General features: G+C 41.3%; 2 long non-coding RNA genes across 2 annotated transcripts; one reads left to right on the forward strand and one right to left on the reverse strand.

Moving 5' to 3' along the window:
- The first annotated feature begins 24,824 nt into the window (after positions 1 to 24,824).
- On the forward strand, positions 24,825 to 66,452 carry LOC122833994. The gene is made up of 4 exons (XR_006371099.1): positions 24,825 to 25,239; positions 26,857 to 26,964; positions 27,623 to 27,752; positions 65,326 to 66,452. It is a non-coding gene; the product is annotated as an uncharacterized LOC122833994 (long non-coding RNA).
- On the reverse strand, positions 35,137 to 65,330 carry LOC122833993. Its single transcript, XR_006371098.1, has 3 exons — positions 63,462 to 65,330; positions 61,507 to 61,665; positions 35,137 to 45,306 (listed from the first exon to the last, which is right to left on the reverse strand). It is a non-coding gene; the product is annotated as an uncharacterized LOC122833993 (long non-coding RNA).
- Positions 66,453 to 119,225: the final 52,773 nt, after the last annotated feature.

The following is a 119,225-nucleotide window of genomic DNA, read 5'->3' on the forward strand; positions in this document are numbered from 1 at the left end:
CATGCACAAAACAGGAGATGGAAACACATTTACCCAATAAGTTCTGATGTAAGTGAACACTCCCATCCAAACCTCCAGCTTGGAGGGGGGAGGGCCAGGGTAGTTTGCAACCTCTACTTCCTGTGTACTACAGCCAAACCAAACATCACCATCTGACAAAGAATACACTTAGGGTAGCCTGGTTGATTGGAAACACACCTAAGTGACATTTTACTTTTTGTTTTTTTCTATCTTTACGACATTTCCAAAGTTAACTTAAAATTAGCATGCCATACATATAGCTATGGTCTTGTGTGTTTTTGACGTCTCCCTGCTTTAATGCACAAGTTTCAGATGACTGGAGTTCAGCTTCTGAATCAGCCGTCAATTGAAATCCAGTGTGCTGAAGCAAGAAACACCTAAAACATGCTTCAGGGATCAGGGTTGAAAAACATGTTTGCTGTAAAAGCTATATGATGTCAGAAAATATAAAACAGTAACATTACTAAAGCTACACATTCTTCTATAATTCATAAAACATTGGAAAGTGTTCATGTAGGTCAGCAGATGTAGATCTAGTTTGCCGTGGTAAACAACTGTCATTAGAGCGATGTGATGGTAGTGCGTAGAAACGACTGACGTGAAAATTTTAATGTTTGCTCCTTTAATGATCAGAATCTCATTCAGTATTGTGTGACATTCAGGTACTGCAGAACCTCCATCTGAAAATAGATTCATTCAGTGCTTGGATGTTGCAGCAGGCTGAGGAACAAGTCATAAGTCGCTTGTATTCACATCAGAAGTCTGATCGCACGTTGTTAGCACATCCCACTCATCCTTGCAACCGGAACGCCAAAACTCCTAGAAACTCTTTGTTTTGCAAGAACACACAGTCGCTTCCCCTGAAGACTCGAACCAACAGCGTGTGCAAGCGGCGCCCACAGGAGGGATTCTGTTTGGACGACCACTCCTGGGAAAATCAGCAACTCTGCTGATTCATCAGATTCTTCTGACATCCTACATCCTTTAGGAACAACTGGCACTTTGCATTTCCTCTCATGGCTTCTCCATTTCAGCTGCATTTCTTCAATAAATAAAGAGTGTGGAATATTTTATGTGCTTGAACTTTTTTTTTATCGCGCTCCATCTCATCAACTTCCAGAACTTCCTTTCACATTTGACGCTGTCCGCTGTCATGAGATCCAAAGCATTTGATTCTGATCTAAAACTGGTTGAAGTCTGGGATAATATTTTGCCCCTTTCTTTTCATTAATACTTGTAGTACAATCATTAATGACTCGGGATGAAGCGTTGTCTAAAGACAGTGCAGTGTGAGATCTCAGAACCTCTGCATCAAACAAAGCCTGATCCTCTTCATTGTACCATTATATAAGAGTCAGTATGAAGTTATATAACTCCAATAAAACACTCTGCTTAAGTTCAGACACAAAGGAGAGGAGGGGAGGTACACCGAGAGAAAAGACGGAACCGACACAGAATATACCGAAGATGAATCCGTTACCAGTTGACTAAATTAGGTCGTGTTGCTCATGGGGCCATTACCTGAAGTCTACTATGTTGTGTTTTTGTTTGTTTGTTTGTTTGTTTTTTTGCATAAAGTTAGAATCTAATGCCATGTGGGGTAAAAGAAAATTGCTGCTCATGTGAAACAGCAGATCGTCTCTTGTGTTACATGAGGTAACAAGCCCTCTGCTCACATCTTCCACATGTGAGCAGATCTGTCCTTCCACCTCATTGGTACAGGCATCCATTCTAAAACTGTTTGACTTCTTTGCTTTGTGGCTGAAACATTTTGAAAGCAAATCTTAAACCGCAAAATAGCTGAAACACTCAGTTCTTTTAAAGGGGTAGTATTATGTAAAATCAACTTTTTTTTATTCTTACATCACATTATAATGTTAAAACAAACTTGGAGTGTTGCTTTAATTCTTTCGTTCATGTCAGAGAAATTCTTTCATCCCTATGGAAACTATTCAATTGTGCAAAGCACCTGGGTGGACTTAGCTCCGCCTCTGAGGCGCAGCTCCTCCTCTGAGCTGCAGTTTCCAAGCGTCCGCCTCCCAGAGCAGCCCGCCCCTGTGTCTCCCCCCACTCAGCTCCTTCAGACTAGTCAGCAGGAATTAGCAAACACCTGGTGGAACTGAGCATCTGCTGAACTCATTATGCGTCTCAGTGAAACGCTGGTTAAAACGTTGTTAAAGAAAAATGTTAGCTTAAGTTCAGATTGCAATTTGTCTGTTCGATGTGTGACGATCTGTCCGCCTCATGCTCGTCTCCCGCTGCAGACGGTCTCCACCGCAGGACGGAGTTCAGTTTGGCTCATATCTTATGATGGCACGCACAGCAGGTGGATGATGGATGGACGCCCAGAAACTCTTTGATTCAGAGCAGAACAGGAACAGAGGAGAGACACTGGAGAGAGTTTGTATCTGACACAAACAGGTTTGAACTTGGCTAACCTCTTCTGGTATAGTGGAGGTAGTAAAGCAGGCACTGTGAAACATTTCAAATCGGTCACACAGTCCTTCCCTCACACACAATTAAAACATAAACTATAACATAAACTCACGAGACTTTGAACTGCTTCCTTTTTCCTCTGTTGCTCTGTCAGAACTAGTTTGTAAAACCTGTTGATAAATGTTAGATAAGGTTGATGTGTGAGATTGGACAACTAATTGCTCGTTGAACCTCAGTTCATCACTATTTGTTTATCTCGTGGTGCTGACAGGAAGATGCTTTTCCAGATGTTTTTGTTTTTCAAACATACTTCAGGTGTTTCAGTCCAATAAATCCTTTTTAATAGACTGAGTTTTCAAACCTCCTGAGCGTTTCTCCCACAAATCCTTCTGCATCTGGAGGTGCACAGGTCGACCTTCACCGTTCTTGTTTACTGCCATTTCCTAATTAGATAACAAACTCGAGAGACTGCTTCGCTTGCTTCCTGTGGCATAATCATGTGTTGCTAGGCAGCTGCTTAAAGGAGCCATTGCCTGCTGATTGTCGGGTCACGGTTCGAAGAATCATAAAGCTCTGGAATCTGCAGCAACTGGACAAAGATAATTGGAAAGAAGAAAGTTTTCTGCTAACAAGCTTATTAGGTTCACAGACATCAAGTAACAGAAGAGAAAGAGAATTTGTAAAAAATAAACCCCCTGAATCGGTTTGCTACAGAGGATATCAGAGTTTTGCTTTTAAGCTTCACGATTTAGAGTTTGAATTATTGGGTTTCAGTGATAAGTGTAAACACAAGTGTCCACCTGATCGGTCGAAACGGTCAGTCACTATGAAGGCATTATTATTAAAATCACTTTGGAGAGCGACTTTCTATCCTTAGAAAACTTTTTAAACTGATTTGAACGATTAGCTGAGATTAATTCACTGTTTGATAACCGTGGTCAGTTGGACTGTATGTGTGATTGAATTGTTTTTGTGTGAACGCATTGAGACGACGTATGAGGTGAATTGGGGTTATTTGAAAAAGTCAAAATGAACTGAACTGGGTTACATCACTACATCTACCTGTAACAATAACAGATATATCACATTATCTGTGAAATATTAATTGTTTCTCATTCTTGATGCTCTGGTCAACCTTGACTTGAACAGGTCAACATTTAGACTTCAGATAAAGATTTTAAAATAATGTTAGTTGTTCTAAAATATTCATATTTTTCTCAATACATAACAATTTCAGCCTAGACATGGATAATTTAGTCCTTGTATAAATGGATTTTAATCTATAATGTCCTGCTGGGAATAAACTTGTGAGTCAATAAATACACTTTAACACATAAATAAATTATATTAAGTCATTATTTGTATGGCACGTTTCAGCAACAAGGCAGTTCAAAGTTCTTTGATACCAAAATCCAAAGTTATCAACAACTGAAACATTGTCATGTTGTCATTATATTTCAAAATGTTGGTCAGTATTTCATTCCTTTTGTTTCAAAAGCAACTCTGACCAGGTGGTTTTAATCCTTGATTTAAAGGAACTCTGTGGGAGTTTGTTCCAGATTTGTGGCGCATAGAAGCTGAATCCTCATAAAATGTGGTTATTTCACGAGTGATCAACAACCGGCTGCTGCTACTGACGGAAATGATGAAGGAGACGACAGGAAGTAGTACAAAGATGGTGGTGCAGTGGGTTTTTTAATAATTTGTCATGACAACAAACTTATTCACATGTGATTTTAATTGCATTTCTTTATGAACAGAAACACCACAATTGCAAAATTGTGTTTTTTTTTTTTGACTTGAGCGGAATATCATCAAATGATAGCCAAAGCTGCTGTGCAGTTTAATTACACTGGTTATAAATCCTATCTCCATTGCTTGCGACTCTTTTTCTGCTGGCCTCCCCTCACCGTCCTGACTGAGCGCCTACCAGATTGTAGCACATCTCTAACACACTCCTGATGGTGTCGCTTCCCACCCTCTGCTGGCCGATCTGGAGCTGCCAGCTCCTTGTAAATCCAATCATGTACAAACTCTGTGCTTCCCAGCATGTCCACCTTGCTGCGTCCAGATCAGAGCATTCCTTCTGGATGCTCCGTCTCGACACCAAGCGTTGGTAACTCTGTACATCCCCCCGGTCTCCTTCCAAAGCCTTCAGTGCTGCAGTGTGATGTCCAGATTCTCAGATCAACCCACACACACTCCAGTAGATAAGGGAATAAATGCCACCCTGTCCTCTCCCTCCCTCCTCCCCAGCCCTGTTGATTCTCAGAACCAGACGCGAGGACACTGGGCCAGAAACCCAGCAGTGTGGACGGCTACCAATTTGTTGTCAGCGCTGCTGTCCAACCTCTGGGGACCTAGCCTGATTACAGCATCATCATTTGCTTTCTTTCAGCTCTGGTCTAACACAGTTGCACTCTTGGTGCACATCTTTTCTTTGCAGCTCATCAGACATTCCTTTATAACTGTTTTATTATGTTCCAAGCCTCCTGCATTTCTGTGTGCTTCTCTGCTCTCCTCCTGTCTCTGTGCTTTCTGTCTCTGAACCCTCAGAATGTCAGACCAAGCCGACTGTGGAGACTCTCCAATGACAGCTGGACAGTCACATAATTGGGCTGTTGACATGTCACTCCCCATCACAGACGCTTCCACTGGAAAAGAAGATTGACCTGAGAAAGGAATCTGCTGGTCCATCCATAATTCAAGTCCGACTCAAACCGTCTTTAGGCAGCAGTTGTTGTTTTTTACTGGGCAAACTTGCAGCAAATCAGACTTTGCAAATGTTTGAGGGGCTACCAGGAACTGGGTCTGGTGGGAGGGCAACACATCACACAGTCCAGTAATTGATGTGGTTGTTTCTATGCTACAGAAAAAGCTTTAGTTTGTAGCAAATAGAAGAATGTCAGTCTATCGTTTAGTCTCAGGTTCCCTTATGAAATTGTATTTAATTTTGGTGTTGAAGTTTCTCAACTCTACCTGAAAAAAAAATTAGTTTTGATTTTCACTCAAATTATAATTTTATTGCACTTAGAGGAAAAAGAACACAAATCTGTTTTGTTGTTTTTTTGTTTTTCTTGATGTTTTTAAAATGTTGTTAAAGTTTTTTTTTTTTTGTCAAAGTCTTCAATTTGCTCTAAAGGTTTAATGATATAATTCAAAGTCACAAAAACAGCTAAACGTATCAAAATTAAATTAAAAAGCGTCAGTATCGGTATCGGTATTGGTATCGTGTTTTTATTTGGAATCGGATCGATACCAAAGCGTACGGGTCACAAGCCTCCAGTAGCATGCCTTTGTGTTGTTTTTGGTATGTTTCTGGACTCAAATCTTTGCCCATCCTGCTAACATGCTCCGTCTCAGCCGGACTGGACAAGACGCGTCTGTGAACATCCACTTTCAAGTCTTGCCAGAGTGTGCCAGTAGTGTTGCCATAGTAAGTTTGGTTGTGTGTTCAGGGTTGCCCCAGCCTGTTTGCTGCCTCTGACAAGGCTTCTTACACAAAAATTGCTCATCCCCGGCATGATGCTGACACTACCATGTTTCACTGTAAGCATTGCTGTCACCGATGACTTTATGTCAGGAAAATAAGTTGATATTTGCTATTAGGCCAGAGATGGCGCCATGTTTCAGAGATTATGGTGAAAAATCCCTCGTTGAATGGCTGCTCAATCTTTCTGACGCTGCAAATACAAGCGTTTTCTTAACTCCTTTCACACTTTTTGACATCATTCATTACCACAATATTACAGTGAACAACCTTTGTGATGTACATTTAAAACAATACAGATATATATATATATAATTGCTTCTTCGATGCAAAGACCCGTGAGCTTCAGGCGCGTCTGACTCCTTCTCCCTCACTGACTGACTTCACCCACTTTGATCACAGAAGCGGTCAGAGGGAATGCAGAGTTTAATCATCCAGCAGAGCTGTGTTTCTGAAGCTGCAGCATCACACACTCTGAGACTTTTGTATGGTAATTTGCTGTGGGAGTGCAGTGTTGGTTCAAAGAAACCCTCAGAGGTTTTTAAAAATTTTTTCTTTTTTTCTTTTTTTAGAACTATACATGGATGCATAGCAAGATCATAATATTACAATCGCAGCTTTTCTCTCTCAGGCGGAGATGAAACTGAATAAATTGTTCGTTTTGACCGTCTGAACGCGGCAGGTTCATCAGGATCAGACGTTCCTCTGGAAAGTGTTGGAGAGGTTTATGCTTCTTCCTGCTCCCCTTTTTAAACACATTCTGTTTTTGTTTTGCACATTATCTTATATTTTAATCTTTCTCTTTCTGCATTTGTTTTGCTGCAATCTTTAGTTGTTTGAAGTTAAAAAAAAATGACGGATGGAAAACAGAAAAACGACAGAAATGCAGAGGGAAAAAGACAGATAGAAATTAAGAAATAAAGACAAGCAGACAGAAGGAAAGAAAGAACAATTAAGAAAGAGAGGCAGAAGGAAAAAAGAAACAAACAGAGACAGAAAGACTAAGTGAGGAAGAAAAACAGAAAGAGACACAGAGCAAGAAAACAATAAAGACAGTCAGGAAGGAGAACAGAAGGAAAAACTAAAAACAGAAAGTCAGAAAGAGAGAAGAACAGGAATGAAAGATAGAAAGAGATAAAGTCAGAACAAAAAACTTAGAAGATAAGCTGAAGGTTTTAGTTGTAGTTGCTAAAGTATAATGGAATATACTGTTACAGCATCATTTCTATACTCTGAGGTGATTCTGTGATTTTTTTTCTTTATAACTATGTTTTACTGTTTGCATGTTTCCTCTGTGCAGGTAGGCAGCAATGTTCTCTGGAAGCAGATGCTGCTGTAAATCCTCCGGATGCTGAGCAGAACTCATCATGGGATTTCACGCTTCCTCCTTCTTCTCGTCTCTCTCTCTGCACTCTCCGCTCTCTGACCCCTCCCCCATTCATCCCCTTCTCTTTTCATCACACGACTCCTGACCTTCACACAACGAGGGCTTCCTGGCAAATTTCCATTTTAAAGCACGCCGACGAGCTCCTGCTCCCCCATTGTTAGAGCAATCATTAAAGCGAGTAAACAGGAGGGAAAGGTGAGCAGAGTGCAGCACGTTCAATAAAGCTACGGCGCTTGATTGTACACACACTCACACACACACAGCAGTGCACACAAGGCCAGCCTGAACAAGATAAAGAGGAGCGGGGATCAGTGTTAAGTGGATATTTCTTGACATTAAACAAACCAACGGGCGTTTCTCCAAGTGGCTCTGCTCCTCCGGTCACATCAGTTCCCCTGCCAGGCTGCACCAGACCTCATCACCACACGGCCGGATTTGTCACATGACATGAGCACCCACTCACACGCACACACACACACACACACCCACACACACACACACACACACGCACACACACACACACACACACCATATGTACAAGAAGGTGTGGGGGAAATACACAACTGCACAGGCACACAGTTATCTGCAGTTTCTCTCCATTAGGCGGTACAGCTGCTGCTGTCACCCATTTCAGCTACTTTACGTGATCGGTTAATGGCACTAATTTCCCAAAGAGAGAAAGAGAGAGACAGAGAGAGAGAAAGGGAGAAATGGAGGCTCCACCTGGCTTCACCGCCACTCCATCAGCCTCTGATTAAACATGGAGCGTGGAAAGCTGCACTCTGCTGAGCTCCTGGGTGGAAAACAGTTCCTCCTACTGGGACGGGGGAGAGAAGGGTTTGTTTTTAATGTTTGATGGGAGCATCTGCTGATGACAGCTGAGTGGTTTGGGAAAAGTTTTAAGATAGAAGGTTCTAAACTGGGTGAACTGGTGAGGATGTCGGATGAACCAGTTTCCTAACATTCGGTGCAATTGGCCATGTTGCACTTTGCTCGCTGCTGGGGTTTCTTACAAGGTGACCTCGCAACAATTTAGAGGATCTTTGGTGCTTAAGTGGACCCTTTGTTGTTCCCATAGCAACCCCACCGAGCTGACAGATGAACATAGAGCCATTCAGTGTGGTGAAGAAAAGCATTCGACCACCTTACTCACGTCTTCTCTTGTCACGTTTTCACACTGCTGCGGTTCTCTTCCACACTGACCAAACCCCTCGGAAAACCTGTTCCTCCCCTCGCCTGTGGTGGAGCTGCTCCAAGAATCACTGGAGGAAACAACACAAAAACCTCTGAAGAAGACACTGAGCGCAATGTCCTTCTTCACAAAATGCAAACAGAAATGGAGTGGTGTCAAATTTTGAAGTTTGATTTTTTTTTGAGAATTTCTGCTTTATTGTTGGCAAAAGACCACAAGCAACACATAGGTTTGTTTTGGTTGTATTTACCCAGAATGCCTTGCGCTATAGTCTGCTTCCTGCTTTCTGTGGTCCGCTTGGCATTGAGCCACACCAAAGTTCACATCAACTGAACCGAGAGCTAACCTGTAGCTGGGCCAGAGTTCACATGAAACCCCCTCCCAAAAAAAAAAACCTAAAGTAATTTCCCCCTAAACCAAGATAATTGTTCCATCAACTGCTGCAAACAATCCCAGGTGCTGAAAGATCAAAACAGCTCCAGATGATCACGCCATGCTTGACTTTTGATATCATCTTTAAAATAACTTTTTCTTAAAAATGGGGTCTTCTACACCTTTCAACAGAATGACACTTTTGTCTCATCAGTCCATCTGTGTGTTTGTTGGAGGACTTCTGGTCCAACCAAGCATTAGAAAATCCTTCTGACTCTTCCTAGAGTTATACATGTCCTGCTTAATTCTCATCTCCCTTCTGTGCTCGGTCTGAGATTTCTTCCATTGAGCTGGATTTCTCAGGATGCATTTACTCCCAGCCAAACAGCACATAGAAGGATGAGGTTGAGTTTCAGCTCTGTTGTAGATTTGTGGTCTGCCTGTAGTTTTAACAAAGCAAGCAGAAGAAATGATTGAAGCTTTCAGTCCGTGTTGGTCATGCTTCCAATAATTAAGCAGTTAAAGTCGGAGCAGGAACAATATTACAGACGGTTGGTTGTGGGATGGTTGTTCACAGGGCACCTAGTATCAGGCAAGCTACATAGCGTAGCTTCCTTCCCGGTTGAGCCGGTGTGTTACATGCCAAACGATTTTACTCAGACGTTAGCAGTTGTTTAAAATCCAATCCAATCAGTTTAAAACTTCCAAACTGTCCAGACTCTCAGTACAAAGTGTAGGACAAGGGACTGCTTTTAATCAGGCTATTAAAATGTAGCCAATTAGTCATTTAACACATGAACCAATTACCTGGTTGGTTTTGATAGCTTTCTTTCCTTGAATAAATTAAATCATAATTTAATAGCCGTCTCTTTTGATAAAATGTGTCTTTACTATTTGGCATGAGAATAAAGAATGACGATGCTCCTCAGTTCACAGTAAGTCAGGCATCACAGACAGACTGCTGGAGCTTGATCGTCACTAGCAACCGGCCAGAGAGAAACACCAGGATCCTCCCTCCGCTCTCTCCTGCTTTCCTTCGCCGCGCTCTCAACGGGGAAGGTTATCGCAACGAACAGAGATGCTCAGCACAACGGAGGGAGGATGAAAGAGTGGGAAAAACAACAAGCAGGTACCAGGGAAACACTGGGGACCGGTTTCCATTTTAACGCACTAAAAGACGAGCGCAACCACGTCCAGAGCTACAGAATCATCAGGTGGAGAATAAAAAGATAAATAAATAAAAAATCCAATCCGAGGTTTATATCAGATGCAGATTTGCCTGAAGGGATTAGGAAACAAAAAGAAACCAGAGACGCTCCAAAGGCCTGCAGTGGTCTTGTAATGAATAAGACATTGCATCAGAATTAGAAAGAGTGAAATCTCCTTTCTCTGGGCGTGCCGTGGAACAAAGGACAGAGCCAGCCATTACCAAGGCTGTCTTTTCTTCCATGTCCTTGGAATCCATAGTCTGACAAGCAGTGGAACGTCGTAATAAATGCAACAGACACAGTGCTGAGAGAATAGGGACGTTAAAATCCAAATATCAGCCACGTCCGCAGGCTGACGGATCTGGCTGTCAGAGGAAGAGGTCTGCAAACATGATGCGTCCTTATCGCTGTGCAAGTAACAAGAACATGACTGAAATACTGCAAAAGCTTTGGAAAAGTCTCAGGAGATTTCATGACCTCCTTAAACTCACAGAATGCATTCATGTGAAAAACCTAAAACATCTCCGTCAATAAAGTTCTTCAATGTTCAATGCTGACATATTAAAGTTATCTTCATTTTTATATTTCTGGAAAAGAAAGTGATTCAGCTGCATGTAAATGACAAACTAAAAATGATTTACTCTTTGAACAAAACATTGGCTACATATCTTAGCTACATAACTACATATTTTAGCTGCATAGCTATATAGTTATCTACGTAGTAGCATAACTTCAGTTCAGCTGTGTGAGTTTTGAGTCTTGAATGTTACGGCTGTTTCAGGATCCCACCACATCTCTACATTTAGGCTTTCCCTCAGTCCAGAACTTTTCTTTTGTTAATCCTCATCCAGTTCTTGGTGAACATACTGATATGTTGTTGCAGGGTCTACTTCCACTTCAGCTTTAATTTATTTTTCTAGTGATAAGACTCGCTGTGCTGCTGCTACATGTTTAGCACTGAGATGCTATTTTAGACTTGAATAGTTATGTTGATAGGCTAACTCCTTTTAGCACAACTTTGACACTACAGTCTTTTCCAGCATTCGATGGAATCGGTTTATTGAAAGAAAGTGAACCTCCAGTGAGCCAAGAAGTTTGGCTTTTTCATCTGTTGCTGCTGCTGACAGAAACCGCTCGTGCATCAGATGTCTGAGCGTCCCAGAAACACGGGAATGTTAAAGTAAAAAAGGAAATCAGAAACTTTGACTGATGGAGCACAGCTCAGTCCATCTGAATATGAAAAAGAGCATAGAACAATTTTAAACTCACAAGACAACGTGGAAGAATCTGTTGACTGAGAGTTGTTCACTCCACAAATCTGATCTCTATAGAATAAAACCTTCGAAAGGAAACCAAGTCATGAATGGAACACAGTAAACATGGGGGAGACGAGCTCTGATTGGACGAGAACAGAATCAAATCGTTTGGCCTACGTTCCAAATGCAACCAGCCACCAGAAGCTAACTTTAAAACTTGGTGGTGGCAGCACCATGCTGTGGGAGTGTTTTTTTCTGAACAGCTAATCAGAGATGGACGGTGGTTGAAACTAACTACAGAGCTACATATTGGTCAAATCACACTTTTCACATTGTCTTATTGATTTGTATTGATTTTGTGTATGAAATATGAATATATCTCTTATGTGAAAACATACTAGAGATCAGGCTGAACTCTGACCTGAACCTTCAGAGCCATATGAAGACAGTTACAAAGTCGGCCTATCAGCTGAAGAACATTATGTTTGACAAAAGGTGAAAAAACTAAGTATGAATACTTTGTAAAGTGATGTATGTGTATTCTTTTTTTTTTTTTTTTAAATAAGATCCAAGGGAGACGACCGTGGCGGCTTCACTGTTTGTGAACACCAGTCACGTTTTGATTTAATCTCCTTTCATGAGAGCAGACAACTTTAGTTTCTGACCTTCAGCTCTACTGATGGGGAACGATTTGCAGTGCGGCGCCTCATCCTGGGCTGGAAAGCTGCTGTGATGAAGTCGGCCATCAAGCCGCCTTATCTCCCAGGGGAAACCCCCTCTGGCCTGATGTCTGGGTATCTACGGCAACGCTTCAGGGGGCTGACACAGCACGAGGATAACAGAGGCAGCCTGACTTCGATAACAGTCACAGAGACTCAGAATGTGACCGTTATGCAAACACACACACACACACACGCACACACACACCCACGCACACGCACACACGCACACACACACTGCAGATTGGTGGTTTGATATAAGCGTCATAGAGACTGAAGACAGGTTCAGGGTTTTAGGATTGGTCATCTTTATTGTATCATTAAGAATTTAGATCAATCAATCTGCATCAGTGTCAAAGTGAAAATCTAAGCTCTGACTGACCTGCAGTACCTCCGGCCGCCACACGGTGTCTCTGCTGCTCCAGTAACACCAGGGTGGACTCGGTCCTGTTAATGAGGTTTTGTCCTCTCCGTTCCCACGGCGCCGGGGGAACAGGTGAATGGACTGAAGTCTAAATGAGATCCAGCTGCTCTCCCGCTGATTTATTCTCCTCTCCTCTGTGCAATGTGGTGCAAAAGCATTTGGCAATATAATAGTTTAAATCCTCATAGAATTAAAAAAATAATAAAAAATTACTTCTCATTTTGATATTTTCTCTCCAGTTTATTTTTCTTATTTGGAAGCTTTGCTTAGTACTGTGGAAAACTTTATATGTGTTAACAGATGACTAAAAGATACGCATGTGAGACGACATAGTTAAAGTGCTGCCATGTTTCACTGTTTATGTAGAAAATCTGATACTGTTAGCTGTTAGCACAGTGCTGTGAAAAAGTATTGGCATCCTTACAGAATTGTTTTGTTTAACACATGAAGGATGATGATGATGATGATGATGATGATGATGATGATGATGATGATGATGATGATGATGATGATGATGATTTAAGTGTGGCCCACGGGTCCTTTGTGGCCCTTGGACAAAATTTGTGAGGCCCCACCAACTGGAATTCAAAGCGATATAAATTTGGCCCGTCCAGCACAGGAGCTGATCTGTGAACAAAATTATTACTGACATATTTTAACACAATGGCAAAAATGTAAGTACCAGACATTGTATTCATCTTTTCACTACCAAACTTTTACAATACGTTTTTCATAAGTCTATTCAGAGATTTTTACTGAAAAGACAACTTTGCTGCAGCCAAATTAGCTTCTGTTTAATTTATTAAACTTGGTTAAAGAAAGTGAGCTAAAACCGGTTCTTCAAACTGATAGTAAATGTATTGAGTTGAGCCCAAAAGAATTTGAAAACTAGAAGCCTTTCCTTTAAAACAGCAAGCATAACAAATCCTTTTAAAGTTTCGCATCTGCACAGAAGAACATTTTGTACAAAAACAAACAAAAAGATTCAACTACTCTAATGGCCTTTTCATCACTCCCACCCCAGTGTCCAACTGGTTTTCTGAAATGTGTAAATATAAGATTTCTGCTTTGTCTCATTGGCCCAGTAAATATTTTGCCTGCAGTGTTTTGGATCGTCCAGATGTGAGATGGACCTTAGAGTTATTTTTGAACATCAAGGGTTTCTGCCTCCTAACTCTCTGGTAGATGCAGTTTTTGCCCGGTTTCTGTCTTGTTGTTGAAGAAGCCTGATAATTTAGGTCAAAACTGCAGCACTGTTATCCTCAGGTCCACTGTAACCTCCTGGATGAACTGTCAAGACCCTCCCTGTAATGGGACACCTCCCACTCCTAAAAGGAAGCTGTGCTGTAACGCCTACCCAGAATTGGTAGAGCTGTACACAACTGTTCCCACCAGTGCCGAGACGATTTACATCTTTGCCAGCAATAAAATCTCTTTAAACGTTCCTTTTGCTCCGACTTTAATTGCTCAACATTTGGAAGCGCGGCCAACAGGGACTGAACGGCTCCGTTCGCTTCCTCTGAGCAGAGAACCGTTCTAAAACAACAGGCAAACTCAACGTCATCCTTTACAACCTTTCTTTCTGGTCACTGATTGGTCAGGAAGGAATGCATCCTGAGAAATCAAGCTGAGCTGGAGGAATCCCAGACGAAGCAGTGAAGGGAGATGAGAATCGGGTGGAGGTGTGTAGGAGGGCTGGATCTACCTCTACTTTAAACTCACCTTTTCTGAGCCGTCTGCTGCCGTGTCCTGAAAATAACTGTCATTAAAATACACACAGGACTCCATCAGTGATTTGGTTTAAATGATTTTTTATTTTAGGTATTCAAATGCAAATATCTTTTCTGATTATTTTTATTGTAAAAAGCAGACAGTCCCCAGAAAACAAAATATGTTACTTACATCTATGCTTTTCAAGATAATTATGAAAAATATTTGAGGTGCTTATGAAAAACAAAAATCCTAATTTTTATTAAAAGGACAGAAATATTTCAAAGAAATCATCAGTCTGCTTTTTTACCCCCTGTTAAGATTGCTATTATAAAAGTTACTTAAAGTTATTTGCTTCATGTTGTGATGGGAATTTTTACAACAGCCTAAATGATTCTTTATTTTTAAATTCAATTAAAAGCAAATACTGCAGCGAATCAAATACCCAGAACACCTCAGAGTTTAATGACTGCACTGTGGGCTCATAATACCAGAATGCCCATTACTAATCTCTACTGCCTTCTGTATTTACAAGCCTTATTTTGCCCCAGAGTGATTTACTGATGGAAATATGTTGTTTTTATGCAGCCCTTGATAAGCCTACAGCAACGCTTAAAGTCCAGGATAAAACTTGTTCATTTGATACCCGATCAACATTTAATAGTGTCTAGAATGTATTGTTCTAATGTTAGCAGCTGAAGCTTTCTCTGTTTCTGTTGAATTGATTAGCGCTAAAGTCAGTGTGCCAGGCTAGCGGCTAACTTGTTAGCTTCACTGGTCAGTCCCTTTTTTTTCTGTTTTGTTTTTTCTTCTCCCCACCAGGGGCTCTTTTTGTGGGCTCTAGTGTCCCTTATATGACAGTAGGCTGACAGGAAAGGTGGAGAGAGAGGGGGGGGAAGACATGCGGCAAATGTCAGTCGGGTCCGGGAATCGAACCCACATCGGCCGCGTCGAGGACTCAAGGCCTCCAAATGTGGGTTGCTCTATCCTCCACGCCACCACAGCACGCCAGGTGCCCGATCAGTCCTTTATAAAGTTCAAACTGAAAGCTAACATGGTCACTGACTTGATAATGTTTTGTCCTTTGACTCACTAATTCCTACAACAAAAAAGTGGCTCTACCACTTTTTAAGGAAGCGTAGAGTTCTTATTGTTTCGTGTGAAATGGAGACCCCCTATTTTTGTTCAAATGTTTTACTGATTCTGTATAAATGTTTTGCCTCATTATTTGGGTAATATCTGGTCAATAAAACCAGACTCTCTGACCTGGTCAAGGAGGTGGCAGATGATGAGCACGTCCAGACTGTAAAGACTGAGATCTGCTGCTCAGCTTCAGAACATAAAGCCATAAGCATTGTTGCAAATAAGTATTGTTATTAACAATGCATTGTTAATATGCTGAGTGATTGAAGTTTGGCTGTTCTGTTTCATGTTTTTGTAACAGGAATGGTTCTGATGGATTGTCCCAGTGGAGACAGCTGGGGACAATTTTCAGGGTTTTTTTTCTAACGCACTTATTTACATCCAAACTTTGACAAAATAAAATACCACTAGAATTTCTTTTTTTAAATACATCAACTTTATACCTCATTGGATTCCATCTTTAAGGTTATGTTATTGATACATCAGTGTCATCTGTTCTAAGTTGTGGCTTTAAGATTCTCTTGTTTCCACCAATGTGGACAAAAACCTTTTTGATATTCAGCCAGTGTTAAAAAATGAATAATTTTGCAATTGTGATGTTTCTGTTAGACAGGAAATGAAATTAAAATCACATGTGAATAAGCATGTTCACATGTGATTAAAAATCCTGGCGGTGATGGATATAGACATGGTATTTCAGTCGTGATGCATCTTCTTCAGGTATTGGCTGTTACCTTCCAAAATGAACATTGAGCATGTTGTTAAAAAATGTAGTCTGACATCAGTAGGAAGATACAGACAAACTATTTTGCTTTGTGTGTCACTTTTTGATGCTATCTGAAGTAGAGTAGTAAAAGTCAACATGCTGTCAGTGAAAAGATGGATGCTGTTGTTTCTCTTTCAATGAACTGACAGAAGCTTAAGCTTAGAAAAAGCAGAGTGAAGTTCGGTCAACGAGATCATTTAGTTTGTAAAAGAAAATAAAGAAAAATGGAGTCAACCAGGTGGCCGTTGTTTAAGAATGAAGGCAGCAGATGTTGGACATGACGGTTTTATTATTACTGTCTGAAAATCATAGTAAAATGGATTTTTCCAGATGTTGTTTCTGAGGAACAAAGTACTTTGATTAAAAAACTGATACGCTTCAAAATGCAAACCACACACAGAGGACATGGAAGAAAACAGAAAACCACTAATTCAGTGGATCAAAGAACGGCATGAAACAAGGAAAAAAATTAAGCCAGAGATCAAATCCAGGTACAAATAAAATCTATAATTAATCCTGAGCATCGCAGCTATTAGGAGCCAGGCTATGGGAAGGAAGCCCTACCAGAAAGGCATTTTACTAAAAACATATATTCTCTGAAGAGGCTACACTAAAATACACTCACAATAAATACAAAATAAAAATAAAAAATATTGCAGAGGATGAAAAGTTACATAGCTCTGAGTTTTTAATATTGTATATTTTTTTTAAAGATTCACCTTACATTTTTTAGATTTTGTTTCACAACACATGGATTAAAAAGCATGACAGCCAAAATGTGCACTTTACATACATACATACATACTCACACACACACACACACATTGCATTCACCAGACACTTTTATTCCATTTAACTGGAACTGCTCAAGTTCAAAACCAAACAATAAACTAAACCCAAACACATTCCCTGTCATCTCCTCTCTCCAGTTTCCCAAGTGAAGCGGATTAAACACACCAGTTTCTTTGCAGCGCTGCTTTTGGGCGCGCTTCCATGGCAACACATGATCAGATGACCTCCAACAGAAAGAGAGAGAGCAACGAGGAAAACAACATCTTGAGGTTCAATTAATAAACTGATTAGCCAGGTTGGAATTAAAAATAATGCATCTATACATGGAATGTGTAGAGAGTAAAGGAAGTCGGCACCTGCTTGTGAATGGATGGATCCCACCGACAGTGACCTCGAGTTTATTTGGTGTTGGGAATTGTGTGGATGAAGCTTGAAAAGCAGGAAACTGGTTTAATTGATCTTCTGTACCTGCTTTGAGGATGATGCTGTTAATCCATGAGACAAAATGAGCCTGTTGGACCAAACTCTGCATTTCTTTCCTTCTAAAACTCTGAAAAGTGATTATTGGAGCAACTAAGCATCACACAAGTCAACCTGATCAGAGAGGATGAAAAGCGAAACGTCAAAGTAATTTCAGGACTGGGCGATATGGACCTAAAGTTTTATCATGGTATTTTGTGGTACAGTAGTGATAACAACAAAGGTGATGATAAGAACTATTTATTGCTTCTGTTTTTCGGTAACTATGGATGCAGCTGTGCGTCACACCTGTCTAATGGTGCATTCTCACTGAACGCATTTTGAGCATCAAGCTTGTCTGGTTTACATTCAAAGTCTAAGTGGAGGCACGTTGAGCCTGTTGGCACGTTTTGAGAGTGTAGCGCGGCGCAATTTGAACCGTATGGAGCGTTTGACGTGTTGAGCGCATCAAAATAGACTTTGAACATAAACCAGACGCGCCTCACGTGTGAACGCACCAACAGTCTAACAAACACAAAGGCTGCTCTTGAAAAAGTTTGGATTTATAATTTGTTTCTTTAGGACAATGGTCACTTCAAGAAATGTGAATTATCTCATTAAATTGCAAGTAGTAATGACATTTTGTCAAATATATTAATATTTATTGACGCTATCACTGAACAATCAATGGAACTAACAATTCTGACAATGTGGACAGTTTTGGGGGCATCAGACATTGTTGACTTAAATTTATCATGACAACAATAAATCAAAAATTACAAAATTAGGTGAATAAATGCCTAAACCTGGTTGGCAAATGTTGTTTTGCCTTTTTCCACGTGGACATCAAAAGTCACTCAGTTGCATCCATATTATTGTTGGTGTGTGTAGATGGTATTTCAGATGGTTGCTAACTGCAGCATGATGCCTGACATCATTCATTTTTACACACAGTCACAGTGGAACACAGAATTTAAAGGGCGCCAGTCAGAAATAATGAGAAACCAGCTGGGAAGTGTGAACAGATAAACTCCACCTACCGTATGTCACACCTGTTACAAAACAACACCTTTGATTTACTCTTTTTATATAACTGGTGAATGTTTCGGCTCTCGCAAACATCTTAATGAGTTTCTGAAAAACTTGTTTTGTGCTTTCAGATAAATGTTTTGGGTCTGAATCCCTTAAAAGATAAATTGCCAAATGTGAGCCTTAGATAGAAAAATGAGAGGTGGGACTCGATTAGCATTTTTAATAGAGTTAATTGTTTGTGCTGTAATTAATTGTACTGTGATTAAGTACAATTAATCACATTTTAATTGAAAACAATATACTGACAAAATAAGCAGCATTTGCAATTCAAAAACCCTTTTTGCTTCTAAATTATTCGACAAGTAGAAGAATAATTGTTTGTAGACTAAAACAACAGCAGATTCTTATTGTTTTAATCTATAACATAAGTTATAAAACCATCCGATTGGAGCAAAGTTCTATTCTACACCATCCATCTTTCCAGTGTTTCAGGAACTCCTGATAATTCATGGAACTTCTTCAGAAATCTGGACGGTGGACGCTGACATTAGCATTGAGGACGTCTGTGCTGCTGCTACATGTTTAGCATCGAGATGCTTTTTTAGGCTTGAATAGCTTCACTGACAGGCTAGCTCCGTTTAGCTTAACTTGAGCACAACAATAGTCTTTTTCAGTGTCCAATTCAGATCGGTTTCTGAAGCAGAACTTAAAACCTCACTGTGCTAAGAGAAGCGGTTTTGCTGTCCATCCATGTTGTTTGTGGATGTTGCTTGTGCGTCAGTTTTACCAGTATACCAGAAACGAAGATACGAAGATATCAAGGTTAGGCTGTTTGCATATAAAATAATATGCTTAATTACATTTTTAATGCGTTAAAATTTGGATTAAAACTAAGAGTTTCAGTCCTAATACTGTAATTGTGTGTGGTGTTTTGTTTTAGATATATTTGACTAGGTCTACCCAGCAGGATTTGCCACTGTCATTTTCTGCTTTTTCCTTGTTCATGTGACGTGGTCCAGTTGGAGCTACGAATAGTTCATTTGTCCAATGAAGAGTGTGTTATTCAAAACATAACCTTGGAGCACCTGAATTTACTCGTGAGTTGGATTGTCTAGATACATTTTTCAAGAGAGTAAAACAAAAACTGCTGCCAGTATGAAACAGCAAGTTATTGAAGCAAAGTCAGGGAGATGGTTACTGACAGATGCTGCTTCCTGCTGCTTCTTGAACGTCTTTTGAACTTTGATATTTGATGTTTCCTCTCCGTTTTAGAGCTTCAGAAATGGAGCAGAAATCGGCAGCTGCTGCGGAGCTTTTCAGCATCGTTTCTACCATGGACATGAATATTAATGGAACGGCAGTAAGTGATCCATGTTTTCTTCATATTTTTCACCTTTCAACCCAAGTAGGGAGGGTAAAATCTGACACACACGCACACACACACACACGCACACGCGCACACACACACAAAGCTGCTATCATTAACACACTGCTACTGTCAAGTTTCAGCTAAATGAGCCTGACAGAGTAATCACAGTCAAATTTAACTTTTTCTCTCTTCCCTGTTTCATCTAAGTCAAATGTTATTCACCTGTTTTTTCCGTCCCTTTGCTCCGTCTTTTTATCCTCTCATCTTTTTTTTGGTTGCATTTGCATATTTTACTGTTTGAAAGAGCTCCTTTAACTTTCCTTTGAGCAAAGTGGGCAAAAATGAAATGAGTGATATTCCAGCTGTCTTTGATAGCATTACATTAGTGTTTGGTTCTTGATTTTTGGAAAAAGGTGGGTAAACTAGATGCCAGAGATATATATACTTGGATTTTAATCAAGCACAAAATGGTATTAATCAGAGATTTGTAATTTTTTATGGAGGCGGAGTCTGATTGGTTGTCGCGCTTGGACTTTTTGCCCCGTTGCCCAAAAGTTATAACCACATACACAAGGTGTGAAAAAGGTCAAGGACTTAGAGCGCACTCTAAAAATGCACTTTCTGATGACCTTAACTGCATGTCTTCTCTCTCTGTCGTTTATTTAGACAGAGAGAGACAGGAAAGTAGTCGGACCTTTCTTGTCAACTACTCTGAAATAAAGTAATTAGACTTTATTTCAGAGACAGAAAACCCTTTTTAATGAGGGATCATTTATTAGTTTACTTATTAATATGAAGTAAACTAAATGATTTGACTTAAATTTGTCAAGTTAAACCAATTTAATAAACTAAGTTGGTTCAGTTGAAATGAATTACCTGTTACCAAATGAAGCAATTCAATTAAATTGAATAATTAAATGACATGTTTGAACATCCATTTAAAATAATTTAAATTCTAGCTGTATATTAAGTGAGTGATAAAGTAATTTCGGATATTTCAGTGTTTTAAATTCGGAACAACTTAAACGTTTGAGTTGACTTTCTGTAGAATTTAGTCAAAGAGATTTTAAATATTTATTAGGAAACAATAAATGACTTGAGTAAGAGTGATTAAATTTGTAATGATAAACATACTTAATGAATTAAGTTATAAAACCCTAAAATGTATTTGTGGTGATGGACCTGGACATTCAGAGACACAAACAGAGTTACAAAGTCAGCCTTCTGTCACCTGAAGAATATTTTCAGTATTAATGCACTAACAAAAACTAGAGAAATGAATCCATACGCTTATAGTCTCACTGATTGTTGCTAATGGCTACGACCTTTTGCGGAGCATTGACGGCGACTTCTGTAGAGAAGTCTGTCTGGATGTGAAGTGAAAGCCAGGAGTGGTGGGACTGTGATGGGCTGCATTCACTGACACAGACCTCTTTCATAATTTCATTATTATCATTTTAAAGCACTGTTTACATCTAGATGTTTTGCTTCTGACTTCTTTTGGTACAGAATTATAATGCACGACTCACATAAACCCAAACACTGAGTTCATTTCCATCGAGACTAAAAACCTGCCTCATAACAAACATCACCCATTTAATCTGTATTACACTTTTTCATTGTTCTCCTTCTGCCGTAAGGTGTTTGTCTGCTCTTTTTATTTTTGTTTTTATCTCAGAAAGCACTCTCACTTGCCTTGTTGCTGAAATGTGCTGCACAAATAAACTTGCCATTTTAATCAGTTTCTCTGACTTGAGTTGTGTCACTGTAAAAAGCAGCTCCATTTTCCCCATGCCAGGACTTTACTACAGCCATGATACCTCCTGTGTTTCCACTGTGTGTTAATGTTATCAATAAATATCAGCAAATTTAAAAACATGGACATGTTACTGTGTGTGGATTAGTGACACAAATCACTCTTCTTTATGTGACCTTCATAAAATAATGGGCGAAGTCAGTTTTTTTTTTGACAAAAGTGACTTAAGCAAAAAAATAAAAATAAAATAAAAAACATTGCCTAAAACATCATTTGTTTGTAAGAACATATCACTTACGGAAAAAATGACTTAGGCCATGATTTTAGCAAGGTGATGATATTACTGAAGAGTTTGTTTTTGAACAGAAGGATTTGTGTTTGTGGGACTATAACTGCTGCGTCATGCAGTCGGAGCCATATAGTTATCTAGAAAGGAAATAATAAATCATAGTTCTCATAGTCTGTGATGAAATTTTTAAGTTCATTTCTCCCACTCCTACTGTCTTCTTTCACTTCTTGTATTTAAACCCTTCTGCAAAGAGCATATATTATGTCTAAGACTGTATAAAAACTATCCAGAAGTGGAATAAGCAGAAAACAATCAGGTCAAAGATCCTATCATGTGTACATTATCCTGGGCCCAGAACTGTAGAGCTGGATGAAGAAAGAAACCCAAACAAGCTGGAGCTGGAGCTTACATGAAAAGAGTCGGAGAGACTAAAAGTGCTTACTGTAGCAGGAGAGATTTAGCTCTACAGCAGGAATGCAACATATGCAGGTGTCCATGGGGGTTAATGCATCTCTAAGATATGAAACCAAAAAACGTAGCTGCTGACAGCAGCACCCACCCTGGCTGACAACCTGAGCCCGTCTGCCTCGTCTGAGTTGGAATCCCCTGGACCCAGGAACATAGGACACATCTTTAAAGTTGCTGCACACAGTGAAAAAACAATAAAGTAGAGGGATGCAGGAGAAAGAAGAAAAAAAAAACTTGATGGTGTAGATATGATGCAACTGGGCTGCAAGGCTCAGCTGTTTTGGGTCTTTACCAAAGAACTTCATCCAGGTTTTGTCAGAGCTACCGTCCGGAGAGGGTTGACCAAGGCTGTCCCTGTGACCGTCTTTGGACTTACATTCTCTCAAGGTCGCTGCCCAGGTCAGATGCCACAAATCCTTACAGAATGTAAAGAACGACAGAGACCGACGTCAGTCAGCCAGAGACGCAGGGGGATCTGCACACAATATCATCTACCAGCATAGGTTGGATATTCTGACACATCCACCTCTCAGATAAAGTCTTTTTTAACTGATTGCGTCAGCTGGATTTTACATCAACCTGACAATGTATCCTGACAAAAGAGGGAAGACAGCAGGTGTGTTGGTAGTTTGGTGGACGGTCAGCTGGGTGAACACCAGCTAAGTTTCTCGGCTATTGAGAAACGATTGCTTGCTGGACGTGTGGAAGTTTCAATCTTATTTTATTCTTCACTAACGTTTGACTGTAACATAAGTAATGTGCCAGGAAGCCACACAATGAAGCTTACCGGACATTGCGTGTGCTATATACAACTATACCACTCTTCATGGGGAGTAGTTGCCAAGACATCTTTGCCAGCAATAAAATGTTTTAAACATTCGTCTTTCTCTGACTTTAGTCGATTAAATTTTTGAAAGCTTTGTTCACTTCCTCTGCTGCCATTGCAGAACTACAATCATGGCAGACTACAATCTTGTCATCATTCCCAACTCGTCCTCCTGTTTGCTGACTGGCCCAGTTGAGATACATCCTGAGAAATCCAGATCAATGGGAGAAATCCCAGACTGAGAATTGAAGAGAGATGTAAATCTTGCATAATTGTTTAGTAAGGCAGTGGTCAGCCTGGAATATGATTGGTTGGTGTCATTTTTCAGTTTTATTAATATTACTCCTCCTGTGTGGGGATGGGAGTCTTAGGCTTCTGATTTAACTGAAGGATGGAGTGACCTTGTGTTTAAACACAGAAATAAACTTCCAGTTCTAGAAGGACAGCTCTCTTGATCATTTCACAGCAGTAAATAGACTTTTCTTGGCAGAATGATGAGCTCCTTATGTCTAGGGAAGACATAATGCTATACTTAGTGTTTCAGAAACTGCCTCTGGCTTTCAGCTCCGTTTTTTTTAACTGTGCATGAATTTATTTTCTACGCCTGCCTTATCCTGCTGAGGGGTTTTATGGTTTATCTTTCTCCAGAGGTCAATAGGCGAGAGGCGTTCATGTACACACTAAGATGTTATGTCTCCTGTTAGTCTAGTTTAGGATTTGAACCCAGGAGCTTCTTGTCTGACTTGATGTTGGGATTCGTCTGTGTTCTGGACTATACCCCTTGAAAAAGAGCCAGTCCGGCTCTCTCTGCTCCACTTTAAAATAGTAAGCTATGTTTCCACATTATTTCCGCTGAGTTCAGAATCAAGTCTGTTGAAATCACAGCAGACTCACTTTCTGTTTTTCATACATTGTTTAAGAAAAGTCCAACAACCTCTGGAGAAAGGCACCGGCCACCCAAGACCCCGCAAGAATAAGTGGGTATCCATAATGGATGGATAGGTGAACAAATACTGACTTAGTTTGATCAAATTAGATACGCTAACCTTTCTACATGACCTGGATTTTTTTTTCAATCAGTGAATACGTTTAGCAGTAAAACTATGAAGCTTTGACAATGTCTGAATACTCTTGAATTTTTCTGCAAGCTTCCACAGATTCTCAGCTGGATTTTGTCAGAGTTCTTGGTTTTGTAGGTCTTTGGATATTTTTTTCATTGAGCTGCATTTTCCACTGTTTTGTGAAAATTGCAGTCTGTGATTATACAGAAGAGGTATGGATTCAACACATTGGACTGACGCAACTTTTTCTGAACTGTGATGCGGTGAGAGGTCTAGTGGAGCCAGCTGCACACTGTCACAAAACACCAAAACAAACCATCATCCTCCTACTACTTCCTCTCTCCTTCTTCTGTGTTTCTGCCAGTAGTAACATCCGGCTGTTGATGTAATGCAAAATAAATAAATAAATAAATAAATGTTTCCATTGCAGTTTTGTGACATACATTTAATTCGAGACAGCTGAAAATCCACCTCATCCTACCGGTACAAACCTTTCAATGAAAAACAGGATTTTTCTGTAGATTGCCATGTTTCCAGTAAGCAAATTCATTTTTGTCATTTCAATTTGCACAAATCCATGGCTAGTGGAAACGGAACTATTATTGGTTCCCTGCTCCCCCTCAACAATCAGTCACTTGGGAGGACAACAGTTGCATGCAGGGTGAAGGCGGAAGTCCTGCTGAGACCTCGCATACTGCACAACGCCGCGTTTGTTGAAGTTTAGCGCTTAACTCTACAGAACGGGAATGGATGTTATCAGAGAACCTGGACGTTATTGACTGCTTCCCCTTTTCAAGTCAACAAAGAAATCACATCCGTGCGAATTTAACTCGCTCTCTCCTCAGCCTCGCTGAGTGGCTTTGATGTTTCTCCGTCTCCCCCCTCTGTCTACCTGCCTGCCTGGGTGGAGGTGGAGGTGGAGGTGTAGCGGTAATGTGATGCAGGGAAGCGATCGGAGCGAGACGGAGCTCTGACAGAGAACCCAGGTTCACACCAGAGCGCCTGATGCTGCTCGCTCACAAGCACTGACATGGGCACGCAGAAACCCCACACAGATTCCTAGGTGAGCACACACACACACACACACACACACACACACACACACACACACACACACACACACACACACACACACACATTGGGAGCGGCTTATGAGACGTGCTCCTCAATACCAGCCGCTCAGCATAGCCCATCTATGAAAAGGTAAATTGAATTTTACAGGCACAAAGCCGACTCCCCTGCGGTCTTTAGAGAGAGAGAGAGAGAAAAAAAACAAAAAACGCTCCACTTTGTGAGTCTAAAGCTTTTTCAGAGGCTTTCGTCTCTTCATCGTCCCCCCACTCCTCCCCTTGTCTCTCGCCTTCTCTCTCTGTGGGGGGACCGATGGTGTGAGAAACGCTGATCGATATGCTCATTAAAGAGCTGTGTCTTTGGGAGGCCTGCAGAAAGTCTGCACAAAGAGCACAGAGAGAGAAACGCTGCACTGATAAAAAAAAAAAAAAAAAAAAAAAAAAAAAAAACACAGTCCAAACAACGCTCTGCAAAGATAAATAAATAAATAAAAACCTCGTTACTGTTCTTGCTCTGTTTTTTTTCTCGACTTTTCCTCCTCCTCCTCTCCTGCTGCCTGTTTGCTTACTCAGAGATGCAGTTAGAGCACTTTCATTCTGCCTGGGCAGAGGATTTTCCAATCTGTCCGTGGCTCTATTATTAGACGTTCCCAAACATAGCTTGTGTTTCTGTGTTGAGTTAACACAAACAACCACCAAGCTAGTCATTCTGCCCACACAATTAACCTGTCCCTGCCCGCCCCCCCCCCACTCCCCACTCTTCCCACCCGCACTCCCAGTTACGGCGAAACACACAGTTTGAGATGTTAACTTCTAATTAACAACAGCACCGCCGCCCACCACATGTGCGCGCGAGCGAGCGTCTGCGTCGGGCGCGAGGGACAAACACCGACAGGTGGAATGAGATCTCCCATCTGTTCACGATCCACCATATGCATTTCAAAACCAGCGTCAGGGTTGCCGGGCCAGGTGACACAGAGTGAGACTGACTGACACTCTTCCATTTTGGCAGCCTGTGGTTTGTTTGGGTTGTAGAGGTTGAGCACAACATCCCACTCAATCTGAAAAGGCTGCTGGACTGCTAATGTGTGCTGAGAATTTACAGTGATGTGGATTTTACTGATTTCCAGCCTCACTTATGAACTGGTTTTAATACAAAAGAAGACTTCAGTCAGGGGTCTCAAACTCCAGTCCTCAAGGGCCGCTGCCTGCAACTTTTAGATGTTCTTCTGCTGCTCCACCTGAATAGAATAATTAGGTCATTATGGCTCTGGAGAACTGATCTACACAAAGAGGAGGTAATAAAACCATTTAATTCCAGTGTTTTGTACCTAACCTGCAGGACAGCGGCCCTTGAGGACTGGAGTTGAGACCCCTGACTTAAGTAAAAGCCAAAATGCAGTTTTTTAAAATGAGGATATGTATTAGGCAAAATATAAAAATAAAAAAATCATAAACTCAAGTTGCCCTCCAAGGTCGAGCCAAACCACCGAAATCTGTTCTCAATGACGATGTCACAGTGGAATGATAAAAATCGTGTCATTTTGTTCTCATCCCCCCATCTTGTCATAAACCCTGTGGTGAACTTTGCTCCTCCTCTTCTTTTCCAGATGAAACTGTTGGATGACTGGTCAGAGTTTTGTGGATGCGTTTATGGAAAATCCAGCCCCAACTCCTCAACCACCAGAAGTCGGTTGTTCAGCCAGAGAGCAGGATGGGTAATTTCAATGCCCCTCATACTTGGATGTACTGTGCGATTCTGTTAGCTGCCAGACTCTTGACTGTCTGCACACGGTTGGAATTTCATGGTTATTTCATTCTTCACCTGCAATTTGAAGCATACCAGCAAATTTGTTGAGCTAGCTGGACCCCGTTTTCATCTAGCCAAAACACACCTGTCAGAGTGACAGTCTAATTGCTCGACGTTGTGCCTGGTTGAGCCGACTCTCCACCTTATCAGCTCGGTGTTCCATGCAAAACAGTTTGATGTGTAGTTCACAGTGGCTCACTGAGTACGCTGCAGTAAAAAATATAGAGTTGAGCAGAGATGTCTGGTGAAATAGTCCTCCTTGAGCAGGCTGGGTGAAGTACGCCAGAGACTCTTGGACTCTTTACAGCAGAACTTTCTGTGGTTGAGGAGAAGTAAGCTTCATACTGAAACAATAAACTTCCTCTGCATGATTCTGGTTGTACGCAGCGGGAGAAAGTCCCACCGAAGCCTTCTGTTCATCTTGTTTTTATTTAGTTTCTTCTTTTGATTACATGGAAAATAAAAAGCGATCTGGCAACTTGCCAATCATTACTTTTTTCCTTCTCTGAACTTGTGAACTTGTAATAGTAACTCTTCTCTGCTGTCCTTTACCACACATATGACAGAACACCAGGAGGGGTTTCCCAGGAGCTCGGCTCGGTGGGAACCATGGATCATGTAGAGTCTGTCCCAAAACCACACGACTGCACGTCGACAGGTTGACTTCAGACTTGACATGCTGGACCGTTAATTTAGGTAAGTGAGTTAATTGTGTGCTACATCAGAACGTATTATGTTTCCATTGCCCCTTTAGCGCATTAACTCTTTCAGAAGAACCAAAATTCACCTTAAGTGAGAGAAAAAATATTTTTTGCAAAATTGAGGAAATTATTTAGAATTTTTCCATTTCCATCAGCCTTTTCTGAAGCCATACTTCAAAATGCACATGGAAAAATATGATTTAAACACAGTCAGAAAAATTAGGTGGAAAAGTTTAAAAGAGAAAAAGCCAATAAAAGTAGTAGATTTGCTGCAACGAGCTGCCCACCCTGTGATGCTGTTCACCGTAGCAGTGTGCTTGAGTTTTAGGTTTGCACAGTCAGGAACCTGAGTGCTTTTCTGAAATCACTGCTGGACTTCTTTTTCCTAGCTAAGAAAACAGCTTTTAGCAGTTGGTTGATCAATGTTTGTTCGTAAGGCCGAGGTATTTGCAGTGTTGCCTCCACAGCAGCAGAACAACTTTCTACTGCCAATTAAATCCGTCCTCTGCTGACACTTTTAATACCCAAGACATTTTCTTTTTTTTCTCTATGCCTTTTAACTCTCTGGGTATATTAACATTTTACTATTCCTTTTAGGGACTCATTGCATTACCAGGATTTATTTCTGTTCTTTTCTCTTTTTGCAAACTTTAATGTCTGTGCCATTTCTCTTTTGGGTAATTTAGTTTCTTCTGTTTTGCTGTGTGCAGCTTCTGTCACCGTGCATTAATGTTGTTTACAACACTTCGGTCATCTCTCCTTATTATAAATATGCTTTATAATGAAGCTAATTTGATCTAAACCTGATTTGAGCACAGAGCGAACTCATTTTCATACACTCTGGTCTCAAGTTGGATGAAAATGACTTTAGGAAAGACAGAACCTTGTTGAAAATGAGAGAAACTTAAAGAGTGCCTTAAAAAATATTCATACCCATTGAGCTATTTTATATTTTATCACTTTACAGACATAGTATTCAATACATTTTATTGCTAAGAGAGTTTTTGAAAAGAAACTTCGAGTCAACAACTTAAACTGTCCTCTGGAAATACAGTAAAGAATCTGAGTGTTATTTTTGACCTGGCCTGTCCAGAGCCTTCCTACACAATGCCACTCGATTCTCATCCCCTTCACTGATTCGTGTGAACTCTCTCCCATTGAGCTGGATTCCTCCAGCTCCCATTGAGTCCATTTAATTTCTGGAGGAAATTACCAGGCCAATCACCATACAGTTCAGGTTCTTATTGATGACGTTGATTTTCTGCACTTCTTTAGAATTTTTCGTCTCTCGGTAGTTTTATCTGTTTCATTGGGGGAAGTGAACAAAGCTGTTCGGTCCATGTTGACCACACTTCCAAATATTGAATTCATATTTACAGCCACGTCACTCAGCTCGGCACTTCTCTCTTCGCAGTGGAGGATGGTCGTTTGGTATTTTCCGGTAATCTTCATAATATCAAAGTGGTGCATTTTGTATGTCGTGGACAAAAGTTGGAGATGTTAGCAAGCAACAATATCCGGGGGTCCAGACCCTCTGTAAGAAGCAAAGTGCATGTCAACGGGCTGGCTTTTACCGAAGACCCATTAAACAGGTTTGTAGGATTTAAAGCGAGATATTAATCTCACCCTGGAATGTTGTCAAAAATAAATGTTAAAAGTCTTCAGCTTATCCAGAATGCTGCAGTAAGAAAATTAAAACGAGAGATCAGACTTTTCCTTTTTTAGCTTCCCTTCATTGACTGCCTGTCAAATTCAGAGAAGAATTTGAAATTCTTCCTCTCACATATGAAGCTGCTTCATACATCAGAGGTCAGATTAATAATAGAGCCCTTTGCTCTCTTTTATTGCTAGTTTCTAGAATGTGTTAACATAGAATGGGAGGCAGATCTTATTGCTCGTTTCCTGTGGATCCCAGTTGTAGTCTGTGAGGTAGACACCCTGTCTACTCATAAAATGATGCTTAAAACTTTACTTTTTGATAAACGACTGGCCTGTCTTCAGTAGCACACAAAAGCAGACAATCAGCGTCTGCATGTGAACTAAAATGTTGGCAAAGGCAGATTTCATATTTGTTCTGAATCATATTGTAAAATGAAACTGTATGCCATAATACTTTCCTATTTTCTTTATAGTAAAGCCTTTTATATGCACAATCTTAACTGCAGATTTGATCATTTCTAAAACAAACACAGCTGTACATTATTTACCAATCCACCGCCAGCATACTTTGATGTAACACATCGGCACAGGAAGAACAGAGATTTCTAAAAGGTGAGGTTGTGATCCAAAAAAGATGCTCACAGTAGTGATGGGTTCTGTGGATGATCCACTAATGTTGCTGTGCTCTTTGAACACACTCTTGCTATTTTAAATAATCACCAACGCAGCCTAGTGAGCGGAGCGCAAATTACTACGGGGTTGCAAACGAGGAAACTCGCTGATAATTAGGAGCGGAGAATTTACTAGCAACACAGGCTCTACTTGTTTTCTCAAATAATACGTTACTAGAATGATGAAGCATTTATATCACTATTACTACAGTCAGTTTTAAGCAGTTTTTTTTCTTTGTTTTTGCAATCAAATAAAATATTACCAGCTGAGCAGCCAAAGGTGAAAAATGGGGAGATCTCTCTTTAAAAAACCACAACAAAAAATGTATTGTTACAAGAAGTGAAAAAAAAAAAAAAAACTGTGCAAATGCCAGCAGGAATGAAACTATTACTGAATCTGTTGAGAGTCCGGATTTAAATTGAAGACAAGAGTAGATAAAGAGATAAAGGCCAATTTCAATGGAACCATTAGATGTTGCAGCGTTGATTGATTTGCTGATACAGACATTTAAAACATGTCAAACGCTGTAACGCGCATCTAACGCTAACATCTGAACAGACAAATTAGCAGCATGTGTAAATGTTGGTTGCATTATGCACCTTGTCAGATGGGTAGGTAATACTGACAGTTTTAAAAATCCTTTCTGGAGAAAATGACTTTGGGGGGAAAACATACTGCTGTCTGTGGTAAATTCACTTCATGATGCTGATGAGTATCTAATATGTTTGTTGTCACTAGATCTGCTTTCGTCAGGTAGTGACTAGTTAGTTCCTGGAGGTTGCCAAGGTGAAAACTACTGATTCCCGGATGTATGATTAAAAACTTTGCATCCTGGTAAATTAGACAGAACAAACATCACAAAAACTGAATATGACATGAAAGCCATCAAACTAATGGAGAAAAATCCACCTTTCATTTCACAATCTAATTCTTTTGTGTGTTTCAGGTGAGATGCTGGGTTTCCTTTTATTTCATCCAAAAATATAAGCAATCGTTTAAGACTGTAAGGAGACAATAAGCACATCCTAAAAATTAGCTTAGCATTATTTAGCTTCTTATTTTTTAAAAAAAGGGGTAAAAAATCCCATTCTTCCCAATTAATGGATTGAACACTTTAAGGTTGGCAGATTGAAACATAATTCTACCCTTAGTGATTTATCTGATTTTGCTGGATGAGGTGTGGACAGAAGACAGCGTCTGCCAGTCAAGAACTCATAAATTTCTGACACACGTGCGTCACTTTCCTCCCCCTGGAATCACCTGTCAGCCACTCGTCAGTTCCTCTCAGGGTTTACCTCCCTTTGGAAATACGGTGAACCACGTGATTGGCATTCGAGGACAACAAAGAGCTGCGCTTGGTTGATTTATGTTGGAAATCTTAGCCGAGCCATTTTGCGTTGGGCTGGCAGGATTGGCAGTGTTCACACTCCTTTGTGACACATGGGCTAGCTTACATTTTACACAGAGTTTGAACTTCAAAGGTATTGGCTGAATGAAAGAAATCCTAATTTATATATATATATATATATATATATATATATATATATATATATATATATATATATATATATATATATATATATATATATATATATATATATTTTATTTTTTTTTTGTAGAAACTTAACAGTTAGCTGGTGTGTCTGTGCTGATAAGGTTGCATTACCATAGGTCATTCTGGGCAGCTGAGAACAAAAGCTTCAGTCAGGAGCTCTGATGCCTGACAGGGAATTTTGCACGTTTTATCCTTCCAGTGCTGTGGTTCAATAAATATGAAGGACAGCGAAAGATATCTAACCTTAACAGATTTTCCCATTTAATTAAATTCAAAACAAAAAGCTTTCTCTGACTTCCAAAGAAAGCTCTCGTTTTCTTTGATTGCAGACGTGACTGATTCCATTTACTGCCTCGTCTCCAACAATAAGCACTTTTGGGTTACCTTTTGTTTTCCTGGTGGTCGCTTTGTCTTTTGGATTTTTTGGGGGGGTGGATGTGTTGGTCTTGCCTCGTTGTTGATGTTTGAAGGCAAATGTTTGGAGTTCAGAAAATCTGTTTTTCAGTGGGATTCCCAGGGAGTCAGAATGTTTTGAGGTCTGGGCTGGTCGCTCTGTCCTTGGGAGCGGAGTCGGTGGAGCTGTTTTGGTTGCAGCTGCTTGTTTGTTTTTCTTTAGTGGAGCAGGTGTTGAGGTTGAAGGTGGGTTTCGGCTCAGAGCCGGCCAGGCCGATTGGTCCAGGTGAGGGGTTCTCCCTGTCAGTCGGATCCGCAGTGTGAGACTTTTGCTTCGGCTTGGCATCCAGAGCGTTCCAGGGTGGGCTGCTTGATGCGAGGCGTACGACCTCTCCGTTGATTTGAGGAAGAGTTGTCTCATTTCCACGGGTAGCGTTGATTTCAAAGTTCACCTCCAGCAGTTTGATCTTCATTTCTATAGACTGAAGTCATTGTATAATACTGCTGAGGTCTCTGGAGTCGGCCGGAGGCATTTTGTCCTGGTTCAACTTGGAGATGAAGAAAAGTAAGGTAAAAAATATATGTAAGCAAATCCCCCAGTCCTTAGGTTTGTAGTAATCCGGTTGTGATGTTGATAGTGTAACTATAACTATAAAAACTGTCACTTTAAAAATAGCTAACAGACAAAGTTATCAGTAAGAAGGAGAGAGCAGGATGAGCTGTTCCTCCACACAGACTTCTCACTTGCCAGTCCTACTGGACTTGCAGGCATTGTGCAATAAGCCTTTTAATAGTGAATGCCAATAAACTTTTCATAGATCTTTTTAAATTTATTTTTACAAATGGCATCCTTTTTGTTGCATCACCAAGTTTTTATAAAAATCACCATTTAGATCACAGAAAATGAAGCAAAAACAACTAACCGGAAAAAGAAAAAAAAACACTTTCAGATGAAACATGAAATGTTTTCCTTACTAAATGTTCAGAGTAAACTTCTTAATTCGAAACATGTGAACAGGAAAAGAGTCCTAACAGTTTTGTTTTTTGTTGAGCCACACACTGTGCTCCATGTGAATCTGTTAGCAGGTTCATCCCAGAGTCACTCTGATCCAGCAGAATTCACCAATATCAATAAATCAGATTGTCTGGTTTGGTTTTTAAGATTCTGGAGGTCAAGTAGTTTTGCAATTACAATCACTTCATTGTCCACTCCTTTTCAAAAAACTCTGTAACTGAGCCGTGTGTGAGCTCTTTCATCGCAAGCTAATGGACAAAAGGTCAAACTCTTTTCTGTTTGTTACCATCTGTCTCTGTAATATCAGATCAGACTTCTTCCATTGTGCTCAGCACAGGGCTATGGACCGTGGCTGTGGCCCTAGTGAACATTGGCCCCGGGGCCTGGACTTGGAACATGCCTGGTGTAGACAATGAACTGGGTCTAAACAGACGTGGCTAAAATCTTGTTTTGCTTACCTGAACCTAATAACATGTGCTGCCTCATTTGTTCAGAATCTGTTTTATCCACACAAGCAAGGAGTTTGACTTTGGTTCTGCTTTGCTCTCAGTAGAGACATTTAAAATATAAAAAAGGCACTAAAAACTAATTATTTTTTTATCTTGATTGATATTTCTATACTACGGAGCCCCTTAGGGGACATGGAGGACTTTTCTTCTCTTTTGCGTTCCCTTGCATTAGGTTTTTCGTTCTCTCACAATAATGTACTGATCACTTCATGTGGCATAATTGAATACTGTGAGCTTTTCTGACTGTTGCTGTCACACTTTCTGCTATTAAATAAGGCTTTCCTTATATAATAGGTTTTTCCATGTATGTTAATATCTCGTTGTGAAATATCTGAACTTTTCCATCTTTCTTGAGGACAGAAATGCACCACAAACCTACAAACAGAAACTTTATGTAAGAAGAAATAAAAAATACAACCAAAGTATTTGGACTATTTCTGAGTTATTGTCACAGGATAATGAGTTATTGACAGTTTTGATTGTGTCTCTTGTTGGTCTGAATGGTTTAAAGTTTTCATGGGCAGTTACATCTCAACCTTACACAAACACATAAACATGCAGTGAATAAATGGATTTTCAGTCATGTTTTCACTGAGGCTCTTTAAATGTGGATGTATTTGAAATTTTAAATTGACATTTATGATTGTATACAAACTAGACCTGCAATTATATTGCATTAAACATATTGCGAGGTAACACATTGTTTTTAACATTGTTTTTTTATTTAACAAAGTTAAACTCTCGTCCTGGGATTCTAATATTGTTTGTTGTCTTTGCCTTGTGAGCTAGAGATATCGGTACTTCCAATAACGAAGTACGAATAGGAATTTATTCAGGTCAGTTTTGGCCGAACTGAACGTACCACTTCATATTAAAGGTCCAACTTTCAACAACACTGACTCAAACATGAGGAACGTGGCTGCGAGCGCACTTCCATTCGTGCCTCTGGTTTGGGTAGTTGGATTTGCCAGCTCTGGTTGCCTGGGTTACAGCCTCCCCTGTGGACGGTCATCTTGCTGTTGCTATGCTAATGAGAGTATATCAAAGTCAGGAGCACAGCCGCCTGTCAATGTATGCGTTGCGCACGCATGAGTGCGTGTGTGTGGGTGTGTGTGTGTTTAACCAGCCTTGACACTGCGGGGTCATCCAAAGGCCGCAGCTTTTAACTTGGAATGTCACACCAATTAAAAATTTGCAAAATTGGGCGAGCAGTATGAGGAACTTTGCATTTTATTCATTAGGTATGGAACTGCTCCTAATGAGGTTTCTCTCTCAGCGTTGTGACTCTTCCCCCACCTCTGCTGACTCTTCCTTTTCACCCAACGCTGTTTTATTATTTACATCCCCATCTCTGGCTCTTTTTTGGCGCACTTTATCAGTTTAATCAGGCTGCGTGGGGGAGACGACGTGCATCATTTGCCCGGCCGCACAGTAATGTATCTTTATTAGGCTCCCAACATCAGCCCAGGAGACGAGTCTCTGCTATCACTGTCAATTAGCAAGGTGGGGGTGCCGGGGGAGGCGCCTGGCTGCTCTTTATTAATATCTGCAAACAACCACATAACACTGAGACGTGTAGAAAGAGGCCTTCTCTTTATTAAAACACACACGGAAGCGCGGCGTCATCAGGCGGCAGAGCTTTAGGATTCATTAAGCCACAGAATTGAAAGAAGAAAAAAACAGAAAGAGAAGGAGAAGTGGGCTGCAAAGAAAGAAAAAAAAAAGAGAAGGAGAATGCTTGGCTTTAATCAGGATGAGGACAGATATTACATTATCGTTTCATCATGGCTTTCTGGCAATATGGCTTTTTCAATCAACGGAGAGAGACATTATTTATTCATAGATGCATTTTTAAAAAGGCACAGCAGATACAGCGCCGCCAATCTCCACAGAGTTTACACAATCAAATATACATGAATACAATATTAGTGGCGAGGTGGAGGGAGTGGGGGGTGGGGGGAGTAAATGAAACTTTATTTGTATGGAGAACAAGGATCGAAAACGGCAGAGAGGATTAGAGGAAGGAGAACTTTCACAACATTTCTGCTCTGCTGAGATTTCAATTTGATTTGCAAAAAATGCAGAAGGCCGCATTAGCATGTTTCTGCGTGTGTTTAGGAGTGGGTGTACATTCAGTTGTGTGTGTGTGTGTGTGTGTGTGTGGGTGTGTGTGTGTGTGTGTGTGTGTGTGTGTATCGTCCAGCTTTAAGGCTGCTGTCTCTGTAATGAGGCTTTGCTGCAAAGCGGAGCTCTCCAGGACTCTCGATGCGTTCTGCATTTCAAAGATGCTCTCTGCCGCGCCAGGCGGTGTTTCCCATTATTTGTGTGTGTGTGTTCCACCACAAACACACACACACAAACACACACGGCACCACACAGGTTGATCTGTCCCAAAGGACTGATTGGTGTGTTTCGTGAGTAAAGTGTGAGCTTGTCAGCGACAGAGTGTTTTCTAAAGCTCTATTTCTGCCTCTTCGCTGTTCTTCGTAACTCTCTCTCTCTCTTTCTTCCTCTCTCTCTCACATTTTCTCCCCTTGCTCGCTCGCTTCTCCTCCTCCTCCATCTCCCTCAGCGATCTTCTCTGACCTCATGTTTATGTATCTCGCTATGTCGGGGCTGTTCATCAACGTTGCTCTGTCAAAAGGTCCCTTCTTGTTTTTTTTTGTTTTTTCTTGCTTGTTCCATCTCAGCTTTGCTTGTTTCCCACAGCAAAAGGCCCTGAGATATGAATAAAATAAGAACTCCACAAACGGGAGAGAGCGCAACACTTTTAACTATAGTGTGTGTTTTTGGATGTGTGTACAAAACTGGAGTGAAAAAAACTGTGAAAGAATCTTTTCAGAGTAAATGTGAAAGCTCACAGGGAGACGGTTTTCAAGGCCAGACAAGAGAACAAACATTCAGCGTTTGTTCTTGATGGCTCTGCGAGCAAAAAGAAAAAAAACTCTGTTGGTCCAAGAGATATCCTAAATGAGGAAAATGCTTTGCAAACTTTGTGGTGTTTCTCTGGGACTTTAACGTGATAGACCAGCAGAAGACGGTGAGCACTGGTGAAGGTCAACCCATTCATTTGAACCACTATTGTTTGTCATTTAAAGATTGTCACATCTTTAGTTCCATCCATCTTTCTGCCCGGTTTGTCATGTTCCCTGTTCTTGCTGGACGTTACGTGGGGAATCATCCCCTCAGCATTACTCTACCACCACTATGCTTCTACATAGGGTTGGTGTGTTCACTGTGATATGTGGTAGTAGTTTGAGGGCGGACAGGATCGTATTGCGCAACAGGCAGAACCTCAATGATTGTGGACAGTTGTTGTTACTAACAACAACTGAATGCATCATTTTACATTCGTGAGTGAAGTAACACACATGCTGCGAAGAACAAATAAAAAAGATGAACAACGATAAATACAAAAGCAACAGCAGCATGAGAAATAATCCCGTGTGCTGTGTGTTACATCCTGTTTTAATCAATTGGCAACCCTAATAAAAACATTTAGAACTCATTAACTCATAATTTTTTTAACAACTAATTTATCGTGATTAGTTCACAGCATCCCTGTGATCAATCGGATTAATAACGTTAATCGTTTGTCAGCCCCAGCAGAACTACATTTACAAGAAATGGTCTTGCTGGAGATGAAGCGGGAAGCGCCTAGAGAGTTGACTCTAAGCGCCAGCGCTGTCTCCGTGTCCTCGTGGCGTCACTGTTTCCAAGACGGAACGAAGCGTTCGAGAGCAGATCAGCTCATTAGCGGCCATGCTGGACGGCTCTTGATGAATGCTAATGAAAAGTATTGTCCTTAAGCACGGCTAAATCAAATGGAGTTTAAATCGCACGCTTCATCAATGAGTGAAGAGGTCCCTGATGAAGGACTGGACCCCCTGGTTCCAGGGAATAACCCCCCACCACTGGCCTCAGGGGGAATCAAAGTCTCATTTAGCCGCTGCTCGATAACCGCTCCACTATTGACCAGTTCTGGCAGAAGTGTGAGGAAAATGAGTGAGAAAAAAAAAAAGAGTGAGAGGAAAATGTGAGGTGAAGCAGGAAAGAAAAAGAGCGAAGAATCAATTTATCGCTTCTAGCTGATCGTGGTTTGGAACCAGCTGTGTGGGACACTTAACCTTTGTTCCAGCCCTCTGGGCAGTGTGCAAAAGTTTTCCTCGCACAATTAAAAAAAGAAAAAAACAGCTTAATCCACACTACACATAGTTTACTTAGTTTAAAATCCTGGATCAGCAGCTGTGTGAAACAAGTTCCCGTAGCCCGGAGCGGTTGTGCAAGTTGTTCAGTATTTCCAAGAAGTCCCTGAAAGGTTGATGCTATAAAGTTCCAATCTCACTCAGCATCTTCTTTAACCTTCAGCCCACGAAAACTGAAGGCTGCAGGATATGTTCGAAAACCGCAACAGACACGAACTGGACATTTTGAATGAATATTTCATTTACACTATGGGGCTGCTCTACAGTTAGTGTCACTTTTATGTCTATTGTCTATATTTCTCATTCTCCTAATTTTTTCCAGATGGTGACAATCATCCAGCTAATGATGAACATAATGTCAGTTGTAATATTTATAAGATGTAAGGTATGAATGACTATTCAACCAAACGTTCTACAAAGTTAACCTCACTGTCACTCAGTTGCCTCCTTGTTTCACTTTTACTCATACTGCTGGGTGTCAGATTCTGTTGTTTGTAATTCTGTATTTTCTTGAAATATTTAGATAAATAGTCACAAAGAACATATTATATTTTTCCTACAGTTTTGCTTTACATGGTATTTCTACTTATTCTGACTTGCCCTTTATGCTGAATTAAAATAAATGTATTAGGTGAGTCACATCAGCCTTGTTTAATCCGCTTTAGTCAAACTGTGGTCCATTTGACTCAATATGCAATCAAACTCTGGACTGTTTATCATTAATAAATATTAAATGTAGTTACTTTGTCTATACAAAATGCTGCAATATCAGTTAATTGATTACATTGATTATTATATGTCAAAAATTTGAATAGCATTTTTTTCCCACGTTAAAACGATTCTATACATGTTTCTGGTACACCGGTAAGTCTGACGGACAAGCAACAGACTACTAGGACAGAGTCACTAAAGACTGGGGTTTTTTTGTTTGTTTGGGGTTTTTTTGCATCTAAAGAAGCGATCTGATTGGATGCTGGAAAAAGGTTTTAGTTGTGTTTAAGCTATGCTAAAAGGAGTTAGCATGTAGGTGCCTAAACTAGTGACTCAAGGCTAAACATGTAGCACTAATCTAATGTTAGTGCTACATGTTTACAGACGTTCCATGACTGATCGCGCGTTCCTGAAACACGGATTAAAATGTAACTAAATATAACATTATTTTAATCTATAGCGCATCATAATGTGTCTCCAACAAAAAGTGCTTTTCACATTTCACCTAAACGTCTCAAACATCCACAAAACGTTCTAGATTGAAAATATTTCATGTGAAATTTTCAAAGCAAAACCTCAAAGGACAAAATCTCAAACTTTTGTCCTAATTGTAATATATCTGAGTCACTTTCTGCATCTACTGACAGCACCTTTACTAAAACTCTTTGGTTCTAAATTTTAGTAATTTCTCACAGCCACTCGAGCCTGACAGCGTGGCAATTTCTAAATAAATCATACTTGACTTAATATCATCACTCCTCAGGCATCGACCGTAACTCTCAAGTGTGTCAGAATTGCTTTTCTATCAGAGACTATTTGCAGCTGGCAGGTGAGCATGGCTGGAGATAGGATTGGTTGGGGGCTGGGGGTTTGGAGGTTGGGGCTGGTAATGAACACAACACAAACCTGAAGGCTGGCACAGCAGGCAGCAATCTAATCAGCCCTGCACCTTATTTTCATCTAGACGTGAAGGGGAATTAGATATTTAACGGTGCCAGTCGCTTCTTCAGAATCACACCGTCTGGTCTGACCGTAGACATCCTGTTAAATGGCTAGATGTGTCCAATACGTTGATGTGGGTGTGCTGACGGTGAGTGTGTGGGTTAGTGTTTGAAGATGGGGTTTTGGCTGGTTTGTACTCTCTACTCTGCGTTATTAGCATGCCTGCATGTGTTTGTGTTTCATTTCTGCAGACAAGTAGAAATTGGAAATAGGGTGATGCTGAGATGGATAAAGGCCTGTTCTTTTTTCCTCATCTTCTCTGCCACTTGCTGCATTTCCATTTACCATAGAATTTATTTTAGTACTGAAAGTACTAAAATAAATTAGCTTAAAGGAAACACAAATTTTGAAAAAAAAAAAAAACCTCACGACTTTCGATAAAGTTTTTGTGCTAGGTGCTAGGATGGGATGAGGTGGGTTTTCAGCCATATCAAAGTGTAAGTAGCTCAAAAAACTGCAGTGGAAAAATTTTTTCACATCATACGAGTCATGTGATCGCCAGCCGATTGTTGGTGAAAGCCACGAAGAAGATGAAGGACTTCCTGTTTCTGTTTGTTTCTGACAGTGTGCAGCTGGATCCACCAGAGCTCTCAAAGCATCATAGAAAGTTTGTCAATCCAAAACTATTAAATTATATAAAATCAAAGACTATAATTTCCCTAAAACGCTGCATATATAGGCGTTCCAAAGTAGGCGGGGCTTGTTGTGCCAGCGCCTGACGTCTCCTCCAATGGCTGATAATTGATGAGTGAATCATTAATATATCTCTGCAATATACGTTCTTATTTTAACTGGCCATGATTTTTTTTAGTGTCAGGTAATGTATTAGGATATAAATATCAGATTGATTAAGTCATGTTACCTGATAATAAACCACCATAATCCTTTTCTTGGGATTATTAGAAAATATGTAACATTTTATATTAATCACACATCAAATTTTGTTCTTCTTGTTTTTTTGCATTAGTTTCCAGCAGCCAATCAGAAAGCTAAGCTTGGCAAATAACATGTCAATAAATAATTTAAATAATTTTTTTTATGATCAAAAAACAGATATTTAAAAGAAAAAAGTAATTTAAAATTTAATTTATAAAATTTATTGGATCAATTTTTTTTTTTTTTTTTTTTTTTCATTTCCTTCCTACACTTTGAGGTCTAAAGTGTGACAATATGCTTCTGTAATAAATCATAAATTTTACCAGCAGGCCAGCCCTGTCATTTCCAACTACAACCTAAAATATTCATTTATTTCTGGCTTATTTAACTTCTCAGAAAATTCATTTGGGCCATCAAAGGAGATTTACAGAAATATTGGACATTATACATTTAAGCCAATATTTTCAAATCTGCCTTTGCTTTCAAGATTTTACTGGATCATTCTATTAAATATTGAGGTAATCATCAGTTCTTAGGTTTCCTTAAAAGGGACACAATATAAGTAAAACTTTGAACATTAGTGAAAACGATTAAATGGAATATCTGATGTCATTTTAAGAAAATCTCAAACTATCAGTTTAAGCTAATGCATTTTGAAGACGTTTTTCACATCACTTTCTGCCCGATAGTACCTGCGTTTCCACTGACCATGAAATTCCACAAATTAGATTTCTGAAAACAAATTTGCTTAATGGAAACGTTGATCAATAGAAAGCTTTTGTGCTGGGATGAGGTGAAATATAAATATGGTTTTCAACGACTTGTCGCACAAGCAAACTCATACATTGTGCGATTTTAATTGCATTTCTTAGTCAATGGGAACACCACCAAAGCGAAATTATGTTTTTCGTAAATATTAGAATTATGGGAAATGTTTTGCTCACAATTGTAATGGAAACGCAGCTAGCATCTCTTGTAAATGCACCTCATCTGTTTCCTGTTAGCGCACAGGCGCTAAAGTTACATCACTGGCTAATATGACAGCAGTTTGGAGGTTTACAAGTCGTGTTTACATGAAACGCAGCCACTTGCTTTGGTCTTGGCATGTCATTATTTTATTTTTAATCCTCAGAATAACAGTGCATTTCTAAAACAGGAAGTTAAAATATTTTTCACCATGTGAACTGCTCAATTCATATGTTGTAATGAATTGAGCATTCATTTCAATTAAAAAGAAAACATAACAATCCATTTAAACAATTGGTTTTCAGTCAACAAGGCAATTTAACCATCTGAGTTTTGCATTGAAGTCTGGACATTTAGATAAGTGTTTTATTAAAGAAATAGTCACAATAGTTGGTTGAGGTTTTCCTAAACATTAGCCTTAGAAAAAAAACAGATAGAAATATGAGAATGCTAAGAGAGTTAGCTCCTGTAGGTAAAGGAATGGTGTTTGTTCACTGTTACTGGTCCTGAATTATCCATTTAAGAAATCTGATTCCTATCAGCTAAGGCACTATCATTAACAGATTTTGGTATTTACTTCTGCATCTCATTTTGTGAGACATAGAAGATGAAAAGCAAGTTATTAAAGTGAAAGATACACAATTTAGTTGAACTTTTTCAACCTGTATGTTAAAAATTGTATGCATCTTATTTCTAGGTGAGACCAACTATCTGTCCAGAGTTACACATTGAAACCCAACCCGTTCTCACTCCCAACTCGTCATATATTGACGCGTGGGACGTCCTTCCGCGTCACATTTTTGGCCAAAATTCTTCAGCGTAAATATGTGACGCGAGGGGTTTTACCTTATGCCTTACCGTAATTTTTTCCCTAAACCTAACCAATTTGAGGGTTTTGAAGTTTCGGCAGTGTTTGCGAGGACCCTTCGCATGAATAATCCATGTAAAACATGCGACCTTCCGAAATCGTCAAATTCGTCAACATTTTACGGTGAAGGAACCTGGCCAAGTCGTCACATATTGACGCGAAGGGTAGCCCCTTCGCGTCAATATGTGACGCATGGTCAGACGGCGTCCCAACTCGTCAATATATGACGAGTCGGGTGTGAGAATGTGTTGCAAAACCACATGGGCAGGAAACTCATTTTATGGAGATGGAGCCTAATTAGCACTCAGACCTGTCCTGTGTCTCACACCAGTGGGTAAAAACCACCAAGATCTTAAAGAACCTGTGGGCAAAACCACAAAACGATCCTTTTTGCCATACAGTCCCCAACCACATGGGGGACTAGGTTTTACTTAACAGGGTTCCAACAAATTCTTGAGCATTTCCACAGATTACTGAAGCCATTGGGTACAGAGCCCTCCGCCGCTGTCTGTGCAGGTGTGTGCAGGATAAAGGCGAGGTGTTAAAAGAGGAGAGGAGCACGGAGCGGCGGGCGGTGGATCTCCCAGCCGTCTGGAACGCTCTCCGCTTCGCCGGCTTTTCCCTCGCCTCTGACCCAAATCTAATGCGACAGGAGTCGCTTTTGCGGTCCCCCTCCCCCAACCCTTCTTGTACTCACCTCCTCCCTTCACTGCTACCGCAGGAGTCGTGCACCACCCTTCTATTTTTAGCTGTTTGTCCTTGAGTTACAATCCCTGAAAATTGTCATGATCCATAGCAGGAGGCTGGGGCAAGGAGAGCGCCTTGCCTCAGCCCCGTCTCGGAGCGTGGTGTGCGTGAGCAACAAATTGCCATCAACTCCGAGTTCTCTGCCATTACCGCGGTGAATATTCCTCTCATTAAAAGAGGTGAAATGGAGGGAGCGTTAAATGAGAGCAATGCAGACAGATAAGGCCGTTCTTTTAACCACACACCTTCGTTTTCGCCGAAGAAAGTTATCCACTGTAGCCAATTAGCATGACTGCTCTGTCTAGCGTAAACCCCCCCCTCCCAACTCGCTTTCATTACCATCTCTTCCTCTCCTTCTGCTCCTCCTCTCGTTTTCTCTCTTTCTCATTAGGGCCGCGCCGTAACACACTGAATCATAATAGGTGCTCTACACTGTGAAATGGCTTTCGCTTTGTTTCATTTCGCCGCTCATAGCGGCGGGAGAACGAGTAAACAGTCGATTCAGCTCAGGCGCAGAGCCACACCAACAGGCGCAATCAGGGCCGTCCATTAATCTGTCGTAAAGCAGCTTCTTTCTTCACTTTCTTACCCGCCTGAAGAAGTGGGAAAGCAAGAGTGGGGGCTAATCTATGGGAGCTGCCATGCAGGGCCATGTACCATCCACTGATGATAAACGGATGAATTCGACCAAGGAGAAAGTTTAAGGAGAGATGATGAAAATGAGGAAGATAGCAGGGATGTGACTACTAGCGGCCGGTGGAGGCAAAAAGAACGGTAAAGGTGTGACTGGGGTCGGTGGCTGCCAACAGAGGAAAGGGGCGAAGCGGGTAAGAGGGTGGAGGCGGTGGAGGCGGTGGAGGCGGTGTCACCGACGCGTATTCTAAGCCATGAATGTAAATATGCGTGAGGGGATTATCAGAAAGTGCCAGGCGGTGCATTCGGGGCTTTGTTTCCGTGACACCGTGACGTCGGCTTTGTTTCCCTGACAGCAGACGTGTGTGTGTGCGCGTGTGGGTGTGTGCGTGTGTGTGTGTGTGACATCCAGGCATCTGTTTCCTGCTGGAAAAGGTTAATTACATCTCCACCGCCTGACTGGACGTGCAATGCATAATCACGCATGCTAATGAGACCAGTGCGCTGGCCTTTTGTCTTTGGGCGTCCGGATGCGCGCGGGAAAGCCTGCTGCATGGCGGCGGAAGATATGTCAACCACTTGTTTTTACTTTGAAAGCACCATCGTGGCAGCCAAGAAGAAACATGAGCACCCTAGCATGCTTGCATTGCCCTGCCCTCTAACAGGTGACAGCTGGAAGTGCATTGTGGTGGCATTTGCGGGGAGAGACTCGACTCCCACGGGGACAGACATTAATTGAAGCATCAGCATTTGTGGGTGTTCCTCTCAGTAATTACTCGTCCGGATATTAGAGAAGCAGCAGCACCAGGGGAGTGATGTTCCCCAGGCCCCCGTTTCTCATTCTGACCCTTGACTCCCTTCTTCACACTCCAGCTAAGCCACTGATTGGACAGCTGCTTTGGCTTTAGATCGGGGTCAGCTCAGCGTGAAAATCCGAGATGGGCTCGGAGCCCCTCAGCGGGCGACTCTGGAAATTGCTCTACACTTTCTTACTTGGCTGAAGTTTTCGGTAAGTTGATCCGACGTAAGTAAGCAGGTGAGAAGGTGCAGAGCTCCACGGAGCTTCGGTTCCAATATAGCCTCCGCAGAGGAAGAGCAATTAAGGTAGAGAAGGGAAAGACGGAGTGTCGAGGAGAGGTATGCCTGAACAGAATAATGGATTTTAAGAGACCTTTGTCTCTTTGCACACTGGCAAGAAATGAATCAGACCTTTTTTTATCTTTTGAATATTATCAGCAAAAGCAAAGTTCTCAGTCAGCTGCCCAGGGAAAATTAGAGTATAGCAGGTTTGGGGAATGGAGGATGAGCAGAGAGTTCAGAGGCTTTCATTTTCATCAGTCTTATCATGAGAACAAATTTGGATGGCCTTTTGGTTTGTAAGAGTAGAAAGAGAAGTAGAACACGAAATCTTTTCCATGAAACACCTGAATAAAAATATGTATTTGAAACCTGAAACCCCTTCACTTCCGCTATGGGAACATTCCCAGACACCTGATTTGGAGAGAACCTGTAACCTTGGTCTTATGTTACAGTGTTTTAAAGTTGGAGAGAGTTCAGCCAACAGCTCTGCCGTCACACCACCGTTTCCTCATCCCGGTGATGCCCGCCCTCATCAATCTCCTCTTCTGATTCTTGGTCCCGTTTTTTCTTCTTTCGTCTGCGACAGAAGCCATTCAGACCACAGAAGCAGGCACAAGTGAAGGGCATGGTCTACCTGACGCACCGCATCCACAAGGACCTGCACAGGAAAACAGGCGTGTTAGGCATTCATCAGACGGTTCAGGGTTAACTGGATCTGACAAAAACTATGAAGGCTTTTCACCCAGATGTCTGCAAAGCAAAAAAAAAGAACATTCAAACACTTACAAAAACTAAAGTTTAGGACGATTCAACATAATAACTATGAGAGCAACACACTGAAGCAGGCTGCTGTGAATAACAGGATGATCTGACAAAGGGCTAACAAAGAGGGAGATACTACAGCTGGAGAGTTGATTACTCCCCAGGTGCAATTATGAAGGAAGGTAAGGAACTGAAGTTGAACTGAGAAAATGTGAGAAATGGCTGACAGAGCACACACAGGGAGCAGAATATAAATATACAAAAACCCAAAATAAAGCTGAACACAAACAAAACCAAAGTCAACAGAGAATAGTTTCAACAGTTTTAAATTGAAGAAACATTTAGTCTATTTGTGAAAACAGAAAAGGGAGAATCTTCAATGTTCTGTTGACAGTAGATGAGCTCGTCTGCTCCGAGTGGAATATTCTGATTACACGATAATAATAATAATAAAAAAACTGGTTTATGTCACTCTTAAAACAACTTTTATTGCTCAAATCTGACATCACCTCATGCTGGATGTATTTTTTCTACTAATCAGGTAAAACAACAAACCACAATTTCACAATTGTGTGGGGTTTTTTAGACATTAGTAGAATATCAAAAATGTTTTGTGCACATTTGTAATGAAAATAAGTAGGTGTGCACTTTTCATGGTAATGTGTGTGTTCCATGCATATGTACTGTCAATGGCAACAATTATGTAGGTAAACTTGTGTAGGTTCCATCAATAAGTGAGTTGGCACACACACACACACACACACTCAAGCGCGCATGCACTGCAGTAAAGTCTGGCAGCACATGGAGTCCTGGCACTCAGCAAGTAGAAAAAGTTTTTCTCCATTATGCTTCTTTGCACATTTTTCCCCTCCAACTTCCCACATCTGCAGCCAAAGAACTTTCTCCCACTGGTTCTCCATCCCGGGCATTCTCTTTTCCCCGTTCACCACCAAAGCAGTCTTAAGGCTCACTAAACTCCCAACGTTAACAGTTTTCGCCAGCGCGCTCGCAGCCAATCACAAATGAGCAGTGAGATTAGGAGAGGCGAGGTGAAACCGAGAGCTTCATTAAATACGAACCTGAGTCAGCAGCAGCAGCGGCGGCACCAAGCAAGTCTCGCTAGCGAGCGCACAATGTGTGTGTTGGATGTGTGTATGTAGGTGGGATGCAAGTGGGAGCGAGGGATAGGGGGGGGAAGTGAGCGTGACACGGGCGCAGACTGAACATAAAATTTCTGCATTCAAGCCCGCGTGTTTATTTGTGTGTGGCTTTAGGGATTGATGCCGTCTTTGGCTCGGTGCATGTGGGGGCAATTAGCTGAACCTCGCTCCAAGCTGCCTACGAGGAAAGGCAAAACCGCCCCCGGCTACACAGTACGTAGCCGTGTGTGTGTGTGCGTGTGTGTGTGTGTGTACGTACATACCACCAAACCTCGGGAGGGCTCTTCCTTTTATCCCTGCTCTGCCATCCCATACTTCCATCTAATCCCCGTCTGCAGATCTCCCACTCTGTACCCAATGGCTTTAGACCCTATGTGACACGCCAGAGAAAATCACATAGGAATAGAAAGCCATAAAACACAGCAGTGAGTCAGTCATGGTGGTATCAGGAGTAACATTTTCTCTCCTCACAATGATCCGCATCTGTGTGTGTGTGCGTGTCCCCAGAAGTGTGTGTGTATCTCTCCCAGTTCTTTGGCTTTAATACCCTCAGCTTGTCTGACAGCTTACAAGGCCCTGCAGAGGTTTTACAACAGAGCTCAGACACCTTTCTCTCTCTCTCTCTTGCTCTCGCTCTCCTTTTCTGTCTCTCTCCACTCTCTATCCTTCTTGTCTCCCACATATCCCTATCTCACATCCTTCAACATCTCCTCCACCCCCATTCAACCCTCGGCCATTTCTTGTTTTGCCGGATTGTCGTTTCCGGGGGGTGCGTTTACAAAACGATGTATAAGATAACGCAGGTGAAAACAGCTTATGGACCCTCTGAATTATTAAGCGGCTGAAAGTGGATGACTCAACGTTAACCAGAGAGGAAGAGGGAGGCGACTGCAGCCCATGAGCGTCCGCAAGTGCAGCGGGGAGAACAGACAGCCGGCTGCCCGACGCTTGGATGGACCGCCGAGTGGTTCAACGTACGGTCGGGTGGGGGGGGTTACACTGACTGAAGGAAAACAACGGATCAGTCATGAGTTTATTATGTAATCTCATGAAAGTTTTATTCATTCTGAGAGAGCGGTGTGCCCACGTGTCCATGTCAACTAATCGGTTCAGTCGCCTCAAATGCAGTAACCCTGGCCATGAATTATAATCGAGTTCAAATGAAATTTCATATATTTCTCAGAATAAGCACACTGATTATATTTTTAAAGGGGCAGTAGTATGTAGAATCAACTTTTTTGAGCTTTACATCATGATGTTTTCATCTTATTCCCTCATCAAAAATATACCTGAGAAATCAGTTAATCTCCATGGCAACCATTCAGCTGTGCAAAACACCTTGGGTGGATCTAGTATCACCTCAGAGACTCAGATCCTCCTCAGCTGCAGTTTCTGAGTTTCCCCCTCACAGAGCAGCCCCTCCCCACACCTCTCACATTCAGCTCCTTCAGACTAGCCAACAGTAATTAGCAAATAAATGGTGGAACTGCGAGTCTGCTGAACTCATTACGGGAGCTACTTCTCAGTGTAATAAAGGTTAAAAAAGTTGCTAAAGAGTTAATAGAGCCATGTTGTGATGACTTCCTGAAGGCAGAGTTTCAGCAGAAGTTTTGAAAGAGACAGACGCACAGTTTGAAGACGTTAAATGAACAAAGTCAAACTTCTACTCATGACTCAAACTGCTACCGATTTTTACAAAGAAACCTGGAATGGAGTAGTGGAACGGAGTGGCAATGTAATCACAATGCACTGTAAGCTATGTAATGTGTTTTGAGGCAGTTGACCAAAATCCCGGACGATTTTGAAATTCCCCCCGGACATTTTTTTAGGTCTGAAAAGTAGGACATGTCCGGGAAAAAGAGGACGTCTGGTCACCCTAATTATGACCCTCTTAAAACATTGCAAGGATAAAGGATTTTACTGACCAAACAAAGCACAGAATAAACAGCACAGGCTTTTATTATTCAGCATGAAGTTTACAGGGCCTCCCAGCCCATGTCCGGATTCTCTTCAGGTACTCTGGTATCCTCTCAGTCCTGAAAAATGACTATGCAGTTACCTGATGACTGCTAGGTTAGCTGGGTTCTCCAGATTGCTCTTGTTTGTCCTGTGTGTCTCCGTATTGCTGTGTGATGGACTGGTTATCTGTCCAGCCTGTACATAAACATCTCCTGCAGGCTAGCAAGGAAATTTAGATTTAGGTCCGATTACAGACAGCTATCTTTACATGTCTGTGTGAGAACAATTCAGCATCTTCAGCTCATCCAAATGCTGCTGCCAGAGTCCTAACCAACACCATAATACAGCACCAGGTCCTAAATCACTGCATTGAGTCCCTATAAAGGGGTAGATTTTAAAATGTAGCTATTGGTGCTCCAAGCACTAAATGCTCTTTTGACAAAAAACATTTCCTAACTGCTTGCCAAGTTTAAACCATGTGAACTCCTCAGGTCAACAGAGACCTGCTTACACTGTGTCTCCAGGACCTAAGCAAGGAGAGCCAGAGACATTGTGTCATGTTACAATGTGTTAATATTACATCTGTATTCATTTAGCCCCAGAGAACTGCCTCTAACTGCTCCCACTTTGGCTCTTTTCCACTAGCACCTACTTAGCATTGATTGGCCAGGCAGCAGAGTCACCGGTTGTGACACAAGAGTGACCACCTTACAATAACACAACTCAAAAATGGTGGAAACTCACAACGGCATATTTGGAGTTTTGAAGAACAGTGACAGACTGAGCAGAATGTTCTATATTTCTCTGTCTTCCATTATTGCGTTGGATTGTGTTAGCATCATGTACAGATTCCATCATGCTACTTTTCAGACTCTGGCCGAAAAGTAGCATGATGACAACTGTAATGGAAAACCAACCAAACAGTGTAGAGTGTAAAAGTGCAGAAGTGCTTCTAGAAAAGGACTACAGGTTCCCTGTTAATGCAAATTGTACACATACCAAGGATAGAATTAAAAGTACTTTGCTGCCATCTTGTGGTCAGAAAGGTGTATTTCCTTATGACTACCATGCTATGACAATCTGAATAGACCAAGGAAAATATACAGGAACCCAAGCAGAATAAACAGTTTCAAATAATACAACGGTGTTTCATCTTCAAAAAAGCAAACGTTTCACTTTTTTGCCATTCCATGCCAGCAATGTATCAGTTTTTGATTTTGTGGATTTTTCTCATATTTAAGCTAAATTAACAAGCAGATATGGTCAGCCCTGAAATATTTAGGAAGAGCATCACCTTAATCACAAAGAACAATAGTGCAGATTTTTAAAAAACCCTAATTTGCTGCATCAGAATATGTTGTTTTAGATGGAAAGAAAGGGTGAGTTTCTACATTTTAAGAAACGTCTCTATTGACAAACATGGGGATTTGAGAGTCAAAGGGCTGGAAAGACAAGCAGAGATGAAGGGTTTAAGAATGAAAGATGAGCACTCTAAGAGTTTGGAGCTGGTAGGATGACTGTCAAAGTCATCTATCCCTGTTTTAAATCCCAGTTTTTCAGCCCGCTTCCTGTGTATACGCACTCTGCTTCCCTTTATGTGATTATATGCATGGATGTGTGTTCGTGAGCATTTAAGCTGATTTGAGTCTTATCGAGATCCACTGTGGAAACAGACAATGTGCCTTATTTGTTATCTTCTTGTTTGGACGAGGAGATAAGGCGATCAGTGTTTGCAGGAGTGCACGCAGGCATGCGAGCGTGTGCGTACTGTGTGTGTCCGTGCGTAAAGCATAGATAAGCTTAGCGTTGTGCCTTTCAGTTTCAGTGACAGAATCCTAATGCCGATCCCAGTGGTCAACACTCCACAGACTTTCCACCCAGAGCTTTTTCCATCATTCAAAGTTACGACCTGCCTTTGGATGCCGGCTTCCTACGCCTTGCAGAAAGATGATTCTCTAAATGTTGTGTCCTTTCTTCTTTCCTTCGTTGTGTTCCTTGTAGTCATGTGCGGATTGATACTGAAGTATTAGTACTTCCTATACCAGACCTTTAAGCTTTATGAAGATCGAATCTCCAAACAAAGCATCAGTACTTTTAATACTTCAGTTATTTCAGATAATGTATCTTAACAGCATGTTAGAAAGTAACTTAATTATAGAGATCTTGCCTAAATGACACAGGATGGATGGGAACTACTTTTTCTACTACCTGATAATGATGGTTATCATTTTACAGAAGGCCTTAACCGTCCTGTTGTCGTCGGGTCAAAATGACCCGCCACTGTGTTAAAACTCCCCAAAGATCCACTAAATGTTATTTTAAGACAACAGGAGGGTTAATAACTAAACAAGGATTTATTTCAGTAGGGATATTACTTTGATTTTTTTTTTTAGTTTGCAACACTATTTTCACATATTTTGTATGATTTTCTGCTGTTCATAAGTAACCTAGCCATAGCAAATGATGCTGCTACTTCAATGTAATTCTGTGTTCGAAATTAATTCATTATAAAGTGTTTGTACAAGAAAATAAAAAAAAAATATAAAGAAAAAAAAATCAAGCAGATTAAAAATAAACAAAATAAACATTAAAATTTTTAATATAGTGAATGAATAGAGTTAAAAAATTTCAGAATAGGCAACGTGAAATAAGGAGGTTTTTAACCTTATTTTAAATAAACTCAAGTTAGGGGCCGTCTTACAGTGAGCAGGAAGTTTATTCCAAAGTGTTGGAGCATAAAAACTAAAACCTGTTTCACCATGTTTGGTTCTGACTCTCGGAATAGTTAGTAGGTTTGATTCTGATGATCTTAAAGGTCTGAGTGGTTTATATGGTTGAAGAAGATCAGAAATGTAGTCTGGGTTTCTATTATGAAGTGCTTTGTAAACCATTAAGGAGATTTTAAATTCTATTCTTTGAGCAACAGGCAGCCAGGGCAGGAATCTCAGAACTGGACTGATATGCCAAGTTTTTGTTTTAGTTAGGACTCTTGCAGCAGCATTTTGGAGAAGCTGGAGCTGTCTTATTGCTTTTTTTGATAATCCAGTAAAAATTGCAGTAATCGAGTCTTGAAAGGTGAATTGAAAGATTTGTCATGGGTATCTACCGCAATTGAGACATGATCAATATCAACAAAATTAAATCTGATAGAATTTTGACAACTTCACTCTTAGGAATGCAGACAGAGGAAAGACTTTAGCTTCTCAACTTCTCACAGCCAGCTATGAAAGGTTGGTACATCAGCTAGCAATAACTTGCTGTGTAACATGTGCAGCAGCAGTGTTAGGTTGCTTCATTTCTTAGAGGTCCAAGGACCCAAAACGGACATATCTGTACGTTATGAAGCCGCTCGGCAGGAAACAGCGTTCACATTGTACTGTTTTGCATGTGACACCCAGCTGGTCATGTTGAGTCGTCACAACCAGTTGCGAGGACGCTCTCTGTTCTTCACCAATAGTTGAGCGGTGGCTGCCTTAGTGGAAGAGAAGCCAAGCATGGAGCCCAACATGAACAAATAGGAGTGAAAAGTGTGAAGTCTGATATTAACGGACAAATTTAGACACATAAAGAAGAAATTCTGTTTATGAAATTTGTACTAATGTGTGTCTGACTTCTTGTACTGCAGCATAATTAGTCTCTGAGAAAAATCTACCACTAAGCCTTCTCTATATTCTCATCTTCTTTGTAAATTTACCAATAATTCAAAATAATTTCCTACCCAGATATTTAGGATAGTTAAATGCAGTTGTGCAACTGAGAAGATCATTACAACCTAAAGAATGTTCAGAGTACATTATAAAAGCAGAAGAGCTCAGAAAATGTTTTGTTCTTACTTACGTCATGTTCCCCAGCAACTATTCCAAACTGTTCCCAGTTCCCATCCTCTGGCTGTGGTGCAGAAGTCTATCTACTGGTGATTTCCCAACCTCTGCATCCTTCTTTTGTTCTGAGTTTCACCCTCCGCACCATTACGTGAACACTGAAACCAGCGCAGATCCGGGAATTCTTTGCTAGTTTTTTGGTACCTGGACAAAGCTTTTACCTGTACAGGCTGCATTCCTGCCCCCACCTCCTCTTCCACCTCATTCTGTCTTCCACTCCTCCCTTTTTCTGTTTTTCCGACTCCTTCTCGCTGCTGCTCTCTCCCTTGTCCAACACAAAATGCCCTCTGTCCAGTTCTCAGGTACGCTGTCCTGTGCCACCCTCCCCCAAAATCACAGATTAACTGAAGGCCACAACTACACGAGCAGCCCTGCTCCTCCAAAGGTTCAGACCTTACAAAACTGTGCATCCAAAAGGGAAATATGGTTGGAAATAATCTGTGACATTCTGTCACTGTTTGGTATTCAAGACGTTTCCTCAGGTGTGGTTATATTCAGGTGAGGTTCAGAGTGGTGGAGTCCCAGTCTGTTCTAATGGCTAACTGTCTCCCAGGCCCAGCAAACAAAGAGCCTATTGACTCTGTAACACACAGGAGCTTTCTCTCTTCTCCACAGGCCTCTGCTTTGTGCTTGTCTCCAACACACACACACACATCTCTAACGTCCCCCATACACACACGAGAAATCGGTCCAACATCACCACTCCCCCCGTTCTTAGTTCTACCTGCCAACCACTGCTTCGCTTTATCATCCAAATCCTTTACTTCTTCTTTCACAATGCTTTTGCAATTCCTGTCTGAAATATATTTAACGTATTGAAAACATTCTCCGGTTGGTCAACAGGAGATTTATGGTGTTGAAAGAGTTAGCCGGTCATGTTGTGTATAACAATATGAGGAAACATCAAAAATATTTTTCTGGGCATTAAAATCTATATTAATATTGCCTACATGGAGAATTGTGAAAATAAATATGGACATCATGATAGTGGACCGGAGGAGTAGGCTGCACGAAGGCGCCATTGGTAGCACTGTTGCCTTGAAGCAACAAGGTTCTGGGTTTCTACCCAGGTCTGTTTTGCATGGATTTTGCATATTCCTATATGGAATCCACTTGATTCTCATTTCCTTCAGTGCTCCATCTGGGATGAAGACATGAAGCTCAGCTTCTCTGGTTGAATTTCATCCAGACATTGAGATATTTGTACCAGCAAAACTGACAAAGGCTCTAACAGGTGATTGCTACGTTAATGAGCTAAAAATAAATGCTGTGCTGCTGAGCTGAGACAGGCAGAGCTGGAAGCTCTTTGAAATGCTATCAGAGCTCTCCTGCCTCTGGTACTAAATCCACCAATTCGACCAAAAGGACCCTAAACAGCACAGCTGTTGCTTAACACAGACACTGTGAGAAACATTAAAGACAAGCAGCTCTAATGGAGCTATTACTACTAGACATGCTAACGGAGCTCGAAAACCGATGCTGAAAGTAAAACCACTGCGACACCGGAGAGGATCGGACCCTGAGCAGCTGTTGCTGAACCAGACAAAGAGCAGTAGAAGTATTTACCAGATCACACAGTTCGACCTGAGCTACATGTCAGTCATTGTTTCATCATGAAGCTGAAGGCAGCAGTAAATCACCAGCTCCTTCGGCCAACTCTGTCCTCTTCTTCTGTTTGGTCCTTCATCGCCTCTTGTGATTTCTACATTCCTATCGATTTCAATGAGCTCTGGTTCAATTTGAAAAGGCTTAATAATGTTACTTATCATTGTTTTGGCTGGATGGATCCAGGCAGTTGGACCATTAGATGCCATTTACCCAGAATGCATTGCGGTGTGAACAACATGGCAATGTTTGTGTGACAATATTTAAACTGAATAACCTACTGTATCGTTTTTACATCTAAAATATTATATTTTCCTATTAGTAGTTGTAATTTGCTGTTACAACTACTGATGGATCCCGTTACACTCGGCTCAGAACATGAGGAAGGTAATTAATCTCTCTCACGAGGATTTAGTGATCCTCGTGAGAGAGAGACAACTGGCATCTTTGACAAAATCAATCTCCTTCTAATTGGAATAAGTAACTTATTTCACAGTTTTGCAAATGTACTGGTCCTGAACACTTATTTTCTCCTTCAAACAGAATGATTATTTTAAGGTAGCTGTAGTCTTATCGAAAGCAGCATATCCTAAATGTGAGGAAGCATTTCAAACTCTAATCTGTGCCTGTACCTAGTTTACATGTAGGTGGTGGTGGAAAAGTGTTCTAGCTCACAGGATTAAATCAGTGAACTAAAACTCACAAAGTGTTATTTGTATTTGAAAAGCCTGACATTCTGAATGTGAGAAAAAAACAATCCAACAACATTAAAGTAGGGGCATGCGAAGGAACAAGACAGAGTCAGAGTCAGAGAGAGAGGACACCCTGCCCTAGATATCCGCCTCTAAGCTGCTCTCATGCAGACATGGCAACAGGACGCATGAGGCGAGCGCTGGAGTGGAGATGAGAGAAAAACACAAAGATGGTCAGACGAAAAAATGTGTAAGGGACAGAAAGTCAGGCCAGAGGAAGGATTAGTGATCAAAGAAAGCCAGCAGCCATCCTGAAAGCCTTCTGAACTCTCTCACACACACAAGTATGTCTTTCTATCCTCACAAGGACCTTAGATTGACTTCCATTCATTTTTTATTCATTTCTACAGCCTAACCCTGACTTTTACTCTACACCTAATAATTAACAGTGCATGCCTAACACTAAACCTGATCTAAACTTAATTCACATTGTACCCCTAGTACATAACCTTAACTAGCATATCTGACCTTAACCAACAGCTAATTCACACCCTAAACAAAGGGGTCCACCACACTGGAACCAGGCTTTGGTCCAAATGAGGCCCTTCAGTCTTCATAAGATTAGTAAATATGCCAGAGAAGGTCCTTAATAGGATAGCTGAACAAATACACAGACACACACACACACCCACAAAACTAAAAAGGGAGGCGTCCATCCTAACCAGAGCCCTGAGCCACTGCTCCTCTCAACGCGGAGGAGCAGTGGCTCTACTGTGAGTCCCCCCTGGATGACCAAGCTTGTTACTTTGTCCTTAAAGGAGAGCCCAGACACACTGCGGAGGAAACTTATTTTGACATACTCTATCCTTGATCTTGAAATTTGTGACGATAGGTGAGGATAGGAACATAGATTGACCGGTTCATTCAGAGTTATGCCTTCACCACGACAAACTGGTACAGCGCTTGCATCATTGCAGATGTGGCAACAATCCATCTTTTGCTTTCCCTTTCCATTTTTCCTTTCTTTGTGAAGAAACACGTGATTTTAATTTCATTCCTTATTTCATGGAAATAAGGAATTGTGTTTTTTCAATGTTAATGCAATCTTAATATGAAATAGATAATGGATGATTACAGAGCTGCTACTCAAACTTGTGCCAGTTTAACTTTGTTTTGTACGACTTCAGTTGCCTTTTCTCTTGGGATGATGCCAAGAAAAACACAATTCATCCGTCTACCTTTCCAACCGACAAGGAAATTCAGAGGAAGATGCTAAACATGTGAAAAGCTTTTAATTCCTCCTCAACCTCTGCCTTCTTCACTTTGACGATCTGCTGATGAGGAGATAAAAACAACAGGCCGGAGATACCAATTAGGCCATCAAATGGCAGCAGCAACAATCTGCAGCACTCCTCCACCTCCCAGAGGAGTGCTGCTGGGGGGGAAGAAACAAAAGAAGAAACGGCAATGGCGGAAGGAAGGGAAGTGAGGAGCTGTGAGGAGGAGGAGGAGAAGAAGAAGAAACTTTGTAGGAGCTGATCTAATCAGGGAATCCTCCCTCTCAATATCACAGCATGCAGCGGCACAAGGTAACATAGAAACACACTCCCAGAAACACACAAACACCCTCCTTGTCAGCGGCTTGACCTCCACCGGCTGATCTCGCTCCTTGGTATTCCATCGCCCTCCCACCGGCTGACCTGATTGGCTAATGACGGCTCATTTATCTTGATGCAGCACCTGCGGTGTCGAAAAGGTTTATGTGCATGCGTGTGTGTGTGTGTGTGTGTGTGTGTGTGTGCATGCGTGCTAGATAAAGTGTGTTTCCAAATGTCTCCATGTGTGCACATGAAGCTCGGCTAAAAACGTTGTTGCTTCTCCTGGGAATGCTGAACACAAGAAGCTAGAGGATGGAATCAGAGGGGAGGAGGTGATGTGTAAGAACGGAGAGGCAATGATAAATTAGGAAATGGGGGTAGATGGAAGAAAAAAAAACAGGAGAAGAGGATATGAGTACAAAAATAGGAGGGGGAAGATGACAAAAGGAGCCGGAAGAAAGAAGAATAAAAAGATAAAGGAGAATAGCATGGGGAGGAGTGATGAAATAAAACAAACAAAAAAGTCCAATAGAAGAGAAGAGAGAGAAAGAAACAAACAACCACAGCCATGACTGGAGGAAGAGGGGGAACAGAAAGATTGGAAGTTTGGAAGCAGGATTGATGTATGTTTTATTCACTTACGACTAATGCTTCTTTAATTATCGCAGCTGAAATCATCAGTCAAGCAGGATGACTGTGTGTGTGTGTGCATGTGTGTGTGTGTGTGACAGGCTCTGTAATGTGTGTATTACTGAGAAACCATCAATTATCTAGTGGGGAGACATTGTGGAGGATGGCCAAAATGAGGGGAGACAAAGATTTCTGTGCATCTATGTGGAAAATAATCCCATCGTCTATCATTTCATCAGATTGAAGTTCTGTTTGAACCAGATTACTAAAGGTGGAACCAGGGAGGATCCAAAGTACCAACAATGTTGGTACCGAATCAATATCAGTATCTGATTGATACTGGCGTGGTAAGATTGATACTTTAAATTCGGATTCCATCTTGAAATTTCACCTCAACTCTACTTAAAAAAAGATTTTGTTTCTAACTTGCTCTCAAATAATAAAAAAAAAAACACCTGAAGGTCAAAAGTTTGATTTTACATCAAACTTAAATAAAAATTTTATGCAATCTGAACGGCCCAATTCTGATGATTCACCAGAATGATCAGGTCTTATTTGACATCACCAAAACGTTCTTACCATGCTGGAGGACAACAGGCCAAACCAGACATGGCTAAAGCAACCCTCGTGTCGTTGCTATGGCACTGATAGTTGGTCAAGCAGTGTGAGGCTATTTGTAACCTACATACTGCTTCTGGGCAGGCAAAAGACAAACATATGCTTCAATATGTTAATATTGTTTCATAAAAACAGTATCATTTTGTTCAATACGGTGGGTCCTTCTTTAGGTTCACATTCACAGAGTCTGGCTTCTTCTCATACAGAATTATGATGCATGTCACACCAATGAAGTAAAAGTCAGACAGAATACAACCTGACCGTTCAGACGGCAGACACTTTGAAAACCATCATATACATATCCAAATTAGTACCACATATGAAAGTGGCCTGGATCAGATCAGTGATCAGAATAGGGCCGTTCAGTCTGCAGTGAAAAATTTGCATTTGGGCAAGAAAACAAAAATCAGGTTTGAGTTCCACTTGCCTGATTTGTGAACATAATCTTAGTTTTTGACATAAGCGCTCCAGTGTTTAACTCCCTCATCTGTTTCCTGTAAATAAGCTCCACTGATGACAAAAAAAACTCGTCTGTTCAGCTGTAGTAGCTCACTTAGTGAATGAAATGTTGTCATGTTTTGGGCTAACTTTGCTCTGTGCCATTTGGTAAAAATCCAACCAATGAATGAATTTGTACTCTTGTTTTATTTTCTACTTTCTGTTTGTAGTAGAACACCACGTTCTCTGGGGATGAAACACAAAAGATACTTAGGATCTGTAGAAGATATCAAAGCCAATGAGAACAGAACTGACAATGTTACAAAAACATTGAATATCTTGATGGTAAGCATGGGCTGCTATAAAGTTTTCATGATGCAGTAACGTTGAGTAAAAACAGACCAAGAAGCTCGAAGAAAATGGTCACCTCAGCCAAGGCAGCATTTGTGAAGGTTGGTCCAGAATTATTCATACACCTGGCAGATTTTGATTTGCATATATTTTTATTGAACCAAGAGTTTTGTTTCTGATAATCAAAAGCATTGCCACCCTGTGCTTCACAGTACAAAACATTCAAACACTTTGTATAGTGTCTAATTAAAGTAAGTGTAGACACAAGGAATAATATCATGGACAGTTTTAGAAGGTTTGAAACCTTGGTGTACTGTCAATCCAGTCTATGCCTCCCTGGTAGTAGAGCTGGACAATAAATCAATAAAAATATAAATAGCCACAAATGCATGACTGATATTAATAGATAATATGTCTGATAGAATATTGGCTGAACTCCGATCCAGAACTACACAGGATTCTGGAGAACGCAGGCAGAGGAAAGACTTCAGCCGTTCAACCTCTCACAGCAAAGCTGGTGGCATCAACTAACTCAACTTGCTCTTGGTTACCTAGCAACAAGTTGTTTATTAACTTGCACAGCAGCAGTTTCAGAGTTTGTCCTCTTGCCTCATGACTGCTTGAAAATGTAACAACGTGGCTTCAGATATTTAAAATTTAAAAAAACTAATCCATAATTATCAATATCGATTGATATGAAACACGTGGTGTCGTGGTTTGTTTTTCAGCCATATTGTCCAGGTCTAACTAATGATGTGCTGCATTTGATTTCTCATGTGGATTTTTACTTTCTGGTCAAAAATACAGAAGGAATATCCAATATATTTGGACTTCTGCCAGAAAACAACAACAAAATGTTTAATAGCCTAAACCTCAATTTCTAAAATATTGTCAGTACAAGTTTTTTATTAGCGCTTCTCTCAGTCTGTAAAATAGAAAACCATGATGCAATCATCCCTATTCTTACTTGTAGTCCTTTATTGCCACTAACAGTTAGCATTACAACAGTCAGCAAATCCCACCGGTCTTCTTGCAACCACAACATGTAAAGTCAGATATGACTTCTGATCCAGATCAAATGTTCCAGAACGGAAAGTTTTGGCTCTTACACTAGTTACAGTTCGCATTTCTGCCACTAGGTGTGGATAAGTTTGGTCAAGCAAGTTATTAGGTTTAAGGTGAAGGAAAATCGATATTTAAAAGTAAGTCAAACTCAATCCTTCCATTGTGTTTTCTAACAAGTCATAAAAAGAAGGTCATTCATTTTGCTCCTCTTTAAGAGGTAATCAGTTCACACAGATCCTTAGTGGGGCAGCTGCTGCTTCATGCTTTCAGTCGCTGGGCATCGACCGCAGTCAGCCCCTACGTTATGGTTTCCTCCTGCCTACGTTGTCTTTGCTGCATCCTCTTTCCCTGCTGACTGCAGGGGAAAGGAGGGTTTGCATACATTATGCCTTCTTTTGTTCTTTACTGTCAGTTCATTGTCAAACAGAAAGAAAAGAAAAAAATAGAGAGCACAGAGTAAAAAAAAGGGGTGTAGAGGACAAGTAGGTCTTACTGTGACACCAGCCCTGGTTAGGTAGGAGAGATGGGCTCCTCTCCTCTCCTCTCCTCTCCTCTCCTCTCCTCTCCTCTCCTCTCCTCTCCTCTCCTCTCCTCTCTTCTCTTTTTTGTTCTTATCTTTCATTTTCTGTCTCGGCCCAGGTGCTACGTATCTTATCCCACCCCTCCAACCCTCTCTCCATTCCACTTATCTCTCACTGTCTTGTCACAAACTCAGAGTCTGACACATGAACACACACTCACTGCTTCAACCTGGCACCCCCCTCCTATCCTCCTATCATTCTTCGTTTTTTTTCCCCCTCTGCCACATCATGTCTTCCCGTCGCCTGTCCAGCACCGCCGGAGGCAGCTGGTGGGCTGTGACCTATCCTATCACTGCTCCTGGATCAGGCCTGTCATACGCGCATGTGGCAGGTAGACAGACAGGTGGGCAGACAGGTGGGCAGACAGTCGGGGCGGTCAGAAACTCCTCGGCTTCAGATCCGTATCACAACTCCAGCCTGAGATTCTTAATCCGTCCGTGGGAGGTGGAACGGAGCGATCCATACGGCTTAAGCTGCCTGGAATCTTTTATAAAGTTTGACTGTTCAGAAGCGATTTATCGGTTTCACGTCATCACAGCTCATCCCATGTTTATTGGCAGTTTGTCTTACAGGTGAAATTTGATTTAAAAATTAAGGATGTCCTTTTCCTTAATGTTCTGGGAATTTGTGCGTGCAGGATTTGGCGAGCTTTGCCGATTGGTTTGTCCACCTTCTGTTTAATTTTGCTGCATTAAATCAATCTTTTAAACTTTTCACTTTGTTATTTTCGTTCCCTTACATGTTGAGTGCAGTAGCTGCTGGCAGCAGCAGGAGGGAGGGAGGATAGCAAGGCTGCATGTGCCGAGCGCTTCGTCCTGATTTAGAACCAGATCTATTTCTGTTCGCCCTCCAACCCCGCCGGGAAATTTTCAAATCTGCCACGGACAAGCATGTGTGTGTGTGTGTGTGTGTGTGTGTGTGTGTGGGTGTGTGAGTGTGTGTGTGTCGTGGAGGGGGTAGTGGAAAAGAGAGCAACAAAGATAGGGGTTGAAAGAAGCGAAGAGAGATTGTTTAATGTATAAATCATTTCTGTGAAAATTTATAATTAGTACGCAAGAGCCGGCCTAAGAACTGAAATTCCAATTAAGTCCCTGAAGTGAAATGAGTTAGCATCAGGACAGACGGACGGACGGACGGACGGACGGATGAGAAAGTGGGGAAAAATGGAGCAAACGCTTTGCAGGCTCCAAGTGGAACGATCTGGTCCGGGAAAAAGATTCAAGCTGTGGTCAGACATTCTTAACCAGAACACGTACTGACTGAGCCAGGCTCACCCTGTGGCACCAACTCCAACACACACACACACACACACACCCCCTCACACACACACACGGAAATGACACCAACAAAATCTCAGCTCCATATCAACTCCAAATGTCACCAGTGCCACCTTTGACCCGCACTGCTAAGGCCAACTCCTTCCACCACTGTCACTGGTTCCGCACACAAACTTCCTGAGGTAACGAGACCAGAGGAGGAAAAATTGTGGAATAAAACGGACGACAAACAAACACTCACCTCCGAGCCGCCGCTGCGTCGGTCCAACTGGCTGAATCCTCACACTCTCACATGCACTTGTGGTGAGTGCCCACACATGTGCACGCTCCACAACAAAGTGTGTGTGTGTGTGTGTGTGTGCAGGGTGCGAGTTTGTGTGTGAAGCTGGACTCGATGGAGCTGTGCAGTAGGAGTATGAGCATGAGGAGGAAGAGGAAGAGGAGGAGGGAGATGTAAGGTTGGGCGGGAAGGTGGAGAGAATGGAGAGAAGAAAAGACTGTGAATTATATGCCACAAGATTCTGAACAGAGCGCTGACAAAACCGCCGGATACACCAGGAACACGTTAGAGTCCCCCTTTTATTAGTTGTGTGTAGGAAAATGTCTACAGCGGACAATCTGATTGGTTGTTTTTGGTGAGTTAGCGTCAGGTCTCTGAGACTTGGCATCTAGCCTCCGAGTGAGGCGGAGCGAAAAGCCTCCCATTCATGTCCTAATCTCCTCCAACAGGCCCGCATGTGGCCAGCATGGCAACACATCCCAGGTTTTCCCACTTCAGTACCTTCGCTCCGTCTTCCTCATCCTCGCCTCAACAAGTCTCTTCATTGTTTTAAGTTGTACGGAGGAGTTCACTTCGGAAACTCGCAGAAATAAATCCTTACAAGCTGCCGAGCGAAAACGAAATTTCACCAAAGAGGCAAAAATCCTAGAGGACGTCAAAACAATTTTCTAATTAGCTAAACATTGGTACTTTCTTTACCAAATTCAGCAAATATTTTTTCAATAACCTTTAATCGCAATATTTTACCTACAATATAGAAGTTTTTGACCAATCATTACCCGGATTTTTCAATCTCCCCCTAATCTATTTCTATTTTGTACCCACGCAACTAAGCATTGTATTTCAGTATATTTCTGTTTTTGATCACTTAATTACAGAAATGATCAGAAATATATTTCAATTTCTTGTTTTTTACTGATTGTGGTTCCAGTCCTGGTTGGATTCTTCTGCTCTCCTGCAGTATGACAGACCATGACCTTCAGATCCTTGAGAGCTAACATTTATCCATATCGCATAACCGCATTTTGTCACTGAAGAGTATGAACAAAAAAACAGAAAAACATGGAACAAAGTTAGTGCGAAACATTGCCCTTGGTATTTTCTTGCTTGTATGTGAGAAAGTTGTTTCTCATCAAAAATAATAGTTAAAAAAAACTGGCAAAGTACCCAAAGGTCAAAGTGGGAAAACGACATAATATGGACGCAAGAAAGATTTTCACCTTCTTTAGCCACACAAAACAAACAAAACGATATTTAAACCACGTACAACTTGGAAAAGTCTGAGAAAACCAAATACGCCCGAGTCGTCTTTTGAACATAACCCACAGAACCGATCAGAACATTTCTTCAGCAAGTTTCAACTCTAACGTTGAGACAAAATACACAACACAGAACACCACTGCACACATACTCTGCTCCAGGTGTGTGTGTGCATGTGTGCGTGTGCGTGCGTGTGTGTGTGTAATTGTGCCTCTGTCTTCGGCAGAGAAAAGCCAATCTCCACGTCCAATTATTTGCCTCTCAAAGGCAGACAGATGGGGGGAGCCAGGAGAATACAGCACATGGGGCTGAAGGGAGAATTAGTTAGACTTACAGAAAGTGAAAGACAGAGGGATTCTTTGAGGGTCTGCACAGGGGGGAATTAATTAGAATGAAAAAAGGCATAGTGGGGGGGTTGAGCAGGAGGAAAAGGCTCGTCTTCGCCCAAGTCCTGGAAATGGCTTCACAATTAGTCAAAGTCCCAAACAGAGCCTGTGGACAAAACTGGAGCCGCAGCTGCAGAGCGGGAGATGAACACCCGAATGGAGAACGCCGAAAGCGACAGAAGAAAGCGCCGAAGTTGTTAAAGAGACATGATTGGCAAGAGAACGTCATAAATATAGATTTTTTTTTTCTTTCATTGTGAGTCTTCGTACCCTCTCGAGGCGATCGCTGCCTGTCCCGTTTTCTCAGCCCGTTAATCTTCTCCTCTCCTCTCCTCTCCTCTCCTCTCCTTCTGCTCCCTCTTTCCGCGCGCCGCTGTCCGGGATATTCCATCAAAGGAGGCTCCGGCTGGAGGCGGACGGTGGTGTCGCCGGGCTCCACACGCGCTCCACACTTTTCTGTCTTCTTCCTCTTCGTCTCTTACACTTGTCGACTGGAGCATGTTTCTTTCTTCTCCGTGGTGGTGACACATGGCGTGTGTAGAGTGTGTGGTCGTGGTGGTGGTGATGATGATGGGGGTGATGGAGGGCACGGGGGAGTGAAAGGAAGGACTCGGGACAGAATAAATGAAATGAATGTATAAGGGTTAAAAACTGAGGGAGGGAAGTGCAGCAAGTGTGGGCAGTCGGAGCGGCGAGCGGGGAATGACGGGAAGAGGCAGGTGGAATGGGTAGTGACACATCGCGGAGGTGTGTGTCTGCGTGTGTGAGTTGTGTCAGAGCACGGGGGCCGTCCCTCCAGCCGACACACCACCGACAAGGAGGAGGAAAAGGAGGAGGAGGAAGAAGCGGTGAGGTAACGGAGGAGGACCGGATGGATGGATGGAATGCTGGGGATGGAAGGACTGATTCAACAAGCCTCCTCCTCTTCTCAGTCCATTCACACACAAAAACTCTCCACTTTGCCCAGTTCATTATCATTCACTGGCTCTCACCACGACATGCCTGGCTAAACTACCCACAGAGAATCTTAATAGAAAGGATGGAGGGAGGAGGACGGGGTGTGTTAGACCAGCAGGTGTCTCTACGTCTATTGTTCCCACTGACTGTGTGTCCATGGAAGTGAGTCTTTGTGTGGGTGTGTGTGTGTGTGTGTACGTTTTCACAAGATGGAGCATGGGCTCTTCTTAGAGGGGGGTGAAGAAGCTGGAAAGCTGGACACATGTTCAAGGAGGCTAAACGAAAACTTCTTGAATCTCCGGCGCTCTGTGTTTGACAGGCAGCTCAGATGTGCTTTTTCAAAAAATGTTTTTAGCTCCTCTCAGGTCATTTCACGTAGTCAAAACCATTTAATGTCGCCGAATACTCTCGGAGATTGACTCAGACGTTCTGTTTTCCTCATTCAGACTGCACAGCTTGAGAGAAAATCAAGCGAACAATCCGGGGTGTCGGATGTTAAAAACTTAATTACTGAAGCTCCACAAAGAATGCTTTGTATTTCAAGAGAAGTGATTATGTTTTTCTATGTAATCACATCAGGCAGATCAGAGTTCAATGGTGTGCAAGTTTTTCCATATAATTCAACACAATTAAATCAAATTAAATGTACAAATTGTGTACTATATATATATAGTACCTTTAGCCAAAAGTTTTTATTTATTTTTTATCTTTTGAAATTTTCGCATTTTAATTGAGCAGATTTATTTTATAAATGTCAAATTATATGATTAATGGTGCAACAATTCTCACGCTCTTTCAGGTTTACCTCCAAATTCTCCGCAGGACAGAGATCTTGATCTTGATGGCCATGACAAAACATTGACTTTGAAAACATTCTGTCTTCATTATTTTGTGGCGAAAGTTGTTTGATTGTTTTAATCAGGTGCATAATTTATTAGCTTAGAACGTTACTGTATGACAAAATTCACTGTTGTTTCAGTCTATTAGGTAACTTCATGTCAGTGTAGTCATGTCAGCACAGGTGAAGTAGGAAAGAGTCCAGCTGATATTATCTCATACCTCGATTAGTCTGAAGAGTCGGATCATTTAGACCCCACAAGACCTTTTCTCTGACTGCAGTCTGGATGGCACTGACACTGTGTGCTGTTTTGTGAGTTTTATTTTTTGTATGGTATAGGGAAGCAACCACCCCCCTTCTTGGCTGTCTGACCGTGACATTTGCTGCAGTCCTCCTGAGCATCGCACTAACACCGAGGGTGGAACATGGTAGCAGGCTGCTGTTAAAGGAGAATGTTGTCAACCACCTGGGTGGCCCTGGCCCTGCCTTCTAGACACAAATCCTCCTCAGAGCTGCAGCTACAAGTTTCCAAGCTTCCGCCTCACAGAGCAGCCTTTTCCAACGACTCCCCCCCACTCAGTACCTTCAGACTAGCCAGCAGCAATTAGGAAACACCTGGTGGAACGGCACATCTGCTGAGCTTATTACAGTAGCTGCTGCTCAGTGCAACACTGATTAAAAAGTGTAGTTAAAGGGTTAATGATAAAGACTCCCAAAGATCAGATTGTCGATCTGTGGCCAGAAAACTTTCCACATTTTGACTCGTGTCTCATATTTCACATTTGCTAATCAAGATTATTTAACCTATGGGATAGTTGTTGTTTTTTTAGTGTGTCATAAGAACTTAACATTTGCGTCACTGCCCACACCTTCTGCCATGAATATGCTCATCTGCTCTTTAGCTACAGAGTGACATTATGAAATGTCAGAGTAAGCCATGCTGAAAATGTTAATGTGATTTAATTGTTGAAAACAGTTTGGAAAAATTGGACTGCTGCTATGTTTTCACACATCAACGTGGCAGTAACTACAACACGCTTTGATTCTTTGCAGTTATTCCAAGATCAGAGCGACCAATCAAAGCAAGTCATTGTGTTGTGTGGGTCCACTTTAATGAGATTACATAGCTGGCAGCCAGGAAGCAATTAAGTGGAATCAATTAATTTAGGTGGCAAAATGCACTCTGAAAGCTTTTGTGAAGTATCTATTAAAGACTGTAAGCGTGCTTCACTTGTGATTGGCTTCCCTCACCTCCACCTTCTCCTGTTCTTGATGAAAACATCCACACTTAGGATTTCCACTTTTGCTCAGCGGTAAAAGAAAGAAATCACAAATCTTGATTTTAAAAATTAATCAGCCACACGCGATTCTTATTTTTATTCTGCATTTTTATACTTTGTTTGTATTGTGTGAACTTTTGTCCTGTATGACGTTTTCCATCCATCCTTCCGTTATCTTACACACTTATCCCCTCCCTGGACAGCTCACCAGTCCATCGCAATATATGACTTTTTATTTGTAACCTGATGTGGATTTTTAAATAAAAGATCATTTTTATGAACTGTTATTCTCTTTTTTGATGGAGTAGGCTTGTTAATCTGCCTGTATTGCACTGTGATGTATGATATGTATATTGATTGTACCCTGAGGAATTACAGATGAAAACTAGCCTTTATGGTTAACTCTTCTTTTTTTATAAGTTGTTTTAAATAAATAAACCCAAGGTTTGTTTTAATGGCTTATTGAACAGAATGTGTATTTCATTTAATCCATTATATTTAAAGAATTGCTTGAGGTATCGTTTCATATGCTGTGTAATTTCTGTGTTAATGTCCTGATTTATACATTTGATTCCTGAGGATGGCAATTTATAACAGAAGTCAAAGTAGCTGGTTGTGTGAGTGGACCAATCTGTTTCACACAAAGTTGAATTATTATCAGTCCAAAATCCACCAGAGAACATTTTACCTGCAGTGAAGTTTCAGACCTGCATCCAGGTCTGAAACTTCCTAGTTTCTGAAACTTTCTAGTTTAGAAATCGAAGTTATTCTAAACTAAACAAGAGATTATTTTTGTCTTCACAGGAATACCGTAAAGAGAAAAACATGGGAGAGATTTGTTTGGCAACAATCACAAATTAGAAGCTTAATTATACGTCACTTTCCTGATGTTTTAATCCTTCCTGAATTTTTTCCTTCATCCTGTTATCACCATTTCATTAACTTCTTTTCCATTATCATAATTCAAATTTAAGCCTTTTGAAAATCAATTTCATAAACACATTCAATCACAAATAAATTGTACTCATGATTCCTCCCAAAATGATTTGTATGCTCAAATAATCAGGTAGTTGGTTTTCATCAGACACTGAGTTCTGGATGTCGCTGCACAGTATGAGGAAGGGACAGACATTGACTTATAGATTGAGGAAAGGGCCAAAAGCTGCTCATGCTCACTCTAAAGCGATCTGTGCAAAGCTCCTCTCCACCCATGGGTGTTCACACTTCAGCCACGGCATTGTGTGGATAACGAGTCTGCAGGGGCTTTAGAGGACACAGTGTTTCCTTTAACTGTCGATGCGCACAGTAAAAGGCCTGAAGTGGCGGTCAGGGAGGGAACCTCCAGGGAGTCAGGAGAAATGTTTAGCTGCTTTTGGATGCCCACTTGCGGATAGTCCTGTTGCCATTCAACTGTCATGCCGATTTTTTGGCAAACTTTAAAAGAAAGAAATAAGGAAATGTGAATTAGTTGTGTCTCCCTCTAGTGGTTTGGAGCCAATCAAGCGGCTTTGCAAAGAGTCATTTCATCAGATGTTGATGCTACGTTTGGCTGTAACAAACAGGAAGTAAAGGTTGCAATTTAGTATGAACCACACATGTCAGGAAAAATGGAGGAGATGTGGACTTTCTCTGAGTTTGGTGTCTCTGGTAAGGCAACCTTTCCTAACGTGATACTTCATTATGTACAGAAAAAGAAACATTAATGGAAACACAGTTAGTTTTCCTGAAAGCCAAGAGACATCTGCTCCATACCATCCAGCAACTTGCGGCTTCGCCGACAGGTTTGCCCAAACTATGAAAGATGCAAGAAAAGCGTTAAAATACGAAGGAACGCTCCGTCAAAGGCTGCACCGTTAGCTGTTCAACTAATACAAGAGGCAACCAAAAAGACATCTGTAATCAAATCACTTCTTTAGAGAGAAATAAAAAAACAGACTTGACGTGAAGAATTGTTGTGAAAGAACTGAATATTTAAAGGGGCGTTTTCTCGTAAACATGAATAAAATGTTCTGCTATCTAGAAAAATGTCTGAAACTTGATGGGCAAATGAGAAATGTGAGGTGTAATGATGATGAGATGTAATGTTTTACTGGACTCTTACATTTGTGAGTATTCTGCTATATGGCAGTGCTTTGAGGCTGACCTTTTCTTGAAAGCCTGAATCCAAGAAGACGCAACAAGTTCACAGTCAATGAATTAATTTTCCACTCTTACATTGAGTGCTGACTTGATGGACTTTATTTTTACTGAGAAAAAGTTCACAAAAAAGTTAACATTTGTGAGAGTTTTACTGGGGCATGCAGATTTCAACCAACTGAAATTGACAAAAATGCTTTTAGAGCTTTTTGTTTGAGGTAAAAGGTGCAATTTCATGCAGCCCTACAATAGCACAACCACAGCTGCGCCTCTCGGGAGCTCGGCACACGCAGGGTTGTTTTGGAGCCACTAAATTACCAAACAGGTGCAAGAACAAGTAATCCAACTTCATCCCAGCAAACACAGCAATGGTTGCACTGTCACATCTCTCGCTCTCCCAGGAAAAACATGCATGCTGGAACGTAAGCATATGGGTTTTAATTTACAGACGGGATATGGAGTAAATTGAAGACTTGTTTCCTGGGATACAGTATACCATGTCCAACAAAACTTAAAGGTCACCCACAGAGAAAACAAGAAAAACAACATCAGAGGCTTTGTTTTTTTACACAGCATGTGTCTGAAAAAGTGAAGAAAATCTCCTCTGTTTCTAAAAAGGTCACATCTCCTCTCTGCCCGTGTTATTTTACTGAGAGTCAACATCTCCTCCTTGGTCGTGTACTCTGAGTCTAATATGGATAATAGAGCCGGCATATGTGTGTGGATCTTATTGAGCTTTACTTTTCAAACACTTTGAACACTGCGATGTGGGGAGTGAATGGGTTTTACCAACGGGTGATGAAGAGGAGCTTGTGCCGTCATCTGAAAACTGAAGGAACATTAAGACCGACAACGAAGAGACGTGGGGAAGTGTGTGTGAGGATGTTCAATTCCAACACCGAAGGAGACGAAGTGAATGGTTTTAATGCCCAGGAGGAAGATGGAGAAACGTAATGATCAATGGAGTTTTTCTGACAGACTGGGTTTTGTAAACGTAAGCAGCCATTTTACCAGTATGTATTTAAAAGTTTAATGTTGTGACAATTTTCTGTGTTAATATCTCATGTTACAACCTGGACACATGCAGGTTATAGACAAGTATGACCTACATAGGTACTTATTTATTTCTTTTCAAAGTTTGTGGGTACAACTTATATTGAGATGCGTTCAATATTTGGAAGATCACAGTATTTTATTAATTTTTTTTTTAAGTCTGTTGTACACTTCTTTATGAACCCAAACTGTTGTTTTGTTGCACCCCTGAAGGCCACAACCTAAAACCTGTTGGTCACTAAAGTTGGTCACTCAGTACATCAAGCAGCACTGGAGTTCTCACGTTACCAGAAACAAGGCAGCACAGGTAGAAGAAATGCCAGCTAATTATACATATGTGTAAGTGACGTCAATCCTTGGATTTCCATTACTTTTGCTCTGACTGATCCAGATAGTTTCTACCATAAGGCAGTGATTCACATATTTCAATGACTCTCACATCCCCACAGATGTTGACAGAGGCTAAAATACTCCTTCAGAATTACTCCTAAAGTAGATACGAAACTCCACCATTTACAAATAAGCAGTTAAATTTAAGCAGTCTTGTTTGATTTAGTAAACTTGTTAAATTATGTATATACTAATTCTTAGTCTTAACTTAGAATTGGTCATTTAATTTAGATTCAATTTGTGTGTGGTGTAGGCATCTTCATATGTTGACTATGCTTGGAGATGAATATATAGAATAAATGTTTGAAAGGGAGTCAGGACAGATTCAAATCCCAGGCTTTAAATCAGAAGGAGGAGCAGACAGGTGGAGGTCTGGACAGAACCAATGAACTGGTCACATTCTGCAACAGGATCAGTTCAGCTTCCTCCTAACAAACAGACCTTCTGCCATCTTCTGGTACCTAAAAAAGCTCCTAGATGACTCTGTATACTGTTGTCTGGAAGTTCTTATTGGTTCCTGTTTTATTTTTTCTTACTCATTAGGTGTTAATACGTTACTGCTTACTTAATATTAGCTGTGTAGCAGTGATCTCTTCTGGCTGGTTGCCAGTTAGACAGAAGGTTCTAGAGGCAAAATGTGGTTGGAATATTTCTCTTAGGTTTTGTTATTTCCCCCAAAAGAGGGAAATAACAAACGGCTGTGGTCACAGTGTGACTGGGCATTAAAACCACAGTGGGACCACAGCCGTTTGCACATTAGAAGCATTTATTTCTGAACCTGCCTTTTCCTCTTCTGTAATCAACATCATTCTTCCTTTTATCTCAATCATATTCCCCTTGGCCACATCCAACCAAATCCCCACAGGGCTTACTGAAGCACCATGTTGTCCAACCGAAGGAATCTGCAGCCAAGTCAAGGAAACAACTTGTTCGCCTGCATTAACTTTTGTCATTTTTCCTCATCTGGTGACACCTTGGGCACACCCAGAGCGGCGTTCCAGCTTTCCTCCACCACAACGTCTCCCTTTCAATCACGCTTTCAAATGCAATCATCTAATTCCCCTCTGGCACATCAGTCCGCCATCAGGGTACGAGATTTGTCAAGTGTGGGATCGGGGAATCGCCTGCCTCGCGTAATGTGAAGATCTGCGCTATTTCCTGAGCGTATGCCCCGTAATTCATTTTATAAATGTCAGAGGAAGCTTGGTAACCCCTCCGCCTTCACCATCTATCCATCCCCATAGACACACACACACACACACTCAACCTGAAAGGTAATATTCTTATTAGAGATCAGCTTGATTGGCTCCTTCTGCCCTTTTCATTGTCTGAGCGACAGTGAGGGAAGGGATGATGACGTGTGGGCGTGCGCGCTGGCGTGCATGTGTGTGTTCATGCATCAGTAGCCGTGTATGCCCAACCTTCTGCCGTTTACACAAACAGAGATTAGAAATGCAATAAAACTGTCACATAGAGAATGCTGCTGTATTGCTGTCAACACCAGGCTCGCTGTCACTCTTATCTACCTATTTTACAAACATGCACACACACCCACACACACACACACACACACACATACACATGCACACATGGATACTCCAGGAGTGTGCTGTGAGAGTCAGAATAGCATAAGATGCTCAATATCCATAGTAATCCTCTCCCTTTCCTTATCAAACTTGTGTATGAGTGTGTGATGAGTCTCAGTGGCTATTTAAGAGTCGGCCAGCTTTCCTACTGCTTTTGGTGCCACAGCTTATTTCATGGCCCTTCATCTGCTGTTTGTATGAGAGTGTGTAAAACAAACCTCCCTTTAACAGTTGTTTACCATGCCTATGGTAAATGACTGTGTGTGCGTGTGTGTGTGTGTTTGTACCATGACCGAGGCCCTGATGGGTCCCGAGACACGGAGGATGAGTTAGCCTCTGCCCTGGTTTCCATGGCAGCTGCCGGCTTTATTAGACTCTCACTTTATCTCCCACAAGCACTCAGACACATGTTCACGCATCCACACAAACTCCAGTCATTGTGCGGCGACGGGGCCTGCTCCACCACCCCGCCCCGGGCGCTTACATTTTGGAGCAGTTAAGAAACTTGTCAGGAATGAGAGATGGGCGATGTGTGGCTAAATGAAGCGCAATGGAGAAAACGTCACACGATTTCACACCCGAGTAGCCTCCGGCTCCCTCCTGCCTCACACACACACAAACGCAGAAACGGTGTAAGATGAGCCTCAAATGAGTGCCATGGTGAACATCAATACACTCAGTCAGTCCGTATCTAGGCCTGGCAAAAACCATTCCCAATCAATATTCCCCAGACCAAACCAATGTCACATTCAGTACAGGACAAGCCAGACTGCATTAGACCTGGTCCAACCAGCATCAGTCATCTCCAAACTATCCATCCAGCTTTTAATGCGGCGATTCATAAGAGCTGCAGGACCTCCTTGACCTGCGGTTTCGATCTGAAGGATAAATATTGCAGTTGCAGGGATTTGCCTAGAGGCAACAAGGAAACCTGTATATACAAAAGCCTTCAATACTTTCTTTGACAGACTTTGGCCATTTTAAACTACATCGTTGGCACTTAGAAAATAACTTTCAGAGTCATGGAGTAGCACGTTTTTAGTCATCATGCTTGAAATCATTATTTTTGTGTTGGTCTTGAGAATTGTGCCACCACAGAACTGGTTGGAGTCTTTCAGTTGGATTCTGATTTAGAGACTTTTCCTTTTTCTGGTTAAAGGGCAGTATAATGTAAAATTGACTTTTTGGAACTTTACATCATGTTAAAAAATGATTCACTCATTAAAAACATACTTGTTGTTTCTTTCATCCAGATGAAAGAAACAACAGGCGTCATTCATTCACTGCTGAATGGCAACCATTCAGCAGTGAAAAACACCTGAGTAGACCTAGCCCCGCCTTCGAGGACAAAGCTCCTCCTCGGAGCTGTAGTTTCGAGCTTCTGCCTCACAGAGGAGCCCTGACTCCGCCACTCTGCTCCTTCAGACTAGCCGGTAGCAATTAGCAAATATCTGGTGGAACTGCTGAACTACTTCTCAGAGCAACACTGGTAGAAACGTTGTTAAAGGGTTAATAGAGGAGCCATGTTGTGATGACTTCCTAAAGGCGGAGTTTCACAAAGAGCAGGAGTTTCTGTAAGAGACAGAGGCCCAATTTTAAGGGTTTACATTATAAAGTATGAAGTCAAATTTATTTCAAGTCATATTTGATATATTCAGTATTTTTATAACATAGTTATTTAATTTTGCTCTAAAATGGCTTGCTTGTCTTTTGTTCATTGTGATTTTACTGAAAAAAATAGACTAGATAACAGACTACTTAAAAATAGGCAAGTGGCAACAGTAAAACATTATCAGTCAGCTCATTCTGATAAATACAAAAAAAGTCCTTTGAATTTGATTACAATTCATTGCCAGGTTTAGTGCTTTTTAGGGGACTGAATCAATTAGTTGATATCGATAAGACTAATTTTGAGTTGGGTCGAAAGATTTTAGCAGTCTGTGCGTTTTGCTTTGCCGATGTTATGAGGCATGTCTGTTCCCACTATGGCTTGTGAGTCTTACCATCTGGCTGGAACACATTTCCAGTTTGGTGGCAGCAGCCTTGGACTGCTTCAAATTAGATTCCGCATGGAGCAAACTGCTGATCGTGCTGCTCTGAGCTTCCTTTGTCTCTCTTTTGGGAGAAAGCTAATTACCTGTGATCAGAGAGCAGACCGTGGGATAAGGGTCTATGGCTAAGAAACCATTCTATAACTTGGATCATTTCACTGGAAATTGCTATGAGCAAACCCTGTGTATTGGATGGACTTGAGATAAGTTCTCAGGTTCTTTGAAATGAATCTCTCTGTGAAACACACAAATCCTGGGATATTGTTTTATAAGCTAACCCTGCTTTGTCTGTCTCCACCTGACTTCCCTGCTGTGTTTGTGATGCTGTTTGATTTCTAACGTCCTCTATTAAACCTCTGAGGTCCTCACTGAACGCCTGGATTTATACTGAGATGAAACTTTAAATTCTTTTATTTGTACGTTGGAATTTTATGCTTTGCTTTTCTGAAACTCTGAGATTTTTAAAGGTGTTACATTAACATTATCCTCTTATTTGCTTTATTGTATCTAGCAAAAGTGAGTATACGTCTCACATTTTTGTAAATATTTGATGCTATCTTTTCACGGGACAATGCTGAAGATATGACACCTAGATACAAAGCAGTCAGTGTACAGCTTGTATAACAGTGTGCATTTGCAATCAACTCAAAATCACTCAACACACATTTATGAACATCTAAGAGCTTCTAACGAAAGTGAGTGAATCCCTAAGTGAAAATTGTGACTGAAGAGCCAATATTTTGTATGGCCATTATTCATTTCAGGTTCTACCTCAACACTCATGGGCATTGTTCCCACTGAAACCCTTGCCCACTCCTCCAGGATGACATCACATAGCCGCTGGGTGTTAGAGATCTTGCCCTCTTCTACCTGCCGTTTGAGGATGCCCCAACGATGATCAATAGGCTTTAGGTCTGAAGAACTTGGCTAGTTAAACACCCCAGCTCTGAGTTTCTTCAGACAGGCAGTGGTGGTCTTGGAGATGTTTGGGGTTGTTGTCATGTTGGGAGATTGCCCTGTGGCCCAGTTTCAGATCTGAGGCCATGTGCTGTGCTTCAGGACACACTTGTCTTTGTACTCCTCACCTGATTGGCACCACACATGCTTCAAGCCATCTGAACCAAATACTGTATCTTGGTCTTGTTCCAATAGTCCATGTCCTTGTCCACAGCAAACTGTTTGCAGGCTTTCTTTAAAAGCATCTTCATGTACATCAGCGGTCTCAAACTGCATTCCTCGGGGGCCAGAGTCCTGCAATTTGTAGATGTATCCCTTGTTCTTCACACTTGAACTCAGAGCTCTGCTAACCACCTGGTATTGGAGCTAGGTATTCTGAAGCAGAGATACATCTTAAAGTTTCAGGACACCAGCGCTTCAGGACTGGAGTTTGAAACCACTGCTTTAGGTTTAGCCATGCAGACCAATTTGATGCAGTAGATGGTCTGACGACTGACACTCCATCAACATCTATTTTCAAAAGACAACCAGTGGATATAACACTGACCATTTGCACTCACCTTTATTATTCGACCATAGTGACGTTGATTCTGAGTAAATGTTAAACCACTGCTAGATCTGGCCTAATCTGCTGCAGCTCAGATTCTGGGAGTTCTTGACCATGGGGTGCCATGTTGAATCTCCAGTGACTGGAGAAAGTGAGATCAATAAAACTAAATTTAACACTCCTGCTCCCCATTCACACCTGAGGATGTTGGAGCTGAGGGCCTAAAAACAAAATGCATACAACACCTTACTGATTTGTATTTGCACTGGTGCATTCTTTTGAAATCAGAAAGATGGTACAAGGTTCCACTTTGCAAATAGCCCATATAAAAATGTATCTGTCTGTCTATCAACCTTATTAATGACCAAAGACAATGAGATGAGCTGGAAAACAGGAGGGGCTGTTGATGAATTCATTTCATTGAAATTTGCATTGATGATGGAGATTCATAGCTTGGAATTAGACTGGCTGGAATTCAGTAGGATGTGTAGGAAGACGGTAAATGGATCTGGGGTGATTGTTTTATGAATTCTTTTTAAATGTATATATATGTCAATTATTTATTTATTTGATTGTTTCTTATGTAGAATGAATGATGTGATTATTGTTGCTGCAGCTTTGCTCCCTAAAGGGACAGAAAGAGTTTCTTGAGTCTTGATTCTTCCTTCTCTTCTTTCCAACATACCAGTGATTAGAACAGATGTTTGTGTTGATCAGAAAACCTATCCTCTTCAAGCTTCACAAGCAGTTACATCTGCTCCAGTTGTCTCCTGAAGACTATGACCCTTACTGCAGTCAATCGGTCACTTTAAACCTTATCCACCTATATTTTCTTGCTCACCTTACCATCTGCTCCCCCCGCCCTCGACCGACACTCACACCCCTACGCTTTTCAAAACCTCCTCAGTTCCTCTCCCATCAGACGCCGCTATTCTCATCTGAAAGAGGAGAACGGAGCTGGGAAAAATAAGCGTGGGGATGCAAGGACGCGTGGCGGAATGAATACTAAGCACCGATGGGTGTTTAACACAAAGCCCGGCGCAGACGCCTGTGTGCACAGAGGTGTATATGATTACACATCACTCAGCGGCACATAAGCATGCAGATGTGTACACAAACTCACAATCCGCTGGGTATCAGCGGACCGCTTGGTGCAGGATGAATAGAACGCATTTGTACCTGCAGGCTTAAACCGGCAGGATTATGAGGGATACGAGGGGAATGCCAACGGCAGAAGAGAGGCCTGTGACCTTGGATGGAGGAGGAGGAAGAGGAAGAGGGAATGTGGGGGAGTGGTACATCAGTCAAAACTGTGCCCTGAAAACAATCACGGCCTGGTGTGGCATGTTTGTTCACGTCGAGACAAACGTTTGCGGTGATGGGGGTCGCCGTGAGATGGATGGGGACGACTCTAGAGGAATTATATCAGCTTCATGCGTATAGAGTGGTGGTGGATGGTGAGATTAGCATCAGTAATCCATTCCATGTTTTGACTTCACCTCTGTTTACTTGTGAGGACAGGGAGATGGTTGAGTTTCTCTTTTTCCCACTTTGCATGTATATCTGCGTGCCAAATTGTGTGGAAACCAGGGATGCATCATGTATTTGTTACAAGTGCCAAGGCAGAATGCATTATTCATTTTCATTTGGGCCCCTGTAATAGGGTGAGTCCTTCTATGTTTGTGTGTGTGTGGGTGTGTTTGAGAGAGAGATAGAAAGAGAGAGTTGGCACATCTGTGTAATAACCTGGGATTGGATGTGTCAGGTCATTTCTACAAGTGTTAAAGAAAGGGGGGAGGACAGACAGGCAGGCTGATGAGCTGAGCATCGTCTCAGCTCATCAGGAGAAAACACAGGTTGGGGGGAGAAAGGAATGGAATAGAGGCAGAGAGACGTAACATGGATGAACCATCTTTGAACGAAGGTATTAAAGTTGCTTAAATAGAACGTAGATGGGGGCGAAACAAGACACAAACCAAACACAGATAAATAAGATGTACGAAGACGCTGAGCATACAGAGAAAAGATCTGAGAGAAAAACCTGAGAGTGAGAGAAATGAATAACTGAAGGAGATTAAATGAATTGTGTAAAGGAGAAACGTGAGAAGAAGAGAGAACAGCTGAGAGTAGTTTATCAGAAAAGATAAAAATGTTTAAATGTTTGACAGGCTTACCCCAAAAAAGAGGCAAATCAGGTTCAGATGCAAAGAAAATATGTGAGGTTATAAGGCAACTGGGTGCATTTTCACAGGTTTTGTTAAATTAAGCGTCCTTTCCTCATTCGAAGACAGCCAGGATTCAAATCAGACGAGATTTCACAAACATCAAATAATCGCGTCAAAAACAAAAAGTTATTTCTTAAATCAGGATCTGTCACATTGTTTAATCACTTACTTTTTCACTTAAAAAGTCAGGGAAAATCCACCGAACTTATACATCAATAATATGTCTTGGTAGCCCAAAATGAGAGAAAAATTTCTTAACTTCCATATATATATATTTCCTTTAAAGACTTAAATCAAGTCAGTCATGGCTAGGAATTTTATTTTAGTCTGGTTTCAATGTGCTGTCTTTGTGAAAGAAACTCTAAAATACTCACAAGTCAGGCAAACAAAATGAAAGCACAGAGCAGTACCAAAGAAATAATGAGTAAGTCGTCCAGGTATTTTCAAGGTTCTTTCTTTTTTACTTTGATGACTTTTCTTCTTGTGTCCCATTAGGTCACACCAGCTGACCTTTTCTCAGATGAGCGCTCTGGAAAAATACACCTTCTAAGAATCATTCTAAACCAAAAAGGCAGCAGAACTTCATAGACGAGTCAGTGATTTGCTACTTTAACCAGACAACGTCAGACTGCAGCTTGTACTAATAAGGAAAACACAGAGCTGTGCAGATGTTGCTTGAGACAATTTGAGGGAATTACAGCAAAGTCCTTCCTGCAGATGAACAACACTGTGACTGGCAGCAGACTGGCGACCTGTCAGTTTCTCCAAACTAAACATTCACACTTGTTTACAGTCGATCAAAAAGTCCTACGACAAATCAAGGAAATTCAAAACAAAGTTGAGTAAAAATAATTCAGAAGTGTTGTGTGCAAATGGAAAAGGTGTTGGCTGAAGCCAGTCAGTTTATACGTGTCCACCTTAAATATCTCTGTTGCACATTTCTACTCTTTGTAGCTCTAGTTCAAGAAATGTGAACAGAATCTACATTTACAGGAGTAGGTATGATGTTATGGTATTCAATCATTCTATGTTTTAACATAAACTGTGTTATGTTATTACTTATTTTAATATTTACAGGCAAGCTGACCCACTGCTTAACCCCCAGCCACAGAGACACATTTTTAATGTACTATTTATGTTTGTTTGCTTGGTTTAGATTAAACTTTCATCTCAGCTCATATCTCCCACCTCTTTTGTTGTCGTCTTAATTTAATAATTTCTGAATATTTTTAGGGAGCATATCGTTTTTTTGCTTTGTATATTATTTGTGCAGTCTTACATTTTACTATCTCAGCAAACTTTAACACACCCCACTGACTGAACAAAGCATTGGTGTGATGGTTACATCCAACGTGATTTACTTGTGGCATTTTTTATTTTTTATTTTATTTTTTGCAGAGTATAAATAGGTTGGAGATTGTTTCTGTGGTTACGTCCCCAAATCTATACACAATATGACAAATAAGGTAAAGCATAATGAGCGTAAAAAAAAAAAAGGATTTGTGCCACTGGAAAAAAACAAAATACAATTTATTTTAATCTCAGAATTTTGACTTTAATCCAGATCGGTGACTGAGAGCGATCAGATGCAATGACAGACATGTGAGTTGTGTAGGAACAAAGCTAACGTTTGGACTAAAGGATTTTTATTTTTACGTGGTCCAGGTGTCTGTTCTCAGGTGCCCATCTGGATATCATCAGCTTTCACAGCTTAAGGTCAGAGTTCTGAGGAAAAATTCCAAATTCTGAGTTTGAAGTCCGAATCTTGAGAGTGAATTCTGAATTCCCAAGGTAAAAATCAGACTCTTGGAAATACTCAGAATTTTGAGAGTTGAGTCAGAATGTTGAGATCAAGGTGTAAATATGACAGTTGTCAGAATTCAGAGATAAAAGTCAGAAATCTGAGTAAAGTCATTTTACTGAGAGAAAAATCAGAATTCCAAGATTAAAAAACAGACAGAATTTAGAATTCTGTCGGAATTCTGAGAGTAAAATCAGAATTTAGAATTCTGTCGGAATTCTGAGAGTAAAATCAGAATTTAGAATTCTGTCGGAATTCTGAGAGTAAAGTCTGAATTCTAAAAGTAGATTAAAAAGATTAAAATATTTTTGGGGGATTTTATTTTCAATGACCCGAACCTTTTCTGTATGCAGCCATTTTTCCACCTAAATGTGAATGTTGCGACTGTGAGAAGGAAGTTCTACTCTTGAATGGACTGAAACCTTCAGAAGAGGCTTAGTGTGATCGGTCATCTGCCTTGACCGGCTGAGAGATGCAGTGAACGCCACTGGCTAATGGAAACATCGTTAACAGGTATGCGCTGAATCATTGGTACAATCTCTGACAAACTGAGCATACGAGATTTTGTTCCTAAATAGACTGATGGAAAAAGATTGAGAAGGTACTGATTAGGAGTTCAAGTGACTGGCAAAAAAAAAAAAGGATATTAAAGAAAATAAGTACAGCACAATGTGATTTAAAACTTGAAGACGGAGCAGCCGAGTAACAAAGAGGAATCTCACGGACTGAACACCTCCCTCAATAATTGTTTTTCTGGGTGTGTGTGGGTGTGCAGAGTTTGATGTTAAGGTGAGCTGATCAGTGACCAAAACCTCCCCCGTATCGCCTTCACTATCAGCTGTTTAAGGTCACTCTGTCCCCTTGGCAACGGGGACGTCAGTGAACCCTCCGCTCCGCCACCTCCCTCCTTAAAGCCTCCGCTTGACTCCAGTAAAATGCCACGCTCTGCCGTCTGTGCGCATGGTCACGCATGTTAGCGTGCTGTAACAACTTTGGTAAACATTAGCGACCACTGATAGCACTCATCAAACCTCCAGCTCATGAAATAATTAGTTTTAAGGCATCCAGTTTGCTTCCTGTACTTAAACGTGTGTGTCCGTGTGCGTAATTGCAATCATTCTTGTTTCCTGCCAGTGACAGGCGCTTTCCCCCCTTTTTTTATCGCTTGCATATACTAACATGTTGACGCTTAGCTCCTAATTAAGACGTATGAATCACAGCGCGTGCATGCGAGTGTGTGTGTGTGTGTGTGTGCGTGTGTGTGTGTGCGTGTGTGTGTGTGTGTGCGTGTGTGTGTGTGTGTGTGTGTGTGTGTAGCTTGTCATCGTAGTCTGCCACACATTAGCGGTGCTGTCTGCGCCTCTGTTGGCACAGCTGAACGGTTTTTTCGGCCAGGAATGTTGACTAATTTAAGATGTCACACATTCCCATGAATGCCAGCCGTCCACGCGTTAACTCAGCTCTAGTAGCGCGGCACCCGCCAAAGCATAAGGACACACACACACACACACGCACACAACCCTAACTGGGGCCATGGAACATCTCTGATGGTTAACCAGTTGAGTGAGGAGGCGGTGATGAGGAATACACACAAACATCATGTGTTTGTGACCCCCCGCCCCCCTCCATACACACACACATATACACGCAATCATGCACAAGAAGAGCTTTTAAGAAGCAGAAAACACCATGCCTCCAGTTTTCTGGCAGAGTGATTACTACTTTTATCATCTTACTAATCATCAATCATCAGCCCACAGACACATTCATACTGACGTAAATATTATTCAGTTTTTAAACATGGCTTCACTGCCTGTGGTTCATTTACAAACATTCATATAACTTGATGTCTAGCAATCTATGGAAACATATTTAAAACTGTAGTAGACATGGGTTGATAAGATATTACCACGGGATGATGCACTTAAGTAAGGATTCCTCTTTGACGGTTCAATTATCATATCTTGCACTCGTGACTCTTAAAGGGGCAGTATTGTGTAAAATCGACTCTTTTGAACTTTACATCATGTTATGATGTTATTCCCTTATCAGAAACATACCAGGAGTGATTCTTTCATGTATGTCTGAGAAATCCTTGAATCTCCCATGGCAACCATACACCTGTGCAAAACACCTGGGTGGACCTAGCCCCGCCTTCAGACGCAGGACCTCCTCTGAGATGCAGTTTCCAAGCCTCTGAGCTTCAGCCTGACAGAGCAGCTGTCCCGTTAATAGAGGAGCCGCATTGTGATGACTTCCTGAAGGCGGAGCTTCAGAAAGAACAATTTTTTTAAGAGACAAAGGCCCAAATCTAAGGCGTTAAAGTCCATGGTCAAATTTCTTTTAAGTCATATTTGACATAAGCAGCTTTTTTATAAGAACTGAAAGAAACATAATTAGTTGCTATAAAAGGCTTCTATGAGGTTGGTATTGCAACTTTAATGAATACATTGGGTTTCTTCTTGTTGTTACAAACAAACCACTTAATCTTATCAAATTTGGTTTTAATGGACATTTTTCATTAAATTGTGTATTTTCTTCCTGATGACGTTTGGTTATACGTGCAAAAATAAAACATTTGGGGTAACCAACACTGTCCACTCTCTGATATATTATTACTTAGGGGTGGGTAAAATAATTGAAGAATCGATGCATCGCAATAATTTCATGCAAAATTCATAATCGATTAGGGGGCTCCTCAGAATCGATTCACCTCCTGACACGTAGGGGGCGCTGCGAGTTCGGTTACTGTGCTGAGCACCTGAGTGCATAACAACAGTCATGGCGAGCAGCTGTAGAAAGCTAACTCCGTCAACTTTTAAGTCAGATGTTTGGGCTCATTTTGCTTTCCCGTCTAAATCTGGAACTCAAGAAGTCGACAAAAGCAAGGTGGTATGTAAGCTGTGCCAGAGAGAATTAAAGTACTGCAGTAACACGACAAATCTGCGCAACCACTTAACCAGAGCAGATGCGCTACAAAAACCCGAAGCACAATCTTTTGACTCCAAACAGACACAAATCGACAAATCATTCATCTCTAAACTTCCGCCAAGCTCTGCCCGCGCACAAAAAATCACAATGTCTGTAGCCGTGTTTATTTGCAAGGACCTACGACCGTACAGTGTTGTTGAAAACAAGGGTTTTAAGAATATGCTAAAGATACTCGAACCACGATGATGATCAGTGTGGATCAGCTGCTTTTTTTGAACAAGAATCTCCACATTCCCACTTAGTCTGTAACCAGAAATGAAGAACTGTACTATTACAGTACAATTCTTTATTTCTGGCTACAGTACTATAGTTCAGTTCAAGATATGTTCAAAAATTAGAGGTTAATCACTACATGTTCAAAAGCTAAGAATGTTTACAAGCACTAATCTTTTTCAGTGCAATTCAGTTGAATACAACCCTATGATTTGTTTTTAAATCTGCACTAATATGCACAGATGTTATTGAAATGCATTTTTATTTATAGGCTATTAGACTTTCAAGAGATAAGCAATGCATAATTTTATTTTACATGCACTTTATTTTTTATTGTTTATTAAGAACATTTTTCTACTTTAAGCACATTGCAGAAAGAAGTTTGTTTCATTGCTCAGAAATGTGATGTTACAGAAGTTTGTATGAAAATAAATATTTTAAAAATGTCACCATTTTCTTAAATCATTTGTGTCTTCACAACTTTAAATCAATATCGAATCGAATCGCAACAGCAATAATCGAAATCGAATCGAATCGTGAGGTTCCTAACAATACCCAGCCCTATTATTACTAGATCAAATCAAGTCCTCAAGCTGGATTTAAAATGTTTTTACATTATTTCACCATAATTTTGTGATGATTACCTGTAGTTCTGTTGAATGTTTGTTTGTTTAGTCGAACACATATTCTCCCATAATCTTTTCTTCTGGTCCCACAGTATGCCATGTCGGTCCACACGGGGAACAAGCATATGTCTACTTTGAATGTCACTCAGCTCTGACAGATTTCAGCGTCGCCTACTAGCCAGAATATTAATGATCAACTGCGTTGGGTGATTTTTGTTTGTTTCATTGTGGTTTCACACAACCGAGGCGTGTTGGCAGGCTGCTGCCAGGAGGCCGATTCCACCCAGCCAAGACATCACAGCCCAGCCGGGAGTCTTTAAACAATTGTGCCCACACACAAACAAACACACCTCTTCCCTTTCTTTTTTTATTTTTTTTAGTTCATCATCATACAATTCTGCACACTCCAGTCTCATCCTCTCTCCCAGGTTTTTCAGGGATCTATATCTCAGAAGTAATTGAATGCAAATCAGCTTTTCGGGGTGGTTTCGTTTCCATCTCCATTATTTTCAATTAGATGTTTTCTTTTGTCTGCTGCATTGTGATGTCTCATCAGAACCTCTGCTGTGTGCCAACACGCTGATTAAAAAGGAGTTCCGTTCAGGAGGGAAATATGGAGATTTGTGAGTGGGAAATAATGAAGGCCCAATATTTTACGGAGGCCTGACACATTTCAGTAAAATATTTGTTGTTGAAATTAGTTCCAAACCTATTTATCAAAACCTAAACACTTTAACCTGGATTTCCTCTCTGATGTTGTACTCTAATTTGATTAATTTCATGTAAGTGGAAACTAACTACACATTAATTAGTCTTTTTTTTTTTTTATTGTGCAGGTGGTTGGATGGTGTTATTTATCGATCTTTGGGCTAGCAGTGGGGAACATCTTGGGGAATTCAGCAGTACATGGCAGATCGTAGCACTTCTTAAGTAACGAAGCAATCCAAAGTGCTTCACATTATTAGAAGGAACATAAGACAACAAACAAGCTAAAAGCATTACACTGAAGTGGCAAAGTTAAGGAAAACGATGGCAGGTTGAAATAGTCAGGACACTTTAAGAAGGTCCAGTTGTTATTAATCAAACGCAACTCTAATCAAATGAGATTTTAGCCTTGAAAGTAAAAGTTAAAACTGATTTCTTCAAAAATAGTGACAAATACATAGATAATATTTAGCAAAGTTAAATATTTACTTCAAGTCAGTGTTTAACAGATGCACCTTTGGCTGCAATCCCAGCACAGTCAGTAGCTGCTTTTCCATTATAAATGTGCACTAATGTTTTTCTGTGTTCTGCTATTGCAAAAAAAAAAAAAAACACAATTTTGCAGTAGCGGTGTTTCCAATAAATAAGAAATAAAATTAAAATCACATGCGAATAAGAGTCTCTCCCATCTCAGCTGCTGAAGCATGTAACTCCTTCAGTGTAGTCATGGTGACGTGCTGTCCTGTGAGATCACATTCCCCCCCGTTCCTTCATGGATTTAACTGAGCCTTCATAACATACAGAGATAAAGAATTTTATGAAAGAAGAACTGTTTGAAGTTCAATTTCACCATGTATTTTCTAGAGGATCAACCCACGACATCTAACAAAATGTACCCACAGGGACAAGAAAAAATGTATTTTGTAACAAGACAAAAAGTGAGCTTTTAGTCCACAGTATGTTTGGGGGAGTCAAGATGAGACTTTTAATGAAGGACGGCTGCCTCCATGTCCGACAGCTTCCCATCTAATCGACAGCTTGGCTGCTGAAACCCGGCGCAGTTCGATTTTACAAAACATCCATCACACATGTTGTGAAATATTTAAAACTGCTGTAAATGAAGCTTCCAATCATACAATAATATAAACTGTTTTTGGGTTGTTGTTTTTTTTTTCAGAAATAATGATTTTTAAAAGCAATTTAAAATTGAATATCAAGATGAGTAATCCTGAAATTAATACATTTATGGCGAGTGATTGTTCAGCTATATAAGTAGAATATAACTACGTACATACTAATAATCAGAATGTTAGCTTGTTCTAGCTTTAAACAGCGGTACGGCCAACGTGACAAGTGATTCGGGTTTTGGCGTTAGTCTTCAACCTGCAAGCCATGAACATGAGAGATGTGCAGCACGAACGGTTTGACAGAAGTGCAATTATCCCTGATTACCTTCCTAAAATAATCAGACAAGCTCCATGTTGTCTGTGACCGAGCTGAACTCAAATAGTGTCATTGTCGGGGAACAGCGCCAGGTAATGATTGTGATTTTATGCCTCAGGTGGGAGGCAGGGTGTTGAGAGTTTGAAGGTTGTTTATGCCAGAGGGAAAAAAATAACCCCTAATGTGTTCCCTTATCTGAAACGATGAAGGCTGAAAAAACTCTTTCTGTGAACTGAGTGCATGATAAATACGCCCAACCAGTCTAAAATGGTAAATGTTTGTTTTTTCTATTTTCTATGATTTTTATATGAACAGATAATGTTCTCATCTAACACACTGATGACTTGTTTAGTTTACTAAAAGCTTTTGATGGTTTGATAAAAACTATCAATAAATACTGCAGAAAATCAAACTAACCCTTTAAAGTCTGATGAGATGGGGTGTTGACTCTCCAGACCAGAGAGGGCAGTAGAGGGTAGGTCATATCACATCACTTCCTGTTTCCTGTTTTACATGGTGGAATTATTCAAGTACAGATTCTTGTCAAATTGTTTGTTCTTGTTTATTCAAAATCACCCACATGGATTCCCAGGTTAGTTTACAGTGTTTCCTGTTCATATTTTTTTTAGCAAATGTCCTATGGTTCCATTATAAGAGCATCCAAATTAGTTTTAAATATTTCAATTTTTTTATTATTATTTAAGTAACACAATAGTTGCTTTCACTAGCAGTTACTTTTTAAATATAGTAACCCAGTTACCAACTCAGTGTTGGTAGCTACTGTTTATGTTCAGATATTTTCACATACACTTCATGTTAAACTGCAGTTTCCACTAAATAAATACATCTTGTATTAACTTGTCATGTATTTTTCAGTAACATTGTAGTTGCTGTCCAGGCTGTTTGTTGCTACGGTTTCTGTAGGTGTAGAAGCAGACTTCTTGGGCGTTTATTTGAATTCTGTGTTCCTCTCCTCCACTCTTCTCCTTCTTTAAACATTTCCCCCATCTTTGTCCCTTCCTTTTGTAGTCTTCATTACATTTGAAACAAACCCAAAGCAATTTCTAAGAAAGTTGAAAGTGCAAGAGTTACATAATCGTCTTCTTCTTTAAGATCTTCTGACTGCCTCCCTGTCTCTCTCAGTTCTCACAGCTTAAAAAGAAATTTACTCTGAAAGAACCAGGCAGCAACAAGCAAAAATCTCACAACAGAGAACTGCTTTGATCAAAGCTATTTACTGCGGCTCGGATGAAAAAAAACATCCCACGAACCTTTAAATCATCAAAAACACATGCAGTTCCATCTCATCCTCTGGTCTAAGAAGAGCATGTGCTGGGGCAGGGCAGAAGAGCATACATGAACACACAAAGCATCATTTTAGATGAATCGTAATCTATTTAAAAATGTTTTAGCTTGCTTTGATTCATGTACTTGAATTGCTGCCTCCCCATGAGGTCTACTGTGGCCATGTGGGATCTCTTCCTCACAGAACCAGTCTAATCTTTGTCCACCCATTGTTCATTGTGTTGTAGCTGTAGGGCCTTTGAGCTCTGATGTTTAGCATGTGGTCTAACATGGAAGCTTGAAAATCTTCTTTCCAGCAACATCCAGACTTACAGAATTATCCAGACTGGCTGCCACAACTTTTTTCTTTCCCTCCACTCTTCTCCAGGATGTCCTCAGTCTGCGCTCTACAAACTGTCTCTGTGTTGGTGATTCATTGACCGCTTTGGTCTTGCAGGAGTTTTTCCTTATGTTGACCTTCACCTGACTCGGTAGAGAAGAGCCTGGAAATTCTGCCTGATCCAAATCTCACTCCACGGCTCCATCTGGGCTTTCTCCCATTCACTGGGATTCCTCCGGTAGAATTTGTGAATGATGACGTTGATTTTCTGCTCTGTTTTAGAGTCGTAATCTGCTTGTAGTTTTAGCAACGGTAGCGGAAGAAGAGAAGGAAGCCGTTCAGTTCGTGTTAGGCACGTTTCCAAATACTGAATTAACACCATCAGTCGCCTTGTTTGGCTAGGTACTTCTCTCTTCGCAGTGGAGGACGATTGTTTACAGCACAGGCTGAAAGCTTCTTAGTGTCAAACTGGTGTAACACAAACATTAGCAATTGGGTAAAGTTTAAAACGTCAGTAGAGTTCACATCTTCAGGAAGCAATGGCTTCAAGAGGGAAACTTTTCCATCCACGAGCTGCGATGGCTGACTTTGTGACAGATTGCTGTTTTTCAACTCTATTACAAGGAGAGATCCAGTGGTTTGGTGGACAGTCTCTACTTTGGAGATGGTGTTTTGACTTGAAAGTCTTTGTCGTCTCCCTACAGCAAATATGTCTCAAGAGTAAGTTAAACAGAACGGCACTGGTTAAAAATACAACATTTTGACAATTCTGACTAAATAAACTAAGCAATATAATATGCAGTAAATCCTCCTACCAAAAATTCCAGGGCTCCTAGCATGACAAACCTTTCACAAATCCAGTTACTGCTCAGTGCCATTCATTTATTTTTGCCTCTGTCATTTTACTCATCGCTGATGAAAGAGGGAGCTACAGGTGTGCAAGAGCCAGCCTCACTCTGGCAGTCCTCCTCTGTTAAATGTTAACAAGAGGACCTGGAGGAGTTTAGTGTTTCCTGGGACAGAGTGATGATGCAAGTTCCCCTTGAAGAGTCACTACAGTGGCTAAGCAGCATATCATAGACTTTACATTCCTGGAAATTAATTACATGCTGTGTGGTCAAATGTTTGAGAATGTTAGAGATAATTTCCTGGAGCACTTCTTTGATGAATTCTGAAACAAAATACCAAGCACTTTTTTGTGTTGTTTTATTTTTTTCGGAAGCTTACAATGATTTAGCCTGGCCATCGGCGTCCTACGCAATTCCACTTGATCCTCGTCTCCCTTCAACAGGTCGTCTGGGATGTCTCCCACTGACCTTGATTTCTCTGATAAAGTTTCAACCGGGCCGATCAGCAAACAGAAGCAGGAGTTGTGAAGAGTGATGTCGATTTTGTGAGCTGTTTCAGAATTGTAGTCTGCTTAGGGTAGACTAGGGCAGCGGAGGAAATTAATGAAACAGTTCAGTTCTAGTTGGCCACACTTCCAAATATTGCACAATTAATCTCAGAGCAAGAGAAAAGTTTAAGACAGTGGTGCCCAAAGTGGGTCCTGGAGGGCCGGCGTCCTGCATGGTTTAGTTCTCTCCCTGGTGTTAACTTTTTCAACATGTCAGTGTTCTTCTTAGGCCTCTAAGGAACCATCATTTGATCCAGGTTTGTTAAACCATGGAGAGAACTAAAACATGCAGGATGCCGGCCCTCCAGGACCCACTTTGGGCACCACTGTCTTGTCTGTAAAGATGAGATGAAATCTTCACTGAGATTTTGGTCCAATTAGATTTGTTGGTTAACTCCACCTAGTGGTGTGGAGGACCTCTGTTTTGTAGAGCTAGTTTGCATTTGATTTTTTTTTTTGCAGTTTGAATCCTTCATATGTTTGCAGCTCATTTTGCCTTTTGCTATGCCTGATATCAGAGCTCCGGCTTTGTGATTGGTTGTGATGTTGTTTCCATTGCTCATGCAAACAAAGGCGGTTCATCTAGAAATAAATAACTTAGATTTTTAACAGATCCATTAGCCAGATGCCAGAATCCTTTTATGATAAAGTCACAAAAATATATCTGACAGCTTAGAAAAACTGTTCAGCAGAAAAACTGGGAATCGATTAATTAAGGCAGAAATAAAGAGAAGTCAGCCTGAAGAAATGGCCCTGGAGGATTGAGTTCACTTCTAATTTGATCAGAAATGAACTGGCTAGAAAAATCATCCCGGCCTCAGGACACTTTCTGCTTTGTTGAAGTAAGCACCACATTTATTATGTTTAGTTGTACCGCACCGCACAGACAGCTTCCAGCCAATCACTGTGCATGGAAACTGTGGCGGTTTCTAGTGTGAAAATGTTTTCTGTTGTCGGTTGACAGTCGATTATTTGCCATTGCGACTCGTCTGTCCGTGAAGTTTCTGTCTGATAATCTCTTTCAGTTTGTCACAGAAACAAAGTGTTTTCAGATGAGAACAGATGTGTGCAAATTGGAGTTTATTCTGATCCACTGCAGACCTTCTGAGTGACGTTTGTTCTTCTCTGCGAAAGTTGCAGGGTTTGGATGTTGTTGTGGATGATGCCACAGCAGTGGGACTCATTCGTGGATAAATGGACAGAGAGGGAATCAAACAGCTAGAGAGAGAGAGAGAGAGAGTAGAAACAAACTGAAGGACATAATTCTGAGTTTAGGGAGGGGACAGACTGAGCTCATCTCTCTGTTCGTCAACAAGCGTGCAGCCGAAAGGGTGGATGGTATTAGATTCCTCCAACTACAGATCTCTGATGACCTCGTCTGGTTGAAACGGCTCTTCAGTTGTTAAAAAGGCCCAGCAGAGACAGTTCTGTCTAAGGAAGCTGGAACAAACTAAACTCCCCACCTCCATCTTCACAGCTCAGGTGAGGGAGTCTACTGACTAGGCTTTGAACGATCAGTAAGGTAAGAGAGACGAGCACGTCCTGGTAAGAGCAGTGGAGAAACAGCCTGGACTCTTTTGTACTCCATGATCTGTTCCAGAGCTGCTGCAGGAACAGGCCACTGAACATTTCATCCACTCCTCACAACCTCTTCAGAATATTCTGAAACCGCTGCCATGAGCCATAAAACCTACACAGATTGACAGTATGAAAGATAAATAAATAATATCCTGATTGTCAACAAGTTTTCTAAACCAATAAACTGAATTTAAAAGCATTTGTTGGTGACAAAAGTCATCATTACCATGTTTCTCTTACAAGCAGAAAGTGTGTACCATATATGGATCATATGTGCTCTGCTAATTTGGCAGGACACAGATAAAGAAAAAGTGCTTTGATTTGACTGATAAAATTATATTTAAGCCCACAACTGTTAACTTCACTTTTCATAAATCGTTATAGATGTGATGTGGCTGGCATGTTTTGAGTTTGACACGTGATCTAGAGCCTTACCAGCAGACATTTTAGTCCTAAAAACGAGTGATTTTGTGAACAATTACTCATTTACACAAAGTCAGAACTTTGGTTTTTCTGCCTTTTTCTGTTTTTTGCCTCAGAAAGTTATTCCCAAGTCATTCTGAAGTTAGAGGAACAGCTTCTGTTTTCCTACACAGTCAAGTCCTCCAGCACATCGACTGGTTTAATAGCTTTATAATGGAAATATGTGCTTTTATCCAGCTGGGCGTTCTTGTGTTATTGTTGCTGTTGTTTTACTACCTCATTATAATCTACATCCAAGCAAATGTTAAATGAAAAGGCTTTGAACGATTAGCTTCTGTAACATTATGAAAAGTTAAAAGCTGAATGAAAACGAACAAATGGCAATAAAATCTGTGCAGCGATCAGTAGACCAGCAGTTACATGGATTTAACAGTGTTGAGTTGGAAAATTGAATCAGATGATAATTTTCCTAAAGCCCTGCAAGGCAACATTTGTTCATGTGCCAATTTACACACAATAAGACCCATAAAATATTATGATTAGAAAAGCGGAGCCACTTAATACAACAACAGCAGTTACTCTTGATGACTTCAGACCCCTCAAGCATAAAGTACCAATTTGCGCAAATCATTTTTAGGCTTGGAAGAATCCTCATTGTCACATGAAGTAGAAGGGATAGAAGGATTTTTCATGACTTCTTGAGGGAGTCAAGAAGTCATGAATGACTGTCTTTTCCCTCAAGATTTATACTTTTTATTAATTTTAGCTGCCCTCTGAAATTGTGGGGAAAGAAATGGCTTAAATAGACATTCTACGACTGTATGCTATGAAGTTGCCAAACATAAAAACATATTTTCACCTAATATGAACACATTTGGTGAAAATGTGTTCATAACCTGACTGGCCCGTTTTAGCATTGAAACCATTCTGTTTTATTTCTGAATGTATGTGCAGGGTTGTCTTCATGCAGGATGGTGAACCTGGCCTTAGTGTTCCTCCCTGTCCCCTCTTAAGGAAACCCTCCCATGGTAACAACTCCAGAGTTATTCTGAGCCTCCATGCTGCTTCTCTGAATAATGAATAATGTTCTCCTCGCTCAGCTTGTCTGTTTAGGGCTTACATACTGATTGTATTTTTGAATGAGAACTTAAACTGTATTTTTAGCTTCTTAAAGGTTGGATTGTTTCATTTGTCTTTGCTTTGGAATAAAACTACCATGAACAGCAGGTTATTGTGGCATTATGGGCAGTATAATGTCTTTTACAGGCATAGATATATCCTGCTCTTTCTGTAACTCTGCCTTCAGTAAGTCTTCACAACATGGCTCCTCTATTAACTCTAACAGTGTTTTTACCAGCGTTGCACAGAGAAGTAGCTCCTTTAATGAATTCAGCAGACGTACAGATCCACCAGGTGTTTGCTAACTGCTGCCAGCTAGTCTGGGGGAGATGCAGTGGAGTCCTGTTCTGTGAGGTGGAAGTTTGGAAACTGCAGTTTCAAGGAGGTTATAACATTTTATTACTTTATTTTAGGTTATACTATTATTACCTAAAATAAAGCTGAAACAAAGTCAATTTTGCATAATACTGGCCTTTTAAGAGTCATTTTATGTGATTGTTCATGTCATGTTATTGGATCCAATGTTACTGCTATGTCTGAGATTAGCTGATTTGACTTTTTCATGATTAACTGCTATACAAGAAATGAACCTATGCCACATAAATCCCTTAAACACTTTGGATTAACATGCCTTCCAAGACACAAGTTTTCCCTGAAAGTCTGCTCTAAAACGGTGGAGAGGTTCAGCCTACAGCTCAACGGTTGATGAGCTGACCAACATCCCCATCTGCTGCATGTTACCAAATGTTTAGGATTTCTCATTAGATATTTCTCCGGAGTCACATCCCTTTTAATTTGCTGTTAACAAAATCAGATCGAGTCTCTAGAAAACATAGCAACTTGGCCCTTTCACTGAAGCAAAGTCAATGCTGTAGTTAAACACCTTGTCCATCTTTCAGTGCTTTGTTGTGTTTACCATTCCTCATATCGGTTTAAATTGTGCCAAAATGCTGCCAGTGGTGATAAGGGCCTAACACAACTCCATTAGGGCAGCCTCCTGTGTAGCAACACCATCTGTCTGTCTCTATCTCTCTTGCACACATTTCTTTGTCCTCCGTTTTGCTGCAGCAAGGTGCCGCTGTCTCTTGCTCTTCCTACTGATGTCTCCTTCGCTGAGTGACAGATGCCCAAAATCAATTGCGTTTACTCAATTTATCTCAGCCCAAGGAAACATGGCTGAATGAAATGGGCGAACATCTCCTTGCAACAGTCTGAGCAGCTAATGCACTTTTTGTATGAGCAGCGGCTCTGATATGCATCAGGTTGGTACAATGAAAAGAAGTGTTATCATAACCGAGCTTCATTTATTTTAAGAAAGCAGCAGGAATATTAAAATTTGACTCCATTATGTGGTACATACTCCATACACTTTCACAACCAGCAGTGGCAGCAGTAAAAATACTATTTAAAAAAAGCAGGGCGAATAAATAACTTAAGATTTCATACCTGTTATTGTTTACGGTTTTTTTTCTTTCTCATTGGAGAAACCTTCCCAACTTAGAGTTTATGGCATTTTAAGTTATTATCTTGCAGACGTAGTAAAGTTCAGTGTAATTCATTAGGTTTTTATAGGCAGCCTTACTGTAGCAACACCTGAGCATGTGTTATTTCAAAGCTTTTCCAAAACATCTATATTCCTCAAACATTTTCCCTGTGTGTCATATAACAACTTTAAAACTGAATGTACCTCATTGGAATTTAATGTGATCGTTGTTGTGGTTCACCTGTTCCTTGTGCTTCCAGCCCCTTCAGTTCCTGTTGTTTGGTTCCTTGCTCTCTCCTGTGTCTGTCTGTTCATACAGCTGCTTTGCCCTCACCCAGAGTGAGAATGTCTGTTGGCATTCCTGTTTTGACGCCTCCCTTAGTTTTGACTCTTACTTCTTGTACCTTAACTCTGATTGGTCCTTTGGTAGAAACAATGCCCAGTAGGACATCTTGTTCAATCAACTCCACTGCAGTCAAAGTCTCCGGTGGTTTGTTCTTTGGTTCGACATTGCTTGGACCAAAGAAGCAATCTTTGGTCTTCAGAGACCAGAAAGATTGCTTCCAGACTCTAAAGCAATCTTCCCGGACTCTATCTGGGAAGACTGCGGTGACAGAGGTAAGAGTTTCTCCTGCAATTGGTGGGCTGCCAGATCAATCCCCATCCCGTCGACCTCTGACCTCTGTTGTTGTGTTCTTGGTCAAGACACTTCACCCGCCTCGTCTGCTGCTGATGGTCAGAGGGCTCAACAGGTGGCACCGATGCATGGCAGCCTCTCCTCTGTCAGGCTGCACCAGGGCAGCTGTGATTACTATCCATTAGCTTGCTTCCATCAGACTGAATGTAGTGTGAAGTGATTTGGGGTCTTCTGGACTTGATAACAAGTACAAGTAGACACCATTTACCAACCCAAATAGGTAATTAGTTCTGTCTTGTCTCAAGACTGTCACCTCTAATCACCTGAAATGTTGCCTTGTAGAGAAAAGACCGAGAGCTTATCCAGAGAAGAAGCAATCATTTTACACGTCTTACATCGTCTTTTAACACCTTCCTGGATTTGGTTTTGAATTCTGGGTCTTGTTTATAGTTACTTTATTACAACAAATAGACAGGAAGTGGAAGTAAAAGAAATCCAAACTTTTAAAAGTAAGGCAATACTTTTTAGTTGTCTCTACTTATTCTGGTAAATGGTAAATGGTCTGTACTTATGTAACACTTTATCAAATTCACAGGACCCCAAAGTGCTTCACTCTACTTTCAGTCATTAAACTATTCACACACACCCATGGTGGCAAACTGCTGGATTGTAGCCACAGCTGACAGAGGCGAGTTGCCAGCAGGTAATATGTTACCCAAGAACACAACGACAGATGTGGACGGATTGCAGAAAGAGCTCCTACCACCGTCGTCACTATTGTCCCCTGGGTCTGCTACAGACTCTCTGTTCCACTTGAAGTAAAGCATTTCCATAGCATGATGCTGCCATCACTGTGTCAGTGTGAGGACAGTTTGTTTCAGATTGATTCTCTGTCTTGACAGATTATCTCTGCAGTGTCTCCATCGTTACCATGGCCTCTTCAGCTTCTTTAACTAAAACTATCCTTGCCTGTCCTGACAGTTTCAGTCGACAGTCACATTTTGGTAGGTTTCCAGTTGATCCATTCTGTTTCTGGCTAAACTAAGCAATCTATTGTTTAGGTGACTCCTAAACAACCACACTTGTCTTTTTGAAAAACATGTATAATTTCTCTTTGGCTAGTCGTTCAAATGAAATCCTAGTAAAATACACTGACTTTTGTGGTTGTAATCTCCCGAAATGTAAGAAAGTTAAAGGGGTATGAATATTCTTTCCACAACATACTGTACTGTAGTGAAGGAGTTTGAATTGGTTGAGAATACAAGTTCCTCAGGAAAGACATGAGTGTTGCAGAGCTCTGTTTCCCTTTAAAATATTCATAGTCATAATGTATTGGCAAACACAAACAGCTGACGCAAGTGTTTGCTCAGAGATATTGGGCTGGAAAGAAGGCAGCTCCTTCACCTCGCGGGAGGGAGAAATCCAATTGAAGGATTTGGAGAAAATCCCGTTGGACAAACTGTGTCTGCTGCATTTGCACACACATTGTTCCTCTGGAGCTCATAGTATCTGTGTGTAATGTGCTCTTTATGTTTGGAGACTTTAAAAGGAGAGTTAAAATAAATGATTCAGCTTTCAAAGGTGGTTGTAACAATGCTGCTATTTTAGTCTGCTGTTGCTCAGTAATGGTTAGCATCGATTAGCACAAGCAGTTGCTGTTTGGAAGCTACAATGAGAAACAAAGGACAATGGTTTCAGAGATGAAAGAAATTCTAACAGTGATTGGAGTTCCAGCAGTGAATCCAGGGAGGTTGAACACCATCCGACTCCACCCGTCTCACGCTTCCTACTATCGGGTTAGGTTCCCCTGAGTTGTCTCTGCAGTCAGACTGCTTTAGGTTTAAACTGCTGGACAAACTGACCACTTTTCCTCTCTTTGATACAACAGCATTTTAGGGCCATTGTAGATAAAAATAAAAAATAAAAAAAAAACACAGAAATTTGAGATTAATTTCAGAAATTTCCCACTTTTGTAAATTTCAAAAGTGTAAAATTAGCTAGAAAAAACCCCAGACGTTTTCAGACTAATCTCCTGGAAAAAGTGTGAATACTTCAGAGTTCAAAAGTCCAAACTTTTCGACCTTTGAAACTCAGAAACGTCTAAGTTTTCTCTAGATATATTGAATCAGATAATAATTTCATATATGTTTTATATATATGTTTGTGTCTTCGTGTGTGTGTGCGCATTTGTTTGTAATAAGATGTGGGGACCATTTTCCTGACACATACTACATTGTGGGGACCCACTGCTCCTTGTGGGGACCAAAGAGTGGTCCCCACAATGGGAGATGCTGTTTTTGGGCCCAGGGTTAGATTAGGGACTAAGGTGTGAATTGAGCTTTGGTTATGGTAAGGTTTATGCTGTAAAAATTAATGGAAGTCATTGGAGAGTCCCCACAAAGATAGTCACACAAACATGCATGGGTGTGTGTGTGTGTGTGTAATATGTATACCCGTATATATCTTTAAAGGCCCTAATACACCATCATTCTCTGCTACTTTATGCCATTTTACATTATTTTTTCAGCTGCTAATTTGACTCTAAAAACCACACAGACAGAAGATAGGTTCAAGTTTCATAACTTTCATTATCATATTCATTAATGCTTAGTAATCCCAAAACAGATGCATAAGCAGCAGGGAGCTGACAGGGCTGTGAGAATAAGTAGTTTAGGTTCCAGGAAGGTGACAGCTGTGTGAAAAAACTGAATTTATGTGGAAAACAGGTGTGAGAAGTAGTTAGTGCTATGGTGGCTGAAAAATAAACTTGCTGCAATACACAAAATTATTGAAAGCATGTAGAAGCAAAAGATAAGTGGACAAAATCTGAGTCAAAATTCAAACACTGGCGGAAGAACTCCTACATCTTGACAATTCAAGCCTCAGCACAAGAAAATTCAAATAGTAATTTCGATAGTTGAGCAACTTCTCCAACCAGCTACAACACCTTTCTAGAAAACCAACAAATTTTTGGATGCAAACCTGGACAGTAACAAATGACAGGCCGGGGAGGCCTTTATGAAACGCAGTAATTCTCATAAACTCCAGATATACTTAAGTGCTCAGTTTAATTTTTGCTTACTGCAATTTTTCATTTTTAAGTTTAATTTTTGCTTTTACTCTTCTGTAAAGAACAGTAAACTAATAGAACCTGAAGCTGTTTATCATTATAACTCTGGTAAATATAACTGTATGAGTTTGACATTGTTCAGTACTGTCTTTATTGAGGATGACTTCATATCACAGACAATTAACAGACAAAATATTAAATGTTTTCCAGGAGTGAAATACATGTTGGCTGTGGTTGAAAGAGGACTGAGGTTGTTGCATTTTTGTGCAACACGCAGTCATATTCAGTCGTTTATAATATGTGTTCAGAAAAGGTCACATAAAAATGATCTATTGAAAACAACAACCTTAAAGCAGGTACTAAACGTACCTTCCAGTAGATGTGTTAAAAAGAAGTTTATGTTGACTTAATGTAATATAACTTTAAATATATTTTTTTCAAATTACCTGTAAGTGGAAAATGATCAAACATCAATCTGTGTAATTAATCTATATATTGTGTTTCACTTTGCGATAAAGTTCCTGAAATTAATGGACTTTTCAATAATTACTCATTTATTGAATGAGTCTGTAGTCTTATCACTACGAGACACATCCAAAGGCTCAATTTTATTGTTGCTAGATTATATTATACAACATTATAGTCATAGCACTCCAAAATAGTTTCTTTGGCCCTTTAAAGTTGACTGCTTCAACTAGAACAAAAATGAAGAACCTTTGAGCTTTCCCAGTTCTCTTTCCATCCAGAAGGCCTTGAGGGAACTCCAGATTAAACTTCAGCCTCTCTGGAAAAACAGTCCAAGCTTTTCAAGACTTGTTTTTCTTTTGTTTCAGTTCAAAAAAGTGAAGAAGGAGATATGAAAGTTTTTTTGTTGTTTGTCTTAAATGGCTTCAAGATGTCTGCAATTGTGAAGAAACACACTTATTTACCTGAAACCTCCCAGGAGAACATTGTTAGGAAATTTCCCTGTGTGGAATGTGGATTCTCTGACCAAATGTGACAGATATATTACATGAAGCCTCCACCAGGGGCCCACAATTCAGTGTGATGTTACCTGTCTGTGAACCAGCCTGAGGCGTCAGTGGAAGCATCTTACTTCTTGTTTATCTGAAGGAAAATAACAATATCTGCTCAATCCTGCTGGACTTCTGTCATGTCAAAACATGAGATCTTAATGAGTCATTTGGACATTTTTAAACCTTTAATGGCACATCTCATATGATTAAACTAGCAACAACCAAATGCATATGTAAAAATTGCAACAAAAAACTGACTGTTGCTTGTTTTTGTTTTCTATACATTTGCAAACACTTTGCTTTGAACAGCTTCTTTATTATTATTACTTTTTCTCTTTAATTTCTTTTTGTGTGTATGTTGGTTTGTGTCTTTATTTCTCAGTTAGTTGTTGGATAATTAATAGCTATATGTCACATTAGCGGTTGAAAAAATATTTACTTTTTGTCTATGAACTCTTGGTTTTTTTTAATGTCCCAAAATCATGACTAACCCCCAATGCATTTTGGGTTAAATTCATGTGCAGTGTGATAATACATTATCAAGTGATGAAAAATCAATTTTCAGAGTTAGCAGTAGGGAAATATTCAGAAATAAATAAGCGTGTATACTTTTAAGGTTACACACTTTATTTAACTCAGACTGCTGGAGCTTGCTCTGGTTTCAGGAGAATAAACCACCACTGACTTAGTCCAGTGATGAGATCCTGTTAGAGGTGGCTCTGAGGTTTGCCACTTTGAATAAACTAAAGGATTATCTCAAACAAAAGAAAGAAAAGAATAAAGAACCCTGCTCTACCAGTAATATTGTATCCCCTGAAGGCTTCAATTTAAACAGATCCTTCATTCCAGCACCTGCAGCATTAAGTGGATTTGATCTGGCTCGGCTTGCCTCTAACCGGGCGCTTCCAGAGAACGCAAGGTGCAAAACTGCCCCAGGTAGCGGCTAAACAATGAAATACAATCCATGAATGAGGAAGTGAGTAATGGACTCGTGAGCTGAAAGCCTTATTAGACCCCAAAGACAGAAATGCCACCTGGATGTTGTGCTGCACTTTGACAGCTGGAGACCTCCAAAACGTTCCAGTGAGCATCCAGCACATTTCACTGCTTATTATTATAGTTATTATTATTCACCAGCAAATGCTGATCACATTAGTTGCTCATTTCCGTGGCTGTTGTACCATCAAGAAATAATGACGTTGAAGTCATGAAAGATGCAGTGTGCAACTTCTTGTAAAAATATGTTGTTGTTTTTTTTGTTTGTTTTTTTACATATTTAATAAAAGTGCCACCATGTTTTAATATGGGATTAAATTGCTCTCCCCAAGGACCTACTATTGCTGAAGAAATCCACCCTCCCAGCCCAAAACAACAATCAGAGTCAGGGGGAGGAGCTTAGCGCTACAGATCAAATTCATGAACGCTGCTCAATGTGCAAATGGTGGAAAAATGGCTTCCCGTTCCAGGAAAACTGTTTTTCCGTTATCCGTTTACCTGCAGCTATAAAGCATCAGCATTAATGGCAGGCTATGTTGAGGTGAATCAGCTGTAGCATAGCAGCTAAGCTAAGCCCAGTGGCGCAAAAGGTGGCTATGCAGTGTGTGCAACATAGGGGCGCTGCACTAGAGGGGGCGCAAAAACAATGTGGGGAATTCTTTCCTAGTCAGCATTTTATGTACTTAACAGCTGTTTGTGTATGAAATGATCAATAACAGAGGAACAGCACTGATTAGACACCCCTCCCCTCCTGCCAGCCGCTCTCCCAGTCCCCTCCCATACAAGTAGCTTGGGCAGCGTGCCTTCGAGAACATGCTCAGGCGCGCTTTTTTTTTTTTTTTCTTTTAAATTTGTAGTAATGCCTCGACAACAGGGAGGTAAAGATGGGGCGCAGAAAAACTCCGGGGCACAAAACAGAAAACCGAAGAGGGAGAAGGATAAAGATGTTGGAGAGACGAAGAAAAGCTTTTCAAAGTGGTTGAAGGACAGTAGGTAAGTAATGTCAGTGTATTTACAAGAGAGTTGTAAATATTCGGTTAGCTTAAGCTAGCCTAAAATGACAGGTGGTTGTTGTTGTCCAATACGGGACCCGATTTATTCCGTATTGCTATAAATGTCTGATAGACACACCTATCACACACATCTCAACAATAAGTGCAATAATAATGACCAAAACAAAACACGGGAAATATTAGGGTCAGCTAAATTGTCGTTGCAGGACCTAAATAGGACCCCACGAACTGACTCTGTTGTCATGGTTACCTAGAGACGGACACTACGCAGCCGCAGTGAGCTGCTATCAACCAGTGTCTTTTTAAAACATCCACCCGATACTACAGTGTCCTTAGAAATAAAACCTCTGGCAAAAATACAGACGGTAGTGGGAAGACGCAGGCTAAACAATCACAGAGAAGTTTAATAGGCGCATTAAAATAAATGTGTTGGTGACATTCAGTGGCACCCAGTGGGTTTGATATCAGACAGAATAGATCAGGAGAGGAAACGCAGAACCTAAAGAACCAGACATCAGTCTCTTCTTCCTCAGTCATTTCCTGAGACCGAAAAATAATATAAATGACAATTTAAAGAACAAATCATACAAATAGATTAATAATAAATAAATACATATTTTGAAGAGAACATTAAAACGTTTGTTAGGATTGTGTAGGAAGAATGTTGATATCTTTTATAAATACAGTGTTTTGTGATCAATATTATTTCACCATTTTATTAATGTGGGTTGGCAGTTTGGATAAGGCTTCCTATCAGGCTGTAAGAATGATAGAAAACATGCTAACAAAAAGCCTCAGACCTGCAGCGCATAGGAGGCTCTAGATACAGGCTAACAGAAGTGGCTTTTTGACTCACTTGTACAAGTTTATGTCCTGGAATGTTTGTACTTATGCCTAAGGAGAATTTAGAGACCAATTAACTAGTCGTGATTTCTGACTGTGCCAGGAAGCTGGAGCGCCCGGAGAGAAACTGGAAACTACTTTTTGATATTTATGAAATTTAATTGCAAAATGTATTCTTGACATTTGCTCAAAGTAGTTTTGGCTCTAGTAGCCAAAACTACTTTAAGCAAAAGAGAGGGGAGAAGACAAGGGGCAAAGGTCAGATAGTCATCTTTTTGGACTATGGGGGGAACCCGGAGAGAACCCACTAATGCACTTGGAGAATATGCAAACCCACGAAGACAGAAGAACCCAGGCAGGGATTCAAACCCAGGGAACGGTTTTATTCACAAAAATGAACGTTTTAATCACACTAACAGAATTTAGATACCAATTAACTAAAGAGCCGTGATTTCAGACTGTGGCAGGAAGCCGGAGCGCCCAGAGAGAAACCTGCAAACAGGAAACCTGTCAAATCTTTTTACCCTTGTGACGGGGTTCTCTTATGATTTAGTCAAGCATAATGACTAGTCCAAGTCGGAGATTGTTTTTAGAGGATTTTATTCAGCATCAGATCAACAGTCTCACCTCCAGCGTGAGTCTAAGCACAGACTGCCTGCCTGTGGAACAGAGCCCTGCTTTTAAAGCCACAGGCTCCGCCCACAGACACTCCAAACAATCAAGAACTAAACAATTACTTCCAACTCAATTAAACTCTTAAAGTATACAAAATAATAATAATAAGAAGAAGAATAATAACAACAATAACAGAAATAAATAAATAAACTTGTAAACAAAAATACAATACTCAATTTGATACAAAACACCTGGTACTAATCTGATGCCATCATGCAGTCATCATGTGACTGCCTCCTAGCAAGCCACCATCTAGAAAAAAAACCCCTACTTGAAAATAAAACCAGGAAAATGTTTGATTCTGAAAATAATGGATTTTCCATGAATGTTTCACTGAAATAGGAACACCGCGTGTGCACCCACAATGAACCTTCTCAGCTCAACCTGCAACAAAAAAGTAAGTTAGTGATTGTTTGTATATGTGCGGGTGTGCCTGCATAACTGACATGGACTCTAAATATGTCCTAATTCATGACGGCTCCTCCATCACAACCCTTTTGTCCCATTCATTTAAGTCAGACACATGTTTTAGTCCCAATCAGATTTCTCCAGCCTCAAGATGGTTACTAATTAGGTCTTTGAGGATTTTTTTCTTCTTCTGAATTCAATATTTTTGGCTCCTCTCCAAAGGCACCTTTGTCACCTTCCAGAGGAGGGGCTGGAGAAACTGTAACATCCAGTGTCTCGTCATTTCTTACCTTCTCATAAATGTAGATCAATCCATTTTGGGACATGTCTTCACTGCAGTCACTGTCTGCAGTGAAGACATGGTCATCGTCGGCCTTCACAGTTCGTTCTCCTTTTATTAAATAAGAGTAGAACTGAGTTGGCGTTGAATACCCACAGATAACGGAGGACAGGTGGTACCTCTCACTTCCACATTCACAATCTGCAGGAACATCCATAATCTGATTGGCTACTACTGGAAGTATCCTGGTCTGCCTTTGGAGAAAAAACACCAGCACATTGTTATCCGTCAGGCAGTGTTTCTTCTGTAAGGTTGACCCGCAGCCTGAAAAGCGATGTCTGCCCCCCAAATCCAACCAGTTGTTAAAAAGTTCAACTATGTCGGTTGGATACGTTGCTGGTGGAAGGGCAACCAGGGGGCTGCTGTTCAGAAGCTCAAGGAAAGTGGCCCCACAGTTTGAGCAAGAGTTTTTGTTGTACAACTCTCTGTCTGTGTTAACGCCAAAAGAATCCAACCAGACCAACGTGGATTCCAGCAAACATCTTATGTCAAAGTCCCTTCCCACGTCTGACGGCAGTTTCTTCTCCCTCAGCTCCATCAGAACTGGGGAGAGGTCTTTCTGAGAAAAATGTTTGCCAGGGTTTCGGACAGCTGAGAGGATGGGACTCGCACAAACTGGGATGGACGATGCCTCCAGAAAAACCCTTTCCTGAGCGAGACACCTGTTGGTGATGCTCAGGTTTAGGACACTCTGGAAGGCAGCACTCACCCAACTGTTGTGGAGCTGGTTGGAGAACTTAAAGAAGTTCTCCTCCGTCTGTCCGTGTCCTGCAGTTGTTGTCCTCCCTACATCTGGGATATCCAAGCCAACTCTACGTTCTGATTTAACATCTGGACAACAGTAAACCTCCAACGCGACGGTGATCCTAGCATTTAGAGAAGTTTTTTTGGACAAATTCACGACTCCATTTTCTTCTGAAATACGTTCCCCATCCGGGGAACTTGGAACTTGAAGTTCCAAGTTCATATTGAACTTGGAACTTCAAGAATTCCAAGTTCTTGAAGTTGGAAGAACTTCAAGAACAGAGAAGAGCACTTTTGAAAGGAAATACATGGAACCCACAAAACCAAAGCTTGTGCTGTTACTTCAGCCACTAGGGGTTGAACCAATTAGTCGACTAGTCGACTCTAGGGTGTCTCGCGAGTTTTTACATTTCATGTCGACTAGTCGCAGTCATGTGATTGCCGGTGGTGACAGCCTGTGCTGATCTGACAGGACAGTATACGTCACAAGACACAAGAAAAATAAGTTAATACATTAGTTTAAATGATATGTAGATGGATGCATATTTGTGGTTTTACAGTGTTTTTAAAAGGAGATGGAGTTGCAGCTGCAGTTGACTAAAAAACACGAGCCGTCTAAAACTCAACCCCTTCCCGCTAAGGATGTCACTTAGCCGGCTCGCGAGTGTCTTTGTCACGACGATCTAACTAATACATTATGATGTTATGTTGCTGATTAAATAAAGATCTGTGGTAATGACAGCTGCTGATTAAATAAAAGCCTGTAGTTGGTAATCACAGTGTATACCTGTCTGACATATAGCCGTGAGTTCGTGCTAAGAATGACACTTCATGCTTAGAAGTGTCATCAGATCAGCTGTCAGAAGTGTATGACACTCTGACAGCAGATCTGACAGAACACTGGCTACAAAATGGCGTCTTCAAAACAGATCGAGGACAAGCCCGCATCTTGTCAAACAGGTAGAAATTCGTCAACAGTGTGGAAATATTTCACTAAAGATGACTTACTTACCTTAACCTTTTGAGGTCGATGCCCGTCCTGTGGCGGGCATGACGTCATGCATTTAAAAGACTTCTGTATAAAAAAAAAGACGCCATGAGAAGTGTGCATTTCATTTCTGTTGGACAGTAGAGACTTCAAACTTTGTAAAGTAGTGTTTTTATATTGATTTTGTTTTATATTTACTTCCAAATAAAACCAGGAATATGATCGATCATTTTAGCCATAGCGAAGTGCGCATTTTACGCATGTTGAGTGCAATCAGTAGTTGTTTTATGACCAAAAAGTGAACGAATGCAACATGAAAGCCATTTTTCCGAGTTCCTCCAAGTGCACCACATTTCCGAAGCAACCAATCAGAAAGCATTTTCGGGCATTTTGACTTGAGATCGGAACAGCAGCGCGGGGAGAGTTTTGTGGCGGAAGAGAACGGTGCGCTGTTGAGATTTCGGATTTTACTAGTAGTGTTTTGTATTAGATTTTTTGGAAGTAGTGTTTTGTATTAGATTTTTAGATCATACGTGTGTTAGTTAGTGTGCATTAGTGTTTGTGTGTAGTGTTTGTAGACGGTTTTTAGTGTTTAGTGTGTGTCAAAATGAGTCGCTACATGACTGCGCAGAAAGCCCTGAAGTACATGTACGAATGTGAAGAGGACGAAGGCGCGCTGCCAGAAGGTTCGGACTCGGAGTTTGAGCTTGACGATGAGGTTTGTTTTTGTTTGTTTTTTTCTTGTTTTATTTCTTTGTTTGGCATGGGATATGTACAGTAAATTATTATAATCGGAGTAGATGCACACTGAAACACATTATATGATAATTTCCATCTCCAGCTTGGTGATCCCTCCATTCTATTCAGGGAGGAGGAGGAGGAGGAGGAAACTCCCACGTGCTCTGTCCAGTTGAGGACCACACATCAGAGGACACCACGGAGAGTGCAGCGAACTCGGACAAGATCCAGATCTCCTCTGACTGAGGCAGCACCAGAAACACGGGCTGGACAGTGGAACACTGAAGAGGACGCAGATGCAGTCCCTGTTGTAAGCCGCTTTCAAACAAGGAGAACACCAGGACCACAGATGGATCTGATGTCCAACCACAGTCCAAGTGAGCTGTTTTTGTTGTTTTTTGCAGCTGATACAGTCAAAACCATCTGTGACAACACAAACAGATATGCTGCAAAAAATCAAGCAAATGGAAAAAAATATAAATGGGCTGAATTAGACATAGAGGAGCTGTATAGGTTCTTTGGTCTATTGATCTATATGTCCTTGGTGCAACTACCAAGTGTCCAGGACTACTGGAGACAAAATCATTTTTTGTCTGTGCACTTGCACCCAAGTAATCCTGAGGAGGATGTCAAAAATGACAAAAAGAAGGGAACACCAGGCTACGACAAATTATCAAGACTGCGGCCTGTTTATGATGACATCCTCAATGCCTGTCAGGCTTACTACCAACCAAAGAGGGAGCTGGCAGTTGACGAAAGGATGGTGCCAACAAAGGCAAAAACTGGCATGACCCAGTATATGAAAGACAAGCCAACTAAATGGGAAATAAAGCTTTTTGTGTTGGCCGAGTCAAGCAGTGGCTACACTGTGAGTTTTAGCTTATACACTGGCAAGACTCACACTGCAAGTGAGCATGGGCTGTCTTATGATATGGTAATGAAACTTATTCAGCCATCTTATCTTGGCACCGGCTACCATATTTACATGGACAATTTTTATACCAGTCCTACACTGTTCAAGGACCTGGCCAGCAAAAAGTTTGGAGCTTGTGGCACTTATAGGGAATCCAGGAAGGGATGCCCTAAAGGGAGGCCAAATGCTCTCACTAAAAAAAGTGGAAGAGGATCAGTGAGATGGATCAGAGAGGGCCCAGTGGTCTTTGTGAAGTGGATGGACACACGGGAGGTGTCTGTCTGCTCAACTATCCATCCTGCGTTTTCAGGTGAGACGGTGCAAAGGAGGGTGAAGAATGAAGTGAAACGCTGGATTGTGAAAGACATTCCATGTCCTACACCAGTCATGGCGTACAATAAATACATGGGTGGGGTTGACCTGTCTGATCAACTCATCCAGTATTACTCTGCACAACGGAAAACTTATCGTTGGTACAAGACTGTGCTTATGCATTTGGTTGACATTGCCACAGCAAATGCCTACATCCTACACCAAGAGTTGTGCAAAGCCAAAGGAGTGAAGCCCATGACACACAAAGACTTCAACGTGGAGATGGCCAGTCAGCTTTGTAGTGTGGACATGGCAGGTGTTCCAAGGAGAAAGGCAGCTGAACACATTCCTGTGCCCATTAGTGCTCAGCAAAATGCCAGAAACGGCAGACTGCAGTGCAGACACTGCCTCCGGGTGAACAAAGTCAGGAAGGACACGCAATGGAAATGTGAGGGCTGTGATGTGCCACTGTGCCTTCTGATTGACAGAAACTGCTTTGCACAGTGGCACAAGTAATTTGTTTTGTCTTGTGGCACCCATTTTGCAAATATTGTAAATAGTTGAAAGTGAGAGGGGGGGGGGGGGGGGTGAGACATTTTGATGTTGGAGAAAATTTGTGATGGAGATATTGGCATATTTTGTAAATAGTTGTAAAAAAAAACGCCTGGGAAATTACCCACAATATGGTGAAAATATGACTAGTAATTTGTTTTTTACTAAGTTTGTACAAAAGTTCTTAAAATTTACCCAAAAACTTTTCATGTTAGGCTGTAAAAATGGTTTGTTCAACATTTTTGTGAATATTATAGTAAAAATATCAATATTTTTTCTACTCGGATTTTGTTTCTGTGTGTGTTTTTTGCTCCAATGTGATAATAAATTTTGTCAAAATGAAACAAACACTGTAAAATCACAAAGTTTAGGATGTTCTGAAAATAATGATACCAAACAAGGTAAGGTAAATAGTTTTTATGGTGAAAATATAAGGGTAAATTCAAAATTAGACCAAAACGGCCATTTAGACCCAAGACTCCAAATAACATGCAAAATCTGCAAAGCTGTGCTGAAGTACAACAAAAGTACGACCGCGATGCACAGTCATTTGAAAAGGCATCCGCTAATGCTAGCTCCTGAACAACCGGCTCGATCCAGTCAGTTGTCAGTAACTTCATTCATGAAACGCCCAGCTGTGACAGGACACCGGCGGCAGCAAATCACAAATTTGCTTGTGAATTTCATTGTCAAAGACATGAGACCACTATCTGCTGTCCACGGAGAAGGATTTAGAGATTTGCTACAGTTTTTCGAACCTAGCTATGACGTTCCGTCTTACAACACTCTGTGGAGCGCTATTAAACACCAGTATGACAACCTCCGTGAAAGAATCACTAAAGAAATGAAAGATCAGAGTGTCACTGACAACAGATCTGTGGACATCTTCCACTGTAAATGCCTGTTCCATCATTTATGATGTTTGTAGGTTGTTACCCATAGTACCCACTAGGGGGCGCCGTAGTTTGGTTCACCTAGAGTTAGTGTTCATTTAAAGCAAAAATAAGAGGAAGTGTTGCTAGTTTCCTGTCAGTCAGCACTTTGGACTGAAATATCCCACGGACAAGAGGAAGAGGAGGATATTCTTTATCTTTGACTCTGGACTGTAGTGCACATTCTTCTGAGAAGGCTAAAGGCGACACGGACTTTACTGCCATATACTTTGCAGCCCTTGGACAGCGGAGCGAGGTACATCTTCGTGAAGTTAGCATTTTTTAATGTAATGTATTCATATTTTGTGTCAAACAAAGGCACCTAAGCGAATGTATTTTCTTTTCTTTTAGTTTTCACAGTGTCACGGTGTATTTGGAGCTATTCAACAAACTTGGCTTCAAAAGAATTAAATACAAATCTACTGCACCCGTCGAAGCTCTCCTGTATTCTTGGGTCTGAGGGACTGCTACATCCACCATGGAGCCGTATATTACAACAACAGCTCATTACGTCACTGAGTCATGGGAGCTGAAAGCCCGGGTGCTGTGCACATCTCCTATGCCCGAAAGACATACCGCTGCCAACATCGCCGATCGTCTGTCTAGCATAATCCATGAATAGGGAATAAATGTGTTTTGCACTGTCCATGATAATGCAAGCAACATGAATCTAGCCATGGAGCTCTGCGAAATTTTTCCTAACGATCTGGGTTGCACTGCGCACACTCTCCAGCTGGCAATAAAAGCTGGATTAATTTTACCTGATGTTGTTAAAGCTGTAGATGCTGCACGGAGAGTTGTCAGCCACTTTCGTCATTCATCAGTAGCAGCCTGCGCTCTGAAGAAACGGCAGGAACAACTCGGAATTAAATTCAACAAACTCCAGACTGACTGTCCAGTTGGTTGGAATTCCACTGTCGTCATGCTCCAGCGGCTGTTCGAGCAGAGGATTGCGGTGCAGTCTGTACTTGGTGATGAAAACGTCACCAAGCCAAATGTCCAGAAGTCACTTGCAATGAGAGCATCACAGTGGGAGGTAATAGAACAGCTGATCCCGGTATTTCAACCACTGGCAAAGGCTACTGAAGTGATGTGCGGAGAGTTACATGTTGGGCTCTCCTTCATCTATCCGGTGATTTTCAACATGATCAGCACCACTCTGCGAGTTGAAGCATCTGATCTGGGAGTTTTGCGCTCATTTAAAAACACCGTCCGCAAACAGCTGGAAACACGCTTTCAGCTGCATTCCGACAATCTGACGGAGTCTATCCCTCTCATTGCCTGCATGTTAGATCCTCGCTTTAAACATCTACACTACATCTCGCAGAGCCAGCGAGAAGGCCGCACAGAGTCACCTGAGCAGCCTGCTGCGCAACTTTTTTTTTTTGCAACTTTTTGGGCCATATTACCAGAGTTACAGGGGATCAGCAGCACACAGCACCACTGCTGCCGAAATAATCCTTGATTTTTTTTTTGCTACCGCAGATCTCCACCATGGCGAACCCGCTGCAGTGGTGGGCCAGCAACCAGGGCAGATTTCCCCATCTGGCAAACCTCAGCAGAAAATATTTAGTGAGAGGATTTTCTCTCTCGCTGGGAATACCATTACGAGAAAGCGGGCAAGCCTTCATCCGGCTCATGTTGATGCCCTTGTTTTCCTACATGTCAACCAAGAAAAAACCCCAACAACTCTTAGCGAGGAGAATATTGACAGCAAGTGAACTTTATTTACCTCCCCGCCCCCGTGCCTCCTCTTTTTATTGTTTTTACATGCCATCTAAAAGATGTGCGTTTCCTTTTGAATGTTGGTTTCCCAGCAACTTATTATTTATCATAAACTATCCCGATGTTTTGTTGTTTCACTTGTTGCTGTTCTGTGTAAATGCCGTATTTTTCCGTGAAAACGGGTAATAAAGCCTGTACGTTACTCCAAAGCTTTGCGTCTTGCGTTGCTATGACGTCACAACGACTAGTCAACTCGACATCGACTCGACTTTTATCATGTTGACGTTGACTAGAAAATATCTTAAATCGTTCAATCTGCTGAGTAAGCAGAGCTTCCTGCCGCGCATCGGGCGGAGGAGATGCAGGTGGTTTCGTTGAATTCAGCTGTAACCAAACGGGATCCGTTCATAACAAGTTTGGCTTGTGATGTTCCAAAAGCACCATGTAGTCAGTGTGATAATTTGACTCCTATAGTAACTATCCAGAGATCATCAGCATCAGCCGGTGTTTAGAAAAAAAAAGTCAGACCCGACTTTGTGCAACAAACTTTTCCCCGCTGCTCACGAAGAATGATCTGTTTATTGCTCTTTTAATTCTCCATAATAGACTTAGTAAAAGCAGGAGAAGGGGAGTGTGTGTGTGTGTGTGTGTGTGTGTGTGTGTGTGTGTGTGTGTGGGAGGGGGGGGGGGTCAATATTTGACGTGAAAATAGCTAATAAAGCCTCCAAGTAGTTGTGAAGGGTTTTTGCGCTTACGTCACTATGACGTTACTGCGACTAGTCGACATCAACTCGACTTGATGTAGTCATGATGTAATCGACCTTAAAAAATATGTAGTCGTTCAACCCCTATCAGCCACAGCTTTGGCTGCGAGGTCAGCCGCAGACAAATCCTCCCCAGCTGGGTTAGATTTTTCTGCGACTGTACTCTCACCCTCACGGTGTACGGTCGTCTTTGAATACACTTCCCTAGCCGGGTCAGTTTGTTCGAAGACAGTTCGATCGTCTTCGGTACTGTCTCCTACCGTCTCTGTCACATCAATGTCTGTGGGAGCAAATTTTTTGGCACACACGAGACCACCGAACCTCACTGTCCATTAGACTTTGCAACCCTTTCGAGCTTGAAGACGTCAGCAGCCTTTCTTCTACACTAAAAAAAAATAACTCTTTGGATGAACACAAAAAAATCCTGAAAAGGTTTTCCATCTGATTACTTTGCTTTATTTCAGCACCATGTAATTCTGTTACTCCTATTTAAAGCAAATGTGTTAGGTCAACTTAATTTATTAAGGTTATTCCAATGTAAAGCAATTGTGTTGGCTCAACTTATGTTATTATGGTTATTCTATGGTTGATTCTAAATCAAACGTGTTGGCTCAACTTAATATATTATGGCTATTCTAATTTAAATAAAATGAGTTGGCTCAACTTATTTTATTACGGTTATTCTATTAAATGTTGGCTCAACTTAATTTATTAAGGTTGATTCAACTCATTTACTATAGTTGGGCCCAATGTATTTTAAAAGAGCCAGCCCAACTAATTTGCAATGCTTTGGAACAAATAATTTACTTGACTGACAATTTAGTCGAAACCAACTTTTTTTTTCCTTATTTTTAAGAGTTTTACGGCGCTAGTGGCTCATATTTTTTTGAGACAGTAGGCAGACAAGGTGAGGACATGGCAAAGGTTGCCAAGACCGGGAGTCGAACCAGCGACATCTGCATCGACGACTAAGGCCTCCAAACATGTAGTGTGCTAAACCCCTGCACCACCACAGCACGCTGAAGAAACCAACTTATGTCACAGTAATACCTTCACACTACTTATTAAGTTTAATAAGTAGTTAGCTCAACAAACATGCTTCATGCTGAAAGAAAGCCATTTAATCGTGTGGAAATCTATTCCATGATTTAATTACGTTAATTCAAAGACGTTTTTAAAAAAAAGTTTTTCTTAAAAAACACTTTTTTTACAGTTCTTAATGCATGTTAAATGCATTAAGTTGTAATGCTTTAAATGCATTCTTAAATGCACTTAGTGCATTTAAGAATGCACTGATACAGTGCAGTTCTTAAATGCCAATAGTGCCCTGCAGAGAAAAACAAATATCTATAGTTTAATGTGTAACTAAAACAGCTTTGAAGTCTTCCCAGGAGGAAAAAAGTTATGCTGTATAATCCCTTGTGATCCCCTGATCTTGCTAGACCCTCTTCAGAGGGAAATGAATTTGACTAAATTGAATCATGTTATCTCAACTTGAATACGTTATTCAAGTTGAGACAAAAACGATTGTCTCGCGTGAACTCACGTGATATCCCGTGATCTCACTCGGCTTCAGCACAAGATCAGTCTGACTATAATGAATCATGTTATCTTAACATGATTAAATTTCATAAACGTGAAGTTGTTGATTTTCTTGTTTACCCAACATGATTGTATCACGTTTTTGTTTGAAACATGAAATTATTTAGTTAAAAGTACATGATATTCTTTTGTTAATGTAATAACCCCCTAAGTTCATTTTTTACAGTGTAAGTGTTGAGTTTCTTTAGACTGGGCAAGGCATGAAGCTCTTTGAAGTCTTATTTCATGTCACCAGATAGCCCCTCCTCTTGGCTCTGATTGGTTGTTTCTGCAGTTAGTACTGGGAGCACTGGGAGAAGGCGGAGGAATTCGATTTTTTCACAGATTGTCTGTCTTGTATTATACTGTCAAGACATAATCATCATTTTAACAAATATGTAAAAACAATTTTTTTAAATAAGTTACATACAGCAGTGTAATGTCAGTGCTAATTATAGCATAAGCCAAACATAAAGTCGGGATCATTCAGTAGGGATTGCATGCTACATGCTGAACTGAAGGATTAAGCTTGAGAAAGTCAAGATTTCCCCTCGTAGTCTGACAGTGTGCTTCGCTTGACCAGCTGTGGAGGCTCATCAGAACTATGCTGCAGACCAAAGAGGTAAACTCTGGTCCAAAGTGAGCTGATGCAGAGGAATCGTTGCAGTTTGTAATTCACAGCAGCAGCACTCCATAGTGCCACCCCTCTTCCTGTTAACGCTAGGCAGCTTCCTGTGAAGACACAGACAGAACAGCTAACAGAGGGAAACTCCAGGTTTGTATAAATTTGGTGTTGCCACGTCTCCACATTGGCAAAAGGAGACGGATTTCCCATGTTCAGGCCTGGATAAGAGATGAGCTGTGATTTTCTTCTTCATCATCCCTGATCCCTGGTCCTTTTTTAGGCAACACCACCTTAAATGAGCAGCTGCCGTAGCCGAGTGGATTAAGCAGAAATCAGGCAATGGAATGAGACAATGTGTCATGGTGTGATCAATTCTCTGAACCCACATGTGCAGAACACACTCTGGAGGCAGATCAGGTTAGGGAAATTTATTAGAAAAAAAACAACGTGCAGATATGTACAGGTGAAAGCTCGGCTGAAGATCTGGGACTGGTGGGTCCGCGAGGCCGGGGCTCAGGGAAGGGGGTTGGCTGGTAAGCGGAAGAACAGGAATCCAAGGTGGGAAAAACCTTCCAGCAAGTAACTCGGGTCCAGGCGGCCAAGGCGTCACAGAGGGGCAACCATAACTGGCTAACACTCTGGCACTGGAGTGTCAGCAGCTCCATCCAGATATACTCCTCCAAACGAGTCAGATATGCGTCAGGTGTGCAGCCGTGAAACCACGCCCTCCAGGAACCTCCAGGAAGCCCCCTGGTGGAGAAAGTGGGAAAGAACCCCAGCCAGCCTTCCCCAGATCCCAACAGTTCCCCCCCCTCAACGACCGCCACTAGGCGGTCCAGCAGAACCAGACGGGAGAGATGACCAATAGGCAGAGATGAGAGAAGGGTCCACAATAAACGAGCTGGGGACCCATTGGCGAGCCTCAGGGCCGTACCCTTCCCAATCCACCAAATACTGCCAACCCCTCCCCCGTCTACGGGAGTCGACAATGCGGCGGACTGAATAAACGAGGCCCCCCTCAAATTCGCGGGCGGGAGGAGGGGGTTCCGGAGGTGGGCACAAAGGGCTAGTGAAAACGGGCTTGATTTGGGATACATGGAAGGTGGGGTGAATTTTGAGAGAAGGGGGTAGCTGCAGGCGAACAGCAGATGGACTGATGACTGACTCAATCCTGTAAGGCCCAATGAAACGGGGGGAGAGCTTCTTAGACATGGACCTTAAATGGATGTCTTTAGTAGACAGCCAAACCTGTTGGCCGGCAGCATAAACAGGTGCTGGCCGCCTCTTGCGGTCAGCAATCCTCCGGTTCTGTTCCAGCGTGCGATGGAGAGCGGAAACTGTGTCCCGCCAGACAGCCCTGCATCGACGGATGTGATGCCTCACCGAGGTAACTGCAATGTCTGTCTCGTCCGAGGGAAACAGTGGGGGTTGGTAACCTAGAGTGATTTCGAATGGAGACAAACCGGTGGCAGAGGAGACGAGGGAGTTGTGTGCATACTCCACCCAGGTCAGGTACTGGCTCCAGTCAGAGGAATTAGTACAGGTGAGGCATCTGAGCATAGCCTCTAGCTCCTGGTTCATACGTTCCGTCTGTCCGTTGGTCTGTGGATGGTAACCAGAAGACAAACATACTTTAGCACCTAGAGCCGTACAGAAGTGTCTCCATACCTGTGCTGAGAATTGGGGCCCGCGGTCAGACAGTATCTCCTGTGGGATGCCATGGAGCCGAAACACATGTTTGACTAGGAGCTGAGCAGTCTGAAGAGCTGAGGGAAGCTTCTTTAAGGGAATCAGATGACAGGCCTTAGAAAATCGATCCACAACAGTGAGGATTGTGGTCATGCCACCAGATACGGGGAGCCCGGTCACAAAATCCAATGCAATGTGGGACCATGGTCTCGTAGGTGTGGGCAGAGGTTGGAGCTGACCAGACGGAAGCTGATGGGACGGTTTATTTCGAGCACAGACTGCACAAGCCAAAACATACTCCTTAATGTCCTTATAACTGGACGGCCACCAGAAACGACGGGAAATGAGTGAAATAGTTCTACTTACTCCAGGGTGAGCAGAGAATTTAGTGGAGTGCATCCAACTGATGAGTCTGGATCTGACCGCAGTGGGAACAAAAATCTTATTGGGAGGCCCGGTTCCAGGATCTGGTTCAGATAACTGAGCCTGTTTAATTAGATCCTCCATCTCCCAGGTGACTGAGGCTATGGAACAACTGGGGGGCAGAATGGAGACCGGAGATCTATCAGAGTCGTCAGGGGAATATAGCCGGGACAAGGCATCTGGCTTGATATTCCTAGAACCAGGGCGATATGAAATGGAAAGGTTAAACCGGGAGAAAAATAAAGACCAGCGTGACTGTCGGGGGTTGAGTCTTTTGGCTGTCTTCAGATAAGAGAGATTCTTATGATCTGTCCAAACTAGGACAGGGTGTTGTGCGCCTCAACCAATGTCTCCATTCCTCCAGAGCCATTTTAATGGCAAGGAGTTCTCGGTCTCCCACGTCATAGTTCCTCTCAGCCGGAGACAGTATGCGGGAATAGAATGCACATGGGTGAGTCTTGTGATCAGAGTCTGAGAACTGTGAGAGGACTGCTCCAACACCAGAGTCCGAGGCATCTACCTCTAGAACGAACTGCTTAGTCGGGTCTGCTTGGATGAGAATGGGTGCATTAGAAAACAGGGATTTTAACCGTAGGAATGCAGCATCTGCTTCGGGAGTCCAGGAAAAGGTAGTCTTCACAGAGGTCAGGGCGGTTAATGGCAGAGCAGTTTGACTGTAGTTTCTTATGAAACGCGTCGATAAAAATTAGCAAAACCGAGAAACCTCTGAAGCTGTTTCCTAGTTTCAGGAATTGGCCATTCCAAAACAGCTTTAATCTTATCTTTCGAAGGCCTCACCTGTCCAGCCTCTAGAACATGTCCAAGGAAAGTAACAGAGGACTGGTGAAATTCACATTTCTCAGCCTTGACAAACAATCGGTTCTCCAGCAGCCGTTGGAGAACAAGCCGGACGTGTCTCTGATGTTCTGGCAGACTCTTAGAATAAATCAAAATGTCATCAAGGTAGACAAAAATGAAAATGTTCAAATAATCCCTCAGGACGTCATTAATCAAAGCTTGAAAACAGGCCGGAGCATTACATAATCCAAAAGGCATGACGAGGTACTCGAAATGACCTAGCGGGGTTTTGAATGCCTTTCCACTCATCTCCATCCCTTATGCGAAGGAGATGGTACGCATTCTTAGATCCAACTTGGAAAAGATGGTGGCTCCCTGTACAGGTTCGAAAGCAGATGAGAGGAGGGGCAAAGGATACTTATTTTTTACCGTTATCTGGTTTAGACCACGATAATCAATGCACGGTCTGAGAGTTCCGTCCTTCTTTTCAACAAAGAAAAATCCTGCGCCTACCGGAGAGGAGGAGGTGCGAATAATTCCCGCATCAAGGGATTCCTTGATATACTTCTCCATCGTCTCCCTTTCGGTCTTAGAGATGTTATACAGGCGGCTATTAGGTAGAGGGGCTCCAGGTAGAAGGTCTATAGCACAATCGTACGGTCGATGTGGTGGGAGTGAAAGTGCTTTTACCTTACTGAAGACGGCGGCTAAATCATGGTACTCCACCGGAACTGCTGAGAGATCCGGGGGGTCAGCTTCATGCAGATTTGCCGGTGGCGGACCTGGCGGGACGGCTGAACGGAGACAAGAGGCGTGACAGTTAACGGACCAGGAAACAATGTGCCGCTCAGACCAGTCGATGTGGGGATTATGATGTTCTAGCCAATCAAATCCCAGAATGATTGCTGAACTGGCTGCAGGAAAAACAAAGAATGAAATTATTTCATGATGGTTACCAGAGGTGAGTAGATTTACTGGAACGGTTTGGTGGGTTATCGAATGTAGGGCTTTACCGTCCAGAGCTGTAACTTTCAGCGGGTTCTTTAATGGAACGGTGTCGATAGCCATTTGGTGAACGAAACTTGAATCGATTAAATTCCGCTCACAACCAGAATCGACCAAGGCTGAGACAGCTATGGACTGATCCCGAACAAAAAGAGAGACTGGTAACAGTAAGCGAGGAGAATTTGCTTTAACTTGATGGTCCGCCAGCCTCCTCGTGTCTACTGGCGGACCCTGGCTTTTGCTGGACATGCGGAAATGAAGTGACCAGCTGCACCGCAGTAAAGACAGAGTTTGGCTCTGATTCGTCTCTGTCTTTCTTCAGGGGTGAGACGAGTATTCCCAATCTGCATGGGTTCGGGCTCGGCAATAGCTGGAGAAACTGGGACTGACAAGTGACCCGGCTCGCCGCCCCCCACGGACGAACAGGCAGGTGGATCTCTTTTATTCTTAGCTCGGGTGCGAGTTCTGTTATCTAAACGGATGGCCAAACTAATTAAATCATCCAGAGCCTTAGGCTCATCCAACGTAGCGAGTAAATCCTTGATCTTGTCGTTCAGGGCGTTATAAAATGCGCTTCTAAGGGCTGGAGAATTCCATCCAGATGCAGCTGCTTTGATACGGAACTCAATGGCAAAGTCGGCCACGGACTGATGACCCTGCCTCATTTCCAGTAATTCCCGAGCATCTGAACTGCTGTCTGGATCAATGTTAAATGTTTGCTTGAACTCCCTCAGAAACTCGTCAAACGTGCAGCCGTAAACTGTAGAGGCTGAAAATCGAGATTCTGCCCAATTTAAAGCCTTGCCAGATAAATGGGAAATGATAAACGAAATCTTGGCGTCGTCATGGGGAAACCAGTGTGGTGAGTGATTAAATAGAATCATGCATTGGAACAGGAACCCTCTGCATTTACTCACGTCACCGGAGAATCTTTCCGGGTTGGGTGGCCGACATTCGGAAAACGTGGGACGGAGTACTCCTTCGGCACTGGGACTGGGTGCCGGCGCAGGGCTTGGTTCGGAATTCTGCGGGCGGGAAAGCTGTAGAAACCCTGCTATTTCTTCCAGGCGGGTGTTGGCCTCGACCTGACGTCTATTTAGCTCCCTCAAAGCTGCGTCGTGATTTTGAATTAGAGAGTTCTGTTCTTGCAAAGCTCTCCGAAGTGCGTCTGCTGGGGTTTGTTGTTGGCCAGAGTGTTCTGTCATGGTGTGATCAATTCTCTGAACCCACATGTGCAGAACACACTCTGGAGGCAGATCAGGTTAGGGAAATTTATTAGAAAAAAAACAACGTGCAGATATGTACAGGTGAAAGCTCGGCTGAAGATCTGGGACTGGTGGGTCCGCGAGGCCAGGGCTCAGGGAAGGGGGTTGGCTGGTAAGCGGAAGAACAGGAATCCAAGGTGGGAAAAACCTTCCAGCAAGTAACTCGGGTCCAGGCGGCCAAGGCGTCACAGAGGGGCAACCATAACTGGCTAACACTCTGGCACTGGAGTGTCAGCAGCTCCATCCAGATATACTCCTCCAAACGAGTCAGATATGCGTCAGGTGTGCAGCCGTGAAACCACGCCCTCCAGGAACCTCCAGGAAGCCCCCTGGTGGAGAAAGTGGGAAAGAACCCCAGCCAGCCTTCCCCAGATCCCAACACAATGATCATAAACATGTCAGCAACAAAATGGCTGAAAGATGAGATAAACAAAGGAGCAGCAATGGTCCAGTCAAAGTCCAGACTTTGATCTGATTGAAATGTTGTAGTGGGACTTTCAGAGTCAGAAGGTCCAAACAGCTGAAGTAAAGCAAAGTGGCTCAAAATTGATTTTAGATGCTGAGAAAATAATGCAGAAAATGTTATACATTAAGTGTTTCCAGTTAAATATGGTTAAAAATATATCTTTTAAATTATGATATAGGTATTATCTTTTACACTTGAGGATAGATTTTGAATATTTTAGAATATGGTGGAGGTCAGATTATTTTATTATGTGTCTGAAAACTTGATTTTAAAGTGAATGTTTTTTAGCATAACCTTCATACTGGCGCCTCAGAGGAGCTATATAAAAACCCGCAGGCGTGACGTCATTCTAGAACAAACAGAGGAACCCATGAACAGAACAGAAAAATTTTTTTAAAACTGAACGTTCATCGCTCCCACTCAGACACGTGTCGCTGCTGCCATCCTGTGGAATAACTGCAGTATTACAGCTGCATGCACACAGGTAAGTCTTCCTTTCATACAGGCTGAAGGACAAATAGAACATCAAGCTGAGCAGTTTATAAAACCCAACTGCCATGCTCTATAGGACAAAAAACTACAATATTATTATTATTTTATTTTTTTAAGGATAGCCTTAATCTCTGCTGAGAATTGGAGTAGCAGTATTTCTCATCACCTCGGGCTATGGTCATTCATAAGTATAAGCATGTTTGTTTGGGTTTTAAATGAAGTCTTATGTGTGAGGATGTGCATGCGTGGATGTTCGTCTCATGTCTCCTGAAACCTAGGAAGAATAAAAGACGAATAGAGAATGCATGGATGAACGGATGAGCTGCAGGCTATATCCTAGGCAATGGACAGTGTGGTTTAGCTGGTTTTAACTGGATGTAAGTGGTGATGATGATGATGATCATCATCATTAGGGGCATTGTTTGGATCTTGAAATATTGTGGGTGTTATGTACAGGTGAGAAATAGAATTTTCACTGGTCAGTAAGTAATTTAATCATAAAGTAATAAAAGATGTTACTGTGAATTTGAAAAGGTGTGCAGTCCTTAAATTGTGTTTTTTATGTGTGTTTTTATAGCTCAAGTGAAGGAAAACTTTCTAGGCACAAGAACGGTGGAGCGTAAAACAGACTGAGACGCTACTGAGTGTTTCAGTAGATCAAATCTTGCATTTGAGCCACATTTTGCTACTAACTTCTACTTTTGCAGTAGAAAAAAAATAATCTGGTAAGATTTTTAACTTAAATGGGTTAGCAAAAGGTTTTCATATTTTGTGTTGCACCCGAGTGAGATGGAAGTGTCCCACATTGACCTCTTCTGTATTATAAATGAAAATAATTAACTTTAATGCAACTGTCTGTTTCAATGTCTTCTCAAATTATTTGAGCTCTGTTCAAACTAAATGCTTCTGAGAAAAATTGACTGTGACGTTTAATAAAATGCATTGTCAAATATTTTCTTTGGATCAAGAATTTTAATTCCACCAATAGAATTGTTAGAAACAATACATATAAGAGGTATTTATTTAAACATGTTCAAGTGAGTGACAATAACACAGAAATATATTCTTGTTCAACCAGGCCGGAGTAGTTTTCTTGTATAATTTGAAATCATTACAGTATCGAGTTATAAAACTCGAAATTCACGTTTAATGAGGTATCAGGATTTTTTTAAAAGAACAAAAACAATTTCTCTTGTTTTTAAATCAACTTGAACTTTAATTTCTGTCAATTTCCTAATTGACTTTACTTTAATTTCCCAGGCTGCAGGTGAAACTTTAAAGTTAAAACACCTTCAAAGTTCATGTTCATGTCACTTTGAGATGATTGAAAGAGCACAGTCAGATTTTATTAGAATATTTTAAATTAAGACTCAATGTTTTTCTTTTCATTATTTATTGTTTATTTATTTTAAATCCATCTTACCTTTCTGTCCATTTGTTTGATCAATGACTCATCATACTTTTAACTTTTTTATATGGAATTATTGTAGCATTTGAGAGCATAATGAAAATATATTCTTAGTTTTCCTCCTTCGTCAGATTTAAAGCTGGTCCCGAAGTCAAACCCTAAGTGAACCACCGAGCCCTTGAGAAGGGAGTGGT

Source organism: Gambusia affinis, linkage group LG07 (genome assembly GCF_019740435.1).
Source record: "Gambusia affinis linkage group LG07, SWU_Gaff_1.0, whole genome shotgun sequence".
In the NCBI taxonomy this organism is placed as follows: domain Eukaryota; kingdom Metazoa; phylum Chordata; class Actinopteri; order Cyprinodontiformes; family Poeciliidae; genus Gambusia; species Gambusia affinis.